The 114,706-nt window shown below is 44.4% G+C and overlaps 2 protein-coding genes and 1 pseudogene across 15 annotated transcripts in view; 1 reads left to right on the top strand and 2 right to left on the bottom strand.

Annotated features, from left to right (window-relative positions):
• Window positions 1-23,165: 23,165 nt before the first annotated feature.
• Window positions 23,166-68,648, bottom strand: Rassf2 (Ras association domain family member 2). Of its 7 annotated transcripts, XM_005320501.5 has the most exons (12): window positions 67,779-67,866; window positions 66,579-66,655; window positions 45,933-46,023; window positions 43,038-43,113; window positions 39,798-39,949; window positions 37,302-37,390; window positions 34,214-34,374; window positions 33,310-33,411; window positions 31,299-31,350; window positions 30,688-30,809; window positions 29,430-29,527; window positions 23,166-27,467 (listed from the first exon to the last, which is right to left on the bottom strand). In XM_005320501.5, exons 3-12 carry the CDS (start codon window positions 45,989-45,991, stop codon window positions 27,398-27,400), a joined length of 981 nt encoding a protein of 326 aa, XP_005320558.1. In that variant the 5' UTR covers window positions 45,992-46,023; window positions 66,579-66,655; window positions 67,779-67,866; the 3' UTR covers window positions 23,166-27,397. The 7 variants fall into 7 exon arrangements, with proteins under 7 accessions (XP_005320558.1, XP_077907586.1, XP_077907587.1 ...); XM_078051460.1 differs by lacking the exons at window positions 23,166-27,467; window positions 29,430-29,527; window positions 30,688-30,809; window positions 67,779-67,866 and adding an exon at window positions 68,494-68,647 and having other exon boundaries at window positions 31,299-33,411; XM_078051461.1 differs by lacking the exons at window positions 23,166-27,467; window positions 29,430-29,527; window positions 30,688-30,809 and having other exon boundaries at window positions 31,299-33,411; window positions 45,933-46,098.
• On the top strand, window positions 49,308-51,022 carry LOC101968402 (large ribosomal subunit protein eL8 pseudogene; annotated as a pseudogene).
• A 19,902-nt stretch (window positions 68,649-88,550) lies between the features above and the next one.
• Slc23a2 (solute carrier family 23 member 2) overlaps window positions 88,551-114,706 on the bottom strand; it is a 113,674-nt gene continuing 87,518 nt past the window's right edge. For all 8 annotated transcript variants that reach the window (XM_078051453.1, XM_078051452.1, XM_078051458.1 and 5 more), the window contains 8 exons: window positions 109,691-109,811; window positions 109,047-109,203; window positions 105,027-105,174; window positions 103,478-103,583; window positions 98,104-98,233; window positions 97,069-97,206; window positions 94,663-94,758; window positions 88,551-93,287 (listed from right to left, as the gene is read on the bottom strand). In XM_078051453.1, the coding sequence (XP_077907579.1) occupies window positions 93,055-93,287; window positions 94,663-94,758; window positions 97,069-97,206; window positions 98,104-98,233; window positions 103,478-103,583; window positions 105,027-105,174; window positions 109,047-109,203; window positions 109,691-109,811 (1,129 nt within the window). In that variant the 3' untranslated portion in view covers window positions 88,551-93,054. The remainder of the gene's footprint in view (window positions 93,288-94,662; window positions 94,759-97,068; window positions 97,207-98,103; window positions 98,234-103,477; window positions 103,584-105,026; window positions 105,175-109,046; window positions 109,204-109,690; window positions 109,812-114,706) is intronic.

Raw genomic sequence — 114,706 nt, 5'->3', positions numbered from 1 at the left:
GATGGATTCAAATTAAAAAGCTTCTTCTCAGCAAAGGAAACAATGAATAATGTAAGGAGAAAACCTACGGATTGGGAGAAAATCTTTACCACATGCACCTCCAATAAAGCATTAATCTCTAGGATGTATAAAGAACTAAAACTTAACACACACAAAAAAAATAATAACTCAATCAATAAATGGGCTAAGGAACTGAACAGACACTTCACAGAAGAAGAAATACAATTGATCAACAAATATATGAAAAAGTATTCAACGTCTCTAGCAATTAGAGAAATGCAAATCAAAACTACTCTAAGATTTCATTTCACTCCTGTCAGAATGGCAAATATCAAGAATACAGGCAACAATAAATGTTGGCTAGGATGTGGGGAGAAAGGCACACTCATACATTGATGGTGGGACTGCAAATCAGTGCAACCACTCTGGAAAACAGTATGGAGATTCCTCAGAAAACTTGGAATGGACCCACATTTGACCCAGCTATCCCACTCCTTGGTTTATAATCAAAGGACTTAAAATCAGCATACTATAGTGATGCAGCCACATCAACGCTTATAGCAGCTCAATTCACAATAGCTTGACTATGGAACCAATCTAGGTGTCCCTCAATAGATGAATGAATAAAGAAAATATGGAATATTACTCAGCTTTAAAGAAGAGTAAAATTATGGCATCTGTCAGTAAATGGTTGGAGTTGGAGAATATCATGCTAAACGAAATAAGCCAATCTCACAAAACCAAAGGCCCAATGTTTTCTCTAATATGCTAATTCACAATAAGGTGAGAGGGGGGCACTAGGGAAGAATAGTGTTACCTTAGATTAGGGAGAGGGAAGTGATAGGAGGGGAAGGGAGAGATGTGGAGATAAGAAAGATAGTAGAATGAAACAGACATTATTACTGTATGTATATATGTGACTGCATGACCAATATGATTCTGCAACATATACACTTAGAAAAATGAGAAATTATATCCCATCTAAGTATGATATATTAATGTGAATAAATGCATTCTACTGTCATGTATAACTAATTAAAAGAAATTTTAAAATTTTTAATTGAAGAAAAATGAATTTTAAATGATAATAAAGTCCATTTAGCAGGTTTAAAAAAAAAAAAAAAAAAAAAAGCAATTCTCTGGCAGCCCTGCCTGGCTTAAGTCAATAGAATGTGTTACATTACTCAGCAAACAACCTGCTATCTGTGGGAGAAATGCAGGCCCAAAATGCTGATGAGAAGAATATAAGTTACCATGAAGCGGGGAGACTTTTGTGCCTCTTATACAGACCAGGTTTCTGAACTCAGGGAGATAAGGATAATCCCACCTAATCATAAAATCTGTAAGAACAGGTTCCAATTAGAACCAGTCAGCATGGGCCAAAGTGACCCAGAGTCTCCTTGGATCTTTACCAAATGCAATGGGAACTTAAAAGTCTGATGTCATCCTGCTGTTAGTCAAGAATCAATAGGTGAACCTGTGTGGGACTCTCTGGAAACTTCCTTGAGACACCTAATAAAACTGGAAGGCAGGAAGCACACACTTTCCACCCCCTGAGAGGACCCGCTCTCTTCCTTGAGAGGATCCCCCTTCCCCTTTCCCTATCCTTCCTAATAAACACCTGCCTGCTAATCTGAGCCAGCTACAGGTCTGAAATCCTTCTGGCTTAATCACAAGAACCAGTGAGGTAGGACCAGCACGGCTGCTTCTAGCTCTGCCACAGAAGAACCGCTCCTGGTCCCAGAGCCCCACCAGAAGGTGCAGAGATTCTGGTTCCGCAATACTGTTTTCTGCTTATGGGTCACACGACTGGTCTCATGACCTGCTCAGTCCCATTTTCCTCTCCATTCATCACTCTGGGAGGAGAACACTGGGTACCTCTCATTTAGGTCCTGTGGGTTCCCATGAGACCTCACCAGGCCAGGAAGAGTGGACTGGGCCATCTACTGAGAAAAGCTCACTGCAGCTCCAAAGGAGGTCCCTTCTGGGGGCCCCCTCAGACTGACTGGTGGACTGCCCAGACCCCCCTCCCACCCTCCATAGGCTGTCCTGTTGCAACTACAAATTCCTTGGTTCTTTGTTGAGTCTTGAAGCAAATTCCCATGTGGCTCCTCGTTTTCTTGTCACCCCAAATAACCCTCTTCTGTCTTTTATAAATACAATTAAAAACCAAAGAGTTCTCATAGTATTTATCCAAAGTTGGGTTCACCCAAAACGAGAGCTCGAGACAAAAAAAAAAAAATTTGATGGGGGTGCTTTATGCGGGAGCACTTGGAGGGATGAGGTGGGCAGTAGGTTAAGGAGCACTTTGCTACCATGGGGACCTCTGAGAGACCACGAAATATACCTCAGAATTTGCCCTCCCAGGAGCCAGGGAGCCAAAGCGCTCATCCACCAGCAAGCCCCACTGGAGAGGTAAGGTGGCTCTGGAATGTTCACCTGGGTCCAAGCCAGGCAGAGAGAGGCAGAGACCTCGCAGTGGCCTCCAGGGAGGGCAAATGAGTGGGAGACCTTAGTAGGACTTCTAGAGACACATGGAAAAGCCAGACCTGGCTGGTTCTGAGCTCTGTCCTCTCAGTTTGAGGAATAAGAACCAAGAATCCAAACACACCAACAGGTTCAAGTTCACAGCCGGCCCTCCCCCTTTTCAGCCACAGAGTCCCTCTCTCCTGCTTCCTTGATGTGAGGGTGCCTCCCTCCCCAACTCACCAGTTTCAACAGGCACCTCTCCTTGAGGACCAAACAACTCCAGCCACCGCAGCAGGTGACAATGAAGACCGTCTGGAGGAAACAGACTCAGAGGCTCTCTGGGGCTCCATTGTTTTCTGTGAGTCTCCGAGTGTTGAAAGGCTTGGTGTGAGCAGCTGAAGGACACTCTGGCTCCGGGTTTTGTCATTGCTTCCTGCTGGTGGAAAGAATGGGAGCTGGCAGGAAAGGAAACCTACAGAACAAAGAGACAGAGGAAGATCCGAGGTCCCCTGGGAAGAAGTCACAGCTGGCCCAGGAGCTCATTGTCTAAGAGGTGGCGGGGACTGTGTGAGAACAGACCATTCATGGCCTGGGAATATGCCTCAGGGCGACAAGAGACCCCTGTGCCCTTGGCCACCAAACCAGAATGTAGCCCCAGCATTTAACTTACTGGTTTGCAAAAGGAACTCAAAGCTAAGCTGTTGGTTCAGAAGACTGGACTTTTTCTTTATGCATTTAAAACTCTTGTTTTAAAAATGTTAAGAACGTCCAGATACCCAAATTGGAGGTTCCTGGAGTGTACCACTCTCAGAAAGGGCATGGAAGCTGTGTGTCCCTTCTCCCATACCTTCCCTGTGCAGCTTTTCATGTCCCTAACTCCCAGTACCTAGGAATAAGACTCTCTTTGGAATTACAGTTTCCCAAAAGGTAAGAGGTTGGCCTTCCAACCTCACTAAAAGGATGCAGTTCACTTTTCTCGATAACCATCATTGTTAACTGTTGAATTAGGAGTTTCCTGACTCAATCTGACTGGTATCCTTTTAGAAAGAGAAAATTTTGAGCTTCAGTGTCTCCCCCATGGAGCATGACCCTGAGGTCCTCACCAACCCAAATGGCAATTACATAAATCAAAAGAGATAAACAAGATAAAGGCAGCACCTCCATTAGGCATCAAGGCTCAAAATCAATGGTCTCCAAAACTTTTCACACTAGACACTCATCCAGTGAGCCTTCCTCATTTTATGAATCATATACACGTATTTCTAAGTATTATTAATTGGCTTTTGTTATCATCTTAATCAGTAATTTTAAGTCTTAGGATTTTTATGGGGATTTTAGTTTAAGTAAATAATAATGGTTAATAATAATAATAACAACAATAATAATTGCTGCCAGTTGTATAGTCCATCAAAGAACTTTTCTAAATGTTTTTAAGGCATTTAATTAATCCCCATGAGATGGGTACTAACAATATACCCATTAAACAGAAGAAGAAATGGAGGTGGGTGGAAGGTCTCAAACCTGAGAAGACTGACTCTGAAAACAGCAAAACACACCAGGAATGTGCCCAAACTGTCTTCCAAACCACTGAGTCCAGGGGAGGCATCCCTCCAAGGAGCGAATATGTCACATACTCATCTCTACCTTATGCAATATGATATGAGGCCAACTCACGAACCAAGTAAAGACCCCAAGGTCAAAATGTCACTCTTGTTCAGATTTTTAAATTTCCATTTTATCAACACAAAAGTCATTTTCTCACTCGGTTCTGGCGGTCACCGCTTGGAGGAAGCCAGGGAGTAGGAGTTGCGCGATGTCTGAACCACTGGGGGGCGCCCTAACACCACCCACGTCGACGGGCCAGTGACCAATCTCCCAGCTGTGCCCACAACCTGACCCAGTAGAAGGATGCAGTTCGCTTTTCTTGTTCTCTTTAACCATTTCCTACTCAGGTTGAAAGATGGATCTGTCTTTCTTAACTCCAAATCTTTCTCAGGGCCTTCCCTGAAACGAGGTAGCTTGATACCCAGTTGGATAATGACCATGAAACCCTCCTGAGTTAACATTAAAAAAAAAACAAAAAAAAAAAAAAACCCTTTCCTTGATTTTTTGGGGGGGAACAAACATCTACCAGAAAGGTCTACCTGGACGAAAATTGATTTTGAAAAGTGACCACAGTCACACAACTCAAGCTCACATTATCCAAACGGTCACATACAAATGACGTTTGGCTTTTGCATATCATCACCCTGATAATGAGTCTCCAAGATGGCGAAACCAAGAGGGAGGTAGAGGAAAGAGTTCTGACAAATAAACTCTTCCCCACAGAGGCAGAGGGACTGAGTGTGTTACTCTGCCCCAGGGGTACCTGCAACTTGAATTTTGTTCCACCAAGGGATGATGGTGCTTAACCCCACAGATCCTTGAGGGACTCTACAGCGCCCCAAGTCAGAGGTTACACCCAAGTGGAAACTCTCCTTCAGGGCAACCAAGAAGGGAGTCTTGAACAGGTGGAATACAGCAGTGAACAAGGCATAGAAATCCCTATTTTCTGGAAGCTTCCATGGGAAAGAATGAAACCAACAGCCAACTAACAAGACAATGTCCTCTGGAGTCAAGCAAGGTCAAGGATTCAAGGCAAATGTGGTAAGGGGCTAAGAAAAGGCGCCATCTTCCCTGGGCATTACCACACACAGAGATGTATACATTTGTCAAACTCGTCACACTGGACACTGAAGATAGGTGTATTTCATCATAGATTTTATCAAATAAAAATTTTTTCAAATAATGAGAAAAGTGCGTGGGAAAGGAAGATATCAGCTAGGATAGTGAGGATAGCCTCTTTGCCAAGGGGGCGTTGGAACTGCGTGAGCCTTGGAAAGTGAGGATGAAATACAATGAACCGGCCATGACAAAATTTGGTGTCTCCTCCTGCCAAGATGCTGCAGGAAGAGAAAACCATGCCTTCAAAGGGCCCATGTTTGAGAATCTGATGAGTGTGCGGGAACAGATGTGAGCAAGGAAACAGGAGGGCAGGTGTGCAAGATGAGGCTGAGGAGTAGCCGGGGGTTGGTGATTAGGGTCTCAAAGACTGTGCAGGAGTTCTAAGTCCAATGGAGGTGTGATTGGAAACCACTGGGGTGCCAACTGGAAGAATGATAAAGCTCCCCAGTCTAACCAGCCCTGGGGCCACCTCCAGGCAGTCTAAGGAAAGGAGAGGAAAAAAAAAATCAAGTGGAACAGCCACCTGGGGTCCAGGGATAGACCTAGCCTAGATGGATCCAGGTTTTCCAGGAGGCTCCAGGAGCCATGGTAGAAAACTCAACAGGGGATAGTTAGGGCCCAGATAATTCAGGAATGACCATGCTCATCAGAGGGGCCCCAAGGTCTGGGGTGTCCACCATGCTTCCCTGAATGAGCTCCTCCTTCTGAAAAGTAATTCAGAAGGAAAGCAACAAGGCTGAGCGCCCCTAGCAGGCCTGTGCTCTGCAAAGACCCCTCCAGGGGTCCACAGGACAGGCCGAAGGACAGTTCCCTTCAGATCCAGGGAACTGGCAAGATGTTGCTCCAAACAGTGCAAGTTAAAGAAAAGGGGTTCAGTAATGGGGCGGGTGGCTGGAAACTCAGTGATGTGTTTGCAAAATGCCTTCACTCATTATGTCTACCTGGCAGGTACCTGTGGGCTCTGAGAAGGATGAAGGAAACCAACTCAAAGGCAACCCCCAACTCCCAGTGGCAAAACCCATCAAAACAGGAAAAGTCAAGCTGAACATTCCAGATGGGGCTGTCGGGGAATAGAAATGACATCATCCAAGGTGAGGCACGTTGGTGCAAATCACTCAGGTGGGAAGTGAGAAAATAGAGGGGCCATCTTAGGATAACATTCAGGCTTACCCAGGGCAGAGTATGGACTTCTTGCTCCTCCTCTGGGACACACTTTCTTTCCCGAGGTGAAAACATCCTTTCTCCTCTCTGTGTCTGGGATCTTGTTTCTAGTGTTAAATGAATGATGAAAAAGGAATCAAAGTTTCCCCAGTTCATTAACTGCTTTGGGAATTACCCAGGGGTGCATGGTGGCGTCAAGATTCAGAGTTGGCTTAGAAGAAGGGAATGATCACCTGGAAATGGAGGTATCAGGAGCCCAGGGTCTGCAGTCAGCCGTGTGCAATGTTCCAATCTGCCAAAGTTAAGTGTTTTCTTGTCTATTAAATAGGATCTTTCAATTGAGGGCTTTCCTTTTTGTCTAACCTCATTTTTTCCAAACTAGTTGGGTTTTCCAGAGTGTAGTAGGCTGGAAAAATGTCCCCCAGAGATATCAGTTCCCAGGCTCTAGAACCTGTGAGTTTAATACAGAAAAGGGGGTTCTGGAAATATAATTATGTTGATCTTGGGCAGGGGGTGGTAGGGACGGTTACTCTTCTGGATTTTTTAGGTGAGACCTAAACAAATTTCTTGAGTATCACCTGGGGTAGAGGACAGTGGTATTTCTCTTTTAGGACATCCAAGAACTTGTGAGATGAAGAAACACCAAAATGTGTTTACAAAAGTGTGGCATGGCTGGGGTGGTAACACATGCCTGTAATCTCAGTGGCTCAGGAGGTTGAGGCAGGAGTTCAAAGTCAGCCTAAGCAAAAGGTGCTAAGCAACTCAGTGAGACTCTGTCTCCAAATAAAATACAAAATAGGGCTGGGGATGTGACTCAGTGGTTAAATGCTCCTGAGTTCAATCCATGGTACCCCCCACCCCCCCAAAAAAAATGTGTCATTGTTTAAATATTTAGTTTTTTTTAATTGCCATTTAACATACGAATAGAGCCCACACAGCAGACACTATCCTTCTCTCCTTGCCACATCTGTGCACAGACCCCTGACCTCTGACAGCCAGCGCCCTCCCTCTCCCTTGGGTACGGGATTTACTTGGCTCCTGGAGCCTGCTCTTGCTTTTGTACACTACAAAGCAGATATGCCAGGAAATCCAAGCCACCCCCCAACCCCAAGAACAGCTCTCAACTAATACCTGATGGAAGCTGGTGCTAAATGTCCCAGCTCCCTCACCTCTTGCAGAAGGACTATGAGGTGTCTTCTACCGGCTCTCAGAGGTTTCCAGTGCGACTGAGCTTCCATTGCCCACAGTGATGACTTAACTGATCCTACACCCTGTATTCCCTTTCCTTCCTCATTGCATTCTCAGTGTTTTCCAGAATCAAGTCCCAAATAAACTACTGGCCGTCAAATCCTCGTCTCAAGAGTCCACTTCTGGAGGAGTCTAAACTAAGATAGTCTTGCATCTTATTTAGTAATAACATCAAAAGCATACATTTCCAGGCCCTTCATGAAGTTTGTTTGTTTTGTATTGAGGATTTAGTCTAAGGGTCCTTTACCACTGAGCTACTTTCCTAGACCTTTTGATTTTTTTTTTATTTTGAGATGAGGTCTTGCTAAATTGCTGAGGGTCTCACTAAATTGCTGAGACTAACCTTGATCTTGCAATCCTCCTGCCTCAGCCTCCCGAGTCACTAGGATTACAGCATGCACTTCTAAATTAAATAGGCATATGGACTTCTAAATTCTTGAACTATAAAACATAAGGATTGGGGCTGGGGTTGTGGTTCAGTGGTAGAGTGCTCATCTAGCACATGCGAGGCCCTGGGTTCAATCCTCAGCACCACATAAAAATAAATTTAAAAATAAAGGCATCGTGTCCAACTACAACTAAAAAAAATTAAAAAAAAAAAAAAACACATAAGGATCTACTACGTATGGCCTGGAGAAGCCAATTTAACTGCTCCCTTCTTGAATTTGAACCTAAGTCAAATGGCCCTCCTGGCCCAGAAGGGGGCAGGAGACAAGGCATTAGCAATGGACAGGATAAGAGGCAGGTTGCCTGGGGCAGTGTCAGGAAAGCTGGCCCACACCAGAGTCTGGATTCCTTGGCTTGAAGGCTCTGGAATTCACAGCTGTGCCTATGAGAGTGACCACGTGGGGCAGCCCAGTGGGAAATACCTGCAGGACCTTGAGGAAGAGGCACTCCCCTGCTGAGAGGGGAAAGTTCTGCTACCTCACATCTTCCAAGACCCTGGGGCATCCAGGGTGTGCACTGAGGGGGAAGGGTGATACCCGATTGGACCAGGGCCTGTTCCTCACCCATGTGGCAGGTATGACCATAACAGCCATGAAATGAATTAGAATTTTATTCTCAAGTTCCACAGTCAATGCCTGACCCTAGGATCAAGTTCTAAACCACTCTTGTGACCAAAGAAACTCTTGACAAATCTTGTTAAGGTTAGCAGCTGCCCTCAGATTGTGTGGGGATTTTCTTCTGGACTCTTCTAAAGCATATGGACTTCTAAATTCTTGAACTATAAAGCATAAGGATTTATGTATGGCCTGGAGAAGCCAATTTAACTCACTCTGCTGTCAACTTAAGCTAGATTGAACTAGCTTAAGTTGACAGCAGAGTGACTATCTACCAGGCTGTTCAGGTGACCCGCTTTTCTGTCTGGCATAACATTTAGGGTCTTTGTTTCATTCGCTGTTTTTTTTTTTTTTTTTTTGCGATACTGGGGATTGCACCCAGGGATGCTCTACCAGTGAGTCTTATCCCCAGTTCTTTTTATTTTCCAATTTTTGAGACAAGGTCTTTCTGACTTGCCCAGGCTGGCCTTGAACATTTTTTTTTTTAAATGAAGTGCCGAGGATTGAACCCACAGCCTTATACATGCGAAACAAGCACTCTTCCAACTGAGCGATATCCCTAGCTCCTGGTCTTCAGCTCTCTAGCCTCCTACCTTAGTGAGGATTACAGGTGTTTGCTTCCACACCTGGCTTGACAGAGTGTTTTAAAGCTCAGAGATTCAGGACTGGGGATGTAGCTCAGTGGTAGAGCACTTCCAAGCATGAGTGAGGCCCTGGATTGCATCCCCCGCACAGAAAAAAAAAAAAAAAAAATGAGTGATTCTGGGGAAAAAAAAAAAATCTGGATTTCTTGAGCTTTTCTAAAAAATTAGAACCTCCCAAATCTCAGAGGCTTGCATTCCCAGAAGGCAGCAATGGCCCGAGAAGTCAGAATTTGCAATCCTGCTAAAAACAGGGAGTAAACCCAAAAGAAGAAGAAAGGTGTTGAGGAAAGAGGAAACAGATAGAGATGGTGATGAAGAAGGGGAGGAAAGTGAAGGGAGGGCCTAGCACCAGGCCCAAAAGGCAACCCGTAGGAGACAGGCCTCCAGGAGGGCAAGTTGACACAACACTGGATCGAACACGTGAGGGGTCTAGAGATTTTATTCAAGTATGAGACTGAATTCATGAAAAATACCTTTTTAAAAAATGAAGCAAGCAAAAACATAATGTTTAAAGGAAGCAGAAAGCTATGCCGAGAAAGGGAAAATCAGCATAAGACATACTTTAGTTTTACAGAGTTTTTGTACAGTCAAATGATGTGAAAGGTGGACAGCCGTCTAAACCAAAAATCATGATTGGCAAGAGACACAGAAGTAGGGAAGGAAGTGGAAAAGATGAGGCCCCACCCAGTTCAGCAAATCAGAAAGAACTCCATCCATATGTTCCTTATAGATAAGGCAGCAGATAAGAAAGAATTGAGGAGAAGAGTTCAAAGCTGCAGGGAGAAATAGGAATTGGGTACAGGAGAAGGACAGCACTATGTTGTTGTTGTTGTTGTTGTTTTAGAGACAACAGAATCTGTTAATATATTTGAAATGGAAAAGGTCAACAGCAAAGAGTACATACTCTCTTCGTATTAGAAGCTTGGGTCTTAGCTGGTTACCTAAATCCTCAGTGGGTTCATCAACATTTGGTTGAGGGTGGGGGCATAAAAAGATCCTAACTTTGTTACAGCCTGAGAACTAAGCTCCTGAGAGGTCTGAGCAGAAATTCAGATTTCTACTTTGTAGTAGAGCAGGCCAGCTCAATCTGAATCTTGGCTCCACCCCCTTGTTGGCTGCGTGATCTTACACAAATGCCTTAACTGCTCTGATCCTGAGCCTCTCACTTAGGAAAATGGAGGCTAGAATGAGATCAAGGAGGCAGAGGGTCCTGTGCATCCATGCTTCAAAGACAAGCAGGGTTCAGATCCCCCCTTCTGATCCCCCACTTAATGGGAAAGCCACTAAATCAATTACTAAGTCTCAGTTTCCTCATTAGTTAAATGGGACTGATCATAGTACCTCCCTATTTTGACTTTTTAAACCATGTTCATGTCAATCAGTCAAGAAATAAATTCTAAAATTTTCAATCCTTTACCACCCATCCCCCATCTTACTCTTAAGATCATCTTTAGAACTTACATCCTGCGGATCTTTTTCTGTATCTTTATAGATATATTCTTATCCCCTGTGTATCTTTTTACCAAGTAGCTATTTTCATGCATCGTTATATCTTTCTTTTTCTTTCTTTCTTTCTTGGTACCGGGGATTGAACCCATGGGTGCTTTACCACTGAGCTACATCCCGAGCTCTTTTTATTTTTTATTTTGAGACAGGGGCTTGCTAAGTTGTTGAGACTGGCCTTCAACTTGCAATCCTCCTACCTCAACCTCCAGAGTCACTGGGATTGCAGGCATGCATCACCACACCTGGCTCTCATTATGTCTTGACATCGACTTTCAGTTAGCAGAACTAATTTTGTGTTAGGTCTGTAGAATTTAATATTCTTTCTCTACTAATTCTAAATAAAGACATTATTACCCCTTGTGAGACCACTCTTTATTACCCAAGATTTGAATCTCACTTATGTTGTTCATTGAAACCCAAATATTATCTTTTTAGTATGTCCCCCAAGAAACAGTATTATGGTTCTGGAATATTCTGGGTGGGAATGCATTTTTGGAGCACCTTCCTTGGGGGAATAACACAGTTAAATTCATTATCACTTGGTAGGATTCAGTTACAATATCCTGCATGAATTCTTGTGTTCGGCTTGTTCTTAAAATGGCGACTCCTGGATTTTTCTTCCCTTTATTTCTTCAACATGCTAAATGTCACGCTGGCCCAAAGAGCAACATCATGACTATAAGGATAGCTTAAAATTAGTCTCATAAAGCCTATAATCAGCATTATATTCATCCCAATTCAGTTTGAATTTCAGTGACTAAGTGGGAAAAAAAACATGGTTTATAGCCCTTGGACGGATTTTTGGATTCCAGTTCAAAAGGCGAATGGATTTACATATATGTAAGCATTACTTCATCTTGTTTTGTAATAAGCCCTGGAGGGATGGCGTGCATGTGGGGCTGAGGGGAGGGAGTGCCGGGTGAGGCCCTGTGGTCTTCATCAGAAGAATCTGTCATCACTCTGGGACTATGTTAATACTACCTTCTCTTTGTTCGGGGATTAGGGTTTAAAATTAGGTTTATTAGATTTAGGGCCCTTAGGATCAGAGTCAAAGTCACATTTAAGTCTGAGAAAGCCTCCAGGTGTCTCTGTAATTGTCCTCATGTCACGGGGATTATTGGAGTGAAGACATATGATCATTAAGAGGTGTGGGTGATACAGCATTAGGGTTCTGGGTTATCTCCAATGTCCTTTACAGAGTTTGGAGTTCAGGGTCATTAGTTATGGCCATTAGGCATTAAAAGTTGTCTGTATCAGGGAAGTGGGTCCAACCGTAGATGTATCTGCTGTCATTTGGAATTCAGGATCTTCTGGTTCTGTATCAACAGGTCCCTCAGACAGAGTTAAAGTCAAGGTATATAAATACACAGAGCCCTGTTCTTTGGGATGTAGATGTGAGGTAGTCAGCATTAGGACAGGTCTGTGACAAGGTGTTTGCTCCATTGCCCGTGACAGCTTAGAACTTTTATGCTAAGTGAAGCTAGCCAATCCTTAAAAAACAAATGCCAAATGACTTCTTTGATATAAGGGGAGTAACTAAGGACAGAGTAGGGACGAAGAGCTTGAGAAGAAGATTAACATTAAACAGGGATGAGAGGTGGGAGGGAAAGGGAGAGAGAAGGGAAATTGCATGGAAATGGAAGGTGATCCTCAGGGTTATACAAAATTACATACAAGAGGAAATGAGGGGTAAGGGAAGAATAATACAAGTGGAAGAAATGATTTACAGTAGAGGGGGTAGAGAGAGAAGAGGGGAGGGGAGGGGAGGGGAGGGGGGATAGTAGAGAATAGGATAGACAGCAGAATACATCAGACACTAGTATGGCAATATGTAAAACAGTGGATGTGTAACTGATGTGATACAGCAATCTGTATATGGGGTAAAAATGGGAGTTCATAACCCACTTGAATCAAACTGTGAAATATGATATATCAAGAACTATGTAATGTTTTGAACGACCAACAATAAAAAAAGAAAAAAAAAAGTCAAGGTCACTGTAGTTGTTAGTGTTACTGTCCTTGAGACTGGGAAAGTCAGCTTTGTTGAATTTAGGCTTCTTTGAAACTGTTCAAGGTCTTTTGGGGTTTAGGAAAATTCTGGATTATCTAGTTTGGGCATTATGTGTTAGTTTGGGCATTATGTGTGCATTTAGAAGCCCTTGGAACTATTAGGGCTCTTTGAACTGTTGGGCTTTGGAGTCGTATAAAGTAAATTTGAATTTTCAAGGGTCCTTTATAGAAGCAAAAAAGTATAAGATTTTTTTTTTAGCGTCTACTGGGATCCTTAGGGTTCTTTGGAGTCTTTGGGGCTTAGTTTAAAGTCATGTGGGAGTAATTTGGGGCGTACAGTTTTTAGCATCATTTAAGAAACCTGAGGATGTTTAGAATTGTTTAAGAGTTAGTATTATTTAAGTTTTTTGAGGAAAACTTAGAATTTAGGGCAGTTTTAGTTTTTTGGGTACTTGGAGGTCATTGGAAATCATATAACTTCTAGATACGTTGTTCAAAGTGTGGTCTGAGGGCCCAGCACCACGGACATCCCCTCAGAGTTTGCTAGAAAGACAGATCCTAAAGTCCCACACCAGCTCTGCTGAATCAAAAGCAACATTTTAACAAGATCACTCCAAAGTGTTCGGATCTGGGTTCTAGGATAATGTTATGGTTTAGATCTTAAATGTCTCCTGAGAGCTCGAGTGTGGAAGGCTGGGTTGCCAGCCTCTTTCTCTCCCTTTCTGCATCGAGGTGGGCAGCCTTGTTCCACCACATGCTCCCCACCACCATGTTCTGCCCTCACCGCAGGGCCAAAGCCACAGGCCAAGTGACCTTGGAGTGAAACCTGAAATAATGAGCTAAAATAAATCTTTCCTCCTTTTAAGTTATTAGTCTCAGGTATTTTGTCACAGCAATGGAGAGCTGACTATCTCAGACAGTTTAGGATCACTTGCGATATTGGCAAGGAAGAGGCCTTTAAGGGTGTTAGACACATTAGCCATGGGATCATTTAAATGGTTGGGCTCTATAGACTCCTTAGAATTAGGGTCACTTTCTGCATCAGAACATTGAATGGGGTTCAAAAATATTGAAGGTCTTTTAGAGACATTTAAGGTTCAAGGTTTGTTTTTTGTTGTTTGTTTGTTTTTGATTGCTTAGACTTTAAGAGTGGTTTACCTTTGGTACCATTTAAAGTCATGGAAGACCATTTCATCTTTACCGTTGCTTTGAGTGATCATTTGGGGTAGTTTAGGTTTTGGCTGCGACCTGTGCAGATGAGACAAACTGGGTTTAAAAGGGCTGGCTGCAACACTAAGCTAAGAAAGCTGCAAAAAGTCACACAACACAGAGAGTAGTTTTTAAACCAAGGGCGGGACGGCTCTGCCACCTTAAGGGTCATCTTCCATGCTGGAAAGAGAGCATGAGCCCCCGTTTGGTTTATTTTGTAGGGGGGGACATCAGAGGCAAGGATCAGATTTCAAGGGTGGAGTCTTGCTTATGATGTCTTGTGGTTGGCAAGTTGATTGACATCTTGACAAGTCACACCCATCTCAGGTGCTGTGTGGGATCTTAGGCAGAGCGAGAGGGGGAGACACACCTGCATCATACGATCAAACCCTGACAGGGAGTTGGCAGGGCCAGGCCTATGCCCTCATTTGGCTACTTTGTGCAACAGTCCAAACACACAGCCCATGGATGGCTCCTGACATTTGGGATCGCAAAGGATTTTGGACCATTTGTGGTGATTACTGGCCCATTAGTTTGGGCTGATCTAAGACCATTTTAGGGGGTATTAAATCGGTAGGGAATCTGGTTCGAGCCTTTGATGTTGTTGGCATTGGTGTAGTCGGCATTTGAAGATCTTTCTGTTTAGGATCCACCTGGGTACTCAAACTCGCTCATTACACACATATTATCAGGGTACCTGTCCAGAGCTGGGTACTGCTTGAGGTGTTTAGAATACCCTCCTGGAGTTTAGACACAAAAATTGTCATATATGTTCAGAGAGTGAAAAGTACTTTGGAGACAGTGGACGCAGAGGGTGATTGGCAGCTGACTGAGGTGCTCAGGGAAACTCAATAGGAAGCAGGAGTTGAGCTGAATCAAAAAAGAGCCAAGCATGTCATGAACTGGGGGGAGGAATGTTCCAGAAAGAGAAAGTGACAAGTGTAAATCCCAGAAATGGGGGGCTTAGCACGTAAAAAGGACAGCAAGACCAGGGTAGCCAAAGCACAGGCACTGTCCAGGAGGGCGGAGGCAGTGGGGCCCCAGGAGGAGGGGCTCTTAGCCAGGTGAGGGGAGGTAGACTGGATGAGGACTTGGGAATTTTTAAGAGAGGTTTAAAGTCACTTAGAGTCAATAAATATCATTTGTGTTCTTTATTTTTCTAATTGGCTCATTCAAGGTTTAAGGACTTCTGGTTGTTAGAAGCCATTAAAGATCATTCGGAATGTTTTATGGCCATTTAGAATCTCTTCCAATTATATAGGATTTTTTGAAATTCATTTAGTATCACTTAGGGTTCATTTTTGTGTTAAGTTTAGGTTTTAAACTTTGTAGGTTTTACAGTCAGTTAGGATCGGCCAGGGTCATAATTCATTTGGTGACTCTTAGACCTTTTTAATTTATCTTTTTTTTTTTTTTTTTGGTACCAGTGATTTAACCCAGGGTGCTTAATCACTGAGCCACATCCCCAGCCCTTTTTTATACTTTATTTAGAGACAGGGTCTCACCGAGTTGTATAGTGCCTCACTAAATTGCTGAGGCTGTCTTTTGAACTCAGAAACCTTCTGCCTCAGCCTCCTGAGCTGCTGGGATTATAGGTATGTGTCATTGTGGGTGGCTTATTTATCTGTTTTTGAGATGGGGTCTCATTGGGCTGCCAAGCTGGCCTCAAACTCCTGGGCTCAAATGATCCTTCTACCTCAGCCTCCTGAATAGCTAGGACTACAGGGGTATCACCATGCCCAACTAGACTCCAAAACTTGACGTCATTAAGGCTATTTAAGGTCTTTTTCAATTGTGATGGTCTTTTAGTGTTTTGTTTGTTTGTTTTTGTTTTAAGTTTTTGCTGCTAAGCATTATTTAGAATTTTTCAGTATCCTTTGGGATCATTTAGGGTTGATGAATAGCATTAGGTACTTCCGTTGTTTATAATGTTTAGGTATTTTACATGTGATCATGTTTCATCGTTTGGGTTTGGAATCTTTTAGGATTGTTTGGTGAAGAGCTTCTCAAACTCAGGACACCCAGGGATGGGAGAATGGTAAGTGGTAGCAGGTGCAGTATTAAAAATCATGTTGTCAGAACCGGGCTGGGATTGTGACTCAGTGGTAGAGCACTTGCCTTGCAGGTGCAAGGCCCTGGGTTTGATGATCCTCAGCACCACATAAAAAATAAATAAATAAAATAAAGGCATTGTATCCAACTACAACTGGAAAAAAAATTAATAAAAAAAAATCATGTTATCAGAACCCACCCCAGAAGTTAAATCAGAATCTCTTGGTATGAAACAGACATCAATGTTTTTCAAACCTCCCCAGGTCTTGGCACAGTGGCTCATGCCAGTTATCCCAGTGACTCAGGAGGCTGAGGCAGGAGGATCTCAAGTTTGGGGTCAGCCTCAGCAGTAACTTAATAAGACCCTGGCTCAAAACAAAAAGTTAAAAGAACTGGGGATGTACTCAGTGGTAAAGCACCCCTGAGTTCAAGCTCTTGTACCAAAATAATATTTTTTTAACTCCCAGGTGATGGATTGTGTGCCTTTGACTCATTTAGAACCTCATGACCTGCGTGGACTGAAAGTTCTCAGCATCCCCGGAGAACTTGAGTAGAGATGCAAATTCCCAGCCCACTACTCTCTGCGGAATCAAAACTCTGGTAGGAGGCCCAGCGTTTTAACAAGTCCCCTGGTGATCTTTAGGATTCTTGAAGTTTTGGGGGGTGGGGGAATTCTAAGGGCATTTTGAGATTGCTCAGAGTCAGTTATTTTAGGGTTGTTTATTGTTGACTTAGTGTGCACATCCTGGAAGGCCCCGAATAGATACCCGAGTGAATTATTTTAAAATCCTTTATTTGATAATTATCTGAGTCAGGCCAGAAATAATCTGCCACTGTTCCCAGTCTCTTGCCAAGTGTCCCAGCTCCTCCATCAACCTCAGATGCACTGGGTAGGACAGGGAGCAGGACTTTCTTGTGTGTCCAGGTGGGGCGAGGTACACGTTTATCCAGAATACATCCTGCAGAGAGCTTGATTAGCCAACAGGCATCGCATTTGGTACCAGTTCTTAGTAAAGGGAGTATCAAAATGTGACAACTGAATGTAGAGTGGTCTGATGGCACATTCTGGTTGACCTCAAGTTTCTGAAATTTACCATATTTTTTTTCTCCCTTTGAAAGCTTTTACTTGTCTAATTTCTGAAAGGAGGATTGAGAATACAATTTGAAAGTGGGCTTGGTGTCTGGGGTGACTGAGCCTATCTACATCAAGGAAATTCTCCAGTTTCTTGCATGGAGTGTCAACCCTTCAGGGCCCTGGATGCTGAAGATAGCATGGTGGCTGGCTTTCTCAAAGGCAAAAGCACTACTGATGTGATCCTTTCATCTTGTTTTGTATATGTGTGTGTATCACATATGGGTGTAGGTACATTATATATATATATGTATGTATGCATACATACACACACACACACACACACACACACACGATTTTGATGTATCACTGAGACTGCATCTCACAGGGATTCTGGGGCTAGGGTATAGCTCAATGGTAGAGTCCTTGCCTAGCATGCATGAGTCCTATTTGTTTCTGTATCCTCAATATTTTTGGACTTAGCAGGAAATTTAAATTTTAAATCCAATGTAACAGAAGAATGAAGAAAATTTAATCCTACCACTTACGAGGTTAAGTGTTCCCATAGGCTTTTCTTCCAAATAGGTCATCGTCCATATTAAACATCAGCTCTTTCATTTATTTAACATAATATTATTTTCCATGTTTCTACACAAACATTATGATTATACTTGTAATGGCTGAATAATATTTATGGGTATAGTTTTTACTTTATTTGGATCGTTGTTTTAAAAGAAATAAGAAGGCATGAGGAAAACCTACTCAGCTTTTTATTGGAATAACTCCAATCTATACGCAAAGTTTGGGGAGAGCTGTTAAATTTCTGATCCATGGATGTAGTGTATCTTTCCATTTCTAAATTTTATTTTCTTATTTTTTATTAGATGAGAGAACTAGACATACATTATATTTCTGTAGTTTTTCATTGTTCGGGCAATCTTGCAAAATTCGTTGGGTATTTCTAATCATTCTTCTCTAGATTATTCTGAGCATTTTCAATTTCATTTTTACTTCCTGGTTTCTTTTAATGGATCATAAATATTGTAGTTGGCTCTTTTTGCTTAGCTAACTCAAGAGCTTTGGGCCAAATTACTTGAATTGTTTTTTGTGGTAATTTGTATTATTGCCAAATTTTGTTTAAAGGAATTTTAACCAAAACTACATTTCTCATATTTCTCAAATATGCCCTTACCTTGAGGAACTTTCCTTGACATTATTTTGGATTCAAGGCTTTGAATAGCCCCAGACATTCAACATTCAGTATGTGTGGGGGTTCTCATTAGCAATTTATTCCCAAAATTATATCCAGACATAATCACTCTCCCTTGGTAGGACCTGCCCACGCTGTCTGCACCAGCTACCTCCTGAAGCTCGGCTTCTCCCAGTGGAGGATTTTGCTGTACCCAAACCTGGGTGCTGCTTACCCGAGATGGTTCCACAGATGTAGGTCAATGGCACCAGGGACAGCTTAGAGGGCCTTAATGACGAGCAGGGGATGTTCAGACTCATAAATTGTTGAATAATATTTTGGATTTTAACCCCTTCTCAGACATATGGTTTGCAAACATTTTCTCCCATTCTGTAAGTTGTCATTTCATTTTGCCAGTTGTTTCCTTTGCTGTGTAGAAGCTTTTTAATTTGATGTAGTTCTACTTGTTTTATTTTTGCTTTTGCTGTCGTGTTTTGGTGTCATAATTGAAAACTCAGGCCAGACGAGGTGTCACGTGCCTGTAATGCCAGCAGCTCGGGAGGGTGAGGCAGGAAGATCTCAAGTTCAAAGCCAACCTCAGCAACTTAGTGAGGCCCTAAGCAACTTTGCAAGACCCTGTCTCTAAATAGAAAATTAAAAACAGAAAGGGAGCTGGGAATGTGGCTTGACGATTAAGCACCCTGGGTTCAATCCTCAGTGCAAAGAAAAAAAAAAAATATATATATATATATATGAATCAGTGCAAAGGATCTAATGTAAAGTATGGTTATTTTAATTATAATACTATATTGTTTATTTGAAATTTGCTAAGAGTAGATCTTGTGTCCTCACACACATATACAAAGTGGTGACTATGTGTGGAGATGGATATGTTAATTAACATGATTGTAGTAATCACTTCACAATATATATGCATATCAAAGTCATCAGGCTGTACACCTTGAATATATACAAATTTATTTTTATTTCTCAATTATACCTCAATAAAGCTGGAAAATAAATACTTTTTTTTTTCAGTTCTGGGAATGGAACCCACTGCCTCATACACATGCTGGGAAAGGATTCTACTACTGTGCTACATCTCTGGCCCAATATATTTTCAAATTAAAAAATAAAAGCCCAAGCCATGAGTTTTTATGACTATGTGTCCAATTTTAAAACTCCAATAACACACACACACACACACACACACACACACACACACACACACACATGTTCTAATTCAAGAACTTTTAAATCAGAGTTAACAAGACATACAAAATATATGTTGCATTCTATCAAAGCATGCGTTGAGGTTTCAGTTCTATCCTAAAGTTTAAACAGCATTTCAATGAAACTTATGACTATTTCTTTAAAACTTCTCATTAAAATTGTAAGCTGCTCTTTGGCCAGTGGGTAGAAGGAACGTATTTACCATCCACATGGGCATTTCATAGTAAGAGGGGGTGCTGTTTATAATTACACTGGAACAACAGGCATAAAGTGGAACAGTTCCAAGCAAACCAGGACCTATGGTTCCTACCAAGGGGCCCATGGTTTAAAACTTCTGAAGCTAATTTACATACTTATAGGGTATATGCTGTTACCTACAGCAGGATTATTTTTCGATTCAAGTTTTGAAAAACAAAAACCAAAACCAAATGCTGAGTATTGACAGCACAAGTTTATTCAGTGACCAAAGAATGGAGAAGTAGGAGTTCTGCTTGCAGATCAATTTCTCAACTCCAAGAAGTTGAGGAGTAGCTGTGGTGAACACCTGTAATCTCAGCGGCTCAGGAGGCTGAGGCAGGAGGATCATGAGTTCAAAGCCAGCCTCTGCAAAAGCAAATTGCTAAGCAACTCAGTGAGACTCTGTCTCTAAATTGCATTAGACAAAATAGGGCTGGATACTCCCCCCACCAAAAAAAAAAGTTGAGGAGTTAGAGATATAGGATAAGGATAATGAGGAAGATAGGCTATTAAAGGGGACAGAAGCACATTCATGTTCTTTTTGGGAATTTGGGTGCCTCCTCTTTTCACTCCTTTGGTAGTCTGGTGTTTCCAGTCATGGCAACAGGTTAGTGTCTTTAGCTTTGAAGCAGGAGGAGACCAAGTGAGTCTAGATCAAGTTAATCCTAGATTATTATTTTGGAAAAAATATTTCTCAGATGTTTCTCATGTCCATATGCAGTGCTGAGCAGCATCTGACTCAAAGGTTAAGGCAGCAAAGAAGACACACAACAGAAAACAGAGATGCCAAGCCTCTTCCTCCTGTTCCAGTCACCCATTGCCCATCTATCTGCAGGCCCAAGTGGAGGGGTCAGTGTTTTCAGCAAAACTGGCCTTCAGGTCCCTGAAGATAACCCAGGCAACTGTTATCATCTTAACCCACACGTCAAAGGTGCTATCTATAGCAAAGCTAGTGGGAGACTCACAATGTACTGCCCAGCTGTGTGACCTCCAAAGTTAGTGATTTTGAAGTCCATTAAGAGCAAGTGAAGCTAAAGAGTCTCTTGAGGTTTTTCCTTAGTATCAATACTAGTAATTTATTCCTTACATAAAGTTAATTTATATACTTACGTGTTAAACTTATGTACCTATATGCTAAACATAAAATGGCAAGATATACTTTCTATTTTGCATGGTTCTAAAATGAAACTATCAATTTTACCCAAATTCAATTTTTAATAGTGTTTGCTTGTATTTAAACTTTCTAGTAACCTATTCAATTGTGTTTAAAACTTCACAGTAGCTGGGCACAGTGGCGCATGCCTGTAATCCCAGTGGCTCAGTAGGCTGAGGCAGGAGGATCGAGAGTTAAAAACCAGCTTCAGCAACTTAGTGAGGCCCTGTCTCTAAATAAAATATAAAAAGGGAATGTGACTCAGTGGTTAAGCACCCCTGGGTTCAATCCCAAGTACAAAATAAAAAAATCTTGTCTTGATTTTTACTTAGAGGCCAAATTATGATGGTCATTATTTATGCTACATGGCCAGGTTTCCTAGGAAGACAACTGTTAAGTCATGGGGGATTAGGTCCAGGACCCTCTGTAGATATCAAATCCAATGGAGGTTCAAGCCCCTTAAGTAAAATAGCATAGTATTTGCATGTAACATACATACATCCTCCTGTAGACTTTAAAACATCCCTTAGAATATCTAATACAATGTAAATGATATGTAAATAGTTATTATACTATAATATTTAGGGAAATATGACAAGAAAGAATGTGTGTACATGTCCAGTACAGATGTAGCCATCACAGATCTAACTATATAATATATGAACAATGTATTAGACAAATGATGCTCTAACGAGTGCTGGGGACAGACTAAGGATCTGTGAATGGCAGGAGCTACAGAACGCGCGTCCACACACCTCTCCATTCATGTGGATGCAGTATAGTGCTGGTTGCATACAAATGCAAGTTTTGCTTTTAAGAACCTTCTGGAATTTTTTAAAATTATTTTTTGATTCACAGTTGGTTTAGCAAGTGAAGAAACTGCAGATATAGATGTCTGTCTGTACATATGTAGTCACACACACACACACACACACACACACACACACTTATGTAGATGGAGAAAGAAATTTGTTTTAAGGACTTGGTTCATGTGACTCGTGTTGCAGTTAAGTCCAAAAGCAGGCCAGAAGGAGAACTCCTCTACTGCAGGGGTCCTCAGTCTTTTATCTCAAGATCTTTCACTGATTGCATGAGGCCCACTCACACTCTACAGGGCAATCTACTCAAAGTCTGATTTAAATGTTAATATCATCTTTAAAAAATAATCTCACAGTAAAACATCTAGTTTGCTGTTGGAGCAAATATCTGGGTACCATAGCCTGACCAAGTTGACACAAAAAATTAACTTGGGCTGCAATCTGAAAGCCTTACCCTTGGAGACCACTAGAGGGCTGTCTTCAACAGAAGCACACCCAAGTCTCCACCTCTATGCAGGATGGCATGGCTGTTTTAGATGAGAAAAATTAAGTCTTAGAAAAAAGGTTCACAGAGTTGGTCCTAACAAGCCAACAGTGAGTCTGAGTGAAATTGGCCTCACCATGTGGCAGTCCCTAGCTCCTTCCTCCATGACTGCTGGTTCCCCAGGGGCCTCAACTGGAGCCTCATAAGGATATACTCATTTCACTTTTTATTTGGAACATGCTGTGATTTGAACATACTCCCCAAATTCATGTGCTGGAAACTTGGTCCCCAAGGCAGCAGTATTGAGAGGTAGAACCTTTGGAAGGTGAGTGGGTCATTAGAGCCCTGTACTCATGAATGGATTGATCCACTCATGGGTTAATGGCTTATTGAGGGAGTGGCTTTGTTAACAAGAGTTCTCAGACTGGGAATATAGCACAGAGGCACAGCACATGCTTAGCAGGCACAAGGCCCTGGGTTCAAACCTCAGCACCAGAAATAAAAAACCTCTCAAACTGAGCTCTCTGGCCCACTTGCCTTGTCCCACAATGGGATGCCCCCTGCCATGCAATGATGCAACAAGAAGATCCTCACCAGATGCTGAGCAGATGCTGGCTCTATATTCTTAGATTTCCCGTTCTCCAAAATTATGAGCTAAACAACCCTCTATTCTTTGTAAGTTACATCATGCAAGGTATTTTGTTATAGCAACAGAAAATGGACTAAGAACATCACAGCCAGATCTGGGCCTGTTCAAACCATAAACTCTGGGGGAAGAAAATGAACTTACCTCTCAGGGGGGGCCTTCCCACTCCTGTCTCTGACCTTACTATTACTCTCTCCTAGCACAGAACTCTCCTTCCAATAGACAATCACGGAACCACCCACAGACAGATTTCTCTTTGAAAAGTGCTTTATTTCAATAAGAGCTAAATCAGGTGCATTAAAACATATTAAAAAGGTTAAAAAAATGTTCGGCTCCCTACTGAGGCCCTGTCAAATTATGTTAAGATGCCTAAATGCATCCATTTATCAGTTCAGAATCAAACATTGAACCAGGCCAGGTACCATGACTGGAAGGCAAGTTAGGAAAAGAATACTTCACAGAACTCAAACAAGAGGGGGAACCCTTAAGAAACACTAGTAACTACACATCAGAAACCATCAGCCCGGAAATAGGTCTGTGATCTGCCAGGAAGACCCCAAAGGGAAGCTGAGGCTTTTCTTCACAGCTTGTGCTTCTCTGTGCTTAGTTGAAAGGTGGGGACAGGCAGAGGGGCACTTTAACATCCTGTGACAGAGTAAACACTTCCGGTTAGGTCTGAAAGAAGGGGTGCCCCATTCGTTTCTATGTTTACATTTAGGAGATCCTATCTTATCTGACTTGAGCAAGGCTTTGTGTAAAACAATTTAAGAAGACACTCAAAAATGCAGGCATGCTGTTGTAGAAGAGAGACTCCAGGCAATCTCTCTATCTTACTCCCAATGTCATGGTTTGGACACTTGAGACACTGCAAGTCCCTTGTCCACACAGAAACGTCTATCTTAGAGACATTATCTGGGATATCAAGTTCTCCGGTGTTACAGAGCTTTGAAATAAAATGTGGCTTTAGGCTGGTTTCTGGCATTTCAAAAAAGAGCTTTTCAGCTAGGTGCAGTGGTGCACACCTGTAAAGCCAACAGCTCAGGAGGCTGAGGCAGGAGGATTGAGAGTTCAAAGCCAGCCTCAGCTAAAGCAAGATGCTAAGCAACTCAGTGAGACATTGTATCTAAATAAAATACCAAAAGGGGCTAGGGATATGGCTCAATGGTGAGTGCCCCTGAGTTCAATCCCTGGTACAAAAAATAAGAAAGCTTTTCTTTAATTAAGAGTTTCTTGACTTTTTTTGGTTGCATTAGTCTCCTGACACTGCAATAGTCTCCCAACTCCATAGGAAACAATTCTCACCAAGATGTTTTTGCACGGAGAACAGATTTTGGAGGGTTATCATTTGCCATGGATATGCTGATAAAATGTCTTTATGGGGAGGTTTTGAGAAGAGCATTGCTTTCCTGTTGGTAAGGAGGAAGATGCAAATATTTCCCCATTTGAAGCATCTGACGCTTCTGAACCAGCTTGTCTTCAAGGAAACAGTGACCTCCAGCCTCCACACTTGTCTCAGGAATGGGTGGCTAATGTCCTGGGACCCTCTTACCTTAACCTCAATTCAAGGTTGAAATCCACCCAGCCCAAAGATCAGGGCGCACATGCCTCCCTGACTCGCACAGGCCTGTCATTTGTGCTTTTCAGCCCCTTCCCAAATAACACCCGCCCATTTAATTTTCCCACTAAAGTGATCACCGAGAATGTGACCTTGTGCTTAATTCCACCGGCCCAGTCAGACAGATTCAGGGTTTTCCTTCACTTGATCACCTTGTAACATAAGCCTCTGCCCAAAAGAAAAAAAAAAAAAAAAAGCCAGATGCAGCTTAACTGCTTTTCACAAGTTAGGGGGGAAAAACAAAACCCTATACATTGGCCTTTTGTTCTTCACACAATTTCAGGTTCATTGCACACAATTACATAAACCCACACAAATAGGTTGAGCAGTTCAAAGCAGCAAGGCCATGTGATACCAGTGAGAAAATCCAGTCCACACTGTGCTGAGGCTGCTATTTCAAAGGTTTCTACAATTCTGTTTTTGTTTGGGTTCTTTTTTGTTTGTTTGTTTTGAGTGCTGGCTGAACCCAGGGACTCATTCATGCTAAGTATGCGCCCTAGGTTGAGCTACACTCCAGGTCAAGTTTCCAAAATTCTTGATCAGGTTACATGAGAAACCATCTCTACAGGATGAGCCAAAACAGAAACGTGTGTTAGTGGAAGTGGATGGTGTAGGATGTACTTTTCCCCCACTTCTATTCCAAAACCCCATCTTTAAAACGCTTGGTATCACCTTCTTGGAAAGTGTCCTGTCAAATTAGCATTTTGCAACATTTCCATATTTAACACCATCATCATCACGGTGCTAGTACAAATTACAAAGAACTTTTATGAACCAGAAATAGCTGTCCTATAAGAATTAGTGGTTAGTAATTAGCTTTGTGGAAATTCTCCCCCACCCCCCCAGCTCCCAGAGGAGAATTATTGGGGCAACGAAAGGCTTTGAACATTCATGATAGAAAATAACTGGGAGAGAAATTCTCCAAATCCCTTTCTCAAATGCAAACCTCTCTGTTTGCATTCACAAAACTGCTCTTTTGAATCTGTAACAAAGGAAACTTCTCCCCACTGCCACACACAACCCTTCCCCGTTCCCCACCACCCCCCCAATTCTGTGCACTTTGCAGAAATGTATGATTGAGCCTAAGCCCCTCTGGGTTTCTACCACATGCCCCAGGGGTCTGGTGGTGCTGGCCCTGCAGAGATCTCAAGCTTGCTAAGAGATCCCCACCACCACCTGCAAAGCGCCTGCTGGCAGCATGCCATCTTTTTGGAAGTCCATAGTGAGACCACAGCTGTGAGCCTTTTAAATAGGCCACAGAGAAGGCCTGGAGTGCAGATGGGGGATGGGAAGGTGCCTAGGGCCACAACAGCTCTGCCACAGAGGCCCACCTTCTGTGGGAGGCACCAGCCATGGCTCTCCTTCCCCAAACCGGTCCTTGGAGAGGAGGTAGAAAAGAGATGGGCGCGCCCCTTCCCTTGTAAGCTTCCAGAGGTGCCTCTGTTAGAAGTTTCAGATCTTGCTTGCTTGATCTCCATAGCCCAACACCTGGCTCCAAACATCTGTCTCTCTCTCCAGATAAACAGTATTAGCCACACAGGTGCCCAGCTGCCTGGCAGTCTTCCTCGTCGGGGTCACAGGGGACACACTGCCCCTGCTCTTTCCCCCGGGGAGGTTGGCTCTAAAGATCCGCACAGTGGCTGCTGAGAAGCTGAAAGAGAAGCTCTGTCCTCTCCAGGCACCCTCACCAGGCAGCTTCCCCGAGACCACGTTCAGTGGGCAGCAGGACACGTCCTCACTCTGGGGTTCCATCTCCACATCCAAGGTGAGGGAACGTGCAAGAATCCAGAGGTTGGGCAGAGTAAGGTCTTGACCACGAACACACACAGCCCCGGCTCCAAGGCAGGAAGACTCGTTGATGTGAAGATGGGTGGGGCGCAAAGGCACCTGTCATCTTTGCAGGTGACCTCTACCCTTCTCTTGAGACTTAAGGATAGAGCTTGGAAACTTCCTGGCCACCATCTCCAAACAAGCCCTGGGGATACCCACTAGGCAGTGCCATGTGCCCGCCAGACAGACCACTGATTCAAGAGACTTTCCTTCAGCACAAGGAAGCATCGGAGAGATGAGTTGGCAGTTTGGAAAGCAGAGATACAGGTGGCCATGGAGGAGGCACGGAGGAAGAATCCATTCTTTCCGGGCATCCACACAGCATCGCACATTCATCTTCGTTATTTAAAACAATCAAAATTTCCAGTGTAAAAACTCACGGACACTCATTGCATCTACCCCATGTGAAGGTTTATCTTTTTCTTTCCATCAGACTTGCCCCAAAGGTATGAAGCTGTTGTTTTATTAATTTCCAAGGATCTCATCCATAGATCCTTCTAGACAAACAAGGAGAATCTCTACTAACATATAAACCCCCCAAATGGTGAGCTGGAGGGACTCTTCCCCTGTCAGAGACAGGCAGATATGTGTGGCTTCCCCCTGGCACCAGAGGGGAGAAATCACTTCTTTAGTTGAAAGCCCTTAGGATAGGAACGCCCCTGACTTTCCTGCCCATCAACAGCTCGTCTGCCAGCCTCATGGCACTTGTGCTGGTGGCTTGGAATTTAATTGCATGTGAAAATATCAGGGAGGCCCATGGACGTGTATCCTGTGTGTGCATGTGAGCGCGCACACACACTTTGGGTCCTCCTTAGAACAAAAGTCTTGTGAGTGAGAGAGAAGAGAGCAGGGATCCAGGGATGGGGACTTGTCCTCTGACTTCTTCATCCTGCTTCAGGGAGCAAATAATGGCTGGTCAGGCGCTGCAAAGGTCTGCATTACAACATTTCCATGGAAGGAAAGAACCCAGCTTCCTGTGGATCGTCTGAAGTCAACGGCAACCCCTGGGGTGTCTGGATCCTCTTGTTCTCATGGTTCAGATCGTTGCTGGGGTCTCGGCTATCTCCTCCAGCCTTTGCCGAATCATCAGCCGGAGCACGGTGTATCTAGGAGCAAGAAACAGCCTGTGTTAGGGGCCAGCCAGTATCACCACCCTCAGGTGATCTTCTCCACCACCCAGGTGACACAGGTGACACTGTAGGCCTGTCCCTGTGCCTCCACCTTTGGCCCACTCTTTAGCCACTTCATTGCTAGGTTCATTTCCACATCAGAATGAGAGGAAATCAAGAGGTCAAACCCAAGTTAGATTATGTTACTATGATTAGAACGTATGGCTAAAGAAGGAGGGAAAGGTGAAAACAACAACAACAACAATAACAATAATAATAATAAGCGGTCTATTAACTGAGTGCTTACGATCCCCAAGGCACCAAGCCTAGCACTTCAGATGCACGGTAGCTCATTAGCCCTCATCTAGAATGGAACATGAAACTGCCAATACTTAAGCCTTTTGCAGGGAGGGGCTCCCAAAACAGCAACTTCCTATATTTAACCTGCCCCCTGTACCTGCATTTTGTAGACGAGGCCATAGCAACTAGTACATAGGGATGTCCACGGCTTGTGGGTGAGTCCAGTTTCCCCATGATGCCCCTGAACAATGGCACTGCAGATACCAGACTGGGCATTAAGGTGCTGGGCGAAATGGGACACACTCCTCGTGTTTGAGGTTTTGCACAACACCGCTATTTTTAAAGTCTAGAGCGGAGTAAGTGTTCAGCCAAATGTAAATGCTGTCATCAGTTACAGCAAATATAGCTTTGGCTTTATTTTCTGGTAGCAAAAAAAATCAATCAATTGTTCCACCATCGCTATGAAGTGCAGTCAATTCTGTGACTAACCATGGCAAAGAAATCAGAAAATCCTTCCCAGAAAGAAGCTCTCCTGGATTTTTTTTCAAGCCAAATGAAACTTCCAGAAGAGAAACGTTAGAAAGGGAGGAAGGGCAGAAAGAAAGGATTTTAGAGGTCGGGGGCTCGGACCACGTGCACTGCTAAGGTAACGGTCCAGGGGTTTCCAGAACCTCGGATCTCAGCCGGCCCTGATTGTCCTCCCTCCTTCAGGTATGGAGGCAAACACTTGTCCCCGGGGACTGCATTGTCCCCAGAGGTTACCCCAGACCCTACCATGTGTTTGTAAATAGTCCCTTCACCAAATGCTCCTCAAGGACCCTCGTCTGAGTGGGCATCCACTTGCTGCCGGGGGCCTGAACACACACCTGAGATAGCAGGAAGCTGTGGTCTGGGTAAGGTTTGAGCATGTCTCCCAGGTGTTCATGTCAGAAGTTTGATCCTTACTGTGGTGACCTTGGGAGGTAGTGGGACCTTTAACAGGTAAAGCTTAATGAAATGCACTTAAGTTACTAGGGACACTGCCCTCCGAAGGGATTGATGTGGTTCTTAAAGGATCCCAGTTAGTTCTTGAAAGAGCTAGTTGTTACAAAGAGCAAGCTTGGCTCCTGAATCCCTGTCTGGCTTTCTGTCTTGTCATGTGATTCCTTCTGCACATGTTCCCACCATAGTCATGCCATCTACCATGAGACCCTCACCAGAGTCAAGCAGAAGCAGTGCCATGCTCTTGGACCTCAAAACTCGGAGCTAAACAAAACTCTTTTCTTTACAAATTAGCCAGTCTTGGGTGTTTTGTTATAGTAACATGACCTGGACTAATAGTAATACACAGGATAAAGTGACCCCACAGAGATTTAAAAAAACATAGATCTTCTTTTTGAAGTTCTTCCATAAAAGGAGGGGAAAGACATTTTGATGCCCTTAAGTGTATTGAGGCTTCTAAGTACATTGTTGCACATTTAAGTTTCATGTTCCCATCTGAGATTTGGATTTGTCAACAGGTAGCCCCCCCCCCCCCCCCCCCCCGCCAAAGAAGGCCCGTAAGCCCCGGTCTCATGAAGCAACCTGGCGCAATCTCTTTATGGCACCTGGATAGAGGCCCCTGTCATTGAGGGTTCCTCCATAAAGAAATCCAACCCGTACCCTGGTGACCACACTTACTTGCGCATCAGCTTCTTTACTTCACGATCTTCTTCCTCTTGGAGCTTCTGAATGAAGCTTTTAAGGACAGGCATCTCAAACTTTATGTACTGGGCCACCTGGGAAGGAAGAAGCAACATGGGGTGTATGCCCTCCTGGCATGCATTATTCTCCTTCAGGGTAGAACCTTGAGAAATCTATTTGCCCACTAATCCAGGATTTCCTGAAAGCCAAGATGCAAGCCTTCTTCTAAGGCTGGTTCAGAGTCACGAGGAAGATTGCTTCATTCACATGACACAGTCTCATTTTTCGTCTCTGTCTCTAGCCCCTGATTTTGGGGATGTCCAATTTCTCTTGATGCAGTGATTACAGTGATATATTGAAGGAACTGAACTCAGAATAATTAATAAATCTCTTTGCTCTCCCCTTAAGAGAATCTGAGGACTCATCATGGTTCAGAATAAGGATTTGTTTCTCAAGCCTCAATCAGGTATTCAAATGTGCACTTGGTTCAGAGAGGCTGGGAGAGGCTTGCTGGGATGTTGAAGTTAAGAAATGTCTTCCCCTCCCCATCAGAATCTCTGCCTACTATGTCAACTTTCCCCCATGAGAGAACTTTATTTCTCCATCCAATTAATGTTGAGCTTGGTTTTGTGACTTCCTTTGGCCAATGGGATATGTACAAACAGGATATATGCTAAATCTGAGTGTAGGCTTCAAATACATGGTTTGGTCTGGTTTCTCATGCTCCAGCCATCACTCATAGGAACATACCTCAGAGACCCTTTAGATTGGGTCTCTGAATGAAATACAATGAAGACATGAACTCATCCTACAATCTAAAGCAAAGCCATTGACACCAGTCAGCAAAATCATGAGCAAAATAAGTGAATGTTTGCTGTTATAAGCTACTAAGATTTGGGGATATTTGTTATTATAGCAAAACCTGACTCATACATATAGTAAAAACATTTCTTAACTTCTTTTACCTTAATACATAAGGTAAAAATACTTCTTGAAGTTCTTAAGAGGGTGTTTATAAAACCTCTCAAACCTCTTCCAATACCCTAGAAAGACTCATGAAATTTGTTTCTTCCGTGGAAATCACTTTCAGCCAAAGGATTCCTCCAACAGTTCCCAAAGATTATACCTTCAATTGGCTTCATGAAAACCAGGTATCGGTAGGGTCCCCAACTGTATACCAGAAGGAATTTCATGCTCCACCCCAACAAAATCCCCATCCTCTGAAGATAGACCACCCAACCAGGAGGGAACTCACATCATAGGTGACTTCCTCCACCTGATCCTTCTCCATCAGGAACACTTTGGAGACCTGCTCACATGGGCCCTGGAGGATTCGGGCAATCAGGGGGTAATCAGTGGTCTTCAGCTTCTGTTTCTCTGGAACCACACACAACCAGGAACATCTTTGAATTCAGCTTGTAATACCTTCCTCACCATAAGTCGTGGTCAACACAGGGGTCCAAATGGACCAGGCACTTTAGGAGATGTGGTCATACAAGTTAAGTGATTGGTTTGTCAATGAACTATTCAGCAGGTGTTGTTAAAAACAACATTCTCCCCTCAATAAGGCTCCCCTGCCTTATTAGAAGAAGCCACTTTGAAGAACTGGCTTTATCTGTCTCTCCAGAAAGTCCAGTTCCTTCTCTAATAGGCAGTTAGAGTTTAGGGTTTGTTTACTGCCCAAATATGGTATTCTAATTCAGTGGTATTCTAATTCTCATCCAGCAAGCCCACCAACCCTGGAGGCCAACATTTGGAAGTTTCCAAAACCTAAACAACAACCAAAGGAGCCAGAGGTATTTTTTTTTTAACTTGCTATTTTGAGTTAATTAAAAGTTTTAAAGTACACTGTGTTCTTCGACTCACCACCACTGGTGTGGACCACGTACAGAGCAAACTCCTCCGCTGAATTCTCTATCTGAATCAGGGGCAAAAGAGACTTGTTGAAAGCATGTATTTAAATATCCCAGCTTTGAGACATCCCATCTTCCGCAGCACTAAAAAAACCAGATTTAGGCTCTTTTGAGGGGAGGCTGTTTATTCACAACTCTTAAAAGGAGATGGGGGTAGGCAGATAACTTTATCAATAACAGATAATGCAGGGCTAGGGGTGGGGGTAGCTCAGTGATAGAGCAAATGCCTACCAGGCATGAAGCTCTGATTTCTATCCCCAGAATTTCAATTTCTAAAAAAAAGATAATATCGGTTGAGCCTCCTTTACCTAAAATGTTTAAGGCCAAAAGTATTTCAGATTTTGGAGTTTTTCAGATTTGGGAGTATTTGCATAAACTTGATCTTCAAAACACTGAAATCCAAAATGCCCTGAAGTCAGAAAGTTTTTGAGCATTATGTCCGTGTTCCAAAAGCGTCCAACTTGGAGAAAGATTTCAGACGAGTGATGCTCGCAGTCATAGGTAACATTTATTGTAAAATGAAGTTCCACACGCTACATTTTATTTTCATTCATCTCGTGCTCCTGACAACCTCAAAACATGTTACTCTCATCTTCCTTTTATGAATGAGGAAGCAGAAACCAAGGAGATGAAGTCCCCTGTCCGACTCAGCCAGCTAGCAGGCGATGGACAGGAATTCAAACCAGGGTCCTGTGTTCTAGGCTACACTGGCTTCCATTAAAAACAAGTATACTAGGGCTGGAGCTGGAGTTCAGTGGCAGAGAGCTTGCCTAGCACGCAAGAGTCACTGGGTTTGATCCTTAGCACCACAAAAAAAATAAGCAAACAAAAAAAGCATGCTAAGGCAGGCTGTCCACCTACAACTACAGAAATTTTTTTTTTTTAAAAAAAGAAAAAGTATACTAGCTGGGCAGAGTGGCATTCACCTGTAGTCCCAGCTACTTGAGAAGCTGAGGCAGAGGATCTTAAATCTAGAAGTTTGAGGCCAGCCTGGGCAACACAGCAAGCCACCATTTGTTATGGTTTAGATATTAGGTGTTCCGGAAAAGCTCAAGAGTGAGACAATGCAACAAAGCTCAGGGTGAAAGGATTGCGTTACAAGAGGTTTAACCTAATCAGTGCACTAATCCCCAAGAGGGATTAACTTGGGTGGTAGGGTGTGGCTGGAGGAGGTGGGTCCCTGGAGGCACATATTGTGTCCTAGTTGAATAGAAGCCCCGCCCTTCTTCTCTTCCTCGGCTTCCAGGAGCATGGCCTAAACTGCCTTCCTCTGCCACACTCTTCCGCCATGACGTTCTGCCTCACCTGGGGCCCCAAAGAGTGGACTTGGCTGTCTAAGGACGGAGACCTTTGAAGTCATGAGCACAAAATGAACTTTTCCTCCTCTAAAATTGTTCTGGTCAAGGCTTTGGTCACAGAGAGAAAAAGTTGACTAAAACACTACTTAAAAACAATTTAAAAAAATAAAAATAAGAATACTTGGTCTCCAAGAGAATCATAAAGGGAATACAGAAAACAGAGTGACAGCACCTTAGAAGCACATATGCACTATCATTTGCATGTCTGTTTAAGTCTCCTTTCAAAAAGCAGAGTCTTCACCTGTGTTCCGGAAGTCATCTATGCACTAAGCCCGAAACCAGAGGTCAGGCCCCGGGGTTGTTCCGTGGCAGCCCATAAAAGTACATGAGGATGGATGCTTTTCAAACTCCAAGTGGGCTGTGGAGGGCCCTGCAGGCCCCTGGCCTCACCCTCAGCGTTTCTGACTCCAAAGTTCTAAGATGGGGTCTAAGAATCTGCTTTTCTAACAAGCTTCTGGGCGATGCTAATGCTGTGGGCCTTGCCTTGGTTAGCAAGGGTCTAAAAACCCAAATCCTCTGCCCAGCACCCCCCAAGCCACACTCTCCAAAGCTTCCCCCACCACCCCTCCAGGGCCCCGAGGCACACAACCAGCAAAGGGAACTTGCCTTAAACTTGTTGAGCAGCAGCTTCAGGACCTGCGGGGTGGTCATGGTGCTGTTGATGCGGACGTTGGTGACGGAGCCATAGGCAGGTGTGAACACCGAGGTCTGTCAACAGAGGGGTCCAGCTCAGGGTGGGAGCAGGGACAAAGACAGCATAAAAACCCAGGTAGGGACTAGCTTCCGTGACAATGGTCCTCAAAAGGTGCCCGCTGAGAACCCCTGGGCCAGCAGGGTGAACATCGGACATTGATGCAGACAAGCAGCCCCCAAGGTTTGACTAACTCAGTGTGGGCTCCCCTGTGGGAGGCTAAGGGCTGACTCCCCAAAGGGCGTGGTTGGGGAGGGGAAATTGGACTCTCTCCAAAGAAAACACTCACAAAGACCCTTTTGCTGGAACCACCATGAGGAGGCCTCTGGCCACTCTCCAGTCGTGCCCGTGCTATAAGAAGGCAGGGTTTGAACCAAACAGGAAAGAAGGGGGTCAGCTGCCTGTGGAGAAGGTGCCGATCTGGGGCTCACAGCTCTGCTTCACAAAGCCGTTAGCTCAGGGGAAAGTAGACCATGCACCTGCCGCCGCGGGGCTCGGGGTGCAGGAAGAGGGCACAGACACAGGTACCTCGGTGGGGGCAGTTCATGAGGGGTGTTTAAGAAGCCTTCAAGGCTACAGCAGGTGCTACTTTGTACAGCCCCATTGAATGTACCCATAGCCCTAGTGGGGACCCCCTGACCTGAGGCCCCTTATCCCCCATAGAGCTAGCAGATCCTACAGCCCGAAGACTGAACAGCAAACACGACTTCCTAGGTGTCCCACCAGGGACCGCACAGCTATAGCCCCAAGATGGCAGATGCCCAAGAAGGGGTGTTGCTCTCTGAAACTGTCCCCTTCACCTTCCCCCATTCATCCTACCTTGTGGTTGTAGAAATGGCCATTGATGGAGAAGCGGTGGCGTCTGATTCGCCGCTGGTCACTGGGGGTTCTCACATTGCCACGGCGACGTACCCCAACATCACTGCGTGTGCGCATCAACTGTGGGGTGTCCTCCTGCACAGGCTTCAGACCCCTGGAATCTGAAAGAAAAGGAGAAACAAGCTCTGGCTGAGTGTGGTAGCACACACCTATAATCCCAGTGAGTCAGGAAGCAGAGGGAGGAGGACCACAAGTTCAAGACCAGCCTTGGCAACTTAGCAAGGCCCTGAGCAATTTAATAAGATCTTGTCTCAAATTTTTTAAAAAGAGCTGGGGATGTAGTTCAGTGGTAGAGCATCTCTGGGTTCAATCCCCAATCCCGGAAGGAAGAAAGGAAGGAAGGAAGGAAGGGAGGGAGAGAGGGAGGGAGGGAGGGAGGGAGAGGAAGGTGGAGCTCTGTTTGCCTGGACCTGGGATGCAGCAACTTGTACATGGTCCCTTTCTAGCCAACACTACAGCACTCCTTCCCTCCCCCCAAAATATATTTTACAAAATTTATATACTTCAATATATTTTTGTAAATTTTATAGAAACTATTTCCCACTGGAAGAAAAGTATAATACATGATTTACCAAGAAGTACTATAGTGACAAGGTTCAGAGTAGAGACCTCAGAACCAGACTCCCCAGGTTCAAATCCCAGCTCCTCCACTGACATCTGTCACTAGTCTTTCCGTGCCTCTGTTTTCTCGTCTCTACCATGGGACTAACAATAGCACCCATCTTAGGAGATTAGGTCTAAATGAATGAATAGACAGCACTTAGAACAGTGCCTGGCCCAGAACAAGCATGTGAGGGCCTGCAAGATATTGCAAACTAATGCTGTCAAGTGTTACAACACGGATGAGCCTTGAGGACGTTATGCTAAGTGAAAACAGCCAGTTGCAAAAAGACAAGTGATGCATGATCGCCCTCCTAGGAGGTACCCAGAACAGTCAAAACCATAGGGGCACAATATGGAATGGTGGTTCCCAGTGGCTGGGGTAGGCAGGGAAATGGAGAGCTATTATTTAATGAGTACAGAATTTCAGGGGTTTTAATTTTATTTTTTGTGGTGCAGGGATCAAACCCAGGGCCTCATGCATGCTAGGTAAGAACTCTACCACTGAACTATACTCCTAAGAGTTTCAGTTTTATTTAAAAAAAAAAAAAAGAGTTCTGGGTTTTAGAGACAGATCTTAATGATCTAAGGATAATTTTTTTAATTTTCTATTTGTTCTTTTTGGTTATACATGAAAGTTGAGTGTATTTTGACATATCAGACATCCAAGGAGTATAACTTCCCATTCTTGTGGTTGTACGTGATGTGGTGTTATACTGGTCGTGTATTCATACATGAACATAGGAAAGTTATGTTCAATTCATTTAACTGTCGATTCCCATTCCCATCCCCTTTCCTTCGCCCGACTCCCCCCTGTTCAACTGGGTGAAATTCTACTCCCCTGCCCAGCTGACTCACACATACCACCTATTGTGAGTCAGCATCCACATATCAAGAGAACTTTCAGCCTTTGGTTTTTTGGGATTGACTTATTTCACTCAGCATGATAGTCTCCAGTTTCATCCATTTACTAGCAAATGCCATAATTTCATTCTTCTTTATGCCTGAGTTATATTCCTTTGTGTGTATATACCACATTTTCTTTATCCATTCATCTGTTGAAGGGCACCTAGTTTGGTTCTATAGCTTAGCTCTTACGAACTGAGCTGCTATAAACATTGATGTGGCTATGTCACTATAGTGTGCAGATTTTTAGTCTTCTGGATATATGCCGAGGAATTGGATAACTAGGTCAAATGGTGGTTTCATTCCAAGTTTTCTAAGGAATCTCCATACTACTTTCCAGAATGCTTGCACCAATTTGCAGTCCTACCAGCAATGTATGAGTGTACCTTTTTCCCCCACACAAGGATGATGGTTTTAAGGGAAGAAGAGTCCTGGAAATGCTTAGTAGTGATGGCTGTGTAATTATAAATGTATTTAACACTACTGGACAGTACACTTCAAAATGTTAAGAATAAAAAGATAATATGTATTTTATCACAATAAAAAAATGTTAATAGACACAAATATATGGGGGTCCCCTGACATATTTCTACCAATGTATGTCTATAAATATTAAAAATTGACAATAATAGAATTGTAGATTAAACTCTTTTTATTAAAATAATTTAATTCATGTTTTATGATTTGCAAACTGACAACATCTGTCAAAACTGCAAACACATATTGTCTCAGACCCAGTAATTCCACTTCAAGGAATTCTATAGACATGCTTACAGATGAGTTAAATGGCCCATGTATAAGGTCACTGTCAGCAATCTGGTTTTTCATAGCAAAGACTGACAATGACTTAAATGTCTCATTAATAGGAGTGACTAAAAAATTATCATTTTTCCATGGAATCCTGCAGAGCTGTGAAGAACAGAGACGTTCTTTATGGATCTATGTGGAACAATCCTAAGTTAAATGAAAAAAAAAATATATATATATATATAGATAAAACCAGCAAAGTGCAAAATGCTACCACTTATATAAAAAGGAGAAGATAAGAAATGACATCCAGCCAGGCATGGTGGTGCCCACCTGTAATCCTAGTGTCTCAGGAGGACAAGGCAGGAGGATCCAGAGTTCAAAACCAGCCTCAACAAAAGTGAGACACTAAACAATTCAGTGAGACCCTGTCTCTAAGTAAAATACAAAATAGGGCTGGGGATGTGGCTCAGTGGTCGAGTGCCCCTGAGCTTAATCCCCAGTACCCCCTCCCCACCAAAAAATAAATGTCATCTCAAAGATCTGTCAGTGTGTTTTTGCTTGTATATGCATAAACAACCTGGGGAAGGATGTACTCAGGTTGTTTTTAGGGAGGATGCTCAGTGATGGAGGTAGGAAATTCATTTTTTTTTCCTTTTAACACTTTTTGAATCTTGAACTATAAAAATTTCATATATCTACAAATAAATCACACTTTATAACAACTATCATCCAGTTGGCCCCTAACCGGATGTTCCTCCCCTGGCACGTGTACCTGTGGGGCTTGGGGTCTGTTCACTCTCAGGAGACGCGTCCACCTCTGAGATCTGAATGTTAGGCATGGTGAGGGGCTTCATAATGGTGCTGGGGGCAGAAAACAAACAAAAGGGAGACTGGGTTAACCCGGGTCCAGAGATCCCCCCATCCCACCGACCCCAGTGAATGCTTTGCTTGTGCCGAGCTGGGTACCAGCTCACACCAGCTGATGAAGGAGGCAGGTGGGCTGCCCTGAGCATCCCAGGAGGCGGGCCCAGCCTGCAGGCTGAGCACTGAGTGGGGCGGGGGAAGTTTAGGAACAAGAAGATGCTCTCTTCCAACATCTGCAGCAACACAAACACCTAATTCATCCAGCCCAGGAAGGAAAACTCCAAAGAACAAAACCCATGTGTTGCCTGCGCCGAGCTCCTAAGCACATGTGGGTTCCATGACTGATTTTTTGAAACCCTAATAATGGCCATTTGTTTCTGGGGCAGGATTCCAGCTCAGATTCGCTTCTGGTTTGTTGTTTTGTTTTGTTTTCCGGTGCTGGGGATCCAACCCAGGGGCTCACTCATGGCAGGCGAGCTCTCCACCACTGAGCCACATTTCCAGCCCCACCTTCCCTTCTGTTGGAGGAAACACTCAGAAACCGCTTCTGGCTTCTCAAAGGAGTAGAACGTAACAGGTTGGCTGCTACACGGGTCAGGGCAGCTTTGGTAGGGGCACCAATGACAGCATTCTTTGGGTTGAGTCCACAGTCAAGCTAGAGAGAGAGAGTCGCAGCAGGCAGTCTGGGCTGAGACCCGGGGTTTGCCGTGATGACTGGCCATTAATTCCTCAAAGCCAAAAAGGACAATGGAAGCAGTTCAGAGAAACACACCCAAAATCAACAGAGGATTTGGCCAGGAAGGAGAATCATATTTAACCAATTAAGGCCATCCCACGTGAAAAGACTGTGAGCTCCCTGACCCAGTAGAGACAGGCCTTATGTTCCAGGGATGATAGTTCTAAGGGTATACAATTAATATTAAAAATCTGAAAGAATTTTCTATAATAACACAGCCTTCTGAGCCCCAGAATGGATCCATACAGCCAGAGCCTCTCAGGGAATAATGAACACTTGGCATCTGGAGTAGCCAGCCACTCCTTGCTTCCTGATCCAAAGCCCTCTTTCTTGCTGAAGCAGAAACTGGCCTCAGCATCCTCCTTAACCCAGTAGTCCAGGTATTCACTTCACTCTAGCTGGCCACCCGCCTGGTTACTCTCCATGTGTTTGTACGTTTCAGGGGCCAATCAAGACCAGCCTGATGCCCCAGGGAAGGGAGAAGAAACCAATACACAGATTGAAGGACCCCTCAACGGGCAGCCCCAGCCAAAGGCCCCACGGACAAATGGAATTTTTGTAATCATCTCACGTAGGGAACGGAATGTAACAGCGTGGGGGTCAGTATCGGGCGGTGGACAGGGTTTGGCTCCTTGGAAATAAAATACAGTGTAAGCACTGAAGGCAAAGCCGTGTGAAACCAGCAAAGTGAAATGAAACCAAAGAACCCTGACCAGACATCCCAATGGGACGGGTAAGAACTTTCCTCCTGAGATTCTCTTGGAAAGAAACCAGATCACCTCCAGAGTCGGGCCACATGGTAGGTATCTCTGAATTGTAAAGATGGACTTTGGCCGTGGAGTTCAACAAAATGTTCCATGTGGCCAACAGAGAGGGCTTGGCTCTCATTTAAACTAGAAAAAAAAAAAAAAAACATCACTGTGGTTTTGGCTTCAGGCCGGCAAAACTCCACCCAGGCTGTAGCCTGCAGACCGCCAGCATCAGCAAGTTTCAGGAGGGAAGGAGGCTAGTCACTTGATCCTGAAAACCAAAGTCCCAGAAAGACAGTAAAAAGGGCGCGGCTTCGCAGATGCATTAGGTTACTCATTCGGCCACGTGAGGAGCAGAGTTTGGGGAGGAACAGGCAGGATCTGCACACACTTTCCCATGGGGACCAGGGGAAAGGGTCCGTGACCCTGTTCCAGGTGTGCAGCAGACTCCCCGGCTGACCTCCCTTGGCTGGTTCACACAGGGGTTGACATTCCTTTTCTTTTTCCAGATTCCCCGCAAGACTCAGAGAACTTCAGTCTGAAAGTTCAAGTCCTAAATGTCCCTGGAGTGGGGACCATTCCTTGAGGACGCCAACACATTGGCATCCTGTTAGAAATCTGCTGGATGTACTGACTGGCCACCAGCAACACACCCTGAGACTCCAGAATTCTCCACCAGGAAGGACACGCTGGCATGTCCCCTTCTGTGACTCAGCACCTCCCCTCCTCACCCTGACCTCACTCAGTGATTGTGGAGAGAGAATGGAGGCCCCGTCACACCAACCGACCCTGTTCTCCTCAACACAAGCCCAACGCTGGTGGCAGTGGAGGTGGTGGGAACAGGACTGGAGCATGGCTGACTAGGCACACACCACCCAGACACTCCAGTCACCTCCCAGCCCCATCGCGCCTCACTCACCCTTGTGCCCCCAAGTTGCAGCCCGAGTGCCAGGAGGAAGAGGACGGAGGGGGGCGGATGCGTTCATTGTCGTCCTGCATCTGCAGGCGGATGGGCCGGCGTAGCCCCCAGGAGATATTCAGCAGCCCCTCCACAATGAACTCATCTTCTTCCTGCCCGCAAAGCAATCAGTCTGGTGAGCCCAGAAAAGCCCCACAAAAGCCAGCACAGCACTGAGGGACAAAGACAGCATCCTTCATGTGTCTTATCTGGGTGCCCCTGGATGGTATTCATAGGATGTGAATGGTGTTCACACGTCCCAACTCCAAGACACACTCTGCCCTAAAGCTCCCTGACACCCTGAGGCTGACCTTACAGGACAGCACAAAAGTTGCTGTGAAGGAGCGGGGTGGGGGTGGGGGTAGCTCAGTGGCAGAGAGCCTGGCCTGCCTAGCATGCATGAGGCCCTGGACTCCACCCTAGCTCTGAAAAAAACCAAAACCAAAAACAGAACCACGTTGCTGTGAAATTCTAAACAATGTGTGCAAATTAAAAAGAACTTTTTTTTTGTTGTTGTTAGTATAATAATAACTTTTAAGAAACCAGAATACATCTTTTAAAATAAATGGGACTTGCTGGGCTTGGTGGTACATGCCTATAATCCCAGTAGCTCAGGAGGTTGAGGCAAGAGGATCACAAGTTCAAGGCCAGGCTCAGCAATTTGGTGAGGCCCTAGGCAATTTAGCAGAGACCTTGTCTCAAATAAAAAATAATAAGTGGCAGGGGATGTAGCTCAATGGTTGGGCAGCCTTAAGTTCAATCCCTGGTTCCAAAAAGTATAATAAAATGAAACCTAGCCTTACTAATAAGAAGCAAGAACTGGGTTCTTGAATTAGCTACTTATCCCTCCCCTACTATAGAAAGTGACAGGTCCTTAACTACAACATATGTCTAGCAATCCAACCCTCTGGATGAAGGATATTTAAAGCAGAATTTCCCCAAGTTTATTCTACAGAACACCAGCTCCTTTAGCTCCTTTGCCTTAAAAGGATGTCAAGGGATCATGAGTTAGGAGACGCTGTGTTAAGCAAATTTCTTAACAGAACTTCTTGGCACTTTGTAATAAGCTAATGTGCTTAATATTATGACTCTCCTAAAGGTAAATAAATCCTGCAAGAATTCCAAGTTATGCTAAAAGGTTGCTTTCTTTGTGTGTGTGTGTGTGGGGGGGGTTGTTGTTGTTGTTTATTTGTTTTTATTTTTGTTTTTTGGTACCAGGGATGGAACTCAGTGGTGTTTAACCCCTGAGCTACATCCTCAGCCTTTTAAAATATTTTATTTAGAGACAGTGTTTAGCTAAGTTACTTAGGTCCTTGATAAATTGCTGAGACTGGCTTTGAACTCATGATCCTCCTGCCTCAGCCTCATAGCTGCTGTGAGTACAGGATATACCACCACACCTGGCAAATGTGAAATTTCTAAGGACATTAGTATGTTCCATCTTGAAAAAGTAGATCATTTATGACCATGAAAAACTTTAATCATGTAGTACTTTGATAATTTATTCTTTTTTTTTTTTTGTACTGAGAATTGAATTCAAGGGCATTTTACCACTGAGCTATATCCCCATCCCTTTTTATTCTTTATTTGATACAAGGTCTCACTAAGTTGCTTAAGTTCTCACTAAGTTGCTGAGGCTGGCCTTGAACCTGCAATCCTCCCACCTCAGCCTCCCAAGCCTCTAGGATTATACATGTGCACCACGACACCCAGCTGTCTTTGAAGATTTATATTCTGTAGGATATATCCTAGGAAAGCTGATAAAAGATCAAAATCTTGCTCATGGCCTAGCTACTAATTAATAGCAGCTTTGACAATGCCAAAAAGGGCCAGTATTTTTTTTTTCTCTAGTCTCAGAAAAACCCTTCTGAACCCATGTTTTTTGGCTAAGTCTCACGGGTGTCTGACCTAGGTTATGGCCACATCTTCAGGACAAACCCCCTTGGGTGAAAATGGAACCTGCCAAGTGAGCAACTAACCAAAGCCAAAGAGTCATGGTGGAGTCTGGGGGGAATCAGAAAAGGAGTGGAACAACTTCAGAGCATTTGGGGATCTTGGGGAAAAGGGCTTCATGGCTGGGTACGGTGACACATGCCTGTAATTCCAGCAACCTGGGAGACTGAGGGAGGAGGATCGCAAGTTTATGCCAGACTTCAGAACGTAGTGAGGCCCTAGGAAACTTAGAGAGATCATCTCAAAATCAAAAATAAAAGGGGTTGGGGATGTAGCTCAGTGGTTCAGCACCCCTGGATTCAACCCCTGGTTCCAAAAAAAAGAGAGAGAGAGAGAGAGAGAGAGAAGGCTTTACGTAAGCACAGTTGATTTATAAGGACTTCCAACTGGGCAGGGCTGGTATCATGACACTGAACTACTACAAGACAGAACTTAACCCTCAATAGGACTTTGCCTAAGTGGAGTGGCTTGAGGGACATAGGAAAAGGCCACGCTTCCCATATCCTACCCCCAACAGCCTGCCTGAGCGGCTGAAATTCCACCATCTGCTATCTGTTTCTATGGATTAAATCGCCATGGCTTGATAACCTGAGGGTCTTACACACTGCTTCTTATCAGTCAAGAACGCTCGAGTATGAATTACTCCACCAGCCGTCCTGATAACTCAACATCTATCTGATAGCAGGCTTTACAGAAACAGACACAGGACGGGTAAGCTCAGCTTCCGGGTGGGGGCTGGGAACAGTCAGAGGGAAAGCCAAGGGCATCCTGAGAAGGGCTGAGACGATGGCCGCAGGTGGAGGGGGAGAGTGGGCGTCACCACCCAGATCTTATGTGAGCTGCCCTGTCGCTGTCGCAATAGGACTTGGGCCCTGAAGTGTAAACACAGAGGACAGGTACGGTTCTGGGGAACCACCCCACAAGGGGATGCCTGCTGGGGAGCCATCTGAGAGGGTCACTTCATGAAAACCTCCCTCTGGAGATTCCCCGCTCTGAGGCTGTGCTACCCTGTCACACTCCCATAGGGAGGTCTCCAGAGCAGAAAAGCTGAACCATTCTGGATCAAAACTGGGCCTGGGGCCTCCTTCCAAACAGCCCTAAGGACTCTTGCCAACATTGTAAGTGAGAGGCCACTCACTGGGGCAGGAGGGCGGGGACCCCTGGAGACCCCAGGCCCCTCAGACCCAGATCAAGTGGAGGCACAGACTGGGCCAGCCCACCAGGGAGCCTGCCAGGGCTTGCCCTTACCTCTCTGTGTCGCAGCTGCAAGTTCTGGCCTTCGTAGTACAGGTTGTAGGTCTTCAGATGCAGGAGAAGCTCATTCCTTAGGGGGAAAGGGTCAACATTTTCAGCCGAAGCCTCTTATAATGCAATCACTCTCACCTCTAACCTGGCCTCAGTTACCCCCTCAGTGTATGTTCACATGGACACACACACACACACACACAGAGTTTCCAAGACCCTATGGCCACCTTCCCCCAGCATCAAGGTCAAGACCTGACCGAATGTTAAGAAGCAACTCTAGAACCCCAAGACAGTCCTGGACTGCCAAGGCTGGATCTCTGTCGACACTCCCCCAAACCCAAGCCAAATGAGTGGGCAGGTATGTCACAGATTCATGGAGACAAACACCCTTCCAGAAGGCCACAGGCCCCTCAGACCCCACAGACAGATGGGATTTCCCCTGCCTCTCCACTCTTTCCCTCCCTGGTGCATGCTGTGAGTGAGGAGAGGAGAGTTCTTCACAGGCATTTGCAAAACTCAGAAAAACTCTGAGGCTTTTCAGAAGGTGAACAGGGACAGGTGTGGGACAGACCAACTCAGACGTGATTGACATGACCTCATGGTGGGTTTGAAAACTTACAAAGGCCCACAAACAAGAGAGTTGGATGAGCAAAGGAAGTCCCTGTCACACAGTGCATCATTACCCAGTCACAAAGATATGAACGAACAACACAACATGAACGGATCTCATTGGGAAAGAAGACAGACTTGAAAAGAGAACACAATGTGCGATTCCACTTCTAGAAAGTTTACCATGGGCCAGACACAATGGCGTGTGCCTGGAATCCCAGCCTCAGTTCAAAATACAAGAAATAAAAAGGGCTGGGGATGTATCTCAGAGAGCAAGCATCCCTGGGTTCAATCCCAATAAATAAATAAATAAAGCTTGAAATGCGTTTTAGGATTCAGAACAGAGGGTCACCTTGTGGGACGGTGAGAGGAAGTAGACAGGCTGGGGCTTCTAAACCCTGGCAATATCCTATTTTCTTTCTTTCTTTCTTTCTTTCTTTTTTTCTTTTCTTTTATCTTTTTTTTTTTGTGTGTGTGTGTGTGTGTGTGTATGTGAGAGAGAGAGAGAGAGAGAGAGAGACTATGTGTGTGTATGTGTTGCTGAGGATTCAGCCCAGGGCCTCATGCACATTAAGCAAGTGCTCTACCATGGATCTACATCTTAGCCCTTTTTAATTTTTTTAATTTTGAGACAAGGTCTCACTAAATTGCTGAGACCAGCCTTGATTTGGCAATCCTCCTGACTCAGCCACCCAAGCTACTGGGATTACAGGCGGGCGCCACCACACCCAGCAATGTTCTATTTTTGATATGATTTTATCTAAAAGTGCTTGCTGTTGCACTCCATGAGGGATTGGGAAGGCAGGAGGTTGAGGAAGCCATTTGCTGTGTGTTTCTGCCTGATCTCAGGCAAGAGGTGACAGAATCCAGTTCTTTTAATCCCAATCATCCAGTGGAGAGATTTTGGACCCAACACAAGTTAAAACTCACTGGAAATTCAAAAAAAAAATTTCTGACATATTAAACCTAGATAAGGGAATAATTCTAAGCAAGCTGAAATGAATGGTTAAAAAAAAAAAAAAGTGGGGGCTGGAGTTGTAGCTCAGCGATAGAGTGCTTGCCTTGTACACATGAGGCACTGCGTTCGATCCCCAGCACCACATATAGATAAGCAAATAAAATAAAGGATCATCAACAACTAAAACAAAAAAAAATATTTTAAAAAAAGTGATTCCAAATAACTTAAGACAAAACGTCTGGTATTTTTGAACACATAGATCTGAAACCCAGTGAGGAAAAGTCCCTGGAGAAATCCTTCAATAAAGAGATAAGAATGTTCTGGATCTCACACAACAGGCATCTGTGTATGGCCAAGTGTGTCTGAAACAATTTGGTCTCAGATAAACTCAAGTTGGCTTATTTAAGACGGAGAACATTCAGTATGTAAAATTTCCAGGCTGGGCCAAAAAAAATATATCCTCACATTTGTAGTGGGAAAAAGTCAGTTTTGGCAAGAGAGTAGGAGGGGAGGGGGAGGGAAAAAGAAAGAAAAGAAAAATCTGAGTGCAAGACACCTATAGTACCTAGAAAACAAGGAACCTGCCCCTTCTACTCAGAGGGTGTGCGAATTTTAGCCAGAAACAGAGCAACTCAGGAACACACAACCCAAGCCAGGACTCCCTCAGGCAATATCACAGACAGAACAGTGAGTAGTTTCTTAGTGTGTTGGGGGCTGCTATAACAAAATACTAGAGACGGGGTGGCTTATAAAAAATAGGAGTTCACGTCTCACAGTTCCAGAGGGCAGAAAGTCCCAGATGAAGGTGCCAGCAGATACAGAGTCTGGCGAGGGCCTGCCCCTCAGAGATAGTAGTACCTTCTTCCTGTGTCCTCACAGGGTTGAAGGGCAAACAAGCTCTCTCAGGCCTTTTCTCTAAGGGCACTAATTCCATTCATGAGATCTCCACTCACCTCTTCATACCATCGACTTAGATTAGGATTCAACATATGAATCTGAGGCAAACACAAGCATCTAGGCCACAGCAAGCAGACACCATCCTCTCCTCCTCCTGGAAGCCTTCCAAGACACCACAAAGGTGCTGTGTCTGGCTCCCCCTTTACTTCCCTCCCAGGCTAGGCTTTGGGGGATTTTTTTTTTTTTTCAATCTAAAGCTGCACACTTGCTGCTGTCCTCACAAGTCCAAGTCCAGCCGCTCGGCTCCCTTTCACACACCAGAGCCCTGGCCCTCTGAGGCACAGAGGAAGCCTCTCTGCCCGTGGCGTCCATCCACCCACAATGTCCCCACACAGTACTGGCCCCTGGGCAAGCAACACGGCAAGAATTCTCACTTGGAAATGTATTTATCTTGTCCACAGGGGACGAGGGACGTTTGGTGATTGTAGTCCATTCTTCCTTTCTCTTTTCATCCGAAGGGCAGGCCTGTGATGGAAAGGAGAAGACGGAGGTTGAAGCTGGCTTTGGTCCTCGGGAAATTCAGCAGAACCCAGGCAGCAGCTGGTAAGAGGGGAGGGAGACGCCGAATGAGACCATCCCCCAGGTCCACAGCCTGGGGTGCCCAAAGCTGGCCCAGGACTGCTGAGAGGCCATTCTGCCTACAGTGGCTACTGAGAGGAAACACCCTCAGGAAATTGGGATACTCCAAGAACAAATGCCCCAGCCAAAAAGAATGCTGACACCCAAGCTGGTCCCAAGGGTGACCAACGAGCCTTGTCCCTGATGGCACCTTCATATCCCAGCGCAGAGACCCATCATCAGACAGGAACCGCCCAGATTCTCCTGAGGTCTAGAGAGCGCTGTGTTTGGATCTTAGATGTCCCCCAAGTGCCATGTGTTGAAAGCTTGGTCACCAACCCACGGCACTATTGAGAGGTAGTGTCACCTGTCGGAGGTGAGACTTCATGGAAGGAAGTGAGGACACTGGGAGCAGAACCCCTCCGTCTCTCACTCTCTGCTTCCCCATGTGCTCTCTGCCACGATGTGCTGCCTCATCACAAGTCCAAGTCCAGCTGCTTGGCTCCCCTTCACCACCAGAGCCCTGGCCCTCTGATGCACAGAGGAAGCCTCTCTGTCAGTGGCTTCTATCCACCCACAATGTCCCCACACAGTACTGGCCATTGGGCAAGCAGCACAGCAAGAATTCTTACTTGGAAATGTGTTTACCTTTGTATTTATATTATCTTTGTATTTACCACAGGCCCAAAGTGAAGGGGTCAAGCAAGCCTGGACGGAAACCACCAACCAAAATAAACGGTTCCTCCTTTTAAGCTGCTTATCTCAGTTATTTTGTGACAGTGACGGAAAACTGACTAACACACTGAGAATGGAGAAACCACCTAAAAATGCCCAAATAGAGCTGGACACAAACAACCACAGCATATGATCTGTGATTGCCATTAAAATGTGGGCAATTTCATTACCTGGGAAAAGAGCAATACATTAGGAAAACATGGGTTATGAGGCTATGAGTCTGATTTGTTTTAAATACATGTAGATATAAAATATGCATAAATAGCTAAGGTTGGTGGCACATGCTTATAATCCCAGCAACTCAGAAGGCTGAGGCAGGAGGACCTCAAGATCAAGGCCAGCCTCAGCAACTAAGGGAGGCCCTAAGCAACTTAGAAAGATTGTGGCTCAAAGTTAAAAATTAAAAGGGCTGGAGGTATGGCTCAGTGGTTAAGTGCCCCTGGGTTCAATTTCCAGTACCAAAAAAAAAAAGCTATAAATACACACATTGATATGTATCAACACATACATTTAAATATGTAGGTATTCATCAAGTTTTCTTGGCACTATTAACATCCAGGGCTAGACCATTCTTGTTCATGGGGGCTGTCCTGAGTTTTGGAGGATGTTTAGCAGCATCCCTGGCCTCTAATCATTATATCGCCCCAGTCATAACAATCAAAAATGTCTACAGACAAAATCACCTCCAGTTGAGAACCACTGGCATTTATACGGATGCATAGAAACAATTGAAAGGCTGGCTCTATCTGGGTACTAGTAATTTTTTTCAAACATTTTATTAAGTGAATTTTCAGGGTTGGTATGGTGGCACACACCTGTCATCCCAGCAACTCAGGAGCCTGAGACAGGAGGATCGCAAATTGGAGGCCAGCCTCAGCAACTTAGTGAGATCCTGACTCGAAAAAGTAAAAGGGCTGAGGATGTAGCTCAATAGTATACCAGGGTTCAATCCTCAGTACCAAAAAACAAAAATAAAAAACAAATAAAGAAGAAGAAAGAAGAGAAAGAATTTGCAAAAATAAAGATGAAGAAACAGGGCTGGGGTTGTGGCTCAGTGGTAGAGCACTTGCTTAGCATGTGTGAGGCACTGAGTTAGATTCTCAGCACCACATAAAAATAAATGAATAAGGTAAAGGTCCATCAACATCTAATATATATATATATATATAGTTTGTTTGTTTGTTTGTATGTTTTGTTTTGTTTAAAGATGCAGAAACATTACCATGAAAGCCAAGACTATTGTATCCTTAATCTTTCACTAAACTTACTCTATCACACATCTGTTCATCTGTACATCCCTTAATTCAGTTACAAGTCCATGTTATTTTTCATTCACTTCAAAGTAGATTACTGACATCCATCACTTTCCCTGAAATACTTCAGCGTGCATTTCATTAAACTGAGCTCAACGCTTATTTATGGAAACAGATGGAACCCGCCCTGCTGACACCTTGATTTTAGTCCCATGAGAACCATGACCAATCCCTGACCCACACCACTGTTAAGATAATGAATCTGTGTTGTTTTAAACCTCTGAGTTTTGGTGATTTGTTATGGCAACTATGGGAATGAATGCAAAGGAATGAAGAGTCCAGGGAGAAAACAGAGGGCTGAGTTCCACTCGGAAAACTCCAAGTCCACCTGTGTACCCAAAAGCCATACCCTAGAGACACAACTGCTGTCTCTAAATTTTAAATATATAAAAACTTTTCCAGAAAGGGCCAAGTGTGTAGCACATACCTGTAATCCCAGCAACTCAGAAGCCTGAGGCAGGAGGATCACAAGTAAGACCAGCCTCAGCAACTTAGCAAGCCCTAAGCAATTCAGCAAGACCCTGTCTCATAATAAAATAAATAAATAAAAGGGGCTGGGAGTGTAGCTCAGTGGTTAAGTGCCCCTAGGTTCAATCCCCAGTACTACCACCACCACCCCCAAACAAATTTTTTTCCAGGAAAATAATTCCAGGAAAAATAATCTGATCATAAAACCCAGAGTGAATATATATTGCATAAAAAGGGAGAAAGGAAAGTGAGAAAGTTTTTTTCTTTTTTTTTTCATTTTAAGTGACAATTACCCATAACTAGTACATATCCAAAAGGTACCCTTTATATGCATGTGTCAATTTTCACTTTCAACACACATTTATTGTGTGCCTAGCCAGGCCAAACGTTGTACTTCTGGAGGGCTCCACAGCCTTCAACAGCAAATGGGCCCTACCCTGCCCTTGGGGTGCACAGTCTACGAGGAGGGAGACGAAGGGAGCAGCCCCTTCTACCAAAGGAAGACAGGGCTACGGCAGCTCACCGAAGGACACCTAATATGAGTTTGGGTGGGGAGCTGGGAGCTTTCTGAAGGAAGTGACCTCCAAACAAAGAAGTCTTTTGATGAGATGGCACTGGCCAAAGGGAGGGTGGATGCGCCCAAGCAGGAGGATCGGGACCCCTGAGTGGTGCAGGATGGGTGGTGCGTGCAGGCACACGGTCAGGGCTAAGGCAGGGCTCTGAGATACCTAGTCAGTCAGTGTGGACCAAGGAATAAGAGTCCCTGGGTGGGGTGGGAACAAAAGGTAGCGTATTCTGGAAATCCAGAAAACAGGGTACCTTGAGATAGAGGCCGTGGTGAGGCAGCCCAGGGAAGGGAAACCTGGAGCCCGATTTGAAGCACACAAAGGTCTTGAGGAAGCTCAGCCGGCGCCAATTGTACAGCCTGGCTGGAGTGGGAATCAGATGGGTGGTGCCTAGCGCCCTTCTCCCCCTGCACCCCGGAGTCTGTCTTCATCCACGCCTCTATTCCTGCAGCTGTCTTTCAAGTCTCACATCATTTGGACTCACAATCTCCGTCTCTTATTTTCCTCTGAATTCTCCAGCACATCTTCTAATTCATGGGTTGATTTTTCTGCAGACCTCTCTTTGTTCATTCACTGCCTCCAATATAACCTATAATTTAGTCATTCTGTTTTGCATCCGAAAGCCATCTGCCCTGCTCTTAAGACGACTCCCTTTTGATTCCAGGTCCTCTTAAATCTACTGAGAATACCAATGAGAGAACTTTAAGTCTTCTTTATGGTTATTGAATCTATTTGGTACTAGAGAAAAAAAAAAAACCCAGGCAGATCAATGAAACAATATAACATACAGAATTAGACCCAAGACCCAAATTTATCTGAGAACATAGAATGTGAGCAGAATTTCTAAATAATAGGGGAAAAAATAGATTAACTGCAACAACAACAACAAAAAAAAAGTCACTAGAGAATTAGCTGACTCCGGAAAGAGGGAGATAGGGAAGCTAAAGCCCTATCTTACTCCATCCACCAAAAGAAATCACAGATGAGTAAAAAGTTTAAGCATTAAGCAACAAAATACAGCTGTCTCCTCCAGCTGCCCAAGATGCTAAAAAGGAAAGAAGGCTGAGGGGAAGCAGGTGAGCCCGGCCTCTGCTGTCATTAAGATAGAAAGCCAAGAAGGCGGCGAACCCTGTTTAAGAAAAGGCCTGAGAACTTCAGCACTGGACAGGACACCCAGCCCCAAAGGGACCCTACCCACTTTGTAAGATGGCCCCACTGCAACCAGATGCAGCAGCAGCAAAGGGCTGTACTCTGTAAGCGGCCAAAAGTGCCTCCTGCAGCTAATGAGTTCACCTAGGCCTTGGCCGGCCAGTTACCCAGCTGCTTATGCCCCAAGGAGAGACCAGAGACTAAGCAGGAGAAGCTGTTGGCATGGGTAGAGAGAAAAGCTGCTGGCAAAGGGGATGTCCCCACTAAGAGACCAGCCATCCTTGGAGCAGGGGTCAATGCTGTCACCACCTTGGTGGAGAACAAGGGGGCTCAGCTGGTGGTGGTTGCTCGTGATGTGGATCCCACCCAGCTGCTGTCTTCCTGCCTGCTGTGTGTGGCAAGATGGGAGCCCCCGACTGCACCGTCCAGGGGAAGGCCAGACTGGGACATCGGGCTCACAGGAAGACATGCACCACTGTTGCCTTCACACAGATTAACCTGGAAGACAAGGGCGCTCCGGAAAAGCTGGTGAAAGCTATCAGAACCAACTACAAGGACAGATGGGATGAGATCTGACGTCATGGGAGAGGCAACATCCTGGGTCCAGAATCTGTGGCTCGCATTGCCAAGTTGGAAAAGGCAAAGGCTAAAGAACTAGACACTAAACTAGGATAAATGTACACTGGTGTGTTTTCTACACATAATAATAAAAATCATCCGTCATCCAGAAAAATAAAGTGCTGATGCTGGGCCAGGTAGCACACACCTATAATCCCAGTGATTCAGGAGGCTGAGGCAGAAGGATTCTGAGTTTGAGTCCGGCCTCAGCAACTTAGTGATACCCTTAACCTTTTAGTGAGAGCCTGTCTCAAAAATTGAAAAAAAAAAGGCCTGGGATGTAGCTCAGTGGTAAAGTACCCCTGAGTTTTAATCCTAGTACCTATAAATAAATAAATAACTTGTAAAAATGTTAACTTTTTTTCTGGAAAACAAAAATTAACCCTATACAAAGGCAAATGTCAAATTGGGGAGAATATTTACAAATACATAAAACAAAGGGCTAATGTCTTTAATATATAAAGGGCTTTAATAAATCAATAAGAAAAAGATCCTATAGTCATTTTGAAAAGAAAAGGGGGGCCGGGTGGCCCAAAGGACATATTCACAGAAAAATAAATTCAAAGTAATAATAAACCTATGAAAATACCTCATGACCGTGACCCTCATGACCTTTTTTACTTACAAATCAAGTAGTCTGATGGCCCCAAATATACACACTCACCATGACTCAAGTCATTTTCTACGGTTGGGTGAGCTTATCAAGGCCATCACAATAAATCCAATGTATAGGCTCATGTTGCCCCTCATGTTGTCTCTAATCTGACTTCTCCCATCTTTTTTCTACATCTCGGGAAAGGAGCACTAGGAAAATGGTCCCATAGTCTACCATATTGTCAAGCTGAAATTCCAGGTAAGTGATGCTAGGACACCACCCCTCCTCTGTCTGCCTTGGGAACATCTACATCTCTCTTCACAAACTTCCAAACCGTGACCCCAAATCCCTGACTACCCCAGCCAGCTGCAAAAACCAAGCTCAAGTTATGCATGCATGCTTTAGGGTAAACACAGCTCTTAACAAAGGGCCGGAAATTTAGAGTTAGGTCTCAAACAGAGTATTGTTCCTCACAGAAGGAAGAGTCAGAGGAAGACGGTTATGGGGTTGGAATGTGGATTCAATTGGAGACTTCCTCCAAGGGTTCCTGCCAACATCTGTGGCCTTGGAGAGAGGGATTCAGCACAGCCAGCTGATTGCAAATCTTCTGTCTCCCCAGTTATTATCTAGACCCTCTGGAGTCCTCCTGTGCTCTAAGATGCCCTGTAAGAATCATGTTCTAGCACCACTTCCCACAATGCAGACTGACAGTCACCAGGTCTTTTAGAAGGAAAAGGGAAAGGAAAAATGTGGGGGGCTTCCCACATCAGCAGCATTGATACCTCAGAGCTTATCACACCGTGAAAGGAGAGAGGAAGAAATAAATAAAATTGCTGAAGGAAATGTAGTATAAACTTCAAGTGGGAAAAGCCTTTATATTCAAAACTCAAAATACAGAAGATATAATTTTTAAAAAAAAAAAGATGCTAACTCGTGGGCTGGGATTGTGGCTCCGTGGCAGAGCACTTGCCTAACACGGTGAGGCACTGGGTTTGATTCTCAGCACCACATGTAAATAAATAAAATAAAGGTCCATAATAAAATAAAAAGGGCCGGTATAGCTCAGTGGCAGAGTGCTTTCCTAGCAGGCACAAGGCTCTGGGTTCAAGCCCCAATAGCACCAATGGAGAGAAAAAAAAAAAGAATCAATACTTCTTTTTTTAGAAAAAATCACTTTAGAAAATAAAATACATATATTCTACTAATTACAAAGCACATCTGCAAAAACTTTAGATGTGACTATTGCTGGACTTGCCCACTTGGCAGTGAGCCTCTTAGTCGCGTTGGGCTTCTTTTGGGACCACTGACCAGTCAGTTTTCCCTTCTAGCACTAGCTTCCTGCTTTGGCGGAATATTCCGGATTCTCCTCAGCTCCATTAACCACCGGGGTGAGGCCATCAGGCTGGTTGATGGGATCTAGCTCACCCCACTGGAGACCCATCATGATTGCCTTCCTGTTTCTAAGACAACTCAAGGGCATGACCTCTCCAAAGACCCCCGAGAATGTCCTTACAAAGGAAAGGTTCCTTGGTCATTAATGTGCCACATTTAACGTGGAACCTGCTTCCCAGGCCCGGTAGGAGTTCTCATGCTCCTTCTTCAGACTCAAGCAAGCTCCCATGTTCCCTAGACCCTGATTCAAACTTACCTCCCACTCTCAACTGTCACCATTGTCCCCAGTGTCCGCATTGTGTGGGACAGGTGCTCAGCCCTCTCACTGCTCCTTCTTACAGCTCCATTCAGAAATCCTGTCTGGTGTTTCCCCTCCTGGGCCTGACCCTTCCTTCCTCTGGGCCCACAGCTCCCAGCCTGTGCCTCTCTCCTGCCAAGACTCAGGGAAAGGGATGGAGTCAGTAGCAGCCCAGGGAAGGGAACCTGCGGCTTTGCTCAGGGATCCCTAGGAGCAGGAGGAGGACCCATCTTCAGAGAAACTTGTAAGGGAGTGAGGGAAGCCGGGCAGGACTGGCAACGAGGAGGGGATGCCTGGGTCTGCGGGAGGCCAGACTCAGCCTGCTCCCAAGGGAGCTCTGGGGTACAAAGAGCGTGGGGTTGTCGAGCTAGAGGCAGGGGGGACAGGCCTTATGTGCCAGTCAGACACTGATGAGTGCCACTCATGGATGGGGAGGTGACTCTCCAGCATTTCCCTGCAAGAGACTAGCAAGAACTAGTCTCAGGATAAAGGGGACAGCGAAGGCCTGTCAGAAGCCGGTGCTCACCACACGCTGTAGATAAAGGGAACCTGGGTGGGTACCTCAGCGTCCAGCGCACCCTGAGTTTGGTCCGGAAGCGCAGCCTGGCTCTGCCAAGCTGGGAAGCAGCAGCTGCCAGGGCCAGCTCTGTGCCAGTCAAGGCCCTGTCACCGGCACTCAAAGGAGCCTCCCCTCCTCCTTGTCACAGACCTCACTCACAGGTGTTTCCAGCCTCCCCCCAAAAAATAAATGAGGGGCTGTCCAAGGCCTGGAAATTCACAGGCTCAGCTTCCTCTGAGGAGAGTAAATGCCAAATCCTTGAGAAGCCCTAGAAGGTAGGAACAGCATCCAGAGCGCTCTCCAAAGACAACCCTTGGTTCCTCCAAATGCCGATGCCCTCACTCCCTGCAGTTAGGGGGCCCAGATGCTAGCTCCCTGTGGTTTCTGTCCCAGCGGTGAGAGTAAGCGCCTCTTCTCTTATATGTTGCCTGGAAAGTCCCCGGGGGGGAAAAAAAAGGTGGGGGGGGGTGTATGGAAAATGCAGAACAGAAAGGCACAACCTCTGGAAAGTCCAGAGTGAGATGGATGAAGAATCCCCTCTGATGGCTGTTTTGGTTTGTTTCCCAAACTGTCTTCCTGGTTGTATGGCAGGAGCCAGGCCCCACCCCACCTGCACCTCAGCTCCCAGTGGGGCCTGGGGAGGGCAGTAGGGCAGACGTCAATTTACAGACCCTCTCTAAGAAAAAACACCTGCAAGGAGGGAGAGACAGACTCCAGGAGGAAAGGGCTTCCCGTGGGCGGTTCCCAGGGTGGCAGATCCTCCAGCGACCACCTGATCAGTGAGAGAATATCCTTTGAAGAAAGGAAGGAATGGAAATTCCTAAAAGCAACCTGATTTGGGTATTTAGCACCTCCTTCCTGTTATCAAGAATTCCAAGGAGACACGGCAGAGTCTCCCAACGCACAGAGCTGGTGCAAAAGGCCTTCTTGCAAACCAGGGCACCCTGTCACGGAAGCCAGGAAGTCAGCCCTGGGCTCTAGGCCTAATATACAGGAAATGCTCACTGGAGATCTGCCGCTTCCCCTTTTGGGGCCTGTCCCCACCTCTTCTCTGAGCCCTGCCCCTGCCTCTGAGGACAATCTGGATCTCCCGGGTTGCACAACAGAGTTATCTGACACACGCTTCATACTAGGGTGTTAAAAATGATTTGGTTTGGTCTCCCAGGGAATCTGCTTTGTACCCAAGCAGCGGACAGAAGAGATAACGCGGGGCCCTCTGTACTGTCCTCCTGGCAGGGCAGGAAGAAGTGCCAATGGCAAACAGGAAACCCCGGCCCCATTGCGCTACATGAGGAAGGAGACTTGAGTTGTGGGCTGGGTTCCTGCCAAGATCTGGAGATGACAAGAGATTCTACACTGAGGTTCACCAACTTGAGCCTCCCGGGGGCCTGGGCAAAATTCGGGTTGACACTGAAGGAGACGAGGTGCCCCTTTTCCACCTGCGTGCCTCGGTCAACAGAAGGCCCACTTCCTGGCCAGGCTGCATCCTCCCTGGAATCTGCTCATCCCCAGACCCTTCCCCAAACAAACTCCAACACCTCCTTCCTCACCCCCTCTCCAGGTCCCCAGGGACCCACGGACTGTCCACCACATGGCTTTCCCAGCCACCCTGCTCAGGAAGGGATCCAGCACCAAACACTTGCATGAAGGGGCACTGAAGTCGAGTGTCCTGGGAGAATGTACTCCACTTTCAAAGATTTACTTTTGACTTCCCCCCCCCAACCCCCAAATTTTAAGCATTACGGAAGTGACTTTGCCCTGCTCAGGAGGAACAGAATGAAGGAAGCCAGGGGGAAAGGACTCAGTCTAAAAGCTCTAGCAGGAGGTCCTCAATATCGGTTTCCCCACAAAAGGCGAACAGAACAACTAGGGAACCTTTGGGGCTATGATAAGACAACAAATGTGAATAAGTAGACAACTACCATGCAGAGCTTACTCCAGGCTCTCTATTTATCTACTTCAATTCATTTAATCCCCACAACAACCCCATGAAGAGTTCAGGGTGTAGCTTGGTGGTAGAGGACTTATCTAACACACATGAGTCTCTGGGTTCCATCCCCAATACCACCCAACAATAAAAGAAATTTTATTATTCCCATTTTGCAGGTAAAGCAATCAAGGCACCAAGAAGCTACATAACTTACCCAAAGATACAGCTGGCAAGGAGCAGAGCTGAGGTCCAAACCCAAGATGGCACCGTGGCAAAGCAGAACCCCTACATACTACAGCTCCCCTTGGAGTGAAGGGAAGGAGATTTCGCCAAATCAGCTGAGCCAGCTGGAGTCTGGAGGGTCTGCCTCAGTGGGTGTCAGAATCTGGAGGCCTTGCTAAAACCCAGATGCCTGCCACCCTCAACCTGCAGTTTCTGACTCAGTAACTCAGCGACTCTGGGTAGAGTCAGGAGATGATGCATTTCTTTCTTTCTTTCTATCTTTTTTGCGTTGCTGGCGATCAAATCCAGAGCCTCATGCGTGCCAGGCAAGTGCTCCACCGCTGAGCCACATCCCCAAGATACTGCGTTTCTAACAAGCTCCTGGATGTGCTAATGCTCCTAGGAAAGGCTTGTGCTCTATCTCAGTCCATCCAGGAACCCCACAGGGAGGGCTTTATTTTCACTGCTTTGCAGATGAGGAAACAGAAGCTCCCAGAGGTTAGGCAATTTGTTCCAGGTGACACAGATGGCCTGAAGCCTGTGCTCCTTCTCTGGTATCTGCTGAGAGCTGGATCTGAGGGACTCCCACCCAGGCACAGGGGAGGCAGCAGCAGGCTGGGAGTCCTGGGGAATAGAGGGAGGGAGGGACTGACCCTGCAGACAGGCTAGAGGAAAGGCAGACCCTGTCCCTCCCTGCAGGCCTAGAGTATGCAGATCCCTGTCCAGGAGCCTGGGCACTGGCATTCACAGAGCCACGACCCTAGTCACATAGCACCCTGTCTAGAGATGAACTCCTTCCCCATCACAGGCCCCACCAATCTTTTCCACCCCACCCTCACCCCTAGAAAAAGCCTCAGCTATTGGCCAACACCAGACACAGGCCCTTCCTGACAAGCATCTCAGCCTGGGCCACCAGGGAGATGAGGAACTGAAACGCAGCAATCAGCAAGGCTGGGACTCCCCAAGCAGGTGGCTCTGCAAAGTCCCTTCTCCTTCCACACCAACTGGAGCCCCTCCTGGGCTTTCTGGCTCAGATCCTCCCTCGCACATAGGCCTGAGGTCCCCAACCCACAGGGGCCGTGGAAGACCTGAGAGAGCAGGGCTGGAACCCCTGCTCCCAAGGCCTGCTTCCTGCCGCACACCAACAGGCAGGCGCTGACCAGGAAAGCAGCCCCAGGGACAGCCAGACGGTGGCCTCCCAGGCAGGACGAGCAGCCTCCTGTTTATAGGGAAGTCCCGCCAGTTTCCACAGCTTTTAACCTTTTGGATGGATGTTTAGAAGAAAACTCAAGGGCCCTTCACCTCTCATCAGAAAACCAGGAACCAAAAAAAGGCCTAAAAGAAGTAAAACTTTTAGTCAGAAAAAGTGGTACATGTGAGCGGACGTGAATGTACAGGTTTGGGGGTGTAAGCACGGTGTGCGTGGCATGTTTGGGGGTGTGTGGGGTGTGGTGTTGGTGGGGTATGTGTACATGTGTATGTGTGTGGGGACAGGGGGTGGGTGTGCGTGTGGTGTGAATGTGTGCGGGTGTGACATGTGTCCATGCTTATGGCTGTTCATGCGTGAGGGTATGTATATGTGACGTGTGAGAAATGTCAGGAAAAGCAAAGTCCCCTCACACTGTAGTCAACACAGAAGGCTTCTGACACCAAGTGCCCAAGTGCATGGGGATTTCTCCCACTAGCAATGAATTCTGCTCTAGACATCAGCTCAGCGTCCCCTAACCCACATCAAGAAAGACTACCTTCCTGGAGAGTGTCAGATCCCACGGCTTGAGGCCTCAGTCCCCTAGACCACCTCCCACATTTCAGATGCCAGTCGCAAGTCCCAAGTAGCTTTGCCTGTGTTTTGAATCCACCAACTACAAATTAGGGTTCCAACAACCCCCTTCTCGGTTTTGATTAATTAGCTAATGCAGTTCACAGGACTCACGCGAACACATCCTTCTGTTCACATGTTTATTGTAAAAGATGTTGCAGAGGATAGGAATGAAGGATGCACAGAGCGAGCGAGGTCTGGGTGAAGAGGTGCGGAGTTTCTGTGACCTCTCCAGGTGTGCCACCATGTAGGAACCTCCGCATGCTTACTTATCTGGGAGCTCTCTGAACCCAAGCCTTTTGGGTATTTATGCATGAACAACTGTGTCGAAATGTGATTAGACCAAAAACAGGTATTATCTAATGCCAATGGACAGGGAGGGGAAACCCAGCAAGGCCTGCATTCTTCTTGGCCTCTCCGTGTGGCCTCTCCCCACTCCAGGTTATGAGGCAAGACCCCTCTGGGACAAGGAGGGTCTTATGACTTACTATAGGACCAAGTAGGTCCGAGAACTTAGACTCTGACTCAGAGAAACCAGAGACCTAAACCCTACCACCTTTATCTGCAAATAAGAAACATTCTGACCTGCAATTCTCAAAACCCAGGGATATTTGAAAGGACAGTTTTAATGTCTAACCTGGATAAAGGCAAATTAAGCTTCCTTCTAGCCCAATAATTAGGGATATAAATGGAGTCACATCCTACAGGGAGGCCATCCCGCAGGCAGGACATGAGTCTGTGTCCTTGAGCTCCCACACACCTGCCTGTCCATGGGCTGGTCTCTCAGCTCTGCAGACCTGCTGGCTGATCCGGGCAGGTAAGGAAGGGCTGGCTCCAGTTCCCTGTTTCCTCCGAGCACAGGTTTCTGTGATGGCCACACGTCCTGTTTACAGGCCAATCTGAGACTCACCTCTGACCTCACATCCCTTTCCTGAAGGGAACCCCAGCACTTCTTCCTTTTATGGTGCCACAGGCTGAGACTCTGAGCTTCGTGGGCAGAGGTCTTGGGGTTTCCTTTGCTTGCTACCTGGAGTCAGGGCCGGAAACCTGACGGGGTTGCCCCTTAACCCCAGCCCCGGAGATAGGCAGGTCCCTTGGATGTGAGAAGCAGTAAGGAGGGAAGAGAGGCATGGCTCTGACCTATTCTGGGCCCTCCCCAGGGGCAGCCATTGTGGGGGCATCTTGTCTCCCATCCTCTAACCTCATTAACACACCAACGGCCTGTGTGGGGAAGTTCACCCTCACACATCAGATCTGGAGGCCATCCTAGGGCCAGGAGAGATGGGTCATCTGGGGGTTTCCAGAACATTTCCAGGAGGTTGAGGGGAAGTCTTTCCCAACATCCTATTCGGGCCCTCTTCTGCCTGCCCTGTGAAAAGCTAACAAAGCCTACAGGAAAATCAGCCTCCTGAAAAACAGAGCTTCTCCAACATGGCCCTCAAAGGCTGTTTTTCTAGAATCTTCTTTATACTTCCCTAACGGTCTGGAATTCCAAAGACAGTTGTCCACTGGACAGACGAAAAAGCACAGCCAGGTAAAGAAACATCCTGAGAGCCCTCTCAGACCCACACACTCCTCCCGACACCCTGGAGGCCAGGCAGGCCCACAGGGAGCTCACTTAAGGGACTTCCAGCCCTTGTCACAGAACAAGGCATACTGGAGGGAAGCCACTTGACCCATGTTGTGACCCCTGAATAGAGCCATGAGACCTGGCTTCCCAGTCCTGGGTCCCACAGCTGCTTGTCCTTCTGTCAACTCAGATGTAACCTGAAATACAGACAGAGCTCACCAGCTACTACCCCACTGCCCCAAAGTCCACACACAGCAGAACAATCCACCCCCCCACCGCCCCCGCCCCAGATGTCCATGTGATCAAAAAGATCCTACTCGGAGATTTAGGAAAAGGGCACAATTATCTGAAACTACTGCTCATATCTCCAGAGTACTTGGGGCCTCCTGGACCCCAGCAGCCAAAGTCCTCCCTGAACCCCAGCCTACACCATGGACAAAGCTTTCAACAGCCATTCTGGTGGCTGCCATGATGGGTATGTGGCACATCCAGGTCACTCACAGGGTTTAGAACACACAGAAGATGCTTGACATAGAAAACTTGAGACTCCCTCAATCTTTAAGAAAGCTGGTCTCAACAAGTCCACTTCTACCTGGTTGGATCTCACTGCAGGAGAGCTGCGGCATCAAAGGAAGGAAGGACCAGCAGGGCCCTGTGGCCCTGGCTGAAATCGAACCATCTGAGGCCAAATACGACAACTCACACTCTCTCCTTCACGCCACCTACTCCAGGGATTTTATCCATTTCTATTACACAAGTAAAATAAATTCATTTTATTTTAAAAATATAAACAAACAGGAGCTGGGGTTGTGGCTCAGTAGTAGAGTACTTGCTTAGCATGTGTGAAGCACTGGGTTCAATTTTGAGCACCATATATAAATAAATGAATAAATTTTTTTTAAAAAAATAGACAAACAGAAAGATTAATATCCATGAAAGAAAAAATATTGTGTGATTCTACTTATATGGAGTGCCTAGGATAGGCTAATTCAAAAAGATAATAAGTAGAACAGAGGTTACCAGAAATTGGGGAGAAGATGGAGTAAAGGTACAGAGAGCTTCTGCTTGAGATAATGGGAAAGTTCTAGAAATGGATAGTGGATCGGATGGTCACGCAAGATTGTGAATGTACCTTAAATGCCACTGAATTGTATACTTAATAGAAAAAAAAGGGTAAATTTCATGATATATACATACATATGCATATTTCCACACTAATGATAACATGTGAAAAAAAAAGATGGAAATAAAAATCTCCCCAAATTCACCAGGCATGGTGGTTGTGTGACTATAATCCCAACGGCCTGGGAGGTTGAGGCAGGAGGATCGCAAGTTCAAAGCCAGCCTCAGCAATTTAGCAAGGAACTTAGCAATTCAGCGAGACCCTGTCTCTAAATAAAATTAAATAAACAAATAAGTAAGTAAATAAATAAATAAATGGCTGGAGATGTTAAGCACTCCTGAGTTCAACCAAAAAAAAAAAAAAAAAATCTCCCCAGAGTCCAACACCAAAAGATAATCAGTGCTAACACTCTGCCATGGATCCTTCTAGACACACACGTAAACAGATTATTTATTGTACCAAAATAAAACAAGACTAGGTATGGTGGCACACGTCTGTAATCCCAGCACTAGGAAGCCTGAGGCAGGATGATTCGACTTTTTTTTTTTTCTGGCACTGGGGATTGAACCCAGGGTTGCTTTGCCACTGAGCCATATCCCCAGTCTTTTTTATTTTTCATTTTGAGATAGTTTCCCTAAGTTGCTTACAGTCTCAGAAAGTTGCTAAAGCTGACCTTGAATTTATGATCCTCCTGTCTCCACCTCCTGAGTGGTTGAGATTACAGTCATGCACCACCAAGTCCAAACCCAGGATGATCCTTTGAGTTCAGGGGTTCAAGATCAGCCTGAGCAACATAGTGAGACCCTCATTTTAAAACACTACAAAACACCAAAAATAGTGCAATGTTTGATGACCTGCTTCTTGGAAATATGTCTTATTTTCCCATATTTATACATATATAACTCTATGCTTTATTTTTGAAACTACACTGGTTTCCCAAAATACTGATATACCACAAACTCCACTTTTTATTGCTATTATCATGGTTGTTGTTATTATCATTATTATAAATATGCTACAAGGGCTGGAGTTGTGGCTCAGTGGCAGAGCGCTTGCCTCACATATGCGAGACACTGGGTTCAATCCTTAGCACCACATAAATGTAAATAAATTTTAAAAAAGTATTGTGTCCACCTACAACTAAAAAAAAACAATTAAAATAATAAATGTTGCAAGGGACATCCCCACACACTTGTCCAATTATATACTTCGGATAAGAATTCCTGCTGGTGGAATTGCTGAGTCAGGGATTCCTTGAGAGGGTTTTCAGCAGAGCATTAAGAGAAAAACCATATCAGAGATGTTGAATTCTGTCTTATAAAAGTTTTTCTCTCCCCATGAACTTTTCTTGGATTTCATGAAATTGTACAATGCTTCAGAAAGTTAGGGGCTGTCCTTTCCAAAAGAAACCAGCTCCTTCCTAACCCCCCTCCTCAGCCTTCTCTGGAGACATATATTTACTTCCCATGCTATAAAATAGAACTTGTATACAAAGAAGGCAGAATTACACAGTTAATAACTACTGAATTACTTGTTCAACAGGAAAAAAATCTAAGTTTGCCCGGTGCTGGGTCCCCAATCAATCAATGGTAGACACCAAAAGCATAAACAAATGAAATTTTTTTGAGTTGGGCTCAGTGGCCCACACTTGTAATCCCAGCAACTTGGGAGGCTGAGGTAGGAGGATTGCAAGGTGAAGACCAGCCTCAGCAACTTAGATTCTATCTCAAAATAAAAAAGAAAATGGGCTAAGGACATAGCACAGTGGTAGAATGTCTCTGGATTCAATCCCCTGTATAGGAAGAAAAAAAAAAGAAAGAAAAGAATTTTTGTTGTTGAAATATTGTTCTTATGGACAGAAGGACAATCCAATGAGCTTTCTAAAGAGATAAAGGGCTAGAAAGGATGTGTGAATCATCTGTCGTTTTCCTTGGAGATGGAAAACTAAGGCCCAGAAAGACTCAGAATCAATATCTCAATAATCACTAAATGAACCCCAGAACTGGCTCACACAGTGGTTCAACTAGTTCAGAGAAGGGCTTAATTATAGTCCAAATATCAGATATTTAGTACAACTCTTTCATTTTTTTTTTCCCGAAGTACTAGCATGAAACCCAGGGACTTCATGCGTGCTAGGCAGGAGTTTTACCACTGAGCTATATCCCCAGCCCTTTTTATTTTATTTTGAGAGAGTGTCTCCCTAAATTGCCAAAGCTGATCCTGAACTTGTGATCCTCCTGCCTCAGTCTCCTGAATGGCTCTTCCAGGCAGGTACCACCACACCCTTGTGGTACCAGGGATTGAACTCAGAGGCACTTAATTACTGAGCCAAATCCCCAGCCCCCCCCCCTTTTTTAAAAACTTTTTAAAAAATTTTAGTTGTAGGTGGACACAATATCTTTATTTTATTTATTTATGTGGTGCTGAGGATCGAACCCAGTGCCTCACACATGCAAGGCAAGCACTCTACCACTGAGCCACAACCCCAGTCTCCCAGCACTTTTTTTTTTTTTTTTGTATTTTATTTGAAGACAGGGTCTCACTGAGTTGCTTAGAGCCTTGCTAAATTGCTGAGGCTAGCTTTGATCTCCCAATCCTCCTGCCTCAGCCTCCTGAGCCATTGGGATTATAGGTATATGCACCACCACGCCCTGCTAAATCTTATACTCCCATTTTCTGTGTTTAAAATTGGAAATTAGATCACTGGGATGGTCATGCCACGTTGGTAGCTTGAAATCAGTCATGATGGTTTTTTTCTTTTTCTTTTTCTTTCCTTTTTTCTTTCTTTCTTTCTTTTTTTTCCTTTCTTCTTCTTCTTCTTCTTCTTCTTCTTTTTTTTTTTTTTGTACTAGGGATTGAAACTAGAGGCATTTTATCACTGAGCTACATCCCCAGACCTCTTTTCTTTTTTATTTTTGGACCAGATCTCACTGGGTTGGTTAGGGTCTTGATAAATTGCTGAGGCTAGCCTCCAATTTGCAATCCTCCTGGCCTCAGCCTCACAAATCATTGGGATTACAGGCATGCACCACCACACCCAGTTCATGGTGGGAATATTTGCACCATAGAAATTGGCAAACAGAACAAAGCAGCCTTCCTCTACCTGACCCTTTTGAGAGCCAGGTGTTAAATAAACATTTACTGTTACAATCTAGCTATGAAAACACTGAGCAGGTGACCTCAGTTTGCTATCTTCAAAGCATTATAACTTTCCATGTTGTACCATGCTATACGCTCTCAAATCCATCATAGCCCATTTCTTATTAATCAATGAACCAGCAAATATTTTCCTGAATGCTTGCTCTGTGCCAAGTCCCTGCCTAACCACATATGATAGTTCATTTGATTTTTATAATATCACTGTGATACAGTTACTATAATTTCCATCTTACAATGGAGGGAACTGAGACTTTAAATGAGTTCTTAACTACAGACTATTGCCCATCTTAGGGTGGTTCCCCCAGAAGTAGAAATTGATACAAAGATTCAAGTGCAAGTGCAAAAATGGGTAGAGAAGTAAGCCAGGAAGGGGAAGATAGCCAATGAAGGGAACAAGTTACCACTAAGAGCAATTCAGCCCTTCTAGGAAACTTTAGAGATAGCATAGACCATGTCCCAAAGTAACCCCAGGAGGTGAGGGAGCTGGAGTGTTTATACACCTTCTCCCCTCAGTCATTGGTTGAGGCCTAGGGAACATAAGCAGGACACTGACAGTATCTATTACATTACCCCAGATCTTGCAGCTAGAAAATGTTAGAATGCAAGTCAAGTTCCAAATTCAATTTTCATTCGCACTTACAGAAATGAGCAGTTACCAAACACAACTGAGTGCCGGCTCCATGTAAAACACCACGTTGATGAAATGAACCTACTTAACCAAGTTATTTTGGGTTGCTATATCCAAAGAAAACACAAGACATCTTTTTATCAATTTTCATCAACAGAAAAGGGGGAAAAAAAGGTCCTTGTAAGTCACTGCCTTCTCCCTGGAATTAGCCAAATGCCCTTCCAGTTCTCCTTCTTCTGTGAGAGATTTCCCTCTGATTCAGCCACAGATGCCTTGGGCAGAAGTTCCAGAGCCTCAAACTATCGTACCAAATGACTGATTACAGGCCTCAGAGTCTGCCATCCCAGGGATGATGGAAAATGACCCACTGGCGGCTCAGCCAGTTGAGTCTAAGGTTGTCCTTGTTTATTACGCCTCCTGCCCCATCCACTAACCCCCAAGGCCACATCCTCCATGGGAACCCACAAGCAGGCCAAATAAATGAAACCAACAATCACAGGTCTGTGGGAGTTTACCCCATCTTAAGGACTTTTAAAAAAAAATTCTTCTGGAAGGAAGGGAGATGTTTAAACAGACAATGTTTCACTGGCATAAATAAATGGACAATATTGTAAAAAGTGATAGGAGGGATGGGAGGTGATATGAGGAACTGCTACTCTAGCTTTATAAACTCAGCTGAAGCAGCTCTTTGCATCCACGACTTGAAGACCGAGACTGGACAGCTTGTTCCATTTCAAGCACACTGCTGAGATCTGCCCAGTTTTTCACTAGGGGAGAGAAGGAGGCTGGGTCAAGCCCTGGAATTGTTCTTTGTATCCTCAGTCTACCTCCCAGCCTCTCTTTAGGGACTGTCTGGGTAACCTGGCCCTGCCTCCACACCCCCAACCTCCGGGCAGTGAAGACATTTCCTGACAAGTATCCCAGCAATGCCTGAGAGCCATAATCTGGCCCAGGTTCTTTTGTACTTCGATGACAGGTCCCTTTCTGGCAAGCCTCACAGTCCAGCTCTTTGAGGCAGCAGAGGTGCCAAGACGCTGGGCTCTGGGCACCTCTCCAGCCAACTTTCTCAGCCATTCCTAAGCGGCTCACACACTGAACTGCAGACAAGAAGCCTGTCTCTGTGACACCAGGAAATAGATCAGGAAATAAAAGCTAAACCAGTAGGTCATGTACCAGATGGCCCAGGGCATCTGAGAATGAGGAAGAGAGGTAAGAGATGGAAAATAATCATCTACCATACCCCACGCTGCTGCAGTGTCATACAAACTGGGAAACAGACCTGAACCTCCTAAGTGAAGCCACCCAGAGACGCAGAGAGATGGACTGTGGAGCCCCAGGAGCAGAGGAAGCCTCAGGAAGGTAGGAATGATGCTGGCTGGACAGACACACTCACAGGGACAGCACAAGCTCTAGCTCACCTGGCCAGCTGTACAGAATGGCCCTTACCTTCCCTGGGGAGGAAGCTTCAGTGGGTGACTTCAGATCCTCTGACCTCCTCTCAGCCTGGATCCTTGAAATTGCCCCTCAGCATTCTAATGGGATTTCAACAGCTTGGAGAGTACTGAAGTGCTTGGGATAGGTCTAGGCTATACCCCAAGTTTTATCCTGTGTCTCCCCAATACATCACTTTGTTGTCCCATTTGTTAAAAAAAAAAAAAAAAGGAGTGGGTCTTGCCTTCCAGGCCCCCCAGCACAGGAGATCCCAAACTGTACCAGTCCACACCCCCAGGTGCCCAGGCAGGCTACATGCTCTGCCTCCATCTTCTCCCAGGGCAAAAACTACCCCTCTGTCCAAAACCCCACCTCTGCAAGTTCAGACACCATTCTATGCCCTCTTCCAGAGGGAGATTCCAGATGTCAGCCTGCCCTGTCCAAAGGAGAAAATAGAGCCCACACTCATGGCCCTAAGGCCAGGGAGGCTCTCTGATCCTAAACAGGCACCACTTAAGAGGACAAGACCTCAGTTCCCAGGATACAAGTTAAAAACAAAACAAAAACAAACAACAACAGCAAAACTGTTCTTAAACCCAATATATGTTTGCCTTGAGAGGTTTCTTTAACCCTCAGACAACCTGCAGATAAAGTACCCAGTAAGTAAATGTGGGTTGAAAAGTAAGATGGGTCAACCTCAGATCCCCATCCACAGGCTCCTGAAAGAAGAACTTGGACTCCCACCTGTTTAAATAGAATTGGGGTTACCAATTCTTTCCTCCAATTGTGTCAGAACTAACTGGCAGGAATAAAATTTGCTCAGAGACAAATCGCTATTTGTGGTTCCATTCCTTCACACATTCATTCATCACAAGGAAGGTACTTACTATAACCCTGGCCCGCTGCAGACTAGGACTCTGCTCTCTCCGGAGGAATGCGTTCTAGGCCCCTGGGTTCCAGATACCTGAGAATCAAAGTGTATGCAGCCCTAAGAAGCCTGGCTCTCAGCTTCTTAGTTATGGAGGTACAGAGGTGCTAATGGACAGTGCAGAGGCCACACATCATCCAGAAAAACAGAACTTTTGGTCTCCCTTTCAGGCCACCTCCACTCTGCGCTGTCCCCAGGGCTCTCAGGCTTAGAGCTGAGTGCACTATGAAATGCAGAAGTTGCCTAGGCCGCCCAAAGCACCTGCTCAGAAAGGACTCAAAGCTGGGTCCCCAGTGACCTCAGGCACTAGCTACCCAGGCGGCCGGGAGACCGCAAAGAGGAAGTACACCGAGGACCACAGGCCTCCGAGCTCCCAGCAGCAGTTTGTAAGGCAGAGAGAGCCATGTGCGCGCGGAACCGGGATTAGCCTTTGGGGAACTTGTCCAGCTTCCAGGAAGGAAAGGGAGGACTGGGGTCGGACACTCCCCAGGGCTGCTGGGCCTGCCCAGCTCTGCACCTGCTTCACCAGGGAGTCCCAGAGACCCTGAGTCTGGGTTGGGGGCACTTTCCTGCCACCACCCTTGGCGCGGAGAGAAGGATGGACCCCCACCCCCCAAGGGTTAAAGGGGAGGAACTCAGAGCCACAACTTTCTTGGGGCAGAAGGCGGGTGGGCTGGGGCTGGGCGCCTACCAGGCCCTTGGGGCAGTTCTCACGCTGGGCTCCCCCCGTGGCTGGGGGAAAAGGAAGGAGACCGGGGACAGGAGAAGACTGAGGGGCTGACCGGGACGGGACTGGGGCCACGGAGGAAAAACTTTGGGCGAGGTGGGGCGACGCGGGAAGGGGACCGCCCGGTGCCCTGCACCTTGCGCCCAGCATCGGGCGCCCGTGCCTAGCTCCCAGCGCCCGGTGCCAGGTGCCTTGCCTGCGTCCCGGGCCAGCTGCATCCCGCGCGCGCCGCTGGGACCAAGGAGTTGCAAAGTGGGGGCGCCGCTGCCGGGGGCGGGGATGCTCCAGCCGCGCCTCTGCCAGCGACCGGCGGCCCAGCTCAGTCGGGCCGGGCGGCGGCGGAGGTGGCAGCGCTCTGGGGGGTCGGCCGCCCCGCCCTCCTTGCTCCCCTCCGCGCCCTCCTTCCCGTCCCTCTGCCTTTATCAGCCCTACCAGGTCTGACCGTCCTCTCTCCTCCTCTTTCTCTCGCTCTCCATCACTCCCCCACCCTCTTCGCTCGCCTTTCTTCCTTCCCTCCGCTCCCGCCCTCCCTTCCCCTCTCTCCCCTCCAGAGGGCGGAGCTTCTCCCCTCCCTCTTAGACAATGCTGTGACTGCTCGTCCCCTTCCCCGCCCGCCAAGTCGGGGCTCGGGCTGCCAGGGCTTCTTCCGGGCTGGGGGAGGTGAGAAGGGGGTAAGTGTGCGGGGTGGGAAGATGAGCTCGCTACTCTCACCCCATCGCCGCTGCCGTCTCCAAGTGGGATGGAGACTTGGCTCCGGCTCCTCGGCTCGCCTGGCGCGGTGACAGCCACTCCCAGGGAGTAGTCACACTGCTCTACCGAGCCCACCTAGAGCGACCGGATTCCCCACGCAGGAGATGTGCCGTTTTACTTGGTTTGGTTTTTATTATCCACATCATCCCAGCTTATTCCCCCAAAGGGTTGGAGTTGGGCAGACGCTAAACACGCCCTGTCGACTTGGCGGGCTGGCAGACGTGACAGCAATGTGAAGGAGGACAAGTTTCTTTGTCCATCTTTCACCTCCCCCTCTTCTCCATCCCTGGACCTTCGGGGACTTCCAGTGTCCAGGAGGAGGTCCTCAAACACCCCAGCTACGGGTTCTCTACCCTCCTTTCAGATTTCTCCCCCCACCCCCAGCCCGCATACATACCTCCACCCTGCAGAAAGGTCCCAGCCAAAGGGGAAGGGAGCATAACGATTAATGGTGGCCAGTTCCCCAATTTACAGCCCGATCAGCTCATCCTGCTTGGAAGCCAAACATTCCTTATTGAATTCATTGTTTGGATCTTGGAATGTGTCTCCCTTAGAAACAATGTTATAAATGGTGATCTGCTTCCCAGGCCAGCCACAAAAGTCTGTTGAACCCAAAATGCAGTTGCAGGGCCTTACAGAGAACTGTCAGCTACCCTGAACAAGAAGGCCACTGATTAGCTTTTTCTATTGAAAATAAATAAATAAATATGCTTTTTTTTTTCTCCTTGAGCTAGAAAACATAAACCTTTCCCATTAATGTTCCCTCTTTGAAGCCACTATTCCGTTAAGCTTCTTTCTTTTGCAGGTAACAGGAGGACCCTCAGGGAATGTATTCTGAGGACGTGGGAGTTTCTCAGGTCAGAAACTGTTGGGAGAGCTCAGTAAGAGGAGATGCAGAGCTGGAAGGCTTCCAGTAACCCTGGATAAACCTTCTCCAAGGGGTTCTTTCTTCTCTTCTAAAGTGATCTTTCCTGCTCTGCAGACACATGACCAAAAGTAGTCATGACTTCTATAACTAGGGCTTGGTGCAGGGCTACTCAAGAAAGCAGCCACATGCTGCTAGAATCCCTTAGTCTCCCTGGAAAGTAGCTCACAGGCTTACCTTGAATCAGGTGACCATCCTAGGACCCATCCCCTGAGCCACGTGTAGGCTCCCTTGTCCCATGTCCCATCAAGTACATTGACCCTAGAATTTGTTTAAAACCAAACCCATTTCTCTCTAATTATATTCTCCATCATGGTAAATACATTGATTGATTGATTGATTGATTGAAGACACTATTCATCAGTTTCCCTTAGAAGCCACAAGAGAAAAAGGAAAAGTCTGTCTACCTTCAAGAAAAGATAGGGACAATACATCTGGGATAAAGATATTTTGAAAATATTGCATTAATATTGCATTAAAGTCCACCCTTGAGGGCTGGGGATGTGGCTTAGTAGAAAAACACTTACCTAGCATGTGTGATGTTCTGGGTTCCATTCTCAGTACTAGAAAAAAAAAAAACCAACCATGTTTTCTTATAGGTTTCCACCCTCATACCCAAAATGGTATAGGGAAGCAGCAGGTGAGCCTTCCAGAAGGAATTCTTCAATAAAAATAAAGAAAAGTGCTGGGGATGTAGCTCAGTGATAGAGTATTTACCTACCATGCATGAAGTGCTGGGTTTGATCTCCAAAAACGCCAAAAAACACAACAATGAAAGACACACTAGAGCCACAGATGTGATTTTTAAACTTACTTTCTTTCTTTCTTTTTTTTTTTTTTTTGTACTAGGGATTGAACTCAGGGCCACTTAACCACTGAGCCACATCCCCAGCCCTATTTTGTATTTTATTTATAGAGAGAAGGTCCCACTGAGTTGTTTGGGCATCGCTAAATTGCTGAGGCTGACTTTGAACTCTCAGTCCTGCTCCTGGATTACTGGGATGTCACTGCATCCAGCTTGATTTTAAACTTTCTAATAATCACATTAAAAATGGTTAAAAGAAACAGGTGAAATTAATTTTAATAATATTTTTTACTTAACCCAGTATACCCAAAGTATTGTCGTTTCAACATGTAATCTATGTTTTATTATTCATGAGATATTTTACATTCTATTTTCATACTTGAACAGGAATTAAGTATATATTTATACTTCTACACACCTCAATTCAGATTTAAATTTTCATTAAAAATATTCAAATTGCAGTTATATAAAACTAGTTGTAGATCCATATAAACCAAGTTGTTCCAAACATACTTAAATGGTTCCCAGCAATTGAATTGAGTATCAGTGTATAAATTTTAATTTTAGATATGAATAAATAAGCTTAGAAGTCAGTTCCCAGGGGCACTGGACATATTCCAAGTACTCAATAGCCACATGTGACAAGTGGCTTCCACAGGGACAGCACAGGCCCAGAGAGTAAGAATTCACTGACACATCTGCAAAAGAAGATCCAGTCAGTCATAGAGAAATAAGGAAGTCTAAGCAAATCTGTTCCTGGGACCCCACCATACCTGGATATGCCAGGCACACAGCAGGGTGGGCTGGCTGGAGATTTGTTTGCTTCGGAGGTTAAAAATAATAATAATAATAATAAGCCCCTCTTGGAAGGTCACCTCACTCTGAGGGAAGTAGAAAACAAGTTTGGCCCAGTAAAGCCATGAAAGAGAGTTGAAGTGGCCCCAAACTGGACCCATAGAAGGGGACTCTCCTGGGAAGACCGAAGGGGTTCTGAGTTACAAAGGACTGTTTTGTGCTCCTCAGGGATACTGAGAGGCTCAAGTAGCCATCTTTGGGGATCACCCTGTGAGAAACACTTAAGGGACTAACATGCCACCATTCAGCTTCTCTGATTCAAGGGCTTGGTAGGTCAACAAGAATACCCAGAAAGGGGTAGAATTATTGCCCAAATGGTCACGATTACTCCCCTCCCGGCCTGCATACTCTTTGCAATGAGACTTTGCAGTTCCTCCAGTTTCTCCACCTGGAATGTGGGTTGACACTGTGACTCGCCAATAGAACATAGCAGATACTGTATTGTGCCTTTGCAAAGCCTGGGCATCAAGCAAGAAGCCCTAGAGTCTTCTACTCTCTCTATTGGAACTTTGTCTGTACCATGTTCACAAACCTTGGGCTAGCCCACTGGAAGATGGGAGACCACACAGTCCAAGGCCAAGTCAGCTGAGTTGTTCCAGCCAAAACCCTAGGTGTGAGAGAGTCCAACCAAAACCAGTAATTCCCTCTCCAGCTGCCTGGGTTTGATTGTGTCCCCGCAAAGTTCACTCTTTGGAAGCTTAATTCCTCCCTGTGGCAGTGCTGTGTGGGGGTGGTCGGGTCATGGGAGCTGAGCCCTCATGAATGGATTCAGGCCTTTCTCTGATGACTTAGTTCTTGCTCTCAAAGGACCTAATTAGTTACCTTGAGAGTGGCTTGTTATAAAGCAAGTTTATCCCTTGTGTTCTGTCTCTTTGTCTCTTTTGAATGCACCTGCTTGCCCTACCATTCTTTACCACAAGTTGAAGCAGCACACGATCCTCACCAGATGTGGCCAATCAATCTCGGACTTCGCAGCATCCAGAATCATAAGGCAAAAGAAACCTCCTCTCTCCCTCTCTCTCTCTCTCTCTCTCTCTCTCTCTCTCTCTCTCTCTCTTTACAAATTACCTAATCTCAGGTATTCTGCTATAGCAAACAGAAAATGGAGTAAGATACTAACCCAGAACTGACCACAGACGGCTGAGAGAGCCCATCTGGGTTCAGTCCAAATACCCAATAAAAGCACAACTAAACAGGTTGCCATTGTAAGCTACTAGAATTCGGGGCGGCTTGTATTATAGCAATTGCTAACTGCTAAAGAACTTAACAGGTCCTGTGGTCATAGCTGATGTGACTGGGGTATCAAATGGACCAAGCCTGGAGGCCCTGGATTTGTTCATGAGCTTGTGAGGTACCTCTGGGAACTCCCCTGTCCTGCCTGCCTGTGTCCCTGAACCATCCAAAGCAGCAGAGAGGTGTTTTCAAATGGCTTAAGTGTGAATGAGCTGGTGACATTTAGATTTATAGCTGTTAATATGACTCCACTTTATTTTCTCAAGCTGGAGAGACCCAGGGAAATTTGAGTAACAAAGATGTTTGTCAGTAACCTCTACAAGTTTTTCTTTCATGGGAAAGAACTATCTTAATTAAAAGAGTCCACTTTATCTACCATGAAGAAATTTCCATGGTACCTAAAATATTTATATGGGACAGTGTCTGGATCCATCCTTGGAGATAGCAAGGGTATACTTAAATCTTTTGTAAAGCCCCAGACAGAAAACTTACCAGATGTTCCCTCCTGCAGTTAAAACACAAACAAAGGGTGATAAGAAGGAAAAAGGAAAGCAAAGAATTCAAAGCACATGATCTAGACTTACTCCTTGCCACCAAATATGTCTCTTTTCACAAAAAGTATTTGCCAGTGAGCCTCAAGGCCAAACTCTCTCTCTCTCTCAGAAGCCATCCTGCTAAACAAATTGCTTATGAATAGTCTGGTAACTGAACTGTTTCAAATTAGATGGAATACTTCATAGAATTTTCCTAGGAATCTATTCAAGTTTCCTTTACCCCAGGGTTACATTCCACCAAAGATCCTTTCCCATTTTTGGAAGGAAATATCAGTTTCTTGGTGTGAATCCATACATACCATCATAATAAATATTGAGTGTCCGCTTTAAAAGAATCATAAAGCCCCAAACAGTATTAGGTAGCATCTTGTCCAGAAATATATTTGGTGGGTTCAAAGATTGGAACTTAAGAGAAATCAAGTCACCATAGCATTTGGTTGCAAGAAACAAAAGCCATTTGAATGAGCTTAAGAGAGATTCATTTTAAAGAACTAAGGTTCTCTGGCAGGGCCCACAGGAAGGAAGTGAGCCAGGTCCAAGACGGGTCATGACTGCAACCTGGAGAGTCTTCTCTCCCCTTCTCTTTCCTTGTTGCTCCCTGATTCTTGTATTACCTTCTCTTTCCTGCTCCGAGTTATGCCCCGATGGCGGCCTTCCTTGACATGCACTACAACGTCTACATTGTTGAAGCAGCTGTCATCAACTCACTTGACCTCTGGTGCCATCAGCAGTAGCCAGGAAGGAAGTGGGGACCAGGATGTGGTATGGGTCCATGTTCTCAGAAGGTGAGGGGCAGGCAGCTCCTATGGCCTGTTCATCTCTCCCTTGTTGGTGCTTACACCCAGGTTTGTGGCCAGGCTTGAGGGCTCCTCTCCACCTGCCTCTGGCCCTGAGCATCCCTAAGTGATCCTAGATGGGGGGGGGGTCCTCTGATTCACACCTTTTTGGGGGGTGTGGGGATACCAGGGATTGAATTCAGGGGCACTCAACCATTGAGCCCTTTTTTGTATTTTATTTAGAGACAGAGTCTCACTGAGTCGCCTAGAGCCTCAGTAAGTTGCTGACGCTGGCTTTAAACTCGTGATCCTCCTATCTCAGCCTCCCAAGCCTCTGGGACTACAGGCGTGCTGATTCATGCCTTTTCTTTCTCCACATATTTTCCTTCTCCTGAGATGTTCTTACCTCCTCTCCCTGCTGACAAAGCTAAGGGTGGTCTTTCCTGGGCCATGGTAACTTTTTCAGTGCCCTCTGCTCTTCAGCCTCTCAATTTAAACATATAATCTAAGTTTAAAAAAAAAATCATCAAACATACCACCCAATACATCCCCTCAGTTCCTTGGTTCAACTAGAACTGTTCCCAAAGCCCTCATTTTGGAGCTGCTCCTCACGCCGACTCATCTTCCAAAACTTGGCCCAAGTGCCACCTCTCCTGGGGACCAGGCCCATCTGGGACCTGGCCCCCTCCCTGACCAGCCTTTCCTCACTCACCACCCCCCCAACCACCACTTCCTCAGCCTTCTCACCATCTCCAAATGCAGCACAGTGAGCACTTCCTCCAATCTACCAGCCAAGAACCAGGATGGCGGTTTATTTACCAGTTCATCTCCTTCTCACCTGCCGCCCTGAGAGCAGTGAACACAGAAGAAATTAATCTAGCCGTTGTGTTGGGTACTCACAGTGTGGCAGAGGAGAGTATGACATAGGTTATACAGGATATGTATAACTGCCATTCAAATCTCATCCCAGTACAAGCATTAACTCATTAATCCTCATCCACCTAAGAGGTGGCATGATTAGTATTCTCACTTTAGACACAAGGAAACTGAAGCACAGAGTAGTTAGGTAACTTGCCCAGGATCACAGCCAGAAGGGACCAGAGCTGGGATGTGAATCCCTGAATCCATCTCTAGTCTCTCTCCCAACCTCTGTGCTTTCTGCCCACGCCCTGTGCAGCCAGGTCCAGTGGAGGTATGATACCCAGACTGCTAGCCTCAACCAACACCTGAAACCATTCGGGGAACCTGGGGCTGGAGGTTGGCATAAGTCCTAGGGTGAGGGAGAGAGAGTCAGGGTTATTGCTTCCTTGCAATTTTCCCAGGGTTGGGCATAGGAAGCAGCAGAAACCTCACCACAGAGCCCCTGGGGTGACAGTTCAATGTCCACCAAGCTGTGAGGCCAGCACAAGTTGGCCTTAGTGTACGACCCTCACTCCCATTTCTTCCCCTCTGCTCACCCCCCCTTTTTTCTTTGATTATGATGTGGAAGGCTCCGTCATTCACCAACTCATTCGGCAAACATGTAACGGGCATCTGCCATGACAGAAGTCCTGTTAATCATTATAGTGTGATGAGAGAAGTAAATATGTATCACCCTCGTGAAATAATATATCGACGTGTTCACAGATCTACACACACACACACACACACACACACACACACACACACACACCTGAGTTGTTGAGCTTTCCCCTGAGCTAGAGAGAGACTACTTGCCAACACTCGAGAAAGGCTTTGTCTTCACTGGATAAAAATTGTGACCAATGATTTTCTCCTGAATTCAATAACGTAATGAAAGCAAAAAAAAAAAAAAAAACTAAAACAATAAATAAAAAGTTAAGTACACAAGAAAGATAAATACGCAAGAAAAATAATACAATGGAAACAAAGGACAACTATAAACTGCTGCCGGGGCTCAGGAAAAAAAGTAAGACAGAAAAATAAACCATCACTGAAGTGAAAAGACCCAATAAAGGAGAAAACACTGAAGAAAATTTAGAAAGGACCATGGGAGGTCCTTCGAGAAAAAATGAACACAGCAACATGGAGAATAACAAGAATTCTAAAAGGCGGAAGATGAAATAATAAGTGTGGGAAATCTAACATGTATAATTGGCATTCAAATGTATAAATTAAGAAAAATTTCCTCAATCAAACAATTTGATTTTATAGTGAAAAGAGCATACTATATTGAGAAATGGATATAGTCTGTTTTTCTTTTTTAGTTTTTTTACCAGAATGTTCCGTGGGGTGTGCTGTATTAGTCAGCTTGCCGTCACTGTAACAAAATATCTGAGATAATCAACTCATAAGGAGGAAAAGTTTATTTTGGCTCATGGTTTCAGACCATGGTCACCTGGTCCTGTTTCTTTTGGGTCTTATCAAGGGTCATAGTGGGGAGGGTACAGCGGAGCAAGCTGTTTACCTTACCACAGCCAGGAAATGAAAGAGAGAGAAAAGGAAGGGACTGGGGTCCCACTGTCCCCTTTGAGGTCATTTGCCACTAATGATCCAAATTCCTCCCACCAGATTCCAATTCTTAAGATTTCTATCACCTTTCAATAGTGCCACGCTGGGGACGAAGTCTTTAACACAGAGACCTCTGGGGAGCATTCTAGATCCAAACTAGAGCATCCGAGGACAGAGATTTTTATCCTTTTACATCAATGCTATGCTCTTCCTGCTTAAATCATGCCTGGTACCTGCGAGGCCCCAGTAAGCATTTGACAAATTAATAACTAAAGGAACAAGCCAACTGACGCCAATATATCCTATCAATGTTACCTTATTTCAAAATAAGTATTCTTTGATTACTCAGAAGAAAGGTCAAATTACCCATTAAAAAAAAAAAAAAAGAAAGAAAGAAAGAAAAGCCTAACTAGAAATTTCAGTCCAGTAATGCCAAAGCTAGAGTATATAAAAAGCTAGTCTTGTCCTTTTTATGCTACCATGATGTTCTCAAGAAAGAAAATAGGATCCAGGAACTTTATATCAACTCAAACCCTAAGCCAACCATAAATCATGCAATTAAAAAAAAAAACACCTCAGTTATATTGAAAAAAAATATTAAAAAAACAAGTTTGGTAAACAAATAAAGAAAGAAACCGGTAAAAGCACCCATAGGGAGCACTGAATACATTTAGTTTGAGATTTAATTTAAAACAACTATTGCAATTCTGGTTACAAAACGAAACGTAAATGTTATAAACCATTATGGTGTAGAAGCTAAAAAAGAAATGAAAGTAAGAATTTGTTAAGTGTCCTGATCTCCTCATGTTTTAATGGAAGGGAATGAGAAGTTTTGTTTAAAGTAGGTGGCCCAACTAGTAGAGAAATAAACGAATTCAAGGTTATGCAAGCATCCAGTAGTTAGAGGGAGGCACCCGCATCTTTGGTGGTCTTGGGGCTCAAGCAACGCTGATGTCATTTCATGTGTTGGACCAAAGATGAAGAGCAGACTGCAAAGTGCTCCACTGTCTTGGACAAAGAAGATTTGTCTCCTACAAACAGAGTGTCCCTGTGGAGAAATAAAATACTGGAACTAATAATAGCAATAAGCAACCAAAACAGAGGGGAGAATAGAAGGGGGAGGAAATGGAAGCAAAACGATTTGGTCCTTGATTGTAGTGGACCTTCAATTCCTTATGCCCAAAGAGGATAATAGAGGATTAAATAAAGAGTATAAAAAGATGAGGACTCTTTTGTACTATTTGGCTTGTTTCAATATACATATATTAATCAATATACATATATAATATACAATATGCCTATATTAATCAATCAAAAAAATAATTAAAATGAAAAAGAAGAACAGCCGGGCACGGTGGTACATGCCTGTTACAGCAGCTCCGGAGGCTGAGGCAGGAGGATCACAAGTTCAAAGCCAGCCTCAGCAATGGCAAGGTGCTAAGCAACTCAGTGAGACCCTGTCTCTAAAGAAAATACAAAATAGGGCTGGGGATGTGGATCAGTGGGTGAGGGCCTCTGAGTTCAATCCCTGTTTAGCTCCACCACCACCCTCCCCCGCCAAAAAAAGAAGAGTCTATGGGGTGGGGAGGGGAGAGAAAAGGTGGGAAGAAGCAAGCTGGGAGGGAAGCCAGTCAGCTGGGTGCTGATGGGTGTCTAGAATGCTACCTTCTCTATAGGTTAATCCAGAAGGGTGGGAACGAGCAATGAGACCCTCTAATTTCAAGCTGGGGTGGGATCTGAAAGCAGAAAAGTGTACCCACTTCCCATCAGTCTCCTGAAGCAACATGGTATCCATGGCATGTGGCCACTTAGGGCGTCCTCAGCAGTGATGGACCAGAGCTGAGAGCTTCTGCAGGATGCAGGGAGTTGTGGGAAAGAAGCCAACGTTTCCCCCACCCCAGAGAAGGCCCTGGAAGCCAGAAGGGAGGAAGCTGGGGGTTCCAAGTACATCTCACAGTTGGGATAAGAGGACCCACAAAGAGATCATGTTTAAGCCATGCTAGAGATGACAGGAGGCTCAGACATCTTGGGGAAGCCAGGGTGGAAGATGCTGTACCCAGAACAAGCATGCCACCTGCCCAGGGCTAGATTTCCCCACTCACCCCCCCAAAATTGCCAAGATGTTACATAAGCCCACTGTCCCCACCAAAATGGAGATGAGACTCGGAGGGTGGGGCAAGCAGAATTCACTGATTTTTCACCTGAAATGAATGAGTTTACCAGAAATCGACCCTCCATGTTTTTTTTTTGTTACTAACTGAACGGAAATTCGAAATAGAGGCTAATTTTTTTTTAACTAAAAAGTTTCTTCTAAGCAAAATAAACAATCTGTGAGGTGAATAGAGAGCCTACATCTTGGGAGCAAATCTTTACCCCTCACACATCAGATAGAGCACTAATCTGCAGGGTATTTTAAAGAGCTCAAAAAGCTAAACACCAAAAAAAAAAAAAAAACAAAAAAAAACAAATAACCCAATCAATAAATGGGCCAAGGAACTGAACAGACACTTCTCAGAAGAGGATATACAATCAATCAACAAATAAATGAAAAAATGTTCATCATCGCTAGCGATTAGAGAAATGCAAATCAAAATTACACTAAGATTTCATCTCACTCCAGTTAGAATGGCAGCTATTAAAATACAAACAACAATAAGTGTTGGGCAAGGGATGTGGCGAAAAAGGTACACTCATACATTGCTGGTGTGGCAGCAAATTGGCACGGCCAATATGGAAAGCAGTATGGAGATTTCTTGGAAAATTGGGAATGGAACCACCATTTGACCCAGCTATCCCTCTCCTCAGTCTACATCCAAAGGACTCAAAAACAGCATACTATAGGGGCACAGCCACATCAATGTTTATAGCAGCACAATTCACAATAGCTAAACTGTGGAACCAACCTAGATTCCCTTCAATAGATGAATGAATAAAAAAAATGTGGCATATATACATAATGGAATATTACTCAACAATAAAAGAGAATAAAATCATGACATTTGCAGGTAAATGGATGGAGTTAGAGAAGATAATGTTAAGGGAAGTTAGCCAATCCCAAAAAACCAAATGCCAAATGTTTTCTCTGATATAAGGAGGCTGATTCATAGTGGGGTAGGGAGAGCATGGGAGGAATAGAAGAACTCTAGATAGGGCTGAGGGGTGGGAGGGGAAGGGAGGGGGCATGGGGTTAGAAATGATGGTGGAATGTGATGGACATTATTATCCAAAGCACATGCATGAAGACACGAATTGGTGTCAACATACTTTGTATACAACCAGAGATATGAAAAATTGTGCTCTATATGTGTAATAAGAATTGTAATGCATTCCACTGTCATATATAAATAAAAATTAATTAAAAAATTAATCTCCAAATCAGTGGCTATCTGGGGACTGTTCTTCTCATGGTAATGTCTGAGGTGCAAAAGAGCAAAATGAGTACAATGTGATTTTAAAATCTTTTAATTAAAAAAAAAAAGAATTCCATATGGTCATACATCAATGTATTTGACCTGAAATTTCAAGTGAGAATACAAGATAAATGTTTTAGATCTTTCCTACTCAGAATGTGGTCCAGGGGGCAGCAGCGGCAGCATCACCCAGAAGTCAGTGATAAATTCAGAACCAGACCTCAGGCTGTGTTAAATTGTAATAAGATGACCAGGTGCTGCATGCAAGTAGGCGGAGACCTCAACTATAATACAGTGGCATATAATACCTGGCAGCACCTAGGAAGATATACATAAGGTGTTTAAGGGGTGACCTTGAGAAGGAGGTGACATCTGGTTTGAGTCTTAAGGGTTAGCAGGAGTTCCTGAGATGGGGCAGGACAATTCAGGCAGAGGTAGTAGCAAGTTCAAAGCCATGAAAAGCCTGGCTCAGTCAGAGAGCGGTGTGTGGTCCATTGTGACTGGAACAAAAGGTGGGAAATGAGAGGTGTTTTATGTTCCCCTTATGCAGCCAAGAAACAAAACTCCAGATGAGCGGAGTTCCCGGTTTCCTGTGGCGCTTCAGGGACACAGTGCACCTTCCCCTGTGTGTGAACCTGGTTCAAACTGCAGAGCTGGCTGGGGAGCAAAGCCACCTCCTCTCACAGGGAGATGCAGACCCTTCTGAGAGGAGCCAGCTGGGGAAGTTTCTTGGAGGACACATGTGCTTCCTGGGCCAAGAACCTCAGCAAGGAGCCAAGGAAGGAGGGGGCGCGGGGTTGGTGCAGCCAGCCAGGCAGCCCGTGAGCGCCTCTTCCAGTCTGTCCTGAGATGCTGACCCTCTGCCCAGAGCTGGCCACACCTCTGCAGTTGCAAAGCCAACTTCCTAAGTTGTACTGCTTTGAGACCTTGACAGCCTCTCCTCCCTGTCCCTGGCCCACCAACTCTCCACTCTGCACAGAGATGAACGCACGTTTAGTGTGTTCTCACACACCCTACCTCATCACTTTGCTATGGAGACTTCCCCCTCGCCTTCCTGCTGTGCCCTGATTGAGAACAGGCCCCAGCCACCCAGCCCTTCCAACAAGCTTAACCTCTTCTTCTCCAACCCCAGCCACCAGGGAGGAGTGGGAAGGAGGGTCTTAAGCAGTTAAGTGACCCAATGAGAATGGAATTGCCAACGCTCAGTCAAAGGGCTCTTGCTCTGTGGGAAGAAGTTAATGTCCAGGTAAAGCAGGGAGGGTGTGAAGAGATGGGCACTGGATCTGGAGGAGGAGAGAGGGGCCAGGTCTGGTCTTGTGGGCTGTGGTAAGGAGTTTGGGATTTCATTCATATTGCAATGGGCTGCCCTTGCATAACGGACTTGCTATAGAGCTGAGACCTCACGCCCTTGTGGGAGAAGCTGGTGAGGTAACATCTATAAGAAGACCATTGGGAGCTCAGAAGAAAGTCACAGGGGAAGTGATGAAGAAATCTACGGAAGGCTGTTGCTTGTGTGTGCGGTGGTAAGCCTGAGTCAGCAAGGGAGGCCTGGGAAGAAAAGGTGGACACAAAGTGAGGGAAAGCAAGGATGGATGGAAACTCAGGGAGGGACACCAAAACCCGTGAGGACACACTGGAACACGTGTCTTTCCCACAGCTGGGAGTGACTTGCAGGAGATGCTAATGCACTAAGACTCACAGCTGCACGTGGAGGCAATCCAGGATGAGAAAGAGCAGTTGGCCTAACTGGCCTCACACTAAAGAAGCCAGGCAGTAGCAGCTGGGGGATAGGGACAGATGCAGCTGTGGTTGGTGGCACCTGGATCCTGCACTTAGTTTCCAAGTGCTGCTGCTGCTGCTGCTGCTGCTGCTGCTGCTTTGTGTCTTTTTTTCAGATGTGCACAAGTTTCTCTCGTGAACAACTTTGACTTGGACCTGCAGAGGGAAGAGAACTCCAGGAAATGTGATTCCAGCTTAAGCTGATTGATACAGAAGAAGCGACCCCAGAGTCCAAGCAGAGACCTGGGGGGAGCCTAAATTGAGAGCTCTAATTCTGGTTTTGTTTAATATTACAAAGGCACTCAGATGAACGACTTTGTACTAGTTTCTGAATGCTGTTTTGAGAAACTGCATTTATAAGAGTGTGATGGCATTCAATGACTTTGCTCTTAATTTTTTTTTTTTCATTCCATCTTTTACTCGATCAGTGCGTTTACTTTCTGCTTTTCATGTTGAGGTCTATACACTTAAGCCTTCTAATAACTGTATTAAAAGTACTTTAACTGGGGCCAGAGATGGAGCTCAGTGGTAGAGTGCTTTCCTAGTATGCATGAGGCTCTGGAATTGATCCTCAGCACCACAACCACAAAGTGCTTTAATTGATCTTAAAAAAAAATTACAATAGAATGCCATAGATTTATTTGAGGTAGGAAAGGATTATGATTAGAACATGTAAACTGGTTGAGGAGTTATTATGGAAGTTGAGGAACAAAATTGTGGTTTACTTGGAATCTAGAGTTACATCAGTCAGGGGTTGCCATGATATTCCTTTTTTAAAAACAGCCCTAAAGCTCAGTGTTTAAAATGATGTTCATTGGTGGGGAGCAGTTGGGACAGTTCTGCTTCCTGCTGCAGTTCTGCTCTGCCTGTCTCTCATAATCCCCAAATCAGTGGCTATCTGGGGACTGTTCTTCTCATGGTGATGTCTGAGGTGCAAGAGAGCAAGCCCTACCCAAGCACATTTCGTGTCTTTGTGACATCCCATTGGCTGAAGTAAGTCACATGTCCAAGCTCAAAGTCAAGGTTTAGAGAAGTATACCCTACCTGCAGAGGGAGGAATTGCAAAATCACATGGCAAAGAGTGTGGATTCAGGGTGGGTCAAGAATTGAGAAAAGGGATGCAATCTATTACAAGAGGTAGCAGTGTGCATTAGTCAGCCTTCTGTCACTATAACAAATTCCCGAGATACGTCAGCATAAAGGAGAAAAGGTTTGTTTACTTTGGCTCACAGTTTCAGAGATTTTAGTCCATGGTCAGCTAGTCTATTGTTTGGGGGCCTGTGGTTATGCAGAGCATCCTGGTGGAAACACATGGTTGAACAAAGCTGCTCATCTCATGGAAGGAAGTGAAAGAGAAGAAGAGGAGGGGCTGGGATCCTAATATCACTTTCAAGGACACTCCCCCCAATGACCTAACTTCCTCCCATTAGGCCTCACCTTCTAAAGGTTCCATCACCTCCTAATAGCACCATTGACTGAGGACCAAGACATTTGGCGATGTCTTGGGACATAGGAGACATTCTAGATCCAAAATATAGCCCAGTGGATGTGCAGAGAGGACAGACTTAGGAGGCGGTTGCAAGGCAGAACTCCCCGGCTTTGGTGATAGACAGACGTGTAAGATGGCAGACAGAGAGGAACTGCAAGTTACAGCCAGGTTTTCAGTGAGGGTGTTGTGGCTGGAAGAGAAGGATCTCTGGTGAAGAGGGGAGGTGATGTCTTCAGTTGGAGAGGATCCATGGTGACTTCAGGTAAGCAGGAGGCTTTAGGGCTGGAAACTCAGACATGAGGTCTGGGTAAAGTTTAGAATTTCTAGTCACCAGCTTGTCAGTGCCCTCCAGAGGGCTTTGAGTAGCAGTAACCCATAATATCACAGGGGATCTGTCCTCCTTTCCCCAACCCACACCTTGACATGGACCCCTAAAGACAAAAGACCCATGTGACCAAGTTCAAGGGGCACCACACTGCCACATGAAAGAACAGTTCTCACTCAAATTTGGAGAGCTCAGAGGAGGACATAACTCTACAGAGAAAGTTTGTGTTGTTTTGAGAAAATTATCTGTAAAAGCTTCAGATAATGTGCAACCTCCCAGGCCTCTACCCCTAAGAGGGAGCACCTGTGAAAATTGGTGATAACTGTGGTGGGTGTCATAGTTTGGGGTCTCTCAAATGCAGACAGTGAGGCACAGAGTAAAAGTGCAAGTTGCTAAGGTGGACAGTGGGTGTGGAGCGGGAAGGGGCAGTAAATGACCCCAACATACACATATCTAGCAGGTTACCACCATGGGCAACTGGGCTCCATCCAGCAATCCCACTTCTAGGGATGGATTTTATCTTGTTTAAACCTATAGGCAACAATGTTTTTTTTGTGGCTCTATGTGATGATCAAAAAAACTGGGAATAAAATATCCCTGAACTCTGAATAAACTACGGTAAATCCACAGAAAGCAATATTATAAAACCAGCATGAATAAAATTAAGAGTGATGCCAGCTAAATTATTTCCACAAGTTATCACTGAGTGTTCCATTCAAGATACAGAAAAGTATGTCTATATTTTCACTTTATGGTTTAGATATGTCCCCCAAAAGCTCATGTATAAGACCATAATCAGTGGATTAATTAATCTACCAATGTAAATTAACCAGGTAGTGTAGATGTGACTATAGAGTTAATATGTCACTGGGGGTGTACCTTTGGGGTTTATATTTTGTCCCTGGTGAGCAGAGCTCTGTTTCCTGTCATGTCCTGAACTATTTCCTGCCGCCATGGCCTTCCACCATTATGTTCTGCCTCACCTTGGGCCCAGAGCTATGGACTCAGCTGTCCATGGACTGAACCTCCGAAACCATGAGCCAAAATGAAGTTTTCCTCCCCTACATTGTTCTTGTCAGGTCATTTGGTCACAGCGACATACACACACAGTGTGTGTGTGTGTGTGTGTGTGTGTGTGTGTATGTGTGTGTGTACAAGTAGAATAGCTAGACAGATAGATGTTTACATGGTTATATGAACACAGAGAAATATATGAATGATACAAAGAAGGTTGCTAACATGTATTACTACAGCAATCAGAAGCTGGGCAGGAGAGGGAAACGGAAGAGGAAAAGCAAGTAAACAGAGAAGATGAATAAAAGGCTGAACTGAAAAGAAATCCATGGGCATAGGGTCTTGTTCATAAGACTGCATCTCCACGCACAAAATGTTAGAGAATGCAGGATAGGTCTCTCTCTTCCCATTTGTAGGAATGCCCAAGCTGCATTCCTAAAGGGAAAAAGCCAAGTTACACAATGCATGTGCTACAGTTCTATTTCAGGAAAACAAACAGGCAAGCCTGGTCCTTGTATATGTGCCTTATGATGGTGTCAGGTATGTTAAACAAGGAGAACACAGTGAAAGGACACACCTGGTGGAAGTAACGGGTTACTCTAAGGGAGGGTGGTTTGGGTGCAGAAGAATAGTAGTTTTCACATCTTTTTTTTTTTTTCAGAGAGAGAAAGAGAGAGAATTTTTTAATATTTATTTTTCAGTTTTCGGTGGACACAACATCTTTATTTTATTTGTATGTGGTGCTGAGGATTGAACCCAGCACCCTGCACATGCCAGGCAAGTGCGCTACCGCTTGAGCCACATCCCCAGCCCAAGTTTTCACATCTTTATATTGATTCCAGTGGTTCATGGCCCCTAGCCGGGCCAGTTTGTGCAGCTAAAGCACACACACCATGACAGTGGCTCTATAAAGCTATTGATGTATGCCTGGAAAGGAACTGAGGAGGAATGGAATCGAATTTATTAGGATCTATATTTTAACCTCTCTAATCCTTTCTACAACTATTATTTCCATTTTATAGAGAAGAAAACAGAAGACCAAAGTTCAAGTTGCATGCTCCAAGGAGCTCGGATGGTCAATTGTGAGGTTGAAGGCTATGAGCTGCTAGTCTAATTTCAAATTACTTTGTATCTACAAAATCCCTGATGGTCAAGGACACAGCTGTATTGATTACAGCAGACACTCAAGTAACAAAGGTTTAAATAATTGTTCTCTCTTGTGCCAAAGTTTGGGCTGAAGTCATCAGAAGAAACCCTGGGATTTCGGAATCCTTTTGTATTTTTCTGCCTTGCCAGATGCTATCCTTGTCTAAATGGACCATGTTGGTTGACCACCATTCTACTTTTCAATCTTGTTTATCCCCATCTTTGCAAAGGCAAAGATGGGGATAAACAAGATACTATTTAAGAACACAACTCAGAAGTTGCCTCTCAGCTTTGACTATGCCTCATTGGCTAGAGCCCAGTCACATGTCACACTGAGCCACCAGAAAAGCTGGGAAATGTAGTCTTGAGTACTTCTCAAATTCTACAACTGTGAAAGAGTGGGAGAGCAGAGCCTGGGGGACACTGGTAATCTTCGTCCTCTTGGAAGAGGACACTTTGCGATCTGAACATGGATGACCACCTACCAAACTCTTCTTGTCTGATCACCGAACCACAACAAAAATGGTTAGGATTTTACTTGACGTGAAAACTTTTTATTTTTCTAAAAGTCTTTTCTTGGGCATTCCTAGGAGGACTTCCCTGGAGGTTATTTATTTATTTTTCTCCTGCTTCAAACTCATTCAGAATTTTTCTGAGGCCACAAGGGATCATTTGCTTCCCAAGAGGCAAATGCATAATAAACTGTATGTGTTCATAAGTATACAAACACGCGCACATGACCCACGGACATCTTTAAATCTCCAGACAGCTGCTTCATCGGTGAAACACTAGAATGTTAAGGCTCACGGTGTCTCCAAGGGGTTTGAAGCTTGGGGCTGGAACAGAAGTTTTTTTGTCAATCTGCCCAGGGATGTGTCCACTTCTGGATACTGCTCAGAGGCAGATGCCCAAATCTCACCATCCTAGAATCTTTTTATCTGGTTGGATGAATGTTAAGGTCTGTAAATAAGTCAAAATAACACCTGGTATTTTGCCAGGGGAATGTTAGAGTTCATAAACAAGTCTGGATGGTGCCTGGCAAAATGCCAGAGGGAGTGGTTTGAGATGTAACAAAAGCGAGCCATCAAGTGTGGAGATTCCTTATTGGTTGACTGATGTATATTAAGATAAGCTGTGCAAAATGTATAAATACCTCTGTTGCCCTACAATAAACGGCTTCCACTCCTGCTGTATCAAAGTACAGAAGTCATTCGTCACCCCCGGTTATTTTGCTGCAGCCGGACTGCGGCAGTTGGAGCTTGTGGTTTCCAGCCCACTGTCGTCCCCACCTCCTCCCACCCCCACCGCATATTCTTCTAGAATACTCTGGATGACCTCATCTAAGGAAAACCTTCCCATACAGGACAAAAGGGAGCAAATATGAACGGGATAACTCAGGAATAATATTAGAGTGCCAAAGCCATGTTAAAACTCTTTAAAAAAAGTCAAGAACAAATTGAGGAAAAACATAATAAAGTCTTATTTTAGTATTCAAGGAGTACAGGGGCTTTCCTACTTCTTCAACTATGGTATTACCAAATATTTGTAATAGAACTGATACTTGCTACAGACCTTACAATGTTACTTAAAAAAAACTTAAATCTTTGAAAAAAATTTATACAATTATTGTCGTTAATAGTAAGAGGAGATAATAGAAAATAAAGATGGGGGAAGGAATAAAAGTCACTCAGAGCTGCACCTCTGAAAGAATGATCTTTCAAGCACACCATCATTATTTTAAAAAAATACACACTCACATAAATATGAAGGTATCTGTAATAAAACCAAAATATCAGCATATCTATGATGAGTTATTGATGCTGAATAAAGAGTCTGGCAAGCGGATGCAGCCGTAACCTAACAGAAGTGGATGAAATGACAGGCCAACTCCATAGTCTAGGATATTTTATGTCACTTCATGAAACAAGTTTTTTTTTGGGAAAAAAAAAATCACCCACCCAATTCTGCTGCTGAATACAATCTTCCCTCTTCAATAACAACAGTAAGAAAATCATCAGATATGTGAAAAGTTTCGAGTCCACAAGAAAGGACCAGCTTAAGGAATTGGAAGAAACGTGCCCATGAAACAACTTACGTGAAACGGCTCCCTAAGTTATCTGTGCAGCAGGACTTGAGGGAATAGAGCATCTATGAAAAGATCTTATGGTGGAAGACTGTGTCTTCCTTTAAAATACGACCTTAGACATGAGACCCAACTGGAGTGTTCTGACCCAGTCAGAGGTGTTACTCACTACGCTACTGGCCCCATTGACCAAATGGACCCGAATCTGATCCAGAAAACACTGAAAGCAGAGAAACGTGTTACAAGGGGATGTACTCCACATCTCCTGAAGGAAACCACATAAATCACTCAACAAGAAGAGAACATGAGAGAGACCTGGACACTTGGGAAGACAATGAATTATCAGCCAATGGCAAAATGTGGATCTCAGGTGGAATCTATTTCAAATATTTGAGACTGGAAATTTAAACGCTAGCTAGATGTTTGATTGTATTGTGGAAATATTGTTAAGGTTTTTTTTTTTTTTAATTATCTTTTATTGTAACGACTGAAATATAGATGAAGTGCTGTCTGAGATTTGCTTCAAAACAACAGGAAAGTGGAGGAGTGTATTTGAAATAAGATTGGCATTGAGTCCATACCTATCAGCTGGGTGATGGGCACAAGGGGTTTGGTTTTGGGGTGGGCTGCTTTTGGTGATGAGAGATCAAATCCAGGGCTTTGGGCATGCTAAACAAGCGTTCTACCACCGAGCTGAACTTCCTGTTTCCCACAGGGGTTTATTGTGCTATTCTCTCTACTGTTGTGTTTGAAAATGACTAAACACAGGAGCAAAAGGTTGGAACTGGGGTTGTGGCTCAGCAGTAGCGCTCTCGCCTAGCATATGCGAGGTGCTGGGTTCAATCCTCAGCACCACATATAAATAAATAAAAAGTTATTGTGGCCAACTACAACTAAAAAATACATATATTTTAAAAATTTAAAAAAAGAGATTGGAATTCTATAAACCCCAGTTGGTGATTCAGATAATTGCTCTGGAAATTCTTCCAGACTCTTTTGAGGAAATGGAAAGAGAAAATGAGTGACAGTATATAAAACAGATCTAAGAGATGCAGTATAAATGGAAAAGTCAGAATTGCAGAAGGAAACCAATAGAGAAAAAAATGATAAGATTTTTGGTGGGGAGGTACTGGAGATTGAACCCAGGGGCACATCTCCAGCCTGTCTTTTGAGCCTGTCTTGCAAAGTGGCCAAGGCTGGCCTTGAACTGGAGAGCCTCCTGCTTCAGCCCCAAGTAGCTGGGATTATAAGTGTGTGGCACTGAGCCTGGCTAAACTGAATTTCTTTCTTTCTTTTTTTTTTTTTTTTTTTTTAAGAGAGAGTGAGAGGAGAGGAGAGAGAGAGAGAGAGAGAATTTCCAACATTTTTTATTTTTTAGTTCTCGGCGGACACAACATCTTTGTTGGTATGTGGTCCTGGGGATCAAACCCGGGCCGCATGCATGCCAGGCGAGGGCGTTACCGCTTGAGCCACATCCCCAGCCCTAAACTGAATTTCTTATAAGTTGATTTCTCTTGCCTCGATGATGGCTTTTAACAAATTACAATTTTCTTAAACACTGGCCAAAGGAGGAGGCATGCAAACAGCAAAACAGCATCCAGGAGAGCTTTTATTTGTACGGAACAGTTTTAAAAATACAGAATAAAATAGCTTTATCTCTACTATTATTCACAACATCTGGTCCAAATATTACATATTTTTAAAATACTTAAACGTTTAATGAAGCCATGTTAGAAAAAACAATATGAAAATTCTTTTTTAAAAACTCCATAAAAGAATTACACATCTCAAAAAACAACCCCACCCCAAATACCCTCGGTATGCAAAATAAAAAAACAAACAAAATCCCAGAAAGGTATATAGGCAAAGTCAGTCACAAAAACTCAAGGAAAATAGAGGCATCTCCACTGTTTTAAGAACAGTCAGAAATTTATTAATGTGTCAAACAAAGGTTGTTAGGAACGAACAGAAAAGGGTGTTTGTCTGAACTGTCAGTCGGGTGGCAATGCTGGTAAGGGTGTCCAAAGTGCCTGGAACTACATACAGCAATTCTACGGACGCCGGATGTCAGAGTGATGAAGAGGCACAGTCAACAGCAACCTGAAGGGACGGGAATGTCTGCGAGGCTGCTGATGGAGGCCAGCACTGCCGGGCTGTGGGGGCTGCAGGGACCCAGCGGTGGAAGCTGAAAACTGGCGACACGGGCAGCCTTCTTGCACTACTCGGGTTCTGACTGTAGGAGGAGGAGAGGGTGGGAGATGTCCTATTCTCTGTGTCCAAATCACAGGGGGCAGAGGACAACATGCAGCATGTGAAACCCCAGCTTCTTCTCTGAAGCCAAGGGTCAGTTTCCTGGAGATGGGAGTTCTGTGAACACTCAGGCATGGGAGCTGCCTGGGTGTGGCTGGGTGTGCACAGTAGGCCCTCACGCCGACCCATCCCAGGCCACCCCAGGCCTGCAGCCAAGTGTACAGCCCAAGCACAACCACCTGCCAATACCGTCTCTCCTCCGGCCAGATGGAATGAGGCTTCTGCCACTGCTCCTTATTCACCTTCTGTCTGGCCTGTCTGTTCTTGTGGCACTGGTATTACTGGAGATTGGACTTGCCAACTTTAAAACTAAGTTGCTAGTTATCGATATCTCAGCAGGGATGTGAATGAAAGAAATTACAACTTAGCTCATGGTCATAAAATATACATACGGGTAAATAAAGTATACACACAATACTAGAGATTCATCAATGGAGAAATTCTATCAGCACATGACATTGTCATGAAAATTATATCATTCCCTCCCTGGAAAACTGTGACTATTATCCTGGGCAGAAATGTTACTTTACTATATGGAAATACTGCGAGATTCATGCATAAACCAAGTTGTCGTGAAAGTCAGTATTCTACAGTATAAAGCAAATTTTGCATGTGAATTTGTTACCATGAAAATAGGAAACCATCGGGACCCGCGATGCTTCATTTTAGCTGGTCTGGTAAAGCTACTTCTCTTGCCTTAATCAATCCCAAGAAACTAAAAGTTAACACTGGAAAACCCTCTTAAGGAAGATTCTGAAAACAAATGTATCCATGAATCTAAGTTTAACTCCCTAATGAGAATGAAATCACAAAGACTGGAGCCATTCCCCAGTATTTTCTGGACCTGTGGAGGGGTCTCCCCATTTGTGAATCTGTCAGCATCTCCTATCTGTTAAATGCTATTTCTATCTTCCATGGCCAACACAAATGCCTTCCTTCAGGGACCCAGGCAGGTGAAAATGGTGGACAGGTGGTCACTGCAAAGTTAAGAGACTGAACGCCCTACAAGAACATGCACATCTAAAATACTCCGTTAACATTCTATTGACAAAATGAAGCACAGCAGTGCACAGCCCCACAATGCAGGCCAACAAATGTGCACGAGAAGGATACCAGGCACAGAACATAGGTGACCACTGTATTCAAAACCTCCCCTTCAGGTATGGCAGGGTTTCAAGCAGAAAAGTATATCCCTATTCCTTTCAATTACAGACTTTCATCCTGTGACACATTTGCTAGCAGGAGGACTACTTCCTAAAATGGTTTGCATACTTATGCATTCTGTGTGCAAGATTTACTAGTGATGAAGGAACTCCAATCACTCAAGGCTGTGCAGAAACTACCAGACTCACTGGGGGCATCTGATCCAGCTACTCTTTTTTTCTCCCACCACCTGTTGCCTCTCTCCTTCCTTAGAACATCAGAGCTGGCCTCAATGGAAGAAGGAGGGTGGAAACTGTCTCCCATGGCAAGTGTGGGCACAGGACTTCCTTTGCCATGTGGATGCTTGCTGAGGACCTTCCCCCCAGACCAACAGAGTTGAAGCATCACAATATAATCTGGCCCAATGAGGTGTTCAGAGGTCCACACCCCGAGTGGAACTCACCAGGAGGGCAGATGCCCAGTCAAGCTGAAGGGAAATGTGTGTGAATTATCAATGGTTCTGATGGCTTTCCTTGGACATATGCTGCTGCGACTTACCTTAGAGAGCTAGGATTCTGAAAATGACATATTTAGCAGTTCTCCCCATTTTTCAAAGCAGAGAAGTTGGGCGATATTGATAAAAACAGGAATATTAGGGCAACGTAGTGCATGAGAGCCGTCCGGCTCAGGGGCTTACCAAGGTAAGAGTGATGGGAACCATTAACCAGTGTGCTTCTAAAGTAAATATGCACTGAATAAACTTTTTTTTTTTTAAATACAAAAATTAAATGCAGTTTAGAATCTAAGATCTTTACTCAATCTGCAGTAAGATTTTGGCAAAACAAGGCAGTGGCTCTGAGGTGTTCTTGAAGCCCAAAACTTCCAGAGTCAAGAGGGCTATAGTGACAACCAAAGACCTCATAATGTGGTGAAATCAAGTCAGCCTGGGGGCTGAGGGCACAGAAATGCACCTTGTGGACACCAGGCCACCAAGAACCACACTGTACTATGGGAAACAGGAACACCCACTGCCACTCAAAGCTCAGCCAGGTCAATGACCACGTGAGAGGCACAATCTCATGAACCAAGGTCACTACTTCATGTCTCAGGCTTTTCCTTTGGCTGAAAAACTTCAAACTGAGTCCAACAGAAGTCATTTTGTCAGAAAGAATTTAGTGTTATAAAATAGAACTCTTAACAGAGGGAGCCTGCTAGATTCTTTTCTCACGGTCTTCTGCAACAACATAAATAAGGCAATATCTGGCCAAGGAATCTAACCTTCCCTTCTGTAAAATCAAGATCCAGTGGACAAGTACTATGACAACCCTTCAAGTCTCCTTAAGCCACGTCTGCCAAAAATGACTTGCAACAGAAGAATGAATTTATCAGGATGATGGACCATTCAATATGGGGGTTCTGTTTGTCACCTGTCCCAACTTCCCTTCTTCACAAAACAAATTCACGTGTAACGTGACCCACGTTTTCTGGGCTCTGGTCCAGTAGTCAGTTTTGATAAATAGATTAGGCATTATAACAGTATTTACACTTTCATGGTATCAAGCAATACAAAACACAACCACAACAATGGTTACTGGCCTTAACAGCCGTTACAACAAGCTTCCCTGATGGTATCCACAGCTTTACAATGCTGGTTCTTTTCTTAATGGGGATAGGGGGGGTGCAGGACAAGTAGTAGGATGCAAGGGAAGAAGGTCAAATGGAAAAACACTGGATTTCGAAAATCTGCTATAGTCAATAACATTAAATAGGAATAAAACCTCGTAATTACAGACGCGCGCAACAGTAACATCCACATGACAGGAGAGCCAAGACGCCCACAGACGTATCTGACTGGTGCCCCTGTGTGGCACTCTGTACCCATCACACCAGCCAGTAGTGACAAATGCCAAATAGGGTGTCTCAGCCACTAGAAGAGGCCAGTATGAAATGTGCTGGCCATAGAGTGGCAGGGAGAAGGGACAGTTGAGGATAATATTGACTTCAGGGTCCTTTCCCTTCCTTTCGATCCCCTGAACAGAGTTGGTCCAATATCTGTATTATTGAACAAAGATGTTAAGCATGCCCACATCTGGGTCAGTCAGGTCAAGAGCCCCCTACAGGAGCTATCAGGGACAAGAGAATCTCACTTGACCAGGCAGCTGTGATAATGCAAGGACACTCATGTCCCTTGGCCACAGGAGGTCTCTGAAGGTACAGGGTAAGGTCAAGTGAAGACAAAGTGGGTCCAAGTGCTTCTGAGACAAAAAACCCCCGGACCCTGGAGGCTGCCTGTAGAAAAGCCAGCAGCAGGGACTGGAGAGGACTGCGAGGAAGGAAGAGGAACGGCTGCAGATTTCACACATCTATTCCCACAGGAGAACTGGAATTTCAAGTTCAGTGACCATGGCCAGCAATGGACACTCTCAAAGGGCAACAGGTCAAGGGCTTAAATAAGGACATAGGTGAGACACCATATTAGACACAAATCACTACCCACAACAGAAAAGCAATGTGCAACCTGTCTCAGCTCTGGGGTGCAGGATGTAAATGTAGATATACAAACATATACTTTACTTCTTGTTTCTCAGTAAGGAACTACAGATACTGCCTCACTGCGGCCAAGCCACAGGGCATAGCTAGGGCTATACTGTGGCCTGTGAGTCTTCGTCTGAACTCCGGCTATTTTCATTCTTCCCGAAGCCTTTCCACGTGTAACCTGCAAAGGTTGGGCTGATGGGTAGGTAGCTGAAGCATCTGTATTTTTTAATAATGTTCATGCCAAATGGCAAATTGTAGGATTCCATGCCATCGAGTGACTTGTTCCCTTTGCTCACACCCTTCTTCCATTTCCTGATTCCTCTTTCCTCTGGGGTACCTGTCACACACACATGCACACAACAGATAAAACAAAGGAATGCTTAGTTTTAACTCCTGTCAGGAATGAGACTCAAGATTTTATTTACACATGTGTGCGCACATGCGCACAAACACTGTGCTAGAGATCAAACCTGCCTGGATGACAGCAGAGAAGTTGAATGTACTCAGTTCTCCAGGTGCCCAGACTCGAAGCCCAAGAACCACCAGCCCCTCCTTATCCCTCTTGCACCACATTTAAGTGACCTCTTGATGTCTTTATGTGTCCCTGACCTGCTGCATGACCCACATTGTTGATGTTGATGGCTAAAGTCTGGCCCAAGCCACATTACACCTTTCCTTGGCCACAGTGTCAGTACTATATGCCCCTAAATTTTATACTGCTTTGCTCTATTTTAGGTATGGTAATGGAATGGGGTACACCAGCCTTGTATTGGGCTTAAAGACTTTGTAATTTCCCCCCTTAAAACAATCCTTCTCCAAAATGCTTCAATCAAGAGACTGCTTGGGGGTTCCCTGGGTAGAACATCAGGCAGCATTACATCATTCTTCCTTGAAGGCAGCATGTAGAAGCCATCTCTAGGATACTGAGAAGGCTCCAGGTGGGACCACATCCCAGCAAGTCTACTGCCTAGTTCTCCTTAAGGACCACTTACCCATGAGGGCTCCTATGCTGCAGGGACAGCTGTTTTCTTATGTCTTATCACTGATCTTGGCCTTGTGGATCTCAGCCCTTGCCTACTATCGTTCGGTAGTGGGCTGAAAGTTCGCCTTAGGAATAATTCATTTAAAAAACAGGGACCGGGGAAGAGGTATCACAGGCTGTTACCAGCAACTCAAGAGTGTACCAATGAGTCTATGAGTCCATGGAAGCCACAGTGGAGAGACCCAAAGTCAATCAACTTACTAACAAAAATAGATTCACATATCATCTCAACTGCTTTAGAAGGCAGTTTTTTAAAAATTTTTTGGTACCAGGGATTGAACCCAGGGGTGTGCCTTGCTAAATGCTGAGGCTGGCTTTGAACTTTTGATCCTCCTGCCTCAGTCTCCCGAGTTGTTATGATTATAGGCATGTTTCATCATGCCTAGGTAGATGATAATTCTAATAAATGATGGCTTTGATCTGTTTTACTTTTCCTGATTCTTTTTTATTTATGTTGGAAACAGGGTCTTACTACGTTGTCCAGGATGGCCCCAAACTCCAAGGCTCAAGCAATTCCTCCTGCCTCAGCCTCCCAAGTAGCTTGGGACTACAGGTGCATGCCACCACAACCAGCTTCTGCTTCTTGTTTTCGTTTGGCAAAAAACAAAACAACAACAACAACAACAACAACAAAAAGCCCTCACACATGTGATCGATATACACCACATACCTGGGATGGTGTTGTCCAAAATAAAGGCCACACAGCCTCCAACAAACATAGCCGTTGTAAGAAGGACATTCAACACTTGATCAATTCCTGTTATGCCTAGAAGAAGAAAGAAACCATAATGAGGTCATCACTGCAAGCCTGCCCTTGACTCAGGAATGGGCAGTGGGTGGGTACGACTCTGCCACTCAGGTCTACAGCATATGAGAGTGTACATTTCCCAGTTGTACATCAATAAAGTTTTGCCACTAATGTTTTAAACTAATATGAATACTTCAATAATAATCACTGAGCCACATCCCCAGCCTTTTATATTTTATTTAGAGACAGGGTCTCCTTGGGTTGCTTAGGGTCTTGCTAATTGTCCATAGATTTTTAAAATAAAAGATAAGTGCTGTAAAGCTTTTTAAAAAGTTTAAAAATTGCATAATGAATAAGACAACAAAAAATATCTGTGGTATCTATAATCATACGAGAGTTTTCAGTATTCTGCGTTACTAATTAGAGCCTAGCTGCTTTTAATAATCAGGAGCAACTGGATATGAAGATATCCTCCCATGAAATGTGACAGATTAAAATGTAAAACACAGCAAGGATATCCTTGTTATTAGGAAGTTCTACACTTTCTACACTTAAAACATGATGATTCTCACCAGAAAATAAATGTTGATGAGCATGTGAACAAAGGAATTCTGTATACACATAGCTGATGGGATTGTAAAATGGTGCAGTCACCATGGAAAACAGTTCAGCAGTTCCTCAAAAAGTTAAATACAGAATTACCATATGACTCAGCAATTCAACTCTTGGATATCTACCCAGAAGAACTCAAAACAGGTACCCTAACAAATATAGTCTATGTTCATCATTTGCAGTTTTTGTGTTTGTGAATTGCACTAAGACTTACCCGTAAACTCAAAATGAACACTCTTGGTGCTCATGCCATCTCATGAGCATGCACAACAGTGAAAAATTTGAGTTCCCAACACACATATTCCTACCTGAAGTCAAACAAGGTGACCCCTACTTTTCAATTCTCCTCTAAATAAATCTCCTTTCTGTAGTCTCTATAAAGCCATGTTTATCACACTTTGTGCTTTTCCTTGGTGATTTGGGGATTTAAAATGATCACCAAGTGAAGTGCTGAAGTGCTGTCCAGTGTTTCTCAGTACAAGAAGTCTGGGTGAGTATCAGGTAAGATTCACTCAGACATGAGTTATAGTACTACTGGCCACATTCCCCCAGAAGCAGTGGTTCAGTGTTTGCTAATTCTGTTTGAGGCAATTATACAGAACATAATAGTCATACATGAGAAGTGTTTATACATGTGTACCACTGGTCACAAGAGCTAAAACATGGAAACAAATGTTCATTAATGGGTGAGTGGATAAACAAATTATGGCATATACATGTTAGTCATAAAAAATGAAATAACTATTATGCTAAATGAAAGACAGACACAATAGGTCATATATTGGACAATTCCATTTATATGAAATATACAGAATGGGTAAACCCAGAGACAGAAAAAGCCAGATTGGTGGAGCCAGGAACTGGGAGAGGAGGTTAACAGCTTAAGGAATATGGAGTTTTACTGTTGCATGATGACAAGTTTTAGAAAACTGGATAGAGGTAGCGGTTGCACATAACATTGTGGATGTATTAAATGCCATTTTAAATTGGTTAATTTTATATGGGAATTTCACCTAAAAACATACAAAGAATGGTTCTCAATTGTGAGTTTGCTAAAATATCAGTAGCAATAGCTACTTCTTAAGATGGTTTTTCCCTTGTTCATTCTTCATGATATCAGGATATTAAAAATAGAAGTTACAAAGGTTAATTTTAAATTGAAAATAGCCACAATCCCAGTAGGAAAACATGTTTCTCAAAGTCTATCAAGTTGAGTTTTAAGAAATTATGCACCTTTTTTCTTTTTTGCAGTGCTGGAGATAGAACCCAAGGGTTCTCTACCACTGAGCCCTAGCCCATTTTTAAATTTTTATTTTAAGACAGGGTCTCCCTAAGTTGCCCAGCCAGGCATTGAACTTGACATCTTCCTATCCCTGTGTCCCAAGTAGCTGGCATGCACCACTATACCTGGCTAATAAATTATAACTCTTAATACAGAACTAGTCTGAGAAATCAAAAGATTTTACAGAGAGGCATTCTCCCTTAGGGGGTCCAGGTAGAGAAATAAACCCTAGCTTCCCTTCAGTTAGGTGTACGTTGGCTTATGTGAGAGGCCCCAGGCTTCCAAAGAAATGGCCCAGAGTGAGTGAGATTCAGGAAAATGCAAAGATGAAGGTTCAGCAACACAACTGAAGCCGCAAGGCCCTCTTCCCACTGGAAAAAAGCTGTGAATGCAGCCATTCACTCACCCCGAGATTTAAGGCCTGTTTTCCCTACCTGTGACTAGAGGGTTCTGTCTGAGGTAACTCGGAAGGACGAGCCCAAAGAAGATTGAGAAGCCAAGCACAAATAAGTTTCGGGAAGAATTTAAGTCGATGAACTGCAGGTTAGAGAGGCCGACGGCTGTGATCATTCCTAGAGAGAAAACACCAGACACAGGTTCCATTAAGTTCACCTACAGCATGGTGATGTGTCACTCATGGCAGTCCTTTCTCTATCAGGAACAGACCAGGAGACCAGCACAGTGGCAGTAAGAGGAGGAGTCCTGGGGGTGAAATGGGACCACTCTGTCTCTGGTACAAAACATCTGCATCACACTAATTTGCCTTAGATGAAGGAGATGGAGATGGGAACTGGTTCCTTCTCTACACAAAAACATCAACTAAATTGGGAACACACTCAAATTATCTGGTCATGTCCCTGATTACTGTAACCAAATAGTGCACCCATTAAATCCAGAGCTCCCTTTAAAAATGATCAGTTTTAAATGGTTCATTCACAGGAACGATATTTGAACTAAATCAATTAGAAATTCTAACTAAAGAGACTATACTTAATTAATTTTTGTAGCATAATTTTCTAATTGCTAGCTCTACCTTTAATGTAAATTCAACTCAGAGAATGATGTAGTCTTTAATTTTTTTAAAAAATATATTTTTACTTGTAGATGGGCACAATACCTTTATTTTCTTTATTTATTTTTATGTGGTGCCGAGGATCAAACCCAGGGCCTCACATGTGTCAGGCAAGTGCTCTACCATTGAGCCACAACCCCAGTTTGAAAGACATAATCTTTTATATTTTAAAATAGAAATTTATTTTAAAATAGAAATATATTTTAAATTTATTTTAAAATACAAATACATTTTAAATTTATTTTAAAATAGAAATATATTTTAAAATAGAAATTTATTGTTATCTTCAATTTTAATAAAGGGAGTTGGCAAAAACATCATGATCTTATTAAAAATTAACAAATGTGATGAAAGGAGCCTGGGAGGGACACCCACTATTAAGGAGGTAGAATTTTACCAAAGAGAGTGCAGAAGAGGGCTCCGAGAACAGGGTCCGGGAGGGATGCGAAGAGCGCGCTGAACTTGCCAATCATGCCCAGCCCAAGCATGAGTGCTGCACCATACTGGATCACTCGGCGACTGCCAACCTGCGAACACATCAGAGGGCAGACAAGGGCTCGGCAGCCATCCTCTAACAGCATGATTTCCATCCCAGCCTCCCAGGGCCCAAGGCAAATGTGACCGAACCCTCAGGCAGTGCTGAGAGCCATTAGCCAAGTAGGTATGACAATTTCCTTGCCTGTGTACCCCATGTTGCTTAGAGGAAGGACTTGTGGACATGGACTTGCCTTGGACATTTGCAGTGACATTGCATGTATGTTTGAGAAAGGTGACCCTGCTCAAGGACCAGGGTGGATCTGGGTTTAAGGAGGATCCTACTGGATTAGGGTGGATCCAGGTTTAGGGTGTATCCTGCTGGGAATAGGGAGTATCCCGCTCCTTGGGTTTAGGGTGGTTCCAGGTTTAAAGTGTACCCTGCTGGGAATAGGGCATATCCTGCTGGCCCAGGCACGCCTGCTGAGTATTTGGGATTCAGAACATGGATTTCCCCAGAACGTGTGTAGAGTGCCGGTGTGAGATCGGGAATAAAGAATTGCTGTTTGAATCTACAAGGTGTGTGGTGGCTCGTGATTTTGTGCCCAGCCAGACTGCGGCAAGGCAGAACCTAGATTATTTGTTAAACCTTCAGCTAGCAGTGATTGAACTCCAAACATAATTACTATAAGGACACCCCCAAGTAGAGCTTCCCATCTCCAATCCTCCCTCTATTCTCCCTTCCCCCTCCGCTAAGTCTTCTCATCTTGACTGTGGGCAGGTGGCCCCAGGGATTGGGGACCAACCTTTGCTTCTCCATTCCCTGAACAGGGTCACCCTTGCTCAGGTCTTGGGTCTCCAATGACTTCACACGTGATCATTGGCTGGGATGACCCTCTGGGGTCTCAGATGATACATTCTGGTTCTTTCCTGGGTTTCCTTGTACCACCTTTTACCTAGTCAACTCAATCAGAAGCACTGCATCCTCAATTCCATCTTCCCTACCTCTCTCCCTGAGTCAGACAAACCACAATTCCAGCATTTCTGGAACTACCTCTGTTATTACCTGTGAGAGATGGTACAGTTCAGGGCCAAGAGTACAGAATTTTCGAGCCCAACAGCTATTGTGTATGCCCACTCCACCTATGTATGACTGGGCAAGTCAGCCTCTCTGGGTCTTAGGATCCTTACTCTATGCAGCTACACCCTGTGATTTTGCTTAAAGGATTAAATGACATGATATGCCTGAAATAGCTGAATGGTGCCTGGTCCTTACTTCACCCACCGAAACAGAGTGATCTAACACACTGATTTGGGGATGTCAGCCCCTTGCTTAAATCCTCTGGGACATAGGAAATAAAGCACACTTCTCAGGCTCTTCTCAACAAAGCTGCACCTGTTGGTGAGCCCCTTCTCCACTAGTTGTGTTATGAGCTTATTTCCTATTAACCCTGGCCTCTGCTTTCTAGAGGCTGTATCTTGCTGGGATCTGACTCAAGAATCTTGTACTGGTGGCCCCTATTCTTTGTCTCCTCCCTGGAGACTATACTCTGAGGTTGTAAATTAGGTATAAGAGGTCTTGGAAACATTTGGGGGAGTGCCCGCAGGGCTTTACATATGACTTACAGTGAAGTGGTTAATGAAATATAGATCAATTAAAATGAAACACAACTTTACATTCTTCCTTTGCACTGGCCACACTTTTAAGTGCTCATTAGGCATGTGTGACTAGTGGCACAGATGGTGGAAGATGGTGCTAGTCCCCAGCTCCTGGCAGCCTCAAGGATCCAGAGGCAGTTAGATAAGCATCAAAGCCTAAACTTTCACTAAAAGAGTGAAAAGATGGCTCTCTGTTGGACAGCTGACACTGACTTCCAGTTACTTCCATCCCAATTCATCCCCTCCCCACTCCTAAAAGAGCAAGTAAACAGTGGGAAAGACCACACAAATTGCTGAATCGAACAAAATGACTCGTGCCTGGCTCTGATTACATGATAAGGACCTTATCATCAAAATGATGTATTTTTCAGAAAACATTTTGAGGATGTGACTAGCACGCACTAGAGGTGGATACAAGATGAATAAGTCACATGATTGTGATCGTATAACTGCACTGTTCCACTGTGAGGCAGTCCAGTGGCAGGGAAGAAATTTGAGTTTGGGAGAGTTTTTGGAGATGATCTTGAGGTCTGAGTAAGAGTTCACTGTCAAACTGAGAGATTAGCCTATATGTGAATTCCCAGGAATACTACAGCCAGAGAGACAGTGTTTACTCTGTTCCTAGAAATAAAACAAGGGCTAGACAGCACCAATGAGGGCACCTACAGCTTTCCGTGTACCTGCTACACTCCAGAAGGCTGAGCTAAGTGCTTTACATCAGCGACTGATTCCAACACCTTCAGAAACAAGGGTGTGGAGACAAGAGAGGTAATGAAACTTGCCTATGGTCACATTGAGATTAAGTAATGGAGCTATGGCTGGAGTCCAAAGCGCCTCCCCAACGTGTAGTGCTGCCTCTCTGAAGGACAGACATGGAATGCACTTAGTGAAGAGCAAGGGTAGGTAACCCCAACTCTAAATAAGATAGGTGAGCAATTCCATGTATAGAGAATGCAATAATTGAATGAAGACGACAAATAACAGAGTTGCCAGGAAGTGGAGGCAGAGCCTATGGGGAAGCTGCAGACCATCCTTTTATATACCACAGGAGTCTGGTTCAATGGTCCGGATCAGTACTGTCCAGTAGAACTGAGTGTGGATACATCTTTCAGCTGTGCTGTCCAGTGGTAGCCATTAAGCCACAAGGTGTCGGGAGTCTAGACGTGGTCAGTACGACTGGGGGAATCAGTGTTTAATTTTGACTTGTTTAAACTTACACAGCCAGATATGGCTCCTGACTACCCCACCGGACAACACGGATCCAGACACGTAACCCTAGGACTACAGAGCAGAACTCTACTCAGAGAAATGGCTTATCCAAGGCTCCAGCTGGATGAAGGGCAGGTCATAGCACAGAACTCAAGCCTCCTTTCTCCCAGGTGAAGATCTTCCCATAGGCTGTGGGGCTTGACACACAGATATTCCTGAGCTGCAAGTCTCACCTTCCCACTCAAATAGAGATGGGAAATGACCTCAACTGTACCCTTTTTCCTGGAATTGAGTCTTGAGATTCAGGGTAACACAAATCGGATTCCAGAGCTGACACTGTGACTCTGACTTGACGCAGCCTTTGCCTGGGAAAGTAGCCTGGATGTCTGGGTGCAAAGGGATTCAGGACAACATCAATTAGTTCACTGAAAAGTGCTGGCAGAGTGCCTTTTCAGAATAAGCTGGCACCATTCGAATTTTAATAAAGATAATAATTCCCTAAGTCATTGGTAATGATGTAGAACAATACTTTGCTTGCTTCCTTTAGTGACCTTGGCTAAGTTATGTAATGTGTTTTAAAAGGGTCCAGAAAAGGAGGTGGCTAGTTAAACTGTTAATTCTTCCAAGAGTCGCCCTCCATCTATAACAACTTTACCGCTGTCTTCTTATTAGGGACCAGTTACATGGTCATGGCAGCAAACACTCAGGAGAAACATGGCTTATGCCCCACTCTGTGGCCATTAGACCCTTCCCTCAGTTCCCTGGGCTCCACTCCTGCTTCTCACCACGGCCAACAATAGGACCTCAGGAATGACCCTACAGAAAGTGCCCATTGGGCAGCCACCTCTCCCATGCCATGCATTGAAAGCAACAGGCAGCAGATGGGGTCATCAGTACACCTGAAGCTGAACTCTGGCCCAGCCCTATCAACTTGGGGGAAAAACAACTAACAAGCCAAGCATGCACCCTGCATGTGTGCACAGCTCCCTCTCACCTGGATTTGTAATCAAGATTAGTGGAACTTAGTATATGGTTTCTTTTTATCTGATTACAGAATCTTACAAGGAGCTAGGATGAAGATTTCTTTGGAAACTCACTCCTGCCTAATTTCACAGAGGTCAAACAGGTCTCGAAGGCTTCTGGGCTCGCCCCCAAGTTCTCAGGTGAAGGGACCTGTGATTCACGTAGGCCATTAGGTTTGGGGAACCAGTTTTAACAGTCTCTAGTTGCACAACACTGAATGGCCAGTGGGTTGAGCTGTATTCCTCAACATCCTGGCAAACAGCACTCTAGCCTAAGGCAACCGGAATATAAAGTTTATTTGCTAGCAATAAAGTCGAAAGGCCTGGGAGCAGGATCCTTCTTTCGGAAACGGAGTTTTGGGGTGGGTCAGTCCCAGGTTTCCTAATCTGTTGTCTAGCTAGGGTGGAGTTGGGTACGGTGGGGAGGAGAACTAGTGGGTAGGACTGGGACTCAAGCTCTGCTTCAACTTCATGACTCACTGTGACACGAAATCAGATTTCACTTGAAAGAGGAGGATTCTGCCACTGGAGTTTGAAAACGATATTACTTCTTTAACATAAGATGCACTTATTTTTCTGTGGTGAGTGGCATTACCTCTCATTTAGAACTGCTGACGCCCCTAACTGGTCCCCTGTTTCTACCCTGCCACGGTCTAACCTCTACACTGCAGTCAAAATCAGATCAAGTTGCTCCCTAAAGTGCCCTCTTCTACCCCAGTGTCTATGGACACCAACAGGCCCTGTGTTACCTGGCCTTTGGTTACCTGTTCTTCATTTCTGTATTCTTTCCCCCATTGGCCTTGGTGCTAACCTTCCACTTCCAGAAGACTGTTCTGCACAGGCCACACCCTTTCCTGGAATGTCCTTCCTCAGATTATCTGCAGGCTCCCCTCCTCCATCCTGGAGGTGCGTGTTCAGGGTCATTCTCTTGGTGAGGCCTGGGTTGATCACCCTATTTAACACTTACTAACCCTTTCTCTTGGTCCCCTACCCATGTTCTCCCCTCTTCTCTTCCCTGGCTGACACACTGTTGTTTACTGACTTGCTATGCTGACTAATGGGTGTCTTGCTAGGATGCAAACTCCCGCATTTCTATTGACTGATGTACCCACAAGTACCTAAAATAGCAGTAAGGCACAGGTTCATGCTCAATACGTATTTGTAGACTGCATGAGAATGAATGACAGCACCCGAGAGTCTCCCACCAAAGCTCCTCTTACCAAAGCTGGCCTGCCTCCAAACAAACAGGCATTCCAGAGACTCATCAAAGGGAAAAGAGGAGATGTGGGAGGAAGATGATCTCAGAATCCCAAGCCCTTCTTGTTGGAACTCGCAGAGGTCAAACCAACCCGTGAAAAGGATGAACGCTTAGTGGCCCCGATCATTTAATTAGAAAAATATGTATACCTTCGTAATTCCCAAAACTCCAATGTTGGGACTGGATGAAGTAGAGCCATTCCCAGTACCAAATATGCCATCGAGAACACAGGAGAGACCCTCCACGAAAATCCCCCTAAAATGTAAAGGAATCGGGGAAAGAGAAACATTCAATGGGGAAACACTGAAAACAGGCTCAAATGTTTGCAACCCAGACATGTGGTCCACAGACCTACAGCTTCTGCACCTCCTGGGAAGGAGGGGTTAAAATGAAGAATCCCAGGCCCTACCCAGACTTGCTGAAACAGAACCGGTATTCCAATAGGATCCTTGAGCTCATGGATTCTAAGAAGGCCCTTTCTTAAAAAAAAAATCCCACATTAGACACAGGTGTTTTGAAATCAATTGAAAACAAAGACTTTAGCCAGACAATAAAGCCATTTCCCGTCCATTGAAATAAAAACTTACTAATCCGATTCTTTCCTATTAAAATCCAGTTTCTTCAGAAAAAAAAAATACTTTGAAATTTGGTAAACACTGAAATTATTAAAAGAATCGATCCACAAGCAGGTTTCATCAAATGCAACAACTCCATTAGAGAAAGATGGAAAACCAGGAATGAAAACCCCTGGAGAGGCCACACAATCCCTTTGGAGAAGCAGCAGCTGGCTGGGGACCTGATCTGGACTATTCTCTTTTCTCTGCAGGCTGCGTAGGGTCAATTCCCCACCAACTTCCAGAACTGTCTGGAGGGTATAACCCCACATTTCATAAAGCTCTAGATCCTGCAAATTTCACCTCTCCCTGACCTTCCTCCCTATTTCTATGAACTGTAACTGTGAATAGATCACATAGCGCCTCCTCTTAAGAGCAGCTGGAATGCATCTAACTAATAAAACTGGAATAGTTACCATCTGCTGCTAAGATTGCCAATACAGACGCAAGAAAAAAGTGTTCTTGGGGCTGGGCTACAGTTCAGTGGTAGAGCACTTGTCTGGCATGTGTCAAGCACTGGGTTCGATTCTCAGCACCACATATAAATAAATAAAATAAAGTTCTATCAACAACTAAAAAAAATATTTTTTTAAAAAAAGTGTTCTTATGCCTCTGATTGTGGCAGCCAATCAAATGGGTGGGTAGGGTATTGGGACAGAATTTTTGCAATTCAGAAATAACCTTATAAACTGTGAAGAGGCTGTTTTATTCAAAAGAGTCTAAAATTTTAATTTACATGGAAAAACTAAAAGAATAGTTGGGAAAAATAGACAACAAAAAAATCAAAGTAGACATATCAAAATGACACAAAACCAAGCCAACAATGAGGGCAATGCTTGGCATTTGTTCTGGTGAGTTACAGGTTTATGGTGGTCTCCCAGAGTGTCTGATTGTCACTGGGAGGTAGAAAGGTTACAGATGAGGAAAATGACAGAAAATGGGGGCAGTGAGTAATCCAAAGACAAACAGCCATAAGTAGATTGTCCTGCTGTCTGGCTGCCTTCATGCTGAAACTCCTGCTTTCTCCTCACATGTATCTAAACCAACAGCCTGGATGAAGAACAAGGTCTTCTCAAGGACGTACCTGTTTATGGCATGGATGGGAGGCGGTGGGGCACAGGAGAGCCTGGCGCAGGCGTAGTAGTCACCAATGGACTCGATGATGCTAGCGACGACGGCGCTAAGCATGCCAATGACACCAGCAGCAGACACGGTGGGCAGCCCCCACTGAACTGAGGAAGGAAGACAACCGTGAAAGATGCATGCACTTTCCTAGAGGAACAGCAAAAGTTACCGAGACCTCAGGGGACCATGCAGGATCTGCTCGGGTTTTGAATTGCATGGAAGGTGTATTTTTAAATCTTAATGATGGACATGTCAGATGCCTGGGAAAGTTACTGAGTGAGGGCCCCAGTGAAGACTGATCTCCTCTGTGGCTTTATTTTAAAAAAACAAAATCACTTGGCTAGGAGGCAGATTCTTTTCTTCCTGCTTCAAAGTCATACTCAGTGTCTACTAAATTACTATTTAACACACCCAATGTGCAGGGGTAGAAATTTGTATGAGGGATTCATAGCACTGCTGTAGAGAGCATGGTATACAATAATGGAGATCTTTCCCAGAGGGTGGTATCAAATGAAAGAGCAGTAAGAATCACCAACTAAATCCATATTTAACAGTAAAGTGTGCCACAAGGTATGGTCAATCCTTCTCTCCTATGCTACTGGCATTTATTTTCTTTAAAGTAGACCACAAACCATATTATAAAAAATTAATTTCATTTTGGAAAGCAAAGCAAAGCCTTATAATAGTTTCATTTGGAATATCTGATTTAATTCTTCATTAAATCTTTTTTTTCTTTGAAAGTATGGATACATTTTGACTATTAGTACCAATAGATTCCTTTGATAAAGTTGCTGGCCTTTTTATCCTGATTCTTAGGTATAAGGTACCCAATGAGGATAAGGCACAGTGGGAAAAGAAAGATGGGTAAAATTCAGTCTATCGAACAAGAATCAAATCCAGTAGCTTGGGATATAGGACACTGACAGGAGGGGGTGGGGGCAGGGGCAGGGGGAGGTCCAGAACAAATTCAAATGAAGGCAAGCCAGGTACAAGTAAATGAGGAAATGCCCTTATCCAGGGAAGGAAATGAGAAGGTGGTAAAAATGCAGGTGGCCCTTGAAGAATGGGGAAGGTGGGGGGCAAATTTCGGGAATGGGCTGGTGCTTTGGAGATAGGGACCTGTGAGACACACAAGAACTCCACAAGCCACCTAGAGGGGTGTGGTCTGTGTCACAGGTGACATGGAGCAGATTCAAGCTTGGGAAGATTAAAACAACACAAAGTGTGAGGACAGAACTGCTCCCACATGGGGCTGTGCGGTCCTGTGGGAACACAGGAGGCGGAGGCATCCAGGGTCAGAGGCACAAGGTGCAGTTCCTAGGCACAGGCTCCCCCCACCAGCAACCTACTTAGCTGTCAACTCTCAGGGCTGGTTTGGGGCCTTCTTTATCAAGTCACATTTTGGGTTTTCTAAATAACCTTTTATGCTGTTACCACGTTACCTGCTACGGCACTGTGGTTCATTTTGGTGTCTTGATTTTGAGATGGTATTCTTATTTTGTTTTTACAGATTGAGCATGCCTAAATCCAAAATGCTCCTAATCTGACAAAAAGTGCACTAAAAATATTATATAAAATCACCCTTCAAGCTCTGTTTAAGGTTATAAAACATAAAAGAAACTTCATGTTTAGACTTGGGTCTCATCCCCAGTATATATTATTAGGATATGCAAATATTCCAAAATCTAAAAAATATTCAAAATCCAAATACTTGGGCTGATCCTAAGCACTTTGGAAAAGGGATATTCAATCTGTATTATTTTTCAGAAAGTGGTTTTTTTTTCCCCCTCAGTCTTTTTACTTTTTTAACCTCTTACCCTTTGTCCTTATTATGATTTCTAAAATCTTTTTTTTTTTTTGTACCAGGGATTAAACCCAGGGGTACTTTACCACTCAGCCACATCCCCAGCCCTTCTTATTTTCTACTTTTTTTTTTGATATAAAACATAACTTTATTTCTTTTTTTTACACTCATAGTACTTACATTTTATTTTTTGATGATCTTACTTCTTTTTTTTTATTGTTGGTAGTTCAAAACATTACACAGTTCTTAATATATCATATTTCACAGTTTGATTCAAGTGGGTTATGAACTCCCATTTTTACCCCGTATACAGATTGCTGTATCACATCAGTTACACTTCCATTGATTTACATATTGCCATTCTAGTGTCTGATGTATTCTGCTGTCTATCCTATTCTCTACTATCCCCACTCCCCTCCCCTCTTCTCTCTCTACCCCCTCTACTGTAAATCATTTCTTCCACTTGTATTATTCTTCTCTTACCCCTCCTTTCCTCTTATATGTAATTTTGTATAACCCTGAGGATCAACTTCCCTTTTCATGCAATTTCCCTTCTCTCTCCTTATTTTCTACTTTGAGACAGAATCTTGCTAAGTTACTGAAAGTCTCATTAAATTGCTGAGGTGGTCTCAAACTTGCGATCCTCTTGCCTCAGCCTCCCAAATCACTGGAATTACAGGTATATCTTAAAGCTGTTATTTCAGCTCTACCTTTAACTAGAACTTTAAATTTGTTCTGTTACTTTATAGCAATTTTTTCTAAACCTTGGCATTGCTGACTTTCAGATCAGAAACCTGAATGTTAACAGTCAATCCAAGTAATTCTTAGCATACCAAAGACTGAGAACCGCTACTCTTGATATTTGAAAACCTGCCTTTGAATTGATCCCCATCACTGGGGAGCATACAGGATGACATCTCTGGAGCTGGTTTTTCATCCTGGAAAGCCGGGGCAATTCACCAGCTCTCAAAGCCAGGGACTGCTCTGAAGAGGAGCCCTATGTGCGCCTCACGACTGTCGTTCCAGTGAGAGGCAGCATCTCACGCACAGCTCGGGCAGTGCTCCTACTGGTGCTCACCTTGGGAACCACCTGCATGTGCTAAGGAGGCTTCCTCCCACCTGTGCTCCTATGCCACCTCCTGATTGCCTCACCAAGTGACTTTTAATCTCGCAGGTATGTTTATGCACATTCTTTTTTTGAAACAGGACAGATATATATATACACACACTTAAACCCCATATGATCTGATGAGAATGTTCTTTTAGAAAGACTAAACTTTTAAAAGTTTTTGTGAAAGTATCCAGAGCAAAGGGGACAATATCCAAACTGTCATCATTCAACATGCTTGAAGGAGACATCTTTTGATATTCTTGGTTTTTCTTCCTTATCATTATACAATATGAAAATAAGACAGCTTGACAGGAAAATGAATTGGCTCAACCTGACCAAGCTCAGGCTTCAAGTCTAAAAAAAATATCCCAATGCTGCATATAGAATCTTCACAACAGAACAATGGAATGTGTTAACAACCACTGGCTCATGTGAGTCATTTTAGGGGCTGGGGTCTAGAAAATGCTACATGTGACTCCAGGTGTTACCTCAGCTACAGATCAAATTCTCTGTCCCACAGTGTCACCCAACACTCAAATTATAACTTAAGATCTATCTTCCGGCCAATTGTGACTATCAACTTACCTGTGCAGCTGTGACTAAATTAAAAAGATTATGTCCACCCATTAAGCGATTATCTAAATTCCATCATGCTTGGGCAGTTTGCTCCCTAATCTCCAGGTCTCGCTCTCTGGTCTTTTCATTTTGGCAGTGCTGGTACTAAGCAGCTCCGTACTTGCCTTTCTCAGAGCTGCCCTCAAATCCAGGCTGCCAAAACTCAAGCTTGGCAAGAACCCTTGTCCAGGATTTCATCCTAGTAGAGCCCAAAGAACCAACTAGCTAATCTGAGAAGGGAGCTGTTGATCTGTGTTGATGACTGTCCTCTGGGGACAAGGCCTTCCTTTTCTGTAGTCTAATCCTCTAATGACCAGAACAGCCAGACTCTTAGGAGACACTCTGGGAAAAAAGAGGCTTTTCATGTTGTAGAGCCTTCTGCCTGTTTCCCACCCCTTAAAGGAAGGCACTCCTGGGCTCCTGACCCCTCTGGCAGCCTGGATACTTACACGGGTATGGTACCTTGAACCACGGGGCTACCAGGAGCACACCCTGTCTGGCATCTGTGCGTGCATAGAAGCCATACTTTGTGCTGTCAGGAGGGAAGACGTCTGTGACCGTGAAGATGAAGCAGAGAAGCCAGGACACGAGGATAGCCAGGATTATCTGAAGTGGTCAAGGGGAGAAGCTTTGTCAGGATAATGGAGCTCGTGACTATCGACCACACAACCTTTCCTACAGTGAAACCACCACACCTCAGAACCCACCACCATCAGTATTTTGCAGACACACTCCCTGAATGGAACTGCACTGAGAGCACCTTTATGCAGGTAAATTCACTTTGCTTTCCAAAGTCTTGTTAGTCAAGAATGGCAATATGCTTGTGGAGGCCACATAGGGTCAAATCTCAGTCCCAAAGACAGTGAGTGTCCTCCTCTTGACACCACTAAAAGGATGGAACTGGAACTTGCACAGCTTCTAAACTTCAAGGCCAAGATGACTGGGCTGGTCATAAGTACCCCAATGTCACCCCCAGAAATGATCACCCTCAGGAGGACCTGCTTATAATACAGACTTTCCTTCATCTAAATATCTACACACGAACTAAAGGCAACACCGTCAGGGTTTAAAAAAAAAAAAGCCAACTACTCACGGGGAACATTTTGAAAAGTTGTAACTTGTATGCAGTCCACCCTTTCTTGGATTTGTAAATCGGGAGAGGAAATTTAACATTTCTGGCATATTGAGAAAATAGTAATACAAGGAAAATTGTCCTAAGGAAAGAAAGAAAGAAAATAAATGAGGTTAAGGTTACTATATCCTTAAAAAAGCCTAAAAAACTGACTATGTGTTCAATTCATTTAACCAGAGAGTTGTTAACCCTCTTTGCTACAATTTGGAAATCACATCTATCACCTGGGGGAAGATGTCACACAGCTCACTTACCTAGCATTTTTTGATATAGAAATGAAAATGCAATATTAAAGCTTTGGTTAAATTTTCCCAGGAAGAGTACGAAAACACAAAGAATACACACACTGAGGGGAAAACTCACAGTGTATCAGGGAAAGATGCCATAAACTACATAGTGAACAATATATTTACAACTAGGAATTAACTAAAAAGCAAACTGAGAAAATACATTGAGCATGTGCACATACACGCTACCGGGTGAGAAGGATGTGATCCAAAATGCTCAAGGGCCTGACTTCGGAAAATATGATATGTGACTACTTTTTCCTACTTTTACGCATTTTCTGATTTATACACAACAAGTATAAATTACTTTTAAAAAGCAAAAACTGAAACTTCAATATTTAAGAAAATACATTAGGTAGAATCAGTGATAATATTCTGAGAGGTTTGTGTGTGCTGGACATTACATTAAGGCTTTTCTATGCATATCTCAGATTTCTGGAGTGGTTTCCAGATGCTCTTTTTATAAAGTCACAACGCCAGTGTTCCAAGATCATACAGTGAGGTTTGCAGGGTGTAAGACCAGGATGGCAGCAGAAGTCCTTGATCCCTAAGCCTCACATTCCTGACCCAGCTTTGCTGAGTGCTACACAGAAGGCAGGGATAGGTAGCGAACTCCCTACAACAGGAAGCTGACACTTCCTCATCAGTCTGATGTCCCCATGTGGCTGGCAAGTGTGGGACCACTTCTCATGCTCTTGGGTAGACATCATCACCAAAATAATATAGGCAAGCAATGATGTGCCTAATCACCCAAGAAGGTGCCTAATCCTCCACTTGGACTCACGCTTTCACTTACAACCTGAGGTAGAGTTGGCAGGAATCACGGGTTCTCAAAGCTAAGCTTAATTATTCCTGGGCACTGCTCCAATTGGCAAGATGGAATTATTAGCTCCACTGACAGCTAGTCAAGCACAGCTCCCTTGTCACATTCCTATTGAGATGCAGACCAAAGCTTGGCTGGAGAACAGGTGTGTGTTCCACAGGCCTCCTAGCCTATCTAGACACTTGGGTGAACTGGTGAGCCCTCAGAAGTGTCTGACAATACCAGCTCAAGGTGGAAACATGGTGCCCAAGTTATTTCAATTCCTCTGGGATAGTGAAGTCTAACAAAAAACCAATATAGCAATGAGAGATGTTAAAACTGACATTATTTTAAGTTTAGACCTATGTAAATTTTTAATTTTTTTAAAAAGCTACTTATTTGTTTCAAAGTAATTAATACTATGAAATCCAAAAAACACACCAAGTTTGGTGCTATTATTATTTCAGATGACACCCACCTGTGCAAAGTGCTCACTTTCCAGGAAAGACAACCAGATCTCAGGCCCCACCATGTGTCAACTCAAATTAAATTAAAAAAAAATTTTTTTAGTTGTAGATGGACACAATACCTTTATTTAATTTATTTATTTAAATGTAGTGCTGAGGATCAAACCTAGGGCCTCATACATGCTAGGCAAGTGCTCTACTAATGAGCTACAACTGCAGCCCCTAAATAAGTGAGCAGATTAGGCAGATAGACACACTTGTTTTCTTCCTACTACAAAAGCCATCTATTTCTATATTATTTTTATCCTCAAATGCATGGGGTAGGTAGGGAGCAGGCATCTGCTTGACAGGGAGACAAGAACAGAGGCTCAGAGTGGGGGCATGCTATGCTCACAAAGAAAAAGGACAAGGGTCTCAGCCCAAGTCCTCAGGCTGTGGTACACCTACTGCCCTGGGTACTTTACATGTTACCTTTAAATTTCACCTTACATTTACATGTTGCCTTTTTTTTAATCTTTCTTTTACTTTAATATAAGGCAAGTGATGCATAGTAAACTGTAGAGAAAATTTAAAGGCAGATAAGCAAAAGCAAAGAGACAAAATTCTGAAGCTCACTCATAATCCATTAGGTGATAAAAAACACACAACATTCCCATCGATCCAAAAGGGATTTTATTCTCTGGATATTTATGGGAGGCTGGACACTGGGATCAAAAAAGATAGGTGACCATTGATTGCTACCATCTTTGGGGCACAAGGAGGTCATTATCTAACCCAACCTGGGAGCATACTTTACAGGCTGCTTCCTAACCAGATTTTAGCACTTACTAATGCCAAGAACACCTTTGCACCTCAATACATGGTGTAAACTATCAGTGCCTGAATGGCTGCTTAGCTTAGCATTCCATTAATGGGCATCTTGTTTAGCAATTTCTGTATACATGACAACGGAAGCAATGTGAACAATGATGTAAGCCCACCAAAGAGACCAAGAATGTCCATTTGCTACTTATTGCAACATGGGGTCTTATACTTTTAAATGCTTGCCAATTTCAACAACTTAAAAACTATCACTTATTTTAATATTCATTTTTTATGCATAAGGATACATATTTCAGCATATGTTTACAATAGCAAATGGCTTAAATAGCGTGCATGAGTATCAATTGGGGAATGGCCACATAAATTATAGCTCATTCATACTTAATTAGTGTACTTTTAGAATGAATCAGACCCAACTAAAAACACTATCTTGGAAAGGTGAGCCCCCAAAGAACAAACTACAAAATAATCTGATGTCAACACTATACATGTGCATGTTTATATTGATCTGCATGAAAACAAAAAAATATGGAAGAATAAACATTGAATTACAAGTTATCATGAGGGGTTGTTTCTGAGAGATAGGTGAGTGGGAAGACTTGCTTTATGTTAGATTTCTCTGTTTAATAACTTAATTTCAAATGAATAGAACCAAGTGAAATGGAGGGGGCTAAGGAACAGTGGGGTATAGGTGAAAAAAGACTGCTCCAGAGTGTTTGGTGACAGAACATGGGCCATTAAACTAATCTCTCCTCTTTTGAATAGTTTGAAATTTTTCATAAGAAAAGCAAACTTTTAAAAATTAATGTTCTTAGGAAGAATACTGTTCCTATTAAAGATATATGCACTACGCTGGAAACGGCAGTCACAGATGAGCTACCCTTCCCAACCCTGGGGATATGTCCCTAAATGCTGACTGTTAGAGCAAACCCACACTTGCACAACTTGGTCCACTCTCACTCCTAACAAAGTTGGTGTAGATAACACACATTTTGATAACTAGGAAAGATAAACCTTCTTACATGTTATTTAGCTATTTTTATTTCCTTTTTGCTTTACAGCTGCTCATATTGTATCATTTAACCATTACTCCACTGGGATTCTCTGTCTTTTAAACTTTATGAATTAAGGACATTAGCCTTTCTTGAGAATTTGTCTTCTCAGATTCATTTTAGATTGCTTCAGTGTTTTTTAAAAATATTTTTTAGTTGTAGATGAATACAATACCTTTATTTTACTTATTTTATGTGGTGCTGAGGCTCAAACCCAGTGCCTCACACATGCTAAGCAAGCGCTCTACCACTGAGCTACAACCACAGTCTCTGTTTCATTGGTTTTTAAATGCAGCTGTGGTGAAATCTATCAAATTTTATCTTTTCAGTATTTTTTAAAAAAGATTTCTCACTTTAGGATTAAATATTTATGTAGATTTTTTTTCTAGCACTTTTTTCCATATTCATATTTTTATATATACGCATTTATTAACATGTGGTGCTGAAAATCAAACCCAGTGCCTCCCATGTGCTAGGCAAGTGCTCTACCACTGAGCCACAGCCCAGCCCTTTTCTAGTTCCTCCATTTAAGTATTTAATTCAACTGAAATGAATTGCTATAAACTAGGAATCTTTTTTTCCATAATTATCTAATTTCTCCTACATAATTCTTCCACTCCTCACTAGTTTCAAGTATGTCATTTTACACTAAATATTTTTTAGTGTGTCACAGTTTTTTAGTCATAAAAACTTATTGATAAAATACACTATGGACCCATGATAAGTTTTAATAGATTATCTGATATTTAATCATTCTTGAATTCCTGAAATGATACATAATGCGCTATTCTTTCAATTAAGTATGGGCAGTGCTGGATTCTCAGGCTCTTTTCTGGGAAGAGTCTTACACATTTGCATCTTAAAAAATCCCAGGGAACCTTACAGTAGACAAAGATGCTGAACTTTAGCATTCTACCTGAACATATATGAACTCAGAACTCTTTGCTTGGAACATCTTCCAAAACCACCAGTCAACTCTGGGTTTTTTTCCTTAACATAACCCTAGAAAGGAAAAATGAGAGCCAATGGTTCTTCTGTATTATTAGCTCAGTTAGGTTTCACCATTAAAATAAATCAGGAAATTTTCCTTCTTTCTCAAAGCTCTAGAACACTATAAACAGGAATTCTGTCTTCCCTGAAGATTTAATACACTCGCTGTCAACTATTTGGGCAAAGCTTCCTTAGGGATCATTCTTGACTGTTACGGTGGACATGAGCTTTCTCCACTCCCAGGGCTTCCCATACTCACTCATATGGTGCTTACCAAGCACCTATTTTGTAACAGAAGGTGGACCAGGTGCTGGATGTGCCATGGAACTGGCCCACAGCTGACACCTGCCCTCAGGTGACATCCCAAGGACAAATGGTCTTGTACAAAAATCACAAGAGCAGAAATGAAAAATCCCACCGAAGGATTAACAGGTACAGTTGAGGAAAACAGAGGAGAAAAACAAGATAGAAAAGGAGAGAGAAGTGGAAGAATCCAGGAGATCCAACATCCTAGGAGTTCTAGAAAGGGATGAGCAGGAGTGGAGGGGAGGCAGACA

This window comes from Ictidomys tridecemlineatus, chromosome 5, assembly GCF_052094955.1.
Source record: "Ictidomys tridecemlineatus isolate mIctTri1 chromosome 5, mIctTri1.hap1, whole genome shotgun sequence".
NCBI classification, from domain to species: Eukaryota; Metazoa; Chordata; class Mammalia; order Rodentia; family Sciuridae; genus Ictidomys; species Ictidomys tridecemlineatus.
The sequence above is the reverse complement of the archived record's forward strand: the minus strand, read 5'-3'. Positions and strand labels throughout refer to the sequence as shown.

Coding starts and splice junctions, on each gene's coding strand:
- Rassf2 (XM_005320501.5), bottom strand. CDS start 45,991: ATGGACTACAATCACCAAACGTCCCTCGTCCCCTGTGGACAAGATAAA. Junction 43,114..45,932: donor CAAGATAAATACATTTCCAA/GTGAGAATTCTT, acceptor TTTCCCCCTAAG/GAATGAGCTTCTCCTGCATC. Junction 34,375..37,301: donor ACAGACCCCAAGCCCCACAG/GTACACGTGCCA, acceptor CTTTTCTTTCAG/ATTCCAGGGGTCTGAAGCCT.